The sequence below is a fragment of the Pelodiscus sinensis genome, chromosome 12 (genome assembly GCF_052426305.1).
Source record: "Pelodiscus sinensis isolate ZL-2025 chromosome 12, ASM5242630v1, whole genome shotgun sequence".
Classification (NCBI taxonomy): domain Eukaryota; kingdom Metazoa; phylum Chordata; order Testudines; family Trionychidae; genus Pelodiscus; species Pelodiscus sinensis.
Window position 1 is genome coordinate 29,580,265 of NC_143063.1, and position 121,896 is coordinate 29,702,160.

The 121,896-nt window shown below is 41.6% G+C and overlaps 1 long non-coding RNA gene across 1 annotated transcript; it reads right to left on the reverse strand.

Moving 5' to 3' along the window:
* Positions 1 to 34,508: 34,508 nt before the first annotated feature.
* Positions 34,509 to 119,900, reverse strand: LOC112544469 (uncharacterized). The gene is made up of 6 exons (XR_012906686.2): positions 119,773 to 119,900; positions 118,336 to 118,766; positions 79,668 to 79,763; positions 55,873 to 55,908; positions 53,124 to 53,227; positions 34,509 to 34,903 (listed from the first exon to the last, which is right to left on the reverse strand). It is a non-coding gene; the product is annotated as an uncharacterized LOC112544469 (long non-coding RNA).
* Positions 119,901 to 121,896: the final 1,996 nt, after the last annotated feature.

Consider the following 121,896-nt stretch of genomic DNA (forward strand, 5'->3'; position numbering starts at 1 on the left):
AATTACTTCCTTTGGATACTAGTTGCTGCAAATTTAGCAACCCCCTTATGCCTGCCAGCTGTGCTACTGACTATGGAAGCATCAAGTTCCTTCCAACTTATTCACTGGTGGCAATGCCAGTGAACTCATTGGGGTAGCTTCGGCACTCATTTTACTGCCTTAGTCCATTAACATAGTCAGTCCTTTCCACTAAGTTCACAAACTACTGGTAGTGACTGAAATCTTTATCATAACTGGGTCACTATAGTGTAGCTGGAATTCTTTGTTACTTCTTGGCTTTCAGAGCTAGCAACTTGAGAAGAGGAAGTGTGCCAGCAATTTGGTTTTTTACCTTTAGGGAGCTGGCTAGAAAAAAAGGTGATACTAGCTGAGTGTTAGTAAGGCATTTTTTACATTTTAAAATACTCACGTTCTCCTTCATGTGATGAAGTGGGTTTTACCCATGAAAGCTAACGCCCTAATAAATCTGTTAGTCTCTAAAGCAGTGTTTCCCAATTGGTGCTCCCAGAGTTCTGTGAAGCGAAAGTAAGGGTTCCGTTAGAACGCGGCACTCCTTCGCCCCCTCTTAAAGACAGTCTATTTTGCGGCTTTTTTTTTTTTGCTCGATCAATTCTGGTGGGGCTTGCTTTTTGTTTTCTGGGGTTTTTTTGCTTGACAAATTACCCTGACAATCCTAGGGATTCCTTAAAATTCTTTTAAGCTGAAAAGGGTTCCATGGCCAAATTAAATTGGGAAACACTGCTCAAAGGTGCCACCTGACTCATTGTTTACCTTGTCATGAGAAATTCTTGGATTTTCCCAGTGAGGAAACACATTCTAAAAAGTAGTGACTACATGCAAAAAAAATTAAAAAAAGAAAGTTTCTGTATCTGGATTGCTTATGCGAAACTGGTGCTACCATAGCAAATCAGGAAACTACATACCAGAGAGTACTTGTTCATGCAAGTAGCCCTTTGCTTTTGCACATACTCTGTTTGCCTAGGTCAGTACATTTTTTGCATGCATAAGACAGTTTCCTCTGTCTGAAAGTTTTGCCCACATTTTTTTACTGTAAGTTTAAATGCTTTTTTTTGAGATGGCAGAAGAATGAAAGAAATGAGTTGTTTCAGTGAAAGTAAGTTTTATGCAAAAGACAAACTTAACTTCACAGACTCTCCACCACTCAGTTCATCTGTTTCTCCTTCACCCTAGCTGCTGACTCCTTTCTTTCCTATACTGTCTCCTCCAGACTCTTCCCCACTGGATATACAACCTCATTTGACTGCCCTGTCAGCTGTACATCTCACGTGAAAAGTGATCTCTGATTCTGAAAAGGCGAAAGTTAAGGTAAAATTTGCAACAATTGCAGTAGTGAGGAAAAAGGGAGAACAAATCGGGCTTTCCATGACTTCTGTGACAATGTGACTCATGTAAAGACTTACTTAGAAATTGCTTGTGATGAGATGACAAAGAGAAGGACCATAATTTAGGGTACGTCTACACTGCAACACTATTTTGGGATACCAGAGTATCCTGAAATAGCTATCCCGCGTCTTCACAGCAAGCCTGTTATTTCCAGCTCGCTCTTCCAACGTCCCTGTAAACCTCAGTCTATGAGGTGTAAGGGACATTTCAGAATAGCACTTTATTTAGACAAAATGACAAAGTAAGCTATTTCAAAATAGCATTGAAATAAGATACGCCATTTGAGTAGCTCAAATTGCGTTTCTTATTTCGAGTTATGGTGCAGTATAGATGCACCTTAAGAAATCAAATGACTGACATTTTTATAAACATTAATCAATTAGTATCTGATCTGGAAAATTCTTACTCATATATGATAAATCTTTACACATGCCAGTAGTGCCATTGGTACATCTTACGTGAGTAGGCAATAAGGAAAAAATTAATTCCAGTGCAGACGTAAACCTTATCTGGAGAGCTGAAATGGGACTTCAGAGTGCACAGGAATTTTCTGGACCTTCTGCACAGAAGGTGTTAAGAGTTTGAGGGACAAGGCCTAAAATGCTTTGTGAATTTCTAGCAGAGGAAGACTGGAGCTGCAAGCTGCACAGTTCACATCCAAAATTTCTCTACGTACAGGTCGTCAGATCAGGGTTTTGATTTGGGTCTGTTTCAAATGTCCCATCATTGACAGCCATACTCAGTATTCTGCTTGCAGGACACTCTGCAAACTGTCAGAAGAATTTGTATTATGGTCCTTTCATGAGCAGGCTAAAGAGATGTTGTATTCAACTGAAAAAAGAACAGAATCATTCTTTATAGGTAAGACATGTTATTTATGCAATGGAGATTCATGTCAGTACATTTTGAAGTAGGTTGTTTGGCTGAACTTGCTATTTAGCCGCCAAGAACGGAAGTGAGAGAGAAGAGCCCAGTGATAATTATTGGACTTAGTGCTTCAAACTTACATCATATAAACATTTATAACATGACTTTTATTTTCAGTTGACCATTCAGGCAACGTTTTCTTTGTTGCTTTTTAGCTGGCAGATGCAACTTGAGGCCACTTCTTGGCCTCCTTATAAAGGCACAGTGGACCAAAAGATCCAGAAAACAGAACTCTTAACTGCATCATTTCTTGAAAACATGAACCGAGTGTGCTTGCTGCAGTCTTGTCCTTGGTCTTTTCCCGAGGCTCTCAATAACAGCCAGTGACATGATTTTAAAGATGTCCTTATGCCCCTGCTGTCACTGATTACTTGCAGTTACCTGTGGTCCCTCACTGCTTTCTCAGCATATAATGATAAATCAATAATCATGCACAAGAGAGCAAGACATTGGTTGATCGTTCCACTTCTACTGTTCATTTCACAAGAAAGGTAAAGCCTAGGGACAGAGAGATGTGCTTTGAAATTCCACTGAAGAATGTTCACTGCATATTTTCTTAGTCACAGTCCCATCTGTTAACTTGGGACAGGAAGCAAAGTCTCTGTGTAAAAACCCAGCTTCCAGGCTGGCATAAAGTCATACAAATTGCTTTGTTTCCACGCTCTGAGGGAGCTTTGGAGAAAAAGTCTTTTAAACTGAAATTAAGACTCAAACTCTTCCTAAATCTGACAAGTTATTTATTGGTTTTTAATGCACATTTTAACAAGAAAAGCAATTTGAATTGGGGAGCAAGAGAAGAAGAATGTGCATTCTTTGTTGTGTTTGCAGATTGCTGATAATGCTAATAATCTGACCTACCACACTGAATTGAGTTCCATGTGCTTTTTTCAACATATTCTGTGGTTTATAGGTATGTAATTCTTAGGCTGTAGCAATAGCTTACTCTATCTATCTATCTATCTATCTATCTATCTATCTATCTATCTATCTATCTATCTATCTATCTATCTATCTATCTATCTATCTATCTATCTATCTATCTATCTATCTATCTATCTATCTATCGCTACAGCCTAAGCATTTTATATATGTTTTCAGAAACCCCTAGTTAATGCTTCTCACTAACCCCTTCATAATCTACAACTTTTGTTCACGCCCCATAACTAAGGGAGTAAAGAAAGAGAGAGAGAGAGGGAGAGAGAGAGAGAAAATACAAGAAAATACAAGAAAATAAAATCTGGGAGAATTTCCAAGTTAAGGCATGTATAACACAACATTCTGGCTGTTTTTCATCTGGCACATTTTTTTTTTTTGTAGTTAAAGCTGGCTTGGTTTTTGGACTAAAATAAAGTGTGATTTGCATCTAACAAATCACTTTTCATACTCTTGACCCTGACAATGTGCATCTAGTTGGGGCTTTATGGAAAAATCCCTAACCAAAAAGACAGTGGGTCACACACTGTTTCCCCCTTTTAGGTTTAGTTTTTTTTCTACTGAAACATGAAAGATAAGACCTATGTTTTAAAACAGACATTTAATACATTCAGTTGCTTCATGTTTTACGTTTTGTATAAGACACATTCAGATCCACATTGTTTAATTTATATGGGCAGAAAGGCCTGTGTTTCCCTGAACCTTTAAAATTTAAGCAAGTATAGAACCACAATACTCAGATTGCAGTTAAATAGAGGTTATGTGCCACTCTCAAAGACTCACTTTAATGATAAAGAAAAAAGGGTCTGTTTTTGGGAGCAGTAGGAGGGGCTTTAAAATAAAAAATAAAATCCCCTATTCTTACCAGCTGTCTTTCTGAGAAAGGAAAAAGGAAGGTTGGGGAGGTGACCACGGTGATCAGGGCCTTGTAAAGTGACAATGAAATTCTGAGACCTGCATAGAAGTTGATGAAAGAGCTCCAGCAGACTTACCTGCTTCATCAGCGCAAATAAAAGTGGGTTTTTCTCTCACTTCCAAAGGTTTGCTCAAATAACATTTCAGTCTCATTAGGCTGTGATAATGGTCACTTGATTTTGATTTTTAATCTTTTTCTAGAACATCATTTATACTTTAAGTGCAAAGCCAGCGAAATCAAGCATGTGAATTCTTCTGAGAGCATTAAAATTCCGTTTCACAGTTTAGCACTAGTCTCTTGTGGCTTTTAAGTTTTTTTTATATGTTTATTTCTTTTTATGCTTGCCTTTTAATAAAGTTATTCCAGGCTTTGAGTTACATAGTCGATATTGATCAGACACAGCTGTAAACTCTAGTTCATTATATAATCAATGGGTTTGTAAACAAATCTACCTATTGCTGTGATTATCTGTATTACAAAAAGAACTAGATCCACCTATAAAGACAAAATAAATGGATTCTGATTTGTGAAATGTTTTCTTTATCAGACTTACACATAAGTTAAACCCACAATTTTGCCTAATATATAGTACTTATACAGTACTGACTTTTGGCACTCATTTAAGTTTCTTACCTTCTATTATTGCTCTCACCATTCAGACATTTGTTGCTCAGTGACAATTTTTTGAGTCTAACATTTTTGGCTTCACTAGCTTTTTTAAAATGAGACATTGATCCCACTGAGGATTTTCCTTTTCATTTCAGAAGTTCGGGAGGCTTAGCTCTGTTTCTGTGTAAAGTTTAAAGTGCATTATGCTATTAGGTGATAGGTGGGTTACGGGTTAACTCCTACTTGCCTTACTCGTGCAAGCACTTCTATTGGAACTAAAAACTTTGGTATTGGCCCAAAATGTATCAATTTTATGTTACTTTATAATGGTGTAGATGTGTGTACATATATATGTATGTCTGATATATTTATGATGTTTAATAATCCTAATATACACAGGCATCCAGTTATTTTGGGTACTTTCAAATTAGCCATGCACAGATAATAAATTAGATTTATTTCTCAGCTGTTGAGATGAAGTCAGTGAAACATTTTGCAATGCAAAAATTAGCTCCTTTTGAACACTTAGAAAAAAATGTGCCAGATGTTCAGACTAAAATACCAGTTATCCAATTTTCTTGTGTAAAGTTAATCTCTTCTTACATTTCAACCATGCTGTGTTATGTGAGGTTATGCTGGAGTGCAACGTGAAGGGATGTGGCATGCCATATTGCGAGCAATGCAATGGAACAGTTTATATTTGAATGTGGAAACACTCTGTTGCCAGGACGATATATACATTTTATGTTTCAATGGTAAAATCAACCAGATTACACAAGCAGTGATGTTGAAGAACAAATTGACACTAGTTGAGGCCAATATCATGTCTTTCCTAAAAATGCTGCCTATTTATTAATTCATATTTTGTGAAGTGCTCTGAGGGCCTGTGATAAAAAGCAGTAGAGTACAAAGTTTTATGCTTTTGAATTTGTAAAGTGCTATAGCAGACGGACGCTGAATATTATTTATTACTTACTGCTTTTGCCCCTCCCTTTCTCACTCCATCTCCTCCCTATTATTTGCTGCACTTAGTCACAGAAATTTGAGATTTTAAGGCCAGTAGGGACAATTGTGCTTTTAAAAAAGTCATCCAATCTTGATTTAAAGACTTCAAGTGACAGCAAGTCTACCATATCCCTAGGTAATTTGTTCCAGAAGCTAATTACATATACTTAACATTTTGCTCTGTATTTTTTGTCTGAATTTGTCTAACTTAGGCTTCTTGCCACTGGATCTTATTATTCCTTTGTCTGCTAAATTAAAGAGACCTTTACTATCAGAAATCTCCCTACTTAGATCTTTATTGACTGTGTTCAAGTCATTTTTTCTCTTGGATAAATTAAATATAGGGAGCCTCTTTAGTCTGTGGTTGCAAGGCAGGTTTTTCTACCCTCAAATCATTTTTGTGGAGCTCTTTCCTGTACCTCCTCCAATTTTTAAAGCATGGGCACCAGTATTGGACAGAGTATTCAGTAATGGTTTCTCTAATGATGTCCGTAGCGGTAGTAACCTCTCCCTACTCCAATTTACTGTTCTGGTATTGGGAAGAACAGTAGTTGGCTTGCAGTAGAAGGGATGACATACTTGCTGGGCCCCTGAGCAAGGGGAGGGCAGCTCTGCACTCCCAGAAGGGGCAGAGCCTGGGGTGGAAGAAGCCCTCTGCACCACCTGGAGCTGCCATCAGAGCTACCCAGAGACCAGAGTGCATGGCACAGCACACCAGCAATGATTTAAAAGGCAGGGGACTCCAGCTGCTGCAGCTCCTGCAGCACCAGTAGTGGCAGCTGGGAGCCTGGGCCCTTTTGAATCACCGGTTTCTGGGGCAATTGCCCCATTTACACCTTCACTTTCCCTGGTGGTGGGTCTGGCTTGGGGACAGGGCATGAGTGAGTGCTGGGACAAAGCCAGAGCCAATGTATTGGGCAGTGCTACTCCTTCGGATGAACTGTTGGTGTTATGGGGGGAGGGGTTGAGAGAGGCCATATTATTAATAATAAACTCAGTGTGAAATGGTATCGCTAGAAATATTTTACTTAGATTCATTTATCACTTCATGCAGTTATCAGATTTAAACAGATGAGGGAAATTCTGCCACTGGTCTAAATGGCCCACAAAATGAGAATTGGCTAAGGCAAAAGTGTCAGTTCATTCCTACCAGGAGCAGGAATAATATATCTTGTGTGTGAGAGATTAGGAGCTGTTGCTGAGAACTGGGAGTGTATGCCCTGACATATAGATCATCTTCCAACCCTGTCCATGCTCCCCATTGGTCCATGGATTTTTTGGCATGCACATAAGCCAAGCCATCAAACAGAATTTGGCTTGGAATTTTCAAGCTGTAAAATGAATGATATTATAAAATGATTCTTCCATTGTCTTTTGAAACTGTGCTGTTATTTGTGAATAAGCAGCTGCTTCTCTCTCTCTCTCTCTGTCTCTCTCTCTCTCTCTCGTTTCTGCATTTTTAACTATGAAAGAGGATACTTGTACCGCTCTTCAAAACAATAATTGATATTGTGCAAGAGCAAATCTTTCTTTGAATTGACAGTTATGTGTTCTAATTCTTTGTCTAAAACAAACATCTGTGCAGTAGCTTTTCCTGTACTGTTGTGAACATTCACTTTAAACATGTTTTTGCATGTCATGTCTTTTGTCTAAATTGGTTTGTCAATGATAACTTGGATCATTTGACTTCACCTGCTATTTATAATTTAAAAAGAGCAATTTTAACACTGGCATTTACTTCAAATTAGATATACTAATTAGATATACATATAGAAATTAGATATACTATAAAAATAGCCATTTTACTGCATTTGACTGTATAACACTTGACAATAATTTGACAATAAGGCTACATCTAGACTACAAGCTTCTTTTGAAAGAAGCTTTTCCAGAAGAGATCTTCCAGAAAAGCTTATTTCAAAAGAAAGCATCCACACAGCAAAAGTGCAACGAAAAAGCAATGTGCTTTTTTGAAAGATAGAGTCCACATTAATTGGATGCTATCTCGCATTTAAGTTGTGATTACTTTGGATGGAGTGGCCTCCAGGGCATCTGTGCTTTTTCCTGGAGGCCTCTTCTTTCGAAAAAACATTCTCTTCCACGTCCACACACACCTTTTTCCAAAAAAGCTTTTTCCGAAAAAGGCTTCTTCCTCATAGAATGAGGTTTACTGCCATCGGAAAAACCTCTGCGTTCTTTCGCACTAGCAGTGAGGACATAAGTATTGTTTTTCTGGAAAAACTCTGCAGTGTAGTCATACCCTAAATGTTCAGATTTTCTTTCATTGACTGAGATTAGTATTACCAATTTGTTGAGGGTTTACTTACAAATAAATGTTCTCAGTAAATAGAGATGCATGAAAAGGTATTCAGTCACAAATATTTTTAAAATTGCTTTAATGCTAAATAATTGATATATTGGGCTGTGGGTGCTTCAAACTCTGTCTTAGTGAAAAGCAAGACTTAGGCCAGTTTTGTTTCAATTTAGAGAATTGAAATGGGTAATAATAATCATAAATAACTAAACTATAGAGCGGGCTGAAAAATAGTTGAATGAAAAATTTAGAAATGTTGATTTTTTTTCTTTTGAAGTACTTCAAATTAACCTACTTTACATTTTTTAAAAATTCATGATTTTTTTAGAATTTTTGTTAAAATTATTTTATATAAATGTTGAAAAGTATTAAAATTTACTATTTTTTGTGAAAAATCTAAATAATTTGTTATGAAAACATTAGTTCATTGACAAATGCTATTTTTCAATCAAAAAAATATTCTTTAAAAATTCTAATAATAAGTAAGAGAACTTACTTTGCTAATGGACTGTAGTAAAAGCACACCTTTTACACCAGGGGTGGGGAACCTGAGGCACATAGGCTGGATGCGGCCTCCTGTTTGCCTGGATGCGGCCCCCAAGGCTCAGGCCCCCCCATGTTGGTGCTCCAGTCTCCCTGCTGCCCCACTGCGGGGCTGGAAGCACACAAAATCTATTAGGCTGGGCTCCCTTAGGCTCTGGTGTGCAAGGGGAATGTGTGGAATGTCTTTCTCCTCCGCTGGGGCTTACGTCAGTGAAGGTTTTTTGTTTGTGTTTTGCTTCTCACTTGTGTGTGGTTCCCAACTGATGTTTCTGTACCTCATCAATGCCAAAAAGGTTCCTCACTCCGGTTTTACACCTAGAACACCTTTTTTTTGTGCTCAGGTGGGATGATAATTTTGTTTTTAGCTAGCAAGAGATTTGAATTATACCAACGATTCTCAATAGGTTAAAACCTAAGTTTGGCAGTCTGCTTGAACTCTACTCTGACACCCAAACACAAAAACAATGAATTCTATTCTGCTAAACAAATACTCTATTCTACAAAATCCAGTACACACACACACATGGATTTTAACTGCAATGTTAACTTGCCTACAATGTACACCTTGTCTATATGATTATATATATATGTTAAGCTAAAAATAATATATTTGGTCACATATTTCACCATGAAACCAGTAGATAATGCTACTTATGTGTGGTGTGATGAAGATAACAAGGTGCATTAGAGTTCTCTATTAAAAAAAGACTTCTAATAGTATAACTGAAAGTGATGATTACCTCAGAAGTGGGTATCTCACACTATAGCTATAGCAACCACTTTGTCAAGGGAGAAGAGAGCAGCTGCAATTCTGCCTGGCCTTTATGCTGATCACATAAGGGCAGGGAGCCACACAGCCTCTTCTTCTCTATATGGCTTCTCCCCTGTCAGGGGCAAGCAATTATTCTGTACTAGACCTCTCACAGGTTTGTGTGCAGAAAGATGCCAGCTCAGCCTTTTTGGCTAACTTCTTTCAGCATCAAACACTCTTAACTTTGCATGTAGCATCTACAGTGGTTAAATTGGGAAGGGTCATAGCCCAGTCATAGGTATTGCCCCTGTGGGTGCTCCAGGGTTAAAGCACCAGGTACAGCTGTAAGGTGGCACTGGCTGCAGGTCATCAGTTTGATGGGGCCACTGATTAGCTGTTTGGTGGCTGAGGGAAGGTATCAGGGTAGGGTGGAGACCAACGGGTGTTTGGAGCAGGGGAGGAAAGAGGTAGAGTATGGACAAGGCCTTGGGAGTGAGAGAGGAGCAGGGGTGGGAAGAGATGGAGTAGGGGTGGGCCCTTGAAGAAAGGGGCAGAGCAAGGGCATGGCACCATCAGGGAAAACTAAAAATCAGCATCTATGTTCCTAGATGGTAGTGCCTAGCTCAGGGGTTCTAAGTCCAGCTGACTAACTGAACTCATCTATTATAGCTAGTTGTTCCCCAGAAGGAATCAATTTCGAGTGAAAATTGAAAACCAAGAGCAAGAAATGTGTTTTTATCATAAATATTTTCTCAGATGTAAAGTTCTATTAGGGTATGTCTACACTACAAAGTTAATTCGAACTAACGGATGTTAGTTCGAATTAACTTTGATAGGCACTACACTAGCACTCCGCTACTTCGAACTTAATTCGAACTAGCGGAGCGCTTAGTTTGAACTAGGTAAACCTCATTCTACGAGGACTAAGCCTAGTTCGAACTTACTAGTTCGAACTTACTAGTTCGAATTAAGGGGTGTGTAGCCCCTTAATTCGAACTAGTGGGAGGCTAGCCCTCCCCAGCTTTCCCTGGTGGCCACTCTGGCCAACACCAGGGAAACTCTATTGCCCCCCTCCCGGCCCCGGACCTCTTAAAGGGGCACAGGCTGGCTACGGTGCCTGTGCCAGGTGCAAGCCTGCCAGCACCCAGCCAGCAGACCCTGCACCTGGCACGGCTCGAGTCAGCCACCCGATGCCCCCCAGCCCTCCCCTCTTCCCGGGACCAGGCTGGCAGCTCCCGGGAGTTTGCCCTGGCAGGCAGCTCCCGGGTGCCAGAGGCGGGCACCTGCCTGGTCTAGTGCAGACATCGTGGACCTTGTCCACGACCTCCGCACTAGGCACAGGAAAGTGGCCAGCTAGGACAGGAGAGCTGCCAGCCTGGCCACCCAGGAGCAGGTGTGCATGAAAATCAAGGTGGTCCACTGAGACCCCCGACCCTGAGCCCTGAGCTTACAATGGCCATACTGGGTCAGACCAAAGGTCCATCTAGTTCAGTAGCCTGTTTGCCGACAGCGGCCAACCCTAGGTACCCTGGAGGGGATGGACCGAAGACAGTGACCAAGCCATTTGTCTCATTCCATCACTCTCCAGCCTGCCACAAAGTTTGGGCAGGGACATCACTCCTACCCCCTGGCTAATACCACTCCATGGACCCAACCTCCATCACTTTATCTCACTTCTCTTTAAACTCTGTTCTAGTTCTAGCCTTCACAGCCTCCTGCAGCAAGGAGTTCCACAGGTTGACTCTTTGTGAAGAACAACTTTCTGTTACTAGTTTGAAGCCTGCTACCCATTCCTTTCCTTTGGTGTCCTCTAGTCCTTCTATTATGGGAACTAATGAAGAACTTTTCTTGATGCACCCTCTCCACCCCACTCATGCTTTTATAGACTTCTATCCTATCCCCCCCCAGTCTCCTCTTTTCTAAACTGAAAAGTCCCAGTCTCTTTAGCCTCTCTTCATATGGGACCTCTTCCAAACCTCTGATCATTTTAGTTGCCCCCCCTCTCCCACCTCTTTTTCCCAGTCTCCCCCAGTTTTGTTCAATAAAGAGAGATTCTGTTTTTGACCACACGTTTTCTTTATTTTGTACATCAGGAAGGGGGGCTTGGGAAGGGTAAGTGGAAGGAGGTGAGGGAGGAATGGGGTACGAGCCCCCAATGGGGAGGACTGGGCTGGCTCTGCGGGCTTCTGGGGGTGGAAGCTCTCCTGCAGCCCCCCGATTGCCCTCTCTCCCCAGATGGCAGCCTGCGGCAAGTGCAGCCGGTCTGATGGCCGAGTGCTGTGATGTGCCCAGTGTGGGCACTCAGGGTACTCCAAGCCAGGACTGCTTTGCAAGCGGGGCACCCCTGAGGACTGTCTGTCCGGGGTGGGGGTCGGGTTCCTTTAAGCACAGCCCTCGGCTAGCCTGAGGCAGCAGCTCCACGCTCTAACTCCTCATCTGATGCCCTGCTGGCACTGCTTCCGGCCATCCTTAACCCCGGTTCAGGGTCCACTTAATGTGGACATGCTAATTCGAATTAGCAAAACGCTAATTCGAACTAGTTTTTTAGTCTGGATGCGTTAGTTCGAATTAGCTTAGTTCAAATTAACTAATTCGAACTAAGTTAGTTCGAATTAGCGCTGTAGTGTAGACGTACCCTTACTGAGGAAAAGGGGAGAATCTGGATACTTTCATCTCATGGACAACTGGTTGATGGATGAGAGCAACTTAGCTGGAACAACCTGGAGCAAAGTGACCTTTGATTTTTTTAAAAAATAGTTAATAGTAAGAAAAAGGAAGTGCTCTCTGTTTTCAAATTTTCTGATTCATCTGGAGAAGTGGGTTTTTCTCACAAAAGCTTGTGATTGTATATATTTTGGTCAGTCTCACAGGGCATGTCTACACTGGGGAGGTATTTCAAAATAACTCCCCTTATATCGAAATAACAAGGCAAGTGTCCACACTATCAAGTCTGTTATTTCAAAATAATAACTCCTGCTTCTGAAGAGGAGTAAGCTTATTTTGAAATAGTTATTTCAGGACTTATTATTTCAAAATAACCTGGTAGTGTAGACATAGCCTAAGGTGCCACAGGACTATCTTTATTTTTAAAGATACAAACTAATACAGCTATCCCACTTAGTTCTGTTTTCAAGATCTGTTAAAAGTAATAGAAATTTAAAACAAAGCAAAATTACATCTTTTTCCCTCTTGCAATCTACGTAATGAATCAGTTTAACATATTTTAAAATGGACACTGTATCTGAAAAATTACATGCAATATTTGTGAGAACCCAATTTCAAGGAGATTATAAGTGTATGGCTTCAACACAACATGCATGAATTTTGGGAAGCTCTGTCCGTTCACCTAAAATCCAGCTATATTGGAAGAAGGGGAAACCCTGTAAATTTTTTCTCTCTCAAATCTATAAATGCAATAGTAGCAGTGGGTAGTGTTGCTAGCTCACAAAGTATCAATGCCAGATCTCAAGTTGCAATTAAAAGAAACAGTGTACTTAAAGGGGCTTTTCTTACTGTCATTATTGCAATGCCAACCCTTAAACATGGGTGCTTTGAAGTGACAAATTACACTGGTCTACAATTTTTTAGAAGTCGTCTGCTTCAGAGATAAAATGTGCTATTTATTATGTATTTTGATGTGCTGAATTCAAATATGACAATTAAAACAACTGATTGGCTATTGTTTCCAAGATATTTAAGTTTTTACATTTTACATCTATGTATATTGTGTAGCTAGTAGAGTTTTAATCATAAATTGTAAACCTAGGTCTTTTCATGTGTTTATGGTTGCTTTACATGATAATATTTCACCTGTCCTGTTTATGTAACACTTTAAAAATCAGCAAAAGGGTTATATAAATAAAATTTATTATGAAACAAAAGGCAAAACCAATTATGTACATAGTTTAGTCCTATTCAGTGTCTATTCGGCGCTTCTTGGCTTGTCTCTTGTATTCATTAAATGGAGCATCTCTTGTCACTGTCCACCAATGGTCTGCAAGCATTGATGGGCTCCATTTGCCCTGATAGCATTTCTCTATTGTTGCAATGTCCTGGTGAAATCGCTTGCTGTGCTCGTCACTCACTGCTCCGCAGTTTGGTGGAAAAAAATTTAGATGAGAGTGCAAAAAATGTATCTTTAGTGACATGTTGCAACCAAGGCTTTTGTATGCCTCGAGGAGGTTTTCCACCAACAATCTGTAGTTGTCTGCCTTCTTGTTTCCGAGAAAATTTATTGCCACTAACTGGAAGGCTTTCCATGCCGTCTTTTCCTTGCCACGCAGTGCATGGTCAAATGCATCATCTCGAAGAAGTTCACGAATCTGAGGACCAACAAAGACACCTTCCTTTATCTTAGCTTCACTTAACCTTGGAAATTTTCCATGGAGGTACTTGAAAGCTGCTTGTGTTTTGTCCATGGCCTTGACAAAGTTCTTCATCAGACCCAGCTTGATGTGTAAGGGTGGTAACAAAATCTTCCTTGATTCAACAAGTGGTGGATGCTGAACACTTTTCCTCCCGGGCTCCAATGACTGTCGGAGTGGCCAATCTACCTTGATGTAGTGGGAATCTCTTGCATGACTTTCCCATTCGCAGACAAAACAGCAGTACTTTGTGTACCCAGTCTGCAGACCAAGCAAGAGAGCAACAACCTTCAAATCGCCACAAAGCTGCCACTGATGATGGTCATAGTTTATGCACCTCAAAAGTTGTTTCATGTTGTCATAGGTTTCCTTCATATGGACTGCATGACCAACTGGAATTGATGGCAAAACATTGCCATTATGCAGCAAAACAGCTTTAAGACTTGTCTTCGATGAATCAATGAACAGCCTCCACTCATATGGATCGTGAATTATGTTGAGGGCTGCCATCACACCATCGATGTTGTTGCAGGCTACAAGATCACCTTCCATGAAGAAGAATGGGACAAGATCCTTTTGACGGTCACGGAACATGGAAACCCTAACATCACCTGCCAGGAGATTCCATTGCTGTAGTCTGGAGCCCAACAGTTCTGCCTTACTCTTGGGTAGTTCCAAATACCTGACAAGGTCATTCAGTTCACCTTGTGTTATGAGGTGTGGTTCAGAGGAGGAGGATGGGAGAAAATGTGGGCCCTGTGACATTGATGGTTCAGGACCAGAAGTTTCATCCTCTTCCTCTTCCTTGTCTGACTCAAGTAAGAATTATTCTTGTGCATCAGGAACCAGCAGTCCTTCTTTGTGGGGTACTGGGTGTATCGCTGATCGAATGTTTGGATAATGCACAGTCCACTTTTTCTTCTTTGACACACCTTGCCCAACTGGAGGCACCATGCAGAAGTAACAATTGCTGGTATGATCTGTTGGCTCTCTCCAAATCATTGGCATTACAAAAGGCATAGATTTACTTTTCCTGTTCAACCACTGATGAAGATTTGTTGCACAAGTGTTGCAGCATATGTGTGGGGCCCACCTCTTGTCCTGATCTCCAATTTTGCAGCCAAAATTAAGGTGATAGGCTTTCTTAACCATAGTAGTTATACTGCGCTTTTGTGATGCAAAGGCCACTTCACCACAAACATAGCAGAAGTTATCTGCACTGTTCACACAAGTACGAGGCATCTCTGCTCACTTTGGCTAAACAGAAATGTGTCCCTTTGCAAAATCAAACACTGACAAATAAGAGAGCATGACACTGTATGATTTCTAGAGCTGATATAGGGCAATTTGTTCAGAAGAGTGATGTAAGCTTCGTTATGATTGCATCATCCATGACTTCTAGGAATCACATGATGCAATTCATATCATGTATGATGCAATACCAGCTTCAGACTGCATCATTCATTGTTTTGCTTAAAAAGCAAGTACTGTCCAAACCCAGTCATAGATTTATTCATAGATCCAGTCAAAGATGTATTTTAGTCATTTCTGGTTTATATTGAGATCCCTTTCCTTTATAACTCACGTATCCTCCGCCATTTGCAAGTCAAGGGTTGTATATACTGACCCAATAGCATATCTTGAAAACTAGAGCCAATCAACAATTTTAAGCATGATTTTCGTTCTCAGTGACCCAGAATTAGTAAAGTTTGACTACATTTATTTCAGAAGCATTTTGGCTGTAGAGCAGTGTTACATGAGAATATAATTCCCTATTCTTATTCCCAGCACACTCCAATCTTCAGTGCACTGAGGCTGATATTAATGTGATCTGGTTACCACTTTATTCATCCCCCATTAGCCAGACAAGCAAACCTAAATTGAATTTGATTTCATTGAGCAACCAGAAAGGCATCTCTAGGTGCTTATATCCTTCAGGAATAATACCTTTTGTGTGCCAGCCAGCATACAATTTTCTTCTTCCCATAGCCCTTAAAATAATGGCACTTTCAAGACTTCTGAACAAATAAAATTGCAGGGTGGCAACTGTATATGTATGATAGTCAAAGAAGATAGTTAAAGTAGGATATGTCAGTTTATCTCAGTGAAAGCAAGAATGTTACAGTATTAACATAAGATGCTATATTTCTAGAAACTAATATTTACCAGATCATTTTAGAAGAGTTTTGATGAAACACAGGAACTGGGTAGTTTGTTAATAAAATGGGCATGCCATTTTTTAAAAAAGGATATGTGATTAAAAATGAGAGCTGCTTAAATGATTCATTTTGAAGAAAAATTGCTACAAATCATTTCTGGAGTAGTAAACAGTTCACAAGACAATACTGACGTCTGTGTATCATTTGTAAGTATAAGCCAGATAGTTTTGATGAATAGATTTCAGCCTGTGGTTTATGAGGGAATTATGTGTGCCATGTATATTATTGTGTGCCCTAGAATATGATATGAGAGAGACAGTCTATGTGCAATATGTGCATACTATATATATTGTATGTATATAGTTAGAATACCAGATGGAGAGGAACAATACAAAAGTTCACTTGGGTCTACCTGCATAACTCAGGCTTCGCTTCACAAGTCATGGGACTATGTGGCTTTCTCAAATTCACACTGATAAAATCATTATCTCCCTGAGCTATTCAATAATCATTCTATCTATATTGTTTGTAATACACACACGCACATGCACAGGGAGAGAAGTCTTTAATAACAGCTTTTTTTCATTAGTAGTATGCTAACAAATAAGCAATATGCTTATTTGTTAGCTACTTTAACATTTAACAACAAGTATACACAGATTGACAAGCTTGGATTTTCTCTGTTTATAAAAATCTAGTTCCTCAACAGATAACAGTACAATTCAATATTTACGCAGTGCTGGTTTTTGGTTAATATAGAAAACTGGAGGTTATTTCTAGAATGGTTCATTGAAATGTACACATGAATAAGGAAACATCACTGAAAATATGAAATCTGTTCAACTAGCATCTTGTGCATGTAGGGAGAAAAAGGAACTTCAGTGGTGAACAGATCATATGTTGGCCCTCTGAATGGAAAGGGACCTGTAAGTTGAACTTTTTGAGTTCAGTAGTGTAAATCAAGACCCTGTTTTGCATGAACTTACTCACATAAATTAATCTTTAGAGGATGAGGATCTTAATCCATAGCTGGGAGACCTCTCATTTTTGTAGTGAATGGCAAATATGACATTTAGGAATGTAAAATCATGTTTAATTATTTAACTGGTTAAACCTTAGGTTTAACTGGTTAGCCAATTAAGCGGGATGGGGGGGGGGGAACTGCACAGCCTCTCCCCCTACTTTGGGGGTGCAGCTAGCCTGCTTGGCCTTGGTTGCAGCATCCTCTGGCTCCAGCGGCCCTGTCCGGGGCTGCCGCCATCTATGGAGGTCCCGTCCAGGGCTACCACTGGCTCTCCCATCCCCACCCAGAGCTCCTGGCTCTGAGCGGGGCTGCCTGTTCCTGCCTTAGCCTATGGTGCAGTGGGCCTGGTGGCGCTGGAGCGGGCTCCATCTGCTGCAGGTCACGGGTGGAGGGCTGCTCCCTGGAGCCAGTTAACTGTTACACGGTAAGTATCACCCAGGTAACCTAAAACCATTATATTTTTTTATTATTTGTTATATTATACAGTCATGGAGGGCTGGAAAAGAGTTTTTGCAGGTGGATGAACTGATCATGCTAATGCTGCTGAGATTTAATTGTGTTGTTGAAGATGTACCAGGGCACCTTCAGCTCTACTTAGGTATCTTTTTAATCATCTAAATCTATATAAAAAACTATATATAATGACAGAGCACTTGGCCTTCTGTAATACAAAGAAAATGACACAATACTTGTTGTACAATGTGGACAAGTGATACAGATACATAATTAACCAGTGGGCCATACATGTTTTGGATTTTGTTTTTAAATATAATGTCCTCCTTTGTTGATTTTTGAAAAGCTTTGTGGGTGAAGTAAGTTCTGAGGAAGTATTTGAATGAATAGCAGATTAACACGAGGGCTGGGGAGACTATTCCACAAATATAGCGGCAGCACAGAAGAGGCAAATGGTTGGGTTGGCTGAGAGGTTTTTATATTATTTCATAAGAATCAAGTGTGAATATTTTCTGGAGTCCTAGGCTGAAATGTTTGCAGGGTCATTTCAGGGTTTCATTCCTCCATGTTAGGATTATTAATGCTTCTTTTAGATCTGGGATGATTCCCGCTGCCTTGAAAGAGGCGATGATAAAAATGTTCCTTAAGAAGCCTTCACTGGACCCACATGATTTGACTAACTATCACCAAGCCACTAATATTCCCTTCCTGGGCAAGGTACTCAAGCGGGTGGTGGCATTGCAACTCCAAGCATTCTTGGAAGAAACAGATTATCTGGATCCATTTCAGTCTGGCTTCAGGCCTGGTTTTGGAATAGAAACCATGTCTGCTTATCACCATAGTAGACAACCTACACTGGGAGAAGACAGGGAGAGGGCGTCCTTGTTGATTCTTTTGGACCTCTTGGTAGCTTTTGATATCATCAACCATGGTATCCTTCTGGAGCGCCTGGTAGAGTTGGGTACTGGAGGCACTGTTTTATGGTGGTTTAGGTTTTACCTATCAGAACGCTTTCAGAAGGTGGAGCTAGGGGGTTGATGCTTGACCCTATGGAAATTGTGCTACGGGATCCTACATGGTTCCATCTTGTCCCCTGTGCTGTTTAATATCTACATGAAACCATCAGGAGAGGTTGTAAGGAGATTTGGAGGACGGTGCCATCAATATGCAGATGACACCCAACTCTATTTTCCTGTGACATCAGATCCAGGTGTGGCGGTGATTGATCTGAACCGGTGTCTGGAGGCAGTGATGGCCTGGATGAGGTTGAATACGCTGAAGCTGAATCCAGATAAGGCTGAGGTCCTATGGATCAGGAAGCCATTTGATCGGGAACGTGGTGTGTTACCTGTTCTGGACAGGATTGCACTCTCCTTGAAGGAACAGGTACACAGCTTGGGAGTACTCTGGAAAATTTCTAACATTTGAGAACCAGATTTCCTCAGTGGCCAGGAGTGCTTTTGGGCAGCTTTGGCTGATCCGCCAGCTGCAACTCTTCCTGAGTAAGAATGACCTGGCCACAGTGATTCATGCTCTTGTCATGTCTTGATTGGACTGCTGCAGTGCACTCTACGTGGGGCTGCCTTTTAAGAGTCTTCAGAAACTTCAACTGGTCCAGAATGTAGCTGCTCGAGTTCTAACACTCGCTATACAGAGCACATCATGCCGATGCCCTGGCAGCTGCATGGGCTTCCAGAAAGTTTCTGGGCACAATTCAAGGTCCTGTTTATGACCTATAAAGCCCTAAATGGTTTGAGACCGGGGTACTTGAAGGATCACTCCTCCCGTATGAACCTGCCCGGGGATTAAGGTCAGCTGGGGAGTCTCTGCTCCGTGTTCCTCCACTTATGGAGACAGGGCTGATATCTACGTGGAGAAGGGCCTTCTCAGCTTTCATTCCCAGGCTATGGAATTCTCTCCCCCCAGACATTAACCTGGGGCCAATGCTGGTGTTGTTTCGGCGCCAGGCTAAAACCACTCTTTTTACCCATGCTTTCATTGGTGCTTGAATTTGTGCGTGCGTGCGTGCGTGTGTGTGCCCCTCCTCTCGTGTGTGTTAGTAGGTTTTATCCTCTCCCTCCCCTTGGGGTCTTCTATTTTATTTTAATTCTTTATATATTGTGTTTTGAAATTTTGTAAGCCGCCTTGAATATTTACAATTGAGAAGTGGGGTAAAAATATTTTAAACACAAACAAACAAATGTTAGAGATCCACTAAGTTAACTCTGTGTGGGTCAAGCTCCTTGAAATGTGGATTTCAAAGTTTCTGTGGCAGTTTCCATGATGATAGGGGGTTGCTGAAGATTCCATTGCCAAAGTTCCGTTCTGCATCTACCGAGGAGAGTTCAACTTCTGAGTCACAACTGATTGCTGCCTTTGCATGCTAGAATGGCAATATTTAACACATTGCTATGCATATACAGGCAGTCCCCGGGTTACATGGATCTGACTTACATCGGATCCCTACTTACAAACGGGGTGAGGCAACCCCGCACTAGCTGCTTCCCCCCAACAGACCAGGGAGACGCGAAGCTAGTGCCCCCCCCAGCAGACCAGGGAGATGCAGAGCGGCTTTTCTCAGCAGACACCTCAGCTTGAGAATAAAGGACTGAGGGAAGTGAGGTGTGGGAGAATAAAACTGAGCTCTGGAGAAATGTTTGGCTAGAGTTTCCCCTACAATATGTACCAGTTCCGACTTACATACCAATTCAATTTAAGAACAAACCTACAGTCCCTATCTTGTACGTAACCCGGGGACTCCCTGTACAGGTTTTAAACTACTTTTAGATAAAAGGCACCGCACAAATATAGAAGATTAATTATTAAGATGACTAGTGTTAATTTACAGTAATTGTACATATTACTGAACTTGACGGGAGGGCAAAAATTGAGGCATCTTTCTGACTACACTATCCATTTTTAAAGATAAAGGTTAATTATGAGATTAACAAACATAACACATGGCAATTATCATAAGATAATGCAATGCTATTAATATGTTTAAAGCAAGTTCTTAAGCTTATGGCTCATTTAATCCATCATGAACACTCAATACAAATCTCATACTTCGTGACAAGTTTGTAGTCTTCAGTCTCTCTCTCAAATTACATAGGGTGTGTGCATATGCGGATCCTGTTGCCTGGTAGCTTTAGAGTCAGTATTATAAAAGTTAAGTGTTTTTGGGAAATTAGCAGTTGAGGGTGACCCAAAAGAAACTCAGTAATATAACTTAGTAGCCATATTTTTTTAGGGTCTGGAGTGTTCTTAGTCTTGGAGGCCACAATTAAAAAAAAGAGCCCCCCAAGTGCATGCTTCATTCTAAAAGTATTTTCAAGTACCATTGACTTCATTGGTACTTAACCCTCTTTCCTAAACTGGGGCTCCAAAGAAGTTAATTATCAATCCATTCAGTTCTCAATATGCATTGGCAGACCCAGCTGATTCAGACTGAAATGCAGGAGGGAGGAAAGAACAGAAGTGATGCCAAAGGGGGAAAAACCCCTGACTTTTCTGGCAGTTCTGAATCCCACATGTAGCTGAGAGATGGCAGATAAAGAGATGCAATGGTGGAAATCAAGCGGATCGTCTTATTCCAGTAATTTATTTGGAAAGTGTGTCATGCTGGGCCAAAAGAAATAGGGCAAAGAATCGCTTCTCTTCTTCCTCTGTGACTCACCTATTTTTTCTTGATTGGCTTTTTTATCTTTGAATTAGGCTTCCCTGTGAAGCTGTCCCTTGCTGATGTCTGAATTTTCCTGTCTGACTGCTAAGGTGCCACTGTTTCTCTGCTGTCTCTAGTACGTCTGCTATGAGGATGTTCCCACTTTTCTTACTTAAAAAACAACAAATGGTCTGGTAGCACTTTATAGACTAATAAAACACATAGATGGTATCATGAGCTTTCATGGGCAAAACCCACTTCCAAACTCTAGTCACCTGGAGAAGTGGGTTTTGCCCACGAAAGCTCATGATACCATCTACACGTTTTGTTACTCTATAAAGTGCTACCAGACCATTTGTTATTTTTTAAGTTTATCCTGTACAGCCTAACTTGGCTACTGCCTCCACTTCTCTTACTTTTCTCTCCATTCTTCCTATCCATGTTCCCTCTCCCCCAGCTCCTGCACAGCCTTGCCTCTGTACTCTTTTGCTGGACTTCATTTAAGAATCTGGTTAGGAGTCTCTCATCTGTCAAATTCAGACACAAACCTGGAAAGCAAATTCCACTGAATAATACTGAGTTCATTTAAAAAAAAAAAAGATACTCTCTCACAGACAAAGAGACATTTCTGAGCATCTTTTGCACAAGTATATAAAGTTTTGTCCATATCTCAAATGAAAAAATGCTAATGATTTGAGAATAAATATTTTTATTACAGAGCGCAATGCCATTAGAATTAATACATTATACAAAACTTCACTTCTCTGAAAAATTCATTGGGTTAAAAGGCATAAAACAAATGTGTAAATAAACACTATGCTTGATGGGTATCAGATTTTGGGTTTATCTGCTTCATAGCAAAAATATATTGTGCCCTTACATCTTTTAGATGCCCACAACATAAATGATACATCTCTCTTAAATAGGATAGTTAAAGGAACAAATAAATATTTAAAACACCAAAACAAAAACACAGATAGCAGAAACTGCTCTAGACGCCATCTGCTGTCTCTCTTATTTGTTGCAAAAACTAAGCTGACGGCAAAAGAAATTATTTAGCACTATGCCATTATTACATAGAATGAAAGGGATGGATTGTCTACTTTCCTCTTTAATGTATTATCAATATTATGCAGATGACTTCTCTGAAGTCAGCATTTGTAAACCTAAAAACCATTCTGTTAGGTGTGAAAAACACTTCCACACTAATTTATGGAATTCTATCACAGGGCTAACAAATTAAATGGTTTTATATCAGATTTAAAAAAATCTTCAGTAAGATTCATGATCAGCTAAACAATTTTTAATTTAATAGAACCATAAAAATGTGGAAGTAGGTTATATTATGTTATGGAAGCTCCTTACATCAGGCTCAAATCCTCGCTTTCCACAGGAAAAAGAGCCCTAACAAAAGAAAAAAATCAACACATTCTCCTCTCAGGGGCGAGGAGTTTATATTGTAGACAGGGAAAAAGAGCTAAAAGATCTCAGCGTCTTGGGGTATCAGTGAGGGAAAAAGCCTTGCCTGTACTGATTCATAGGCCCATCTTCCCAGAAGCATAGTTCAGGGGCAGATCAGCAACCATGCTGACATCAGTTCCCTTCTGCCCCATGACTGTGTACCACCTTCCTCGCCAGGCGTGGAATAGAAATTATGATGAGGAAATTAGAGCTGCAAGCTGGACCATCTCAGTTTCTCTGCTTCCAAGTTCATGGATTTACCCTTTAATTCTTAAAATAAATAAATAAATAAATAAACAACAACAACAAAAACTTGAAAGTAATCAGTGTAATTTTCTCATTAGTAAGTTTACTATAACAGGGAAGTGTAATTTTAATAAGCCTGATCTTGCTAGACTCCTTGGGCCTGATTCTGAAAACCGAGAGCACCTCTCACTTCCACTGACTACAATGGGAGCTGCAGTGCTCAGGATCAAGTCCCATATGGAGGACTCCCCCAAGATAGGAAGACTGCATTGCTCAACTGCAAAATCAGGCACAGTATGTATAGCAGAAGAGGCAGAGCAGTAGACACTGGCTAAGGATTTGCTCATTTTGTTTCCTACTGCTTGAAATTTGTCAGGATCTGTGAACTCCTGCATGATATGTGGCATGATGAGGAGAGACAGGTTCTTGGAAGAGTGTTCTCGTAAACAAAGTGCTGCTGGCCAGGTGATAATCCTCCTATAGATTTGTTCCATTTCTTAGTAAAAGAACAAAGGTTTTTATAGAACTACAGGTTGTACCTCTATAAACCAGGTCCAGCAGGACCACAGACGTTTCAGGATCAGAGAGTCCAGGGAGCTGCATGTGGGGGGGAGGACAGGAGGAGTGCCTGGGAGTCCAGCATGCTGCAGGCAGGGAGGAGGAAGGGGGAGGGGGGCCTGGTATCATGTAGTGGGGTGTCAGGAGCCTGGTGCACAGCTCAGATGTGCTGCCAAAGAGGGGGTGGGGGGACTCAGCTGGGCTGGGGGGAGCAAATTTTAAGTTATTGAATCCTGTGGGGTGCTGACCACTTGCAACCTCCACTGCAGTCAATGGCAGAGTCAGAGTTTTAGCAGATGCTCTTGCAGCCTTTATGCAATAGGAATGCAGGCCCCTGCAGCAGGGAATATGTTTTAGAGTTGGAGGTGTGGTCCAGGGAAAGGAGGGGGGGGGGAGAGGCTTTTCCATCCACCTTTGCAGCACCCAAATTCTGATGTGTCCATCAGTATAAATAAACAAATGGCGGCCTCCTAAAGCAATTGAGGATATAATGCGGCCAATAGAATCTCCATAGAGGCGTGTGCAATGCAGATGTCCTCATCTACCCCTAAACCGGGTTTGCAAGGACAGCAGCATACGGCTGCTAATGACAGACTACCCTCCCTGTGCCAGGGGAATTCCCTTGGCCGTTTGTGGTGTCTTTCTCTGTATATGCTGCTGGGTTACGAACAGGGGACAACACCTTTCTCTGTGTCTATTCTAGTTCAACGTTTTAAATACAATGATTTAGTGTTTAATTTTGATTATTTTAAAAGAAGAATAAAAAAAGCACACAAATTCTTAAAAATATTGTCACAAATATCTTAAAAAAAGGGAAATATTTTCTTGATGTTTAGCTATCTCAAGAGTACCGCTATCTAAAAGGCCATTGTGGTGATATCTGTGATTTTATATTGTTTAACTCTTTTGTTGCAATGTGGAATGTTACCAAACTTTGGCTCTGACGTCAATTCCTGCAAAAGGTATCTAAATCTGTTTGCTTGGGTGCTTCCATTTTTGTGTCTTATTGCTGGTGGAATCAAAGGGTGCATCTTGGATCTATTCAGGGAGTGGTTTAGCTTCTGAAGAATAATCACAAGACAAATGTCTAAAAACAAAAAAAATTGAAAGAGGAAGTTTAAACCACTTCCCAGTTGAGCCTACACAATTCTGCTGATTCACATCTGTTCAGAATGAGAGTTTTTCACCCTGTAGTTTTGGATCTCCAAGATTATATTAGAGGAATGCAACAGGATCCTAATGAGAATACAGCACAGAAATCAAACACAAATTCTTTATTTTTTCAAATTTCATCTTAAATTTTAGCCATTAGCTTCCTTTCTTGCATATTTTTTTATAGAAATATCCTTGTGATATTCATGGATGTTTGGGCAGAAAAATCACAGTTGCCAATGCCCCACAGTTTCTGAAAAGACATATCCATACTTACACAGTTACCGAGAAACCCCATAGAGTGTGGGAATGCTTATTGAAATAATCAATTAGCCAGATAGAATAAATGCCAGCATGAAGATATAGAAGGATGTTTGATTTAGAGTTTGGCATATGATTGGTACAAAAGTCCTTCTATATCTTCATGCTGGCATTTATTCTATCTGACTAATTGATCTGTCAATTGACTGGGCAAATATTGTCAAATGATGTAAAAAATGATCCAATATTCTAAATTACTAATTTATTAAAATAGAAAAAACATTAACAAAAAAGAGTATGTCTCCAATAGGCTTAGCCTTACATACTTGTGCCTCATTGCAAAACACATGTTACATAAGTGAGTTATTTTAATGAAAACAACTAAATGAAGTTCTAAAAAAATGCAATAAAAAAATTAGACCACCGCTTATAAGAGGGCGTTCTTGCTGGAATATCTGAGGCTGCATCTAGACTGGATGATTTTGCGCAAATACTTTTAACGGAAAAGTTTTTCTGTTAAAAGTATTTGCGCAAGAGAGAGTCTATATTGGCATGTGCCTTTGCACAAAAGATTTCCTTTTGCGCAAAAGCATCCGTGCCAGTGTAGACGCTCTCTTGTGCAAGAAAGCTCCGATGGCCATTTTAGCCATCGGGATTTCTTGCGCAAGAAATTAACGTTGCTGTCTACACTGGCCCTCTTGCGCAAGAATACTTACGCAAGAGGGCTTATCCCTGAGCAGAGCGTCAGAGTATTTGTGCAAGAACCACTGATTTTGTACATTACAAAGTCAGTGTTCTTGCGCAAATACTCGTGGCCAGTGTAGACAGGAGGCAAGATTGTGTGCAAAAGTGGCTGCTTTTGCACAAAATCATGCCAGTCTAGACGCAGCCTGACAGTATTTGACTGTGGTCAAACAGCAGGTGGTTAATTGACAGTATTTCATTGGTCAATTGATCAGGTTGCTAGCTCCAATTTTATATACAGTAATTCCTCATTTAACACGGTAGTTACGTTTCAGAAAATGATAGTGCTAAGTGAAAACGTGTTATGCAGGGTCAATTTTCCCATTGAAAATAATGGAAAAGGTAGAGGTTGTGTTTCAAGCGCACATGTGCTCTTAGCTCCAGCCTGCACTTGTTAGCATCTGTGACAAGGACATAAGGTTGGGGGAGAAAGAAGACTGGGTTATAGCAGGGAGGGGAGGTGTTTGGCTCTGGAGAAGGGATGGGAAGGACAGGGGAGGGGGCTTGTAGCCGGCGGCTGGGTTTGCCGCTCACCTCGCCATTCTCCGATGACCCCCTCTGGCTGGATTCCTTGCTCCTTCTCCTCTGCCCCACGCTTACAGCCGGCTGCTGGGTTTCCCCAGCTGGTAGCTGTGCGGGGCTTCCCCCTGCCTACAGAGGTTCGCAGCTCACTGCGCCATTCCCCGGCAACCCCCTCTGAGGATGCTTTGCTCCCTCTCCTCCGCCCCCCATTTACAGCTGGCTGCTGGGTTTCCCCAGCTGGCCGGTCACCGGCAGCTACGCGGGGCTTTCCCTGCCTCCCTGCAAAGTGGCAGAGGTTTGCCGCTTGCTGCGCTGTTCCCTGGAGACCCCTCCTCGTGAGATGTAAGGCATCCTGCCATGGCGTGGTGCGTGGCGAACCTCCGCTGCTTTTCAGGGAGGCAGGAGAAGCCCCACTCAACTGCCAGCGACCGGCCGGCTGGTAAGGGAAATTGTGTTATTGCGGGGACGGGACGTGTTGTTCAAAAAATGTTCCCTAAAAAAAAATTGTGCTATCGCAAAAACGTGTTAAGCGGGCACGTGTTAAGCGAGGAATTACTGTACAAGTTCTCCAAACCAAGGCTCGCAATAAAGGCAGCTGTGGGACGACCTTTGCTCTTTTAATGTAAGAAAAAAGGTCACAAGGGGAGAGTTCAAAATGTAGAGTTATCTAATGAAAATAGCCTTTGGGTGTTACAAAATATAACTTACATAAAAAGGAACTTCCAACATTTTCACTGTCCATTTCCATCATACTGAAGAAAAGCAGAAAAAATCCATCATCATCATAGAGAATCTGATATTATGTAAGTTTTTTATAACATTTATCGGTTGACTGAAGTGTGGTCATTTGGAAGGAGAGACAAGCTATACAGTCTGATCTTGCTCCCATTGAAATCTATGGCAAAAATCTCCTATGTGGCCAAATCCTTCCCTGGTTGTTGCAGTGAATGTTAAGAAAACACTATCCAATGTACCCTCTGCCTGCTGGGTATGGGAGGAGACCATGGTGCCCTCTTAAAGCAGAGGCTGATTTAGGACGAACTATTTGATGCCAGGGGTGATGGTACAAATTTTATAACGTGTGCTGAGAGACATTTAAAAAAACCTGTAAACTCCATATATAATGGAAACCACTTCAAGCTGATGTTACAGTAGTACCCCCAGAGCCAATGTTCCCTCTAATTTTTTTTACATTCATGTGTGGGATAAATTTTATTATATACACCAAGGCATGTGCAGATGTGCACCACCAATAGAAACACACGCTGCTGGCTGTGGGTGCCTGTGGGTGCTCTGTCAATCAGTTGAGCAGCATTTGAATCTCTCCTGGGTGGTTGCCCAAGTGCTCAGCTTACAGGAAACACTGACCAGAAGCCCTCGTTCCAATGCTTTGGTCTTCTCTGAGCATGATGAAGTGCACCCCCAGTCAGTCCTTCTGCTGAGAGAGGCTTAGGTGTTAATTACCTAGCATCCTGTTGCATGAACACTCATGTCAGAGAAAGCAGGCTGTAGGACGCTGTCCTCCATTCCTTACACAGAGAGGGTATGTCTACACTACAGCGCTAGTTCGAACTAACTTAGTTCGAATTAGTTAATTCAAACTAAGCTAATTCGAACTAACGCGTCTAGAACTAAAAACTAGTTCGAATTAGCATTTTGCTAATTCGAACTAGCAAGTCCACATTGAGTGGACTCTTAACAGGGCTTAAGGATGGCCAGAAGCAGTGCCGGCAGGGCATCAGAGGAGGACTTAGAGTGTGGAGATACTGTCTCAGGCTAGCCGAGGGCTGTGCTTAAAGAGTCCCGACCCCCACCCCGGACAGACAGTTCTAAGGGGTGCCCCGCTTGCAAAGAAGTTCTGGCTTGGAGTGCCCGGACTACCCACACTGGGCACATCACAGCACTCGGCCATCAGCCCGGCTGCACTTGCCGCAGGCTGCCATCTGGGGAGAGGGGACAATCGGGGGGCTGCAGGAGAGCTTTCACCCCCAGAAGCCCGCAGAGCCAGCCCAGTCCTCCCCATTGGGGGCTCGTACCCCATTCCTCCCTCACCTCCTTCCACTTACCCTTCCCTAGCCCCCTTCTTATTGATGTACAAAATAAAGATAACGTTTCTTCCAACATTGACTCTGTCTTTATTGAACAAAACTGGGGGAGACTGGGAAAAGGAGGTGGGAGAGGGGAAGAGAAAGGCTGGGAGAGGGGAGGGCAACTAACATGATCAGGGGTTGGGAACAGGTCCCAGATGAAGAGAGGCTACAGAGACTGGGACTGTTCAGCTTAGAAAAGAGGAGATGGAGGGGGGACAGGTCTCTAAAAGCAGGGGTTGGGTGGAGAGGGTGCATTCAGAAAAGTTCTTCATGAGTTCCCATAAAGAAGGACTAGAGGACACCAAAGGAAAGGAATGGGTAGCAGGCTTCAAACTAGTAAGAGAAAGTTGTTGTTCACAAAGCAAATAGTTAACCTGCGGAACTCCTTGCTGCAGGAGGCTGTGAAGGCTACAACTAGAACAGAGTTTAAAGGGAAGTGAGATCAAGTCATGGAGGTTGGGTCCATGGAGTAGTCTTAGCCAGGGGGTAGGAGTGGTATCCCTGCCCAAAGTTTGTGGAAGGCTGGAGAGGGACGGCACGAGACAAATGGCTTGGTCACTGTCTTCGGTCCATCCCCTCCAGGGTCCCTAGGGTTGGCCACTGTCGGCAGACAGGCTACTGGGCTAGATGGACCTTTGGTGTGACCCAGGACGGCCATTGTAAGCTCAGGGCTCAGGGTCGGGGGTCTCAGTGGACCACCTTGATTTTCATGCACACCTGCTCCTGGGTGGCCAGGCTGGCAGCTCTCCTGTCCTAGCTGGCCACTTTCCTGTGCCTAGTGCGGAGATCGTGGACGAGGTCCACGATGTCCGCACTAGCCCAGGAAGGTGCCCGCCTCTTGCGGTCCAGGGCAAGCTCCCGGGAGCCGCCAGCCTGGTCCTGGGAAGAGGGGGTGGGCTGGGGGACATCGGGTGGGTGGCTCTGTGCCGTGCCAGGTGCAGGGTCTGCTGGCTGGGTGCTGGCAGGCGTGCACCTGGCACGGGCACCGTAGCCAGCCCGTGCCCCTTTAAGGGGTCCGGGGCCGGGAGGGGAGCATAGAGTTTCCCTGGTGTTGGCCAGAGTGGCCACCAGGGAAACCTGGGGAGGGCTAGCCTCCCACTAGTTCGAATTAAGGGGCTACACACCCCTTAATTCGAACTAGTAAGTTCGAACTAGGCTTAATCCTCGTAAAATGAGGTTTTCCTAGTTCGAACTAAGCGCTCCGCTAGTTCGATTCAAATTCGAACTAGCGGAGCGCTAGTGTAGCGGCTATGAATGTTAGTTCGAACTAACATCCGTTAGTTCGAACTAACATTGTAGTGTAGACATACCCAGAGAGAGTCTTAACCCCATATAAGGTACCAGTATTCAGAGGTGTTGTAATAGCCACTACTTGGCATGTACCCCTTAAGCAGGCTTCGTGGCCAATGTCCCATTTGTAGTTTGTGAGGTATCCATGAGATCCCCACAACCTTCTTGTGAATTCAAGCAACGTAGACTGCCTCAGAGCTCAATTGCCTGGCAGGTGGAACTATGATGTCTCTGTGCATGACCATGCTTTCTGGCCCCCTTATACAGCAGGACCAGATTTAGGATTTTACCCTATGTGAATACAGTGGGATGAGATTTAACCCAACAATATGAATAGCATAAGGCTTCAAGGCAGAGTGCACTGCCAAACATGAAAATTATAGCTTTGGTTTAATAATTCATTAGCTTTTGGCTGAAATTCAGAAAGAATTTTACCAAGGGATGTGTAAAGTAATCATCAATTGAATTCTGATATTTAAGTCTTTCCTGATGTACATGGTTTGCCATAATCTGAGAATTATAATTACTGTTCAGAGAACTTTTCTGATTTATTCAAAATGTTATGAGGACTGAAACAAGGCCTTCGCTATTTTTTTTTATTTGCATTCTTCATGTCCAAGTTTAATTCTTCTAAATGCTACTTTACTTCTTCAGTAACATAAATGAGTCAGATTTCCCACAGTCATTTATACAATGGTGTCCACACTTTTCCGTATGCACATATATATCTGAGTATGGGTATAGGTTTGGATTTGGGGCATGTTCCTAGCTATAATCATGTTCGAATTCTGACTTCCACAATGAGATATTGGTTTGCATTTCTGCACATGCTTGCTTTTAAAAAATGATCTTGTATTTTGTCACAAAATTAGTTTGCTCATAGAATTGGTTAAAAGGTTATAAAATGTTTAATTCAAAATGTGTTTTTGATTAAAATGGCCTTTTTCAAAATTATGTGTTTTCATTTTTTTCTTTGTCTCCCTCTTCCCATTTTACACTGAAAAATATGAAGAAAAATGAGACAGGGTGAAAATTATCATTCCCATTTTTATCCCAAAATTTAAAATATATTTGGTTTTCAACATTTTTCAGTTTTTCATTAAAATATTTTTGACCAGCTTCAATCTAATCTATGAGGCTCAAGTGCTTTAAAAATTGTTTAAATATAGGCAAATCTGACCACTACTTGCACAGCACTAGTACTTCAATTATTTAAAACCTATAATGGCAGAAATGGGACTTTGCACAGTCCTGTCTTAATTAAAAAAACAAAACATTGAACTAGTTTCCATGGGGACTAGCAACAAAAATATTGGCAATGAAACTACTGAGGGCGTTTACGGGAAGAACTCAATATCATGGGTGTGATTGTTTTTTCTTTTCTAGGTATTCAAAAAGCCAAGTATAAAAATACAGATTTTATGATGGAAAAAAGCAACTTTTTTATTTTAAGTTTTCTCAAGCTATTTGACTGGAAACAGTTCAACAACTACTATAGGAATGTACTGCTGCTACTTTTCTGTAGATGTTTCTGTAATATCATCATCATGACTAATATTCTGCAGTGGATAAACATGAATCAGATTATTGAGGATTATGTAGTGGAGATCAACAGTCTTCACAAAATTGTATCATTTCATTCAGAAAGAACTTTTTGTTCTGTATCAATAAGGAATTATTGTAAATCTCCAGATGTGTAATATTACAATCCTGGAACATTATGCAAGCTTGCAAACTCTAGTACCTAGTATCAGGAGTGAAAAACTGGTAATGTTAGTTTTTTTCTGCACATACAGTAGTAACTACAGGTGATTAAAACCTGTCAGGTTATATTATAATATGGCATATGCAGAACTGTAAAGTACAACTTTTTTCAAAACTGAGATGTGAGAATATAAATTGTATAAAAGTTTAGCAGAAGAGAAGGAAGCCTACAACATTTCTGGCAGCTTAATTTCGTCCTGACACAGAAATGAAGGAATTAATATGTGTCCTGGCAGAATATCTGCACTCATAATTCTACTCCTGTTATTTTAGTGATTCCTTTACATTTACTAGCTTTGAAGAAGCACTAGTAAAATTGAAGGCAAGTTTTATATTATTTTGAGTCTTTCCACTTGTTTCAAAATACGTGCATACACAGAGAGCTGCAAAGATTTGACAGAGAAGTTAGTCATGTTGCTTAATGCACTACTGAAAGGCCCTCAGATAGTCCGGGGATTAGTATGGTACAAGAACATATAGATAATAGAACGGATTGTGGGTATTGAACTATTAATAATTTTGTAAGAATTAAATAGTGTTTTTCATCTGAGAATCTGAAGGCTCTATCTCTGTTCTCAGTGATGCCTTAATTTAAACAGCAGCAGGACACCCCACTGAAGACCTTTGAGGGGTATGGCCTGGAGATACTCATCAATAGCATCCCTCCAGTAGAAAATGAGGAAAGTAGACATAAGAGCCCAGGAGACAAGGACAAGGTTAAACTCTGAGAACCTCCTTGAAGGTTGACAGCCACATTAATAGGAGCCACATCTATTGGTTAGCTAATGCAAGGAAGATGAAAGTGGAGGTTGGCAGCCTGATTTCAAGGCTATAGTCAAAATTATCGTCTGGCCCTACCCCTGACTCTCCAGCTGTAAGTACCAGCTACCTAATTACTAAGGCTGTCCTGCCTTTATAAAGTGCTTTTGTGGTCCTCAAATTAGTTGTCCTATGCGCACACTGGTTAAATAATTCTGCATTTCACATATTTGTTGTCAAATATTGCTGCTCTATGGTGCATGATGTCTTGTCATTTTATAGAGAATGCATTTCTTGTAACATGTCCTGCCTAATGCTAGCATTAGCTGACTAACCCTAGCTAGTAATTTGCGCTGCCTTAGAACACAATACCCTGTTTTATGAGATTCTTTATAAATGGTAGCCTGGAAATAATATCTGGAATGCACTGTAGATTTTATTGTTAGTGAAGTTTTATGTTGGGATCTTTATTACTAAATAATTTTTAAAATTAAATAGCAAGATATAATTTTGTCCATAAAATAGCTCAGGTAGGTGCAGGGATATAAAATAGATTTTTTTTTAATTGTTTGCATTTCTTACAAGTGTTTGGGTGTGTCTTTATGCATATAAAAGCTTTCAGAGTGACAGCACTGGAGACTGATGTGCCTTTTTGTCTATAGGGCAGAGCAGACCAGATAGAGCACAAACTCAGAACCACATCTATCCCTTCAGAGCCTCATCCTCAATTCACAGGGACCATATCTAAAAGTAAAACAGTTTATATACCCAGTCAGTTCTTGTTGTGTCTTTTGAAAGCATGTGAAGTGATGGTGGTTTTGTGATATAGACACCTGTTCAATAGGAACTGGACTGAGACCACCGACACACAGGTTAACAACTTTTATTAATTAACTTACTGGATTTGAGCTGATGGCCTAAAGGTCCCTTGTCTTCCCAAGTGTTTATACAGCACTGGGTATACATGAATTCCATGCTCTGGAGTTTGGAGGAACAGAGAGTGTTTCTCTCACTTATAATGTAGCTAGTACAATACAGTAGCAGTTAATTCCCCTAAAACACTGATTCCAAATTTCAAATAGGCCCCTTAAAATGCTTCTGCAGTACTGTTAATTAAGTGCATCCTTTTGGTGAAGGATTTTTTTGCAGTTAAAGCCCAGAACTGGGAATCGGGAATACAATGTTCTATTCCTAGTGCTTCCTGTGTGACCTTGGACAAGTCACTTAACCACTCTGTGCCCCAGCTGTAAACAGGGATAACTGGGCCCATATGTATGCTGTGAAACTCAGCTCACAGATGCTTATGAAGATGTTTTAGCTCCTCAAATAGAAGGTACAGTGAAATCTTTGTTATCCGGCACTCTGTCAACTAGAAAGCTTTGTGTCCCCAGCCACAATACTGTCACATTTTCAGGCACACAGGCCTGGGTTGGTTTACCATGATTGTCTTAACAATTTTTATTTAAGAAGTACTAATCATCTTTAACTGAAAATAGAAATGTGAGACCAACTGCCTCACACTACAAAACTACGAATATTAAAAACTTGAGTTTAACTATTATTGTCCATTGGTTTTTCCTAGGTTGATGGGACCCTTAGATAACCGGAATGCCCTAATCCCCAAGCTTGCTGGATAACACAGGTTTTACTGTACTAAAGAACTGGGTTTTTAAAGAGCAAATTCTGAAGTTAATAAAGGCTGCAGGTAAGCAAGCGAAGGATTGGATTTTCATGCATTTTCATACTACCAAGGTAAAAACCTAGGGATCGTGGAGTACTTTTGCTGTTTAATTCAGATCGAGCAGGACCAGGCCTGCAGTGATGGGTAAACCACAAATGTCTGGTTCAGATGAACACACAGACATTTCTATGGTCTTATCTCAGATGTCTTTGAATATTCTGAACTTCTGTGGTCTGCAAAGGCCTTCTGAAGAGTAGTGTGTCTGGTGAGATTTTTGGTGCTTCCTGTTTCCATGTGGTTTGGAAATTCTGTGAGAACAAACTTGCAATATTGCAGCTTTTATGTAAAGAGGGTTAAGTAAACATGTGGAACCCCTAGAAAACTACTACTGACTACCCTGTACACTAAAAAACCTCTGGATTTACAGCTTAGACAATGAGGACTCAATCCTGCTGTCCTCACCATTTTCTATTCGTGCCAAATTCTATAGATGACAGCAGGGTTTTTGCTTGCATAAGAACAGGGGCAAACTTGTGGCTGTTAGAGGACACTACATGCAGTTGCACTGGTATGGACTTGGAGACTTTGTCCAGGAGATCTACATGCCCTGGGCCTCACAGATTTGCTCAGTAGGGACTGTCTGCATCCAGGCTGACAAATGGTTTAGCTGCTGTTTCATTACTTTCTGAAATGAGGATTGTTTTCACTCTTGGGGATCTGTCTCTGTGGACCATTCCAGCATATTCAGCCCAGGAACCTAGGCTATGTGCAGGAATCATGATTTGCCTTTGGCTACAGTACCGTCCATCTGACGTCTCCAAGCTGAAGGTAGAAAAAAGGAAAGCAGAAGCATTGAAACGTTATTACAAACTATCCAAGGGACACATCCATAAACACATGATTTTATTTGTCTTTCCTGACCTAGTCCAGAAGAGGGAGCTAACTTTCTAGCCATCATTCAGTTCCACAGCTAGCATGCTTCCTCTGGAGAAGCTCTTCCCTGCTATATCCATATCCCCATGCCTGACCGGCCAGGCTGATTATTTACATATGTTGTCCCTGAAGGAGAGTCATCCTGGAGCACTAAACCACGCTTTCTAAACATTGGTTACCTCTGTGCAGTGCAGTGAATATAATTACATGGCATGCTTATCTGAGTGAGACAGCGACATGGACTTTAGTTTTGACGACAATGCAAAGAAATGTTGAGATTTCCATGACCTTGTGCAAGCTTCCATAGGCCTTCTCACAAGAGTTTCACTCTTCTCAGCCATCACCACAAAATTGTAACTGAGTTTGGACACAGAAGTCCCTGTGTTTAAAAAAAAAAAAGTAAGAAGGTGGATACAGCATATATGAAAGAAGCCCAACAAGAAAGGAAATTAACGGGCTGTTTAAGTATGGGAGAGAGAGTGCAAGTATCCTTTCCACCACCCTGTTGTGCTGGAACACACCCGGTGGTATGAGGGCACAGATTTTGCCTTCTCCTTTTTTAAAATCTAGCATTGCCAATTTTGGTTGGAGGTATTCCTGGAGGTATCATCACTTGACATAATCCCTAATTAAAGATTAATCTGTAATTCCTGGAGCCCCCGGGAAATCCTGGAGAGTGCACAATCCCTAGGTGTAGCTACTGCACTGCTATACATTGTCAGAGAAGACCCTAGAAGCAAATACAGCTGAGTCAGCAGTATTGCCAGCCTTTGCAAGTTTATCCTGAGTGTCATGTTCTTTGGTGTATTTCCCAGTTTCTGGGGAAAAAAACAGAGCAAGGGACTCTTAGCTACTATTTAAAAAGAAGTGAGTTTCTAGCCTTCCTCATTAACAACCTTAAAAATAAGATGCAAATTCAACTTCAAGGCTCAAAAACCAACTACTGTAAATGAACCCAGAATTTATTACTTTTAAAAAAAATCATGATTTTAAGATACGCTCATGATTTTTGGTGGGCCTGACTCAGAATGTTTGCATGCTTGAGATTGGCAATACAGGCAGGCCCCGGGTTATGTACAAGATAGGGACTGCAGGTTTGTTCTTAAGTTGAATCTGTATGTAAGTCGGAACTGGCGTCCAGATTCAGCCGCTGCTGAAACTGATCACTTTCAACAGCGGCTGAATCTGGACGCCAGTTCTGACTTACATACAGATTCAACTTAAGAACCCCAGGCATCCCCAAGTCAGCTGCTGCTGAAACTGATCAGCGGCTGATTCCAGGAAGCCCGGGGCAGGGGCTTCCTGTAGTCAGCCACTGGTCAGTTTCAGCAGCGGCTGACTTGGGGATGCCTGGGGCAGAGCAGCTGGGGTGCTGCTGGGTTGGTCCTGATTCACGTAACTCGGGGACTGCCTGTACTGAGTCACACAGCATTCTCCCTGCGACCTCTGCCTGCAATGTGTCCCCTTTATTCCCTCCAGAAATCTAGGCACAATCTAGACCTAATCATTAATGGAGTGCAGGATGGAAATGCATTTTCACTGTAGAATTAATGCAAAGGAACAGACATACTAAATAAAAAAAATTGAGCCTTTCAATCTACCGCACATTAAAAATGAGCAAAGAAGCAAGTTCCAAGTGAAGGGGAAAGAATCTTTCAGCCCACAAATTTTTTAATACAGCATTCCTGAAGTTTGTAAATGAGAGGAATCAAAGATGAGAGAGATTCTCCTTGTCAGTTAAAGAAAAATTTGGATCCTTCTGTAATAGATACCTCAAACAATGCTAAGTTGGTAATACCTGTCAGGGTGCTACTTTAATTCAGTGTTGTGTGTGTGTGTTAAAACACACAACTCTGAGTTCTTTTAGATGAGACCATGATATTTTAATAATGGGGGAGGGTCATAATGTTTTAGACTGCTTGAGATAATCTGTGATGGGTCAGTGTTTTGGGCATGAAATACCATCCAAATTATCAGCAAATGCCTGGATTATTTTTAACATTCCCCTTGACAAATATACATTTTCAAAATGCCCCTTAAAGCTTAGAAAAAATAAGTTTAGCACACAATATATTGGACAAATTTCTCAGTTAAATATCCATGAGGAGACTTAGCTTTTTCCCCGATTTATTTATTTGGCATGCATTATTTAATGGTTTGTGCAAAAGTATTTCACCCTCAAGAGCTATTTTTCTTGAATATTTGAATATTTGCTATTTATAATTCACTATTCACATTGTGTGATTGGTCAACTAAATCATGTCGCATTGCTTTGTTCCTTGATTGTATGTTTCCTAAACCTACAGCTTTCAAGATGGCTAGGCAAACAAATATGGATGTGGATGCATATTTACACAAATGTTCATTTGACTTCAATAGAGTTAAATCAGCTTAACCTGTGATGGAGTGAAGAATCAGGCAGATGATAAATATAAATGTTGTGAACAATTACAGGTATCAGATTTGCAATAGGAGCCGTTGCATGTGCATATTATGCATACTTATTATTTCACATGGCATAAAATTTAGGTCCTGAATGTGAATACCTTACATTACAGTTGTTTTATCAAACAAATCTGTTTAAATATTTCTTAAAGTCTTCTAGAGCTTGGAAGAGGTGCCCTTTGGTGTGGCATTCTTTTTCAAATAATAAATACAAATATTTTCAATGTTTTTACTATAAACAACTAGAAGTCCTCAGCACCAGAGTTACTGGCAATTAATACTATGCAAGGATAGCAAACTCTACAGCAGAGCTATTTGCTTGTGCCTTTGCCCTCTACACCTTACACTTAGGACTGGCCAGAAAATAATTCTGTTTTTGTGAAACATTATGAGGCTCTCTCTCTCTCTGATCAGAAATTCCATCCTGAACCTGAAAAATCTTTCTGATTTCAATTTAGTCTAAATTGATTCATTTAGTTGAAAAGCTTCCATTCTATCAAAATGGCATTTTCAAGTGAAAAATGTTTTTTCAAAAAGTTCGACATGTGCTACTCACCACACACTTAAGCACTCGGTGCTCACTGTGCTACATAACATGAGGCTGTCCTGACATTTTCTCAGTGACTCAAAGATTGATACAGCTGGCCCTTTAAATTATGCAATAAGATTCCAGACACGAGTTATGATAAAAATGTATGATTTTCATCCTTATTATCTTTGTTATTTTAGGCTTTTAGAAAACCACTAACTTTAACTCCTACACTCAAACAAGCACACACTAGCACATAGAGTTAAGCCAACTTTTTAACTCCTAGTCATTAAGAATGTCAAAACATTCTGATATATGATATAAACTCATAATGACTGGATTTTCTTTTTATTAATATATGGGTTAGGTTGTGGAAAATAGGAGATTATTTTTAAGGCTGTTAGTCCTTGGACACAGTCTGATTTGGTGGCTTAATACTATAACATTTTAAAGAGCTTGTTAAATCTCAAAGATAGCATATTAAACACCAGCATTTTTCAGATAATAATGAGTTAAACATTGTAATGGTATGTTCACATGTAACTTAAAACAGACTCACATCTTTGACTTATTTTCCTGTGATTTTTATAAACAAGTTCCAAAGAGTAATTGATTATTTGTAGCACTGTGAAAAAAGTTTATTTGGGTCTTTTCACCTTGAAAAACACTTCAGCAGAATGTTTTTTTGAAATTTTTCATTTTTTTCAGTAAAAATATTGAAATATTTTGTTTTGAAATTTCCCTTTGAAAAAATATTTCCATGAAAAAAAATTAGTTGAAGCATCATTTTTCAGTGGGAAAAACTTTTAGTGAAAAAATGTCATCCGTCTGTAATTATTTCCTAGACAACTGGAAGTTGAATAGGATAGGACTTGTGTCACATATAAAAAAGATTCATGAAAAGTATGTAGGTTGTTGGCAATGGGAACTATACTGTGAGTTACTGGGATCCTGGTCTCTCATGCCCATTCCAATAGACAATACTGCCTCTACAGACCAAGAGCCTTCCTGGAATTAATATCAGAGTTCTGATTGTACAGTGCCTAGTACAATAAGGCCCTGATCTTGAGGTAAAATTTTAGTGAAGCAGGACTTTACTTGGTTTCCACCTCAAGAGGCCTAAGTTATCTTAGTTCAAATTAAGAGCACATTTTTCTGTGAAGACAAGGCCTTAATGTTCAATAAGATGCTGCATGTATGTACTGTACTTGATTAATAGTATCCATATTTATGTATGTTTATTCCTATTGACTTCAGTGGCATTACTCACATGAGTAAGGGCCTCTTTAGCATGCAACTGCTCACCTGGCACTGCAGGAGACCAAGCTGTGTGAGGTCTCTTAGAAGATAAGCAGGTGGTATTGGCTGGAGTACAATTTAGAAGAACATTATTTTGATCACTGTGTGGAGTATGACTTAAAGCCAGGAAATGTATTGATCTTATGGAGGACTCTTACTCTAGTTACTAAGGAGCATTTGTTAGCTCCTAGGATGCGGGAGGGGGGAGGGGAAAACAATAGGAAGAGATTATAAAGAGTTAAACAGAACCTGACTAGCCCATGCTAGCATGCTTGATTAGTAACATTTCTAAGTCATAAAGCACCCACTAAAACGAGTGCATACAAAGAACAACTAGAGCTAAAAGTCCACAAAAGACATGTAAAATGCCAGAGAAGGTGCTATACATTAACTCAATGAGGATAATAGGCTTGGAAAGATTAGATTTTTATCAGTAAATGTTGGTAAATACTGATTTCACTGAGCACATACAACCAATAAAAAAAAAATTTTCATCAATGTTTGTTGAAATGTATGGCTATACAAAGTAAGAAAAGCAATGCTTGAGAACTCATTAAAGTTTTATTTAAGGATATTTGCGTTATAAATGTTGACATATGATACGGACAGCTTGATTTAACAGTTACAAGACTTTTTTTTTAAATTAAACATTCATTGTCTGCCCCCCTTAATTTCCCACACCTGTGGAAAAAGTAAATCAATAAAAACTGAAATATGCTTAATTGTGTGCAACTGTGAATTTTTAAATCAATAAAAATAAAGAAGCTTTCAAATGAAAGCAAAATGACAATAAAAATTAATTCTACTCATAGGTAAAAATGGGAGTGAAAGGAAACACGTACTTAGATTAGAAGCATTCTTGAAGATGAGCCAGTCTCTTATGTTCTGTCATGGCCCTGTTTGTTTCAGAAGGAATGTTTTTGGGCGCAGAGTACTAGGTGCTTAAATGTACAGTCTGTGTTTTGACAGGTACCATTTTTAATCAAGTTACACAGTTGCCTGCCGGTAATATTTGCTTTTTTTTTCTATGAGTACTATGAGATCTTTGGTTGAAAAACACTACATGGTGAGGTAGATGATAATTAGACAGGTTTAGCATTTAAGTAAATGGGAGCTATTTTGTGCATTAAAACCATGGAGATAAATATTAGGGCATCTGTTGAACTAGACTACAAACAAACTGATCAGATGTAAATATAAAAAGCAAGGGAAAAGAGGAAGGTGCCTGTAAAGAGAAATGTGTGTATATTTATAGGTTTCACAGTGAGAAGAGTCCATTTATGATTATATTGTCTGATCTTCTCTGATCCTAGATTTTAACCCCACAATTACTGCACTGAACCCAATAATTTTGCCGAGCTTGGCATAGGCTTGAAGATTTTCAGACTACGTATACACTATATTGTTTTTGCACAAAAACGGCTGTTTTTGTGCAAAATCTACAGAGTGTCCACGCCTCTAGTGTGATTTTGCACAAAAAAATGTACAGTAGAATGGCAGAACAGAGGGCTTTTTGCAGTGTAGGTATACCTCTTTCTACGAGGAATAACTCCTTTTTGCACTAGAGTTCTTGTGCAAAAAGGTGTGTGTGGACGCTCAACGGGGGTTTCTTGTGCAAAAAAGCCTATCAGAAAAAGCACAGGTGCTCTGGTGGCCATGCTGTTAATGGCAATCAGAGAGCTTTCTTGTGCAAGAGTGTCCACACAGTGTGGTCGCTCTCCTGCGCAAGATGTGGATGTGGATGTGCTTTTGCGCAAGAAGTTAAAATAGCTTCTTGCGCAAAAAGCCTGCAGTGTAGATGTAGCCTCAGTGAGGAAATAAAGTTTGATATGATGGTTTTGTTTTTGAAAAGGCAGCGTCCCTATTTAACTGAAGGGGTCGATTAACCTTGGTATAACTACGGTTGTCAGGGAATGAGGCTGGCCCAAATGTGTCTCACTAAGTAAAATAGGGTGATAATCAGTGTGTGGCTCAAAATAACAAGAAGGGGAGAGTTTAGCATGATATTAAACATGGGATGCTAGGGTCCAACTTAAAAATACACTTGAGGATAGGTTAAAATATTGTATGTAAAACCTTTCCAGGACATCTACATATAGTAAAATCTTGTTAGAGAGAGAAGAAGCATAAAAGGGGGAAGAGCCTTGTGGTCTTTAATTTTTGTCAGTTGGTTGTTTCTTGTATAAAATTAGAGGAATCTAGATACAATAACCTCCTCTTAAGACAGTGTATATAATGCAACAGCTTTTAAATAAAGTGCAAGTTCTCTTTTTTTTTAGCAAAAAAGTTGATGTGAAATCGAAAACTCCTTTCAGATGCCTGTTGGCTGGCAAAGCGTAAAAAGGTTTGGCTTGCTTGTCTCCTTCCTTCACCCTCCTCATATTGTTTACAGAAAATAGACTCAACTGGAACTGACTGTCAGCAAATTAGTTGTGAGGGGAGTTTGAAAAGGGCACCATGCTAAAGTGCTTCTCCGCCTTATTGGTTAGTAGACTTCCCCGCAGGGCAAATGGCACAATACAGTCCTAAGCAAAGTGTGTGGGTTGGAAAGAGAGCAAAAAGAGGTAGGAATAGATAAAAATGCTTTCAGAATTGGGATAAGAACAGATCCTTTGCTGGCTTCTGATTATAGCTGAGAAAGTGGGTGACTCCCACCTCTTGCCTGAGTTTGTGCGTGCTGATGGGGAAAGTCTACTCAAGTCACTAGTTTTGTCAGATTTTGGAGGCCATTTTCTGTAAACTGAATTCAGTCTAAGTTGATGGTGCTCAGGACCTTCTAAAAGGTGTTGAGCTACATACAGGACTGAGAATCCTAACCCAAGAGGATGCACCAATTTTGCTTTCACACACTCAAGCCTTAATACACTTATACTGTATCTTAAACTGTTATTTTATATAAGAGTACAATAATTTTATTTGACTTTCCTAGTAAAATATAGTATTCTTATGAACACAAATGAAATGATAAAAGGAAAGTTGCTCCAGGTAGTCGTCATCAGAGCATTATACAACACTAATCCCTTGTGCACAAAGATCAATAATTTAGCAATGTGAACTATATTTTAATACATTATCCAACAAACCATTATGCCATGGATCATTTTCTGTCCCCTTAATAATTTAAAAACTATTAGAAAATCTATGCCTAACAGTTCATCTGTTTCAAATAGTTATGTGATAAAATGCAAATAATGTGATAAATGCAAGTACAGGCAGTCCCCGAGTTACACGGATCCGACTTATGTCGGATCCGCACTTACGAACGGGGCTTTCTCGCCCCGAAGCTCGCAGGCAGTGGGACCGCCCAGAGTGCAGCGGTCCTGCCACCTCGACATCCGGGGCGAGAAAAGCTGCTCCAGGTGTCCCTGGTCTGCTGGAGACGGTCCCCAGCAGACCAGAGGCACCGGGAGCAAAGCAGGCAGCGGCAGCGGGGTCCCGCGCCTCCCCGGCTTTGCCACAGCAAAGCCTCAGAGGTGCAGGATCCCTCCGCCTCCCCGGCTTTGCTCTGGGTGTCCCTGGTCTGCTGTGGACCGTCTCCAGCAGACCAGGGACACCTGGAGCAAAGCCGCAGCGGCGGCGGGGTCCCGTGCCTCTGATGCTTTGCCAGAGCAAAGCCTCAGAGGCGCGGCACCCCGCCGCTGCTGCGGCTTTGCTCCCCGTGTTCCTGGTCTGCTGTGGGGGGGGCGCAGCTAGTGCGCCCCCCCCCAGCAGACCAGGCTTTTGTTGTGGACCCTGGGGTAGAGCAGCTGGGGTGCTGCCGGGTTGGTCCTGCAGGGACCTACCTGGCAGCCCAGCTGTTCTGTCCCAGGCTCGAAATTCAGCCGCTGTTGAAACTGATCAGTGGCTGATTCCAGGAAGCTTGGGGCAGAGCAATTCTGCCTCCAGCTTCCTGTAGTCAGCCCCGGTCAGTTTCAGCAGCAGCGGCTGAATCTGGAGCCAGTTCCGACTTACATACAAATTCAACTTAAGAACAAACCTATAGTCCCTATCTTGTACGTAACCCGGGGACTGCCTGGAATGCATACTGGAAAACATAATCCCAATGAGGGATGTAAGCAAGTAGTTGAGTACTTGGCTACTTATTCCCCTTCTTCTTGCTTTCTTTGTATCAGAGGCAGCAAAGCAATGGGGGGGGGACAGGGAAGAACAGGAGCTGGTACTGGAGGTTGCTGGCTTAAAACCCCTTTCCCCCCAGCACAATCTCTGTGGTGCCTCCTGCCCCCTGTTGCCTCTATCAGAGGCAGCAGAGGGGCAGATAGGGGAGGCTGCTCCAGCAGCGGCCCCTATCTGTGAATAGTCCCAGCTCATGCCCCTCCAGGATCACTGCAGTGCTGCATTTAAATGTAGTAAAAGCTGAGCCGCAGTGGTCCCATACCCTCGCTGACGCTCTACATTTTCAAGGTATGTCTACACTTCGGGATAAGGTCAAATTAAGATACACAATTTCAGCTACATTAATTGCACAGCTGAAGTCGAAGTACCTTAACTTGACTTTTGGTGCTGTCCACACAGCAGGAAGTCAAACATTCTCCCTTCAACTTCCCTTTAGTACTTGTGGAAGCAGGACTACTGGCATCAACCAGAGTGCCCCTCTCAGTTCGAATTAGTGTGTCTTCTCTAGACTGCTAATTTGAACCATGGAAGATTGACAGCAGCAGCTTCGATTTTCTCTGTAGCATAGACATACCCTCAATGAATTAGGCTCTTACTACATTTAAAATGTAGACCCACATTTGTCCTGGACCGGCTACCCCTGCTGCAGCTCTGCATTTTAAGAGCTGCCTGGCTCTTACTACTTTTAAACTGCAGCGGGGATAGCTTCTGGCCCAGTGCAAGCCAAGACAGAACACCTTCCCTTATTGACTGATCATGTAGTCCAGTGTTTCTTAAACTTTTTAAGACCGAAGAACACCAAACAATTTTTTTAAAATGGGGAACACCAAGGATTATTTTTGTTGAGAGAAAAAAAGCTCCCAGGGAAAAGCTGTTGACCAAAAAATAAACTAAACTAAAATAAAATAAAAAAGGTGGCTTGTCCCTTTAAAGGCAGCCATTTTGAATTCTGTTCTGTCCGCGGCACACCTCCAACTGCCTTGTGGCACACCAGTGTGCCGCGGAACACACTTTAAGAAACATTGGTGTCATCAATACAAATTGTAGTCAATTACCCACTTCTTAACATCCCTAATCCCAACTATACGTACAAAATGATGGGGACTAAATTAGCTATTTCCACTCAATAGAGAGATGTTGGAGTCATTGTGGATAGCTCTCTGAAAAGAGAACTCAATGAGCAGCTGTAGACAAAAAGCAATTAGAATATTAGGAATCATTTTAAAAAGGATGGAGAATAAGACAGAGAATATCCTGTTGCCTCTATATAAATCCATGGTACACGCACATCTTGAATATTGTGCACAGATGTGGTTGCCTCAACTTGGCATTGAAAAAAGTTTAGAAAATGGTACCAAAATGATTGGGGGTTTAGAAAAGCCATATGAGGAAAGGCTGGGACCTTTCAGCTTAGAAATGAGAAGACAAAAGGGGGATATGATAGAGGTCTATAAAATAATTACAGGTGTGGAGAAAGTAAATAAGGAAAAGTTATATACTTGTTCCCATAACATAAGAACTAGGGGGTAAGCAAATGAAATTCATAGGTAGCAGGTTTAAAACAAACAAAAGGAAGTATTTCCTCATACAACACAAGTCAACCCGTGGAACTCCTTGCCAGAGGATGTTGTGAAGACCTGGACTTGAACAGGATTCAAAAAAGAACTAGATAAATTAATGGAGGATAGGACCATCAATGGCTATTAGCCATGATGTGTAGTAATGATGTTCCTAGCTTCTGTTTGTCAGAAGCTGGGAGTAGTTGATAAGAGATGGGTCACCTGATGATTACCTGTTCATTCTCTCTGGAGCAACTGGCACTCACTACTGTTGGAAGGCAGGACAATGGGCTAGATGGACCTTTGGTCTGCCCCTGGATGGCCATTCTTATGCTCTTATGTTAAGAGAAGAATTCAAAAGTTGGATGCTGGCATGACTAAAAGAGAGAGTATATTGACAAATCTCTATTCTTTCAGAAGAAAGAATTTTTTTTTGTGAGCCTCAACTAAAAAATGTGCATATCTGTTCTGAAGAATTATAATGTGTTTTGTTTGCAGCCTTTTATGCAAAGCTGCATGCAATGTGTTTATGATATTGGTAATTCAGGAACAATGTTTGTTCTCCAGTAATTAGTAGGGCTGAATATAATTTTGGATCACTTTCAATGCTGTTACAACATTTTTTATTTCTGCTCATTATAGCATGTATGCACAAGCCAAAATACCTTGTGAACTTTGGAAAGAAACACAGAGCCCCCACCATTTCATTATGTCTGCCATATTAAGCAAGAAAAACTCATGGTTTGATAAAGAATGTATTGTGGAAGAAGAACTTATGCAGCTTAGTGAACAGAACTTATTGGAATCTGATTCCATGATGTGTTTATATGTGGGGGAGAAGACTATACTATCTCTTGGAAGTATGGCTAAGGAGGTATTCAGTCATAAATATGGTTATGTCTGACAACCTAGCTTTTGGTCTGAGGTCGATAAAATTGGAGATGACGTATCACCACCATCATCGCTACAATTATTCCTGCTAAATATTTTTCAGTATTGCAGGATACAATTACTTTTTGAAAATAAGGGACCGCTTTCTGATGCTGAGTAGATGGAGGAGTGTTAGTATCCCAGTAAAAAGAGACTGCTACTTGGAAATGGCTGAGGTTGTCTCATCTGTGTGTTGCTTATATAACATAGTGTTTAATGTGCTAGGTGATGAGTTTTGTAAAGAATACTGTGTGCATGTGTGGCTTTCATGTAGAGATGTGAAGCTTAGATGAGTGATTACGTAATGAGTGTTTGGAGGCTTTTTTAAGTTAGAGATGGATACAAATTGGTAAAACAAGGCAGAGGAAAGAATTGAACTCAGAAGTTCTGATACCTGCTCCACCACTTTACATTTACTGAACATTTAAGCCATGATGCTTCTGTAAACTTTGGCTCGATTGTGCCCATGAGGCCAGGCCCATATAAAGGCTGAAGCCAAGGGAGATCACTGTGGAAGGAGTTTCTTTGTGAGGTACTGTGACTAAAGAAAGCAAGACCTACCCATAGCTCCAATATTCACAGGAACAGAATTCCCAATGCACACCTTTCCTCGCGATGGCATATCCTTCTGTACCTGGATACCTCTTCTGTCTGGTAGAGGCATGACCCTTCCTGCCCACATTGGGATGGCTGAGACACTTCAGGTGTGCTAGTGGGAATGGTGTAGCACCCAACAAATTCACAGGAGGATCAGTGATGGATGCAGAGTTCTTGGACCATCTTCTTGCACACATACATGTGCTAAGTTCACTCTGGTCTCTTATATTCCCTTGTAAAACCGATACCACTGTTTCCCCAGTTCCTATGTCAGGAAGCCAGGTTAAGTAACTGATGTGTAACCTGAAACCTCCACCCGGTGGAGAAAGTTCAATGTGTTCTCCTGAGTCCCTTTAGCAGGTGTCTTATACCTCACCCAGTTATAAAGGAGGTGTGAGTAGCTCTCTAGAGCATGTAATATTTAGGCTGAACAGTCCTCAAAAAGGCATCTGACCTGCTGAGGGGAAGTTTGGTTAAATTTTGTTAATAGACCAAACTCGATCACACTGTGACTTTGAAAACTTCTTTAAAAAAGTCTGAGGCCCAAATCCTCAAGTGGTGTAAATTGGAATAACTCTGTTGATTTAAGTGAAGCTACACCAGATTGCACTGGATTTGGCCCCAGCTCTTTATTCTTCAGCCAATGAAAAGTGCACTGCTGGGTAGGGAGTTTGATTCAATTGTACAGATATCAAAACTATTTAAATGCAAATAAAAACTCTTCAGGTAAAATCTGATTTTAAGAAGCACCTTTGTTCCCACCATCTCAAAACAATATTTACTTCTATGTTAGAACTTTTTCAAAATATGATCTGAAGAAGAGGGTCTGCCCCACGAAAGCTCATCACCTAATAAACTATCTTGTTAAAGTGCTACATGACTACTTTTTTTGTTTTACCAAGATCAGACTAACACAGCTACCTCTCGGTTACTTTTTATATTAGAAATATGCTATATTTATTTGCTGGTAGTAGAGATGATTCAACTCAATATACATGTTTTCTAATTTTCAAGGACAGACAACAGGCAGCAGTTTAATTGATTATTTTATTTCATAACATGGTTGTAAGAAGAGTGTCCCACCATCACAAGCCCAATCTGTTCTTTGGGAGTGGTATCTTTTTCAGATATTGAGCAATAAGGTTTTTTGGTACTTCGCAACATTTATGATGTTCCAAATAGTAGGAATACACCAGAGAGAGAAATAATGTCCTTTTCTGAGTTTCCTTAAAATAGCCTTGTATTAAAAATTCTCTAGATCATGATCTTTCTTTTTATTGCCAACTCTCAGGATTTTATCATAACTCCAACAATTTGGGGGTAACCTTTTGCCTATTTACCATGAAAACAATGATGTAAAGAACCAACTCAATTTTTTTTTCCTTTTTCAAAATGGCCAACCTCAACTTTTACTGTTACTGGGGCTGAAGGCCGCAGTATGGTTGCCAGTTCTCTATGGTCTGTCTGCATGTTAAAGTGAGGCTGTTCTTAAATAATGTTGGCTGCTACCTTCCACTATTTTAAATGAGATTGGCAACCATTTTGCTTGTGGGCGTGAGTGCATTTTGTGGTTCAGGAGGTTATTCAGGACATAAGGACTGAGGAGCAGCAGAGAGACTCTGAAAGATGAATGTGGGAAGAGAGGGGAAGCAAGCAATGGGAGGGGGATAAGTAGGAGGCAGTTGCGGGGTTGCAGGGAAAGGGGGTGCAAATGGATGTAGAGTCAGAAAGGTGGCTGGAGGGGGCAGACGATAATGAAGGGACTGGAGATGGAGGGGACTTGATGTCAGGTTCCCTGGGTGGTGATGGAGGTGGGAGGACAAGTCCCCTCCAAGCAGCCAGAGAAACTGATTGCAAGTCACAGGAGTTTTGTCTCTTCAGAGGGTTCTGCCATGATGATGCAAGAAGCTCATCCAAACCTGTGGGCATATGGGAGAGCTCTGTACAGCAGCCTGGGGGTTAAGGACACAGACTGACATACGATGCCACTGAGATGTGCCTTCATGTATAGTCCAAGAGAGAGGGAGAGAGTCCAGGGGTACAAGGAAGGAGAGAGAAAGCTGGGAAAAGCTGCTGTTGAGGTCAGGGATTCCCTCTGCTTTCCAACTTCTCAGAATCTGAATAGAGAAGCCCAGAGGTGAGGGGAAAATCCATCAGGAGAGATGGGGAATGAGTGAAGTGATACTGGTGGGTCCAAAGATGGGGACAACCCTAAGCGGCAGCAGCCAAAGGAGGGGTGTGCCTGTATGTATGTGTGTAAGTGTGAGGGGGATCAAGATAATCACAGATAATGATTACTCGCTTAATCAGAGGAAATGGATGGTAGGTCCACTATCATAGGGATAAGGAGTAAGGATGTTAAGAGGTGAGTAATCTACTAATCGTATAGTCGAAACAAATTTTATTGACTACACAATTAGTCAATAAGGGAAGGCTCCTCAGATCTACCTGAGCTCCTCAGGAGCTACCCCCACTGCAGCTCTGCTGTTTAAATGAAGCAGGGCAGTAAGCTATGTGGTAGCAGCCCCTGTCCATGGGGAGGTCCCAGCTCCGACCTAAGCCACCATGGACAGGGGCTGCTTTGTGGCAGCCTCCACTGCACCCCACCCCTGCATTGCTGCCTCTGATAAAGGCAGCAGTGCAGCGGCGGGAGGGAGGGGAGCGGTGGGGGGGAGGGGACAGGCAGCACCACAGAAATGATGCTGGGGAGAACCAGCTTTTAAGCTAGCTCTCCCCAACACTGGATCCTGCTTCCCCTTCCCTTGCTGCCTCCGATAAGCCTGGGCTTATCAGGTAGTCGACTACTTGACTACTCACTTACATCCCTAATAAGGAGAGGTTACAGCCAAGGAAATATTTGTGTGCACTACACGTTGGCTTTTCAATCTGAAATAATTACACATAGCAAGAAGAGTAGAGGGGCATTACAAGTAAGTAGACAAAAGTAGTTAATACCAACAAACTAACAAACCTGGTTTGATGATGTTTAAAAAAAATCTCATGATTTTTGGTCTATCTCATGTTTTTTTGGATCCATCTAATGATTTTTGATCTCTTGTGGTTGGCAATACTATTTTTTCTACAGAAATTTCTCTGTTGAATGAATGCATCAATAAGGCAAGAATATTTTCTCATTCGTATCATGTTAAAACACAGCAGGTATCAAGATTTATCTAAGACAAGGTCTTTTGTCTGGCTTATTCCCATGGTTCTTTTATCTTCTGTTACATCTATTATTTCAAGATATGCCTCATTTTCTAATTTGCTTGTAATGATATTAACATCTGGGGCTATGTCTACACTGCACAGTTATTTTGGAATAAGCTATTCTAGAATAGCTATTCTGAAATAGCTTATTTTGAAATAGAATGTCTACACTGCAGAGAAGCCTCAAAATTAGTCTAAGGCAGGCTTCCCTAATGTAGACATGCTATCTCGATTTAGAGCCCCAGGAAGAATAACTTAGAATGGCCCCGGTGAGGAGCTATTTCGAAACAGCAGAAGTGGAATGTCTACACACGCCCTATTTCAAAATAGCTATTTCTGAATAGCTCTTTGTAGAATGAGGTCTACAGAAGTAGGAATAAGCCGTTGGTTATTTTGAAATAACAGAATTGCTGTGTAGATGCTCGCATAGTTATTTTGGAATAACAACCGTTATTCTGAAATAAAGTAGCTGTGTAGTCACACCCTGGGATGGGACCCTCAGAAGTTCATTAGTATTGTCACACTCGCTTATGGAAGTCAAAAGATTTACTGGAATGCTGCAAATAACTCCAGCACACATAGGCAGGTCTGAAACTTCTATTAATCCCTTCCTGATCATGATATACAACATAAGATGAAAGCAAGACAATAACTTAGTATTAAGCTAAAGATTCAATACCTCCCCACTTGGTGGAGGTGTTTATACTGTTAAACAGCTATACTTTGGTAGTCTCCTTTATTGATATCTGTGGAATGGCTTCTCCATATAGAAACAAATAGGAGTTTTGCCATTGAATTCAGTACTAGGAGGACTAATTATAATTATATATTGCTAAACAGTTTGATATAGCAATAGGAGCAGTTGGATACCTCCTCATGCACTGGTCCTTTGCACAGCATCCGTATCATTTTGTTTCTTGATATACAGTAAAGGGAGAGAGTGAAGGACTGGAAATTAGGACAGAGGGATAATGATACTTGTTTGCCACCCAGGGGCATTTTGAGGCTGAACTAATTAACATTATAAGCACTTTGAATCCTTTGAATTAAAGTTCTAGAAATGGGCCCAATAAGCAGAGTGCTGTTTCAGGAGTTGGCAGAAAAAGGGGGAGAGGGTGTGTGCATTGTTGAAGCTTCTAGCTCCTTCTCTTTCTTTGCCCCACCTTCAGCTCTCTTCCCTTATTTTGCTGCTCAGCTCTCCCTGCAGGGAGCTTTGCTAGGTGCAAAGGATGCATCACTCCAATGGATTGCTTTCCAAATCCTGTTGCCTTCTGGTGTAATAGACCCACCTTGTATTTGCTGCTGGGCATCAAATACAGTAGGGAAGGGGTTGGACAGCATTTGACCCTGTGGCTAAGATGTTCAGAAAGGGGCATCTACATCCATATTTAGGCATGTCAATAAGGTGCCTTGCTTTCGACAGTTTTGAGCACGTTAATGGAAGCTATCACATTTTCCTATCAAATTTGTTCCAAGGCCAAAAGTCATTTTTCAAGATGCCAGCACAGATGGTGGAAAACGTTTCAATTTAACTTTTTTCCATCAAAAAATACCACTTTGATAAAAACAAATGGTTCCCAGAAACAGTTTGATTTTGACAATATACTTCATAGGGAAGTTTCTTAGCTCTTGAAAGGGGATGGGAGAGGAAGCCATCCCCTAAACTGGAGCAGTCATGTGAACCTGGGTCTTCCTCATCCCATCAGCTCTTGCCTATTCTGGGGTGGGTCTCTGTCTTTCCTTCTCTGTCTCACTCTCGTATTCTCCTGCCCCCTGCCAAATGTTCAAGAGGTCTCATTTTCATTCTGCATTGGAACAAAATCAAAGTTCAAAGCCTAGCCTTTTTTTGTGAAATGAAACTATTGTTTTCTGCCCAGTCCTAATCGCCAGCACTGCAAACTCAGCCCAAGGAGCTGAAAAGCAAGCATTTCCCTGGCTTCAAAGCAGTGAACATCTGATCCATGACTGAGCATTTTTTATATTTGAAGAATGAATTGGGTGTGTGTGGGCGCACACGCATGCACGGGCAAAACTGTCAACTGCTTATCTACTCTGTCTAGTCATTGCACTGAACCAAACCTCAGACATGATGAGCCAGATATTATCACAGGGCATTTAACATAAGAATAAGCATAAGACTTTGGGGGATTTTTTAAAACCTTAAATAATGTCAATAATTAATTTTTTGCTTTTTCACTTTTTTAATGCATTGAATTCACATATGTCAATGGAAGCTATTTGCACTATTTTGAAACTCAGGCCTGGTCTACACTAGTGATACCAACTTAATTTCCTATGCTATGAAGGGGTGTGAAAAAACCACACCCCTGAGCACTGCAGTTAAACAAACCTATCCCCCAGTATAGACAGTGCTAGCCTGATGGGAGAATTCTTTCATGTAGCTACCACCTCCCAGGGAGAAAGATCAGTCTATAGTACATTGGTATAACTACACTGCCTGGAGTGAATAAACCCTGGTGTAGACCGCACTATGTTAATAGGAGGCCAAGGGGGTCGACAGACTTGCTGGGCTCCTGGACAAGGTGGGGAGGGAGGGGAGAGCTGGCTTGGCACTTCCAGAAGTGGCGGGGCTGAGTAGCCAGCCTTCAGAGCCACCCAAAGTGCGCCATTCCACCCCCGCCATCCATCTGAGCCATCTTGAGCATGGTGTGTGGCACTTCAGTGCCTATCTAAAGAGCCTGGGACTCTGGCTGCCTCTGCTCCTGATGTAGAGGCAGTGGTGGCCAGGAGCCCCTGGCCCTCTTGAATCGTTGAGCTCCATGGTAGCTGCCCTCTTCCTTTCCTTCCCACTCCCATCCTCAGGACTGCAGGAGGAATTTTCCCATCAAGATAGCTATTGCCTCTTGTGGAGGTGGATTAATTATGCTGATGGGAGAAGCTCTCCTTTCACCATAGTAGTATCTTCCTGAAGTGTTACAGCAGTGGAGCTGCAGCATTTTAAGTGTAGGCAAACCCACAGACATGCTTTCTTATAAGTCACTTGCTTTGAAGCCACTTCCTTAAGTAGCTTTGTTGGAAGTTTTCAGGCCATCAAGCAAATTATGTAAGGACTTTACTGAGAATTTGATCATGAACTGAAGTTAAAAGCCACTGCTTGAAAAAAAATGCATACTGAAAAGCAGGTTTCTAAATAAATTAGTTTAATAACATACAGAGGAGTGGTTGTTTCTTAAAAATGTGATTTTTTTTTCTTTTTGTGTCTGTTCCTTTTGGGGCAAAATATGACAGTCTCTTTAAAATAAATCAATGCTTAATTAGTCATGCCACAACGTGATTTCAGCATTATCTGTTGCTGGAAAACAAAATTCTGGGACTTTGTAATTGTGTCTGGAGAGTTTAATATTTTTTTAAAAAATCCTACTTTTACTATTACTTAAAGATTACATAGAGCAAATACTCCAACATGTAAAGTATGTATTTATAGTGCGTTGTTGGTATATAACAAGACAGACTATTTTGATATTTTTAGAAATGGTAAGAGATTCCAAGTGAAAAGAAAAGAAATTATAACATGATGGGAAGGAGACATTAAGAAAGCACGTATATCTTGGGGTTTCCTGAACTGTAGTACAGGCAGTCCCCGGGTTACGTACAAGATAGGGACTGTAGGTTTGTTCTTAAGTTGAATTTGTATGTAAGTCGGAACTGGTACATATTGTAGGGGAAACTCTAGCCAAACATTTCTCCAGAGGTCAGTTTTATTCTCCCACACCTCACTTCCCTCAGTCCTTTATTCTCAAGCTGAGGTGTCTGCTGAGAAAAGCCGCTCCGCATCTCCCTGGTCTGCTGGGGGGAAGCAGCTAGTGCAGGGTTGCTTCACCCCGTTTGTAAGTAGGAATCCGATGTAAGTCGGATCCATGTAACCCGGGGACTGCCTGTAACTCAAAGTAACTACTCACATAATAGATCAATCTCAGCTGAGGAATGGAAATCTATGCTTGTTCGTCGTGAAGATCTAGCAGTTTAGTGAAGGATACCAGCATTCACAATAGCCATACAAATGCTAGGAAAAAAAGACACATGCGTAGGTGAAAAAAATTGCCATGCCACAGGCAAAGGCACTTGAAACATTGAACAGGATGATTCTGAGTTGGTTTTGGCAGAACATGGGGGAAGGGGGAATTAAAGAAGCAAACCGTATAAAGTATCTTGTCAATTACAATGCCGTATTTCTCCTTAACCCTTTGTTTATGCCTTACCAAGTATAAAAAGGAACGGAATACAAGAATTTTCATAGGATGTGTCAGAATTAGGCCCTACTTAGTAATGAACAAATAAACCCCTATCCAAATATCAATTTATCTTTACCCTGAGGAGATTTAACTTATACTTGTATACTTTTTTATTATTTCCATTACTGTAGCATCTAGAGCAGGGGGTCCCAACCTTTTTCTTTCTGAACCTCTCTCCCATGCAAGAAAAACTCCACAGCCCACCTAAGCCACAACAACTAGGATTTTTTTTTCATGCAAAAGCCTGGGCCAGCATTAGGGAGTAACAAGCAGGACAATTGCCTGGGGGCCCAGCGAAGCTAAGTTTCTCAGGCTTCGGCTTCATTTGTGGGTGAGAAAGCTTGGAGCCCTGAGCTTGTCCCATGCAGGAGAGGCTTCAGCCTTCTGCCCTGGGTCCTAGGAAGTCTAATGCTGACTTTGCTTGGAGGACCTCCTGAAACCTGCTCATGGACCCTCTGGGGGTTCCAGATCCTAGTTGAGAACCACTGGTCTAGAGGCCCCAACCAAAACTGAGGTGGTATCATGCTAGGTGCTGTACATTCACATAGCAAGAGAGTTCTGGCTCTAACCTGCTGACAATTGAAAAAGGGTGGGAGAAAGAAAGTATTGTTATCCTCAATTTACAAATAAGGAACCAAGACACAGAAATCTAACCCCTAGATTACTCAGGAAATATATGGCAGAGCAGGGAATTTCATCTAGATCTCCCATTTTAATAACCAGAAAACTATTTGTCTCTTTTCCTCGTGTGTAACGCCACCATTTAATGTTGTGACAAAACAAACACAAGGAAAGAAAAAGAGTGACATTTTATTTGTCAGCAGCAATTGTGCTGAGGAGACTCTTGGAGTCACTGTGTATATTTCTCTGAAAATATACACTCAGTGTGCAGTAGCAGTCAAAAAATCAAATAGAATGTTAGGAATCATTAAAAAAGGGATAGAGAATAAGACAGAAAATATCTTAATGCCACTATATAAAACCATGGTATACCCACATCTTGAATACTGCGTACAGATGTGGTCGCTTCATCTCAAAAAAGATATATTGGCATTGGAAAAGGTTCAGAAAAGGGAAACAAAAATGATTAGGTGTTTGGAATGGGTCCCATATTAAGAGCGATTAAAAAGTCTTGGACTTTACAGCTTAAAAAAGAGGAGACTAAGGGGGGATATGATAGAGGCCTAAAAAATAATGACTGGCATGGAAAAAGTAAATAAGGAAAAGTTATTTACTTATTTCCACAATTTAAGAACTAAGGGTCACCAGATGACATTAAACAGCAGCAGATTTAAAACAAACTAAAGGAAGTTTTTCTTCACTCAGCGCACAGTCAACCTCTGGAACTCCTCGTCAGAGGAGGTGGTGAAGACTAGGACTTTAACAGGGTTCAAAAAAGAGCTAGATAGATTCATGGAGGTTAGGTTCATCAATAGCTATTAGCCAGGATAGGTAGAAATGGTATCCCTAGCCTCTGTTTCTCTGGATGTGGGTGACGGGAGGGATCACGTGAGGATTACCTGTTGTGTTCTCTCCTTCTGGAGCATCTGGCATTGGCCACTGTCGGCAGACAGGATACTGGGCTGGATGGACCATTGGTCTGACCCAGTATGGCCGTTCTTATGTTCTTATGTTGACTGAAATAAGTGAATAGTGTGCCAGTCAATGTGAGATGTTGGAGGATAAGTGCAGGGGCCTGACAGTGAGGGCATGTCTACATTACATGGAAGATTGATGCTGCTGTGGTCGATCATCTGGGGTTCAATTTAGCAGGTGTAGTATAAAACCACTAAATTAAATTCAAAGGGCACCCCTTTGGTGCCAGTACTCCTACTCCTTGCAATGAGTAAGGAAGCCAATGGGAGCGTTAGCGCCTGTCGACCTGCTGAGTGTGGATGGAGATTTAAGATACATCAGCTCCAGCTACGTAATTTATGTACCTGGAGTTGTGTCTCATTGATCTTCCCATAGTGTAGACCCAGGCCTGAGAAAGTAGCTGTGTCTGCAGTGTACCATTTCCCATGAAGTGTCCAGCAGAAACAGCATTTTTCTGAGACCCATAGAGTTAGGCTTCCTAAGTTTACAGCTGGACAATTTTCCTTAATTCAATTGGCTCCACTAGTGTCAATAAAAGAAAGGAAAGAGATGTAATCATATGTAATTTAAATAACTCTTGCAGTGAACGTGAAGGTCTGCTCACATGGTTCTCTTTTGCAGGATTGAGGCCCCAGTTTCTAATGACATGCACAGCTGTCAAAAGTGTTCCTAATTATTGACTCCAAGATTTCAAAGTGATTATTTTTCATACAACAACATAAGATATAGCTACTTCCATTCTTCTCTATGGGCCAGGCTCTCCAGCTGGGCTACATTTCCTATGATCCTCAATAAGTAAGGGTTCCCACAAAGCACTTACCTTCTCTCTTTAGGGCAGACGATGGTGCGTCTTGGCCTGTAGACAAAAATAGGACAATGAGGTAACCAAGCTACCTCTACCCTGAACCAATATAGAAATGTTTCTTAATCAAAATATTTCAGTTTGTGGCTGTTTGGTTTTTGCAAATAAACAACAAAAAATAAAAACAAATATTTCATAGAAAATTTATATACATTGTTTTGCTGATTTTTTTTAAAGCAAAAATCATGATTTTGCTTTCCAGATCTAATAGTTTTCTTTGTCCTCTGGAGATCAGGCAAATTGCGTGAAGACAAGACACCTACACCCACATCTTCCATTTTAATATCAAGATCTTAGATGACAACCAGCTTAAATTACTTATTATGACAACGCTGATGCAGGAATTCTGAAGGAAGGTTTTATTCTTTGTTTACTCATTTGCATATCTGTTCCTAGGAGGTTCTATCAGCTCATCATTGTTTCAGAGACATGTTAGTATTGGGGTTGTGGGAACAAAGTAAAACAGCCGTAAGTATGTGGTTTAAAGGCAAGAATTCCTTTTGTGTGTACTTGCTCTATAAGCCAGATCTGTAAAAAGCTTTTTCACATTGTAGTTAAGAATCTTTTGTTTTTGAAAATGTGACTAATTATTTTTTATGAAGAAAACAATTTAATTGGCTTATTTAAAACCCAATAGTTTTAACTATAATGAAAGTTCAGTTGTTTGCTATGTAAAATGTGTTTGTCAATTTTTTTTCTGCTTACTATCTCTTCCAGTTAGACTTTATTATATTATTACTATGTTTTTTTCTGGCAAAAGCTGAGACACGTAAATTAGATTTTAAATGGTTTTAAAATTAGACTTTCAAATTATAATTTGAAAAATATGCTACGTTAATTTAGGCTAAAAAGTCAGATCTATTTGGACAAATTGAAAAAATATTTGTTATTGAGATATAAAATGGTATAACTCAGAGAAAATGGGGAGCAAAGCAAAACAAAAAAATCCCCTCCTGTAAGGTAAAAATATCACAGCAGTATGAGCAATGTGTAGAATGATAGCTAATGTTCACTAAGTATGGAAACAGGGTTGGCTCTTGCATTACGTATGCACCCAATACTGCCATTGAGTTCACAAAGGAATTAAAGGAACGGATGCCGAAGCAGTGGAAAATAAGGCCCTCTATGCAAAGATTTATTAATTAAAATGTCAGTTTAAAACACAGATAGGTTCTATAATGTACAGAGTCAGGGTCTGTGCAAAAATTCAGGCATTCAGGACTGTTTACAACAATGGGCTAATAAGAAAAACAGCATTATCATTGTGGCTTTTATTGTGGTCAGCATCTGCATGGGGAAAGGAAGTGTATTGAAAGTAGTCACATCTCAAAAGTACATGTCAACAGGCCAAATCCTGGCCTGTTGTAAATCCATAGTTAGCTCTATTGGCTTCAGTAGAATTGTTGCAGATTCATTTTGTTGTACAGGTTGCACCTCCGAAGTCCAGGATTTTCTGGTCTGGCAACATCCATGGTCTGACAAGATGTTGCTGGCCAGAGAGCCCCAGCAGCTGGGAATGGGGCCTGCGGGGAGTCCAGTGGTAGAGGGGCTGATGAGTTGGCTGCAGCAGGGTCAGTGCTAGGGGCAGACGGTGGACTGGAAGCTCCTGGTAGAGCCAGCAACAGGAGGCCAGCTGTGTCTGGGAAGCCCCAGGCCAGACTGGCAACAGGAAAGGCTGGTAGTACACTGGGAATCCCAGGTTGGACTGGCTGTAGAAGCCCCAGTCAGGCTAGCGGCTGGGGGTAGGGGAGAAAAGACAGGACTGGGAAGCCATAGCCTGGAGCCCCAGCCAGGTGGGAAGGTGCAACCCCAGTGGCAGGGGGGCCTGCAGCTGTGAGCCCTGCTGGACAGGGGCAGAGTCTGCAATGGGGCTGCCTGCAGCTTTGACCTCCCTTGAGTGGGCAAAGTCCCTGGTTCAGGATCACTTAGGTCCCCAGGGTGCTGGACCAGGGAGATCCAGCCTATAGTTTGAGCTCAGACTTTGGCCCAGTGCCTTTAAAATCATTCCAAGGAGGTGTCAATGGAAGTTGTGTTGCATTTGTGCTTGCAGATTTTCTTTGACAACATGAATGTTCTGAAAAATGCAGAATTGAGAATAAAGCTTAGGCTATAACATTCTAAATCCTACTTGAGCCAGTTTTAAGCCTCAGTTGTGAGTTTTAGCTGATGTTAGCCCAGCTACCAAACACTGCACAGGCTTCTTGGTTGTATTCCATTTTGAATGTATGAATAATTTGCCTTAACTTGGAATGACATTATCAGAAGAGTGTTTATGTTTGTGTTAGAAGACCAGCATGTCAACAGGTACACTGAATTATCCCACACAGTACATATCTCACAGAGACCCAGGATAATAGAATCACTGTGCTGAACTCTCCAAGTTGGGCTCCGACTGTCAGCAATTAGGCTTTATCTGCATTACATTATCATTTTTGTGAAAGAACACATCCCTGCGTTGCTCCAATGAAAGCACAGGTGTGGATGATACTATGCTCTCCCACCCACATAGCTACCGATACATGCTGGGAATGGTTTAATTATACTGGAAGGAAGAGCTCTCTCTTTCCAGCATAGAGTGGCTACTCAGGAGACCCTGCTGCAGTACAGCTGTAAAGTCCATAGTTCAGACATAACCTTAGGTACTAATACATAACAGACCTGTGGTTATGCATTCAGCATCTGATTCTGCCATCCTCACTCACAGCAGTAGCACTTAATGAAACTGTTCACTGAGTGCAGAGCTACTCACTGCGAGTACTGGTGGCTGAATTGGTGACAGAGGGTGAAAGGTGCAATAGGTGAACTGAGACAGATGTTATGCATATGGTAGAAGTGCCTTGGATTCATGGATCAGGATTCCATTGTGCTAGGTGTTGTGCAAATGCAGGGGGAAAAAAAAGTATGTCCCAACTTACATTTTAGGTATCTCTTTCTGTCAACCTAATGAGATGGCCAAGGCATATTGGTTATTTCACTCCAGTGTTTGAACTGGCCTTTCTTTCAGCCAGTGTTAGACTACGGGACCTCCACAGTAGAGATGTGTTGAGCTAAAATTTATCCTTTTTTTCACACGCCACAAGGCAGCCTCGTGATCCTAAGGTAACGGTGAACGTGAACCACGGAGGGCGGGGGGAGGGGAGCAGGAAGTGATGTAGGGGCAAACGGGAGGGACCCAAAGGGATGGTGCAGAGTGATGTCAGGGGAAACAGGGGTATGGGCTGTTCAAAAGAAGCGGGAGCAGCTGCACGGAGGGGAGGAGGGTGGAAGAAGGTAGCAAGGCGGTCATTGGGAAGAAGGGAAGGAAAAAGGAGAGCCTCAACTTGGTGGGAGCACTGCCACCAGAGTCTCTTGGAGGGCAGAGTGATGCTGAGAGAGTGGGGAGAGGAAGCAGCCCAGGGCAGGGCAACTGACTGAAGCCCGCAGGCTGGCGTGTTTCGGCAAGGAGCCTCATCAGTGGGACAGGACTGGAAACAGTCTCTGTCCTTAGGGCCCTGGGCTGGGGCCTGTGAGTGAGGGTGGGCCCGGGCCCCCCTCTTCCTACCACCAGAAGTGGGAGTATACTGGCGACTGGGAATCACGAGCTAACATTCTCGAACTGTGGTAAGCGCCAATAGACTGAGTTAACTTGGGGCGACACAGATGCAAGAACTTCAAAAATAAGACTAAAAAGGGAGAAGTGACGAGGCCGAGGGACTGATGAACATTCTTATTGATACAAGCAATAAACGTGCCCGTAAGGGCCCGGTCACAGACACCTAGAAGTGGTGTCAAGCCTGCATAACTCCACAAATGGAGCATGAAAACAGTCAGCTGTGGAGGGAGGTGGTTCTTCCTAATCTTCTCCCCAGGCCCAGGGCAGATCTATCCTGTCGTGTAAGTCCTTCTCTGACTTGTGTTCCTCAGTGTTATGAAAAAATACACTTCCCCGTGCAACGCAAATTATAGCGGGCTAAGTGCTGTCCATACCAGCACTACTTTGGCAGGAAATGCTCTGCTGCCAACATCACTTCCACCTCTCACTATGCTCTCCTGTCAGCACAGACAGTCTTCACCAGAAACACTACAGCTGCGCCGATGTAGTGCTTCTCATGTAGAACTGCCCACAGTGTGCATTACTTATTCAGCTCTTCATGCCTTACTCTTCTAAAATGAGAGAAAGAAACTAGGATTATGTATGACAAGGCTCCTGTATGGCAAATGTATTTGTGACATGGCTGTCTGCAATGTTAACTTAAGTTCTTGTTGGACTAAGCCATATTGTAAAGAAAACATTTCTTAGTGTGATTAGTTTTTTTTATAAATGCTAATCTAATTGCAAAACTATGATAATGCACTTCACTGAATATTGCAAAGTTTCCGGGATCATCTGCAGCTGCAAACTTTCACTTCATGCCAATGTACCACGTGCTGGTGGTTGAATTTTTAAGTAAATTTTCTAAAAATACAGAGGTCTTTTGAAATAAAAGCTCGATGAGCAGAAAATAGAGAAAATTAGGAATTCCTCCATCAGTCTTCACATTCACTACCCTTCTCTCCTGGGCTCTCATGAGTAAAGGGCCAGGTCTGGATAGCAGTCTTATTTGGATAGCAGTTCATTTTTTTTCAGAGGGATTAACTCATGGAGTAAGGTGCATTTTGGCTTTAGGAAAGGTATCAGAATCTGGCCGTGCATAGGGAACCCCTCAATTCCAGTCTCTGTCCAAAGGATAGAGAGTAAATCAAACAGACATGAAAAATTATACGGTAATGACAGGATGAATATAAAAGAGGTATATCAATTGCATTGATGGTAAGCCATTTAGAGATACAGTCTCAAGAAAGTGCTTTTATATCATTGTAATTTCTCATTTAAGACTGAAGAATAATTGTTTTGCCCTCAGTGATTCCAACCTGTGAGTTCCTAGCTGTACTAATTCTCTCCAGCTACATTTCTGAGGAATTCCTAAGAAAAGTTGCATAATAGATATTACAAGTGCATTGCTCACTTATTGAACACAAGGCAACAGTACCCACTCCCTGTTACCCCAGAACTATGAACCTTTGTTGTTTCTATCAGTAAAATTACAGCTTAATTATAATTAAACTCCTCAAACACCCTCCCACACAACCGCAAAAAGTCCTTGCCAGATCTTACCTAATCCTGCAAACCTTAGTAACACTGAGTTCAGAGGGACTACTCACATGGAGAAGGGTTTCAGGATCAAGCTGGCAATGTGATGCCAGAAAACTGGCCAGAGAGGCACAATAAATAAACTTAAAAAAAAATATCAAGCCCAAATCCTCAATCCCTACTTAGTTTTCATTGGGGCAAAAATGTACATTGATTGAACGTGCAAAATGAACCCCAAATCTTATGATAGTACTAGTTTTATGGACATACAATCAACAGTGGGCACAAATGATACTTGGCTACCTACCACGTTTGCCTAGCAAATCTAAAAATGGGTGAAAGTAACTTAAATTTCTTACAGATACTATTGTATTGCAACCTCCCCCCCCCCCCCCCCCCGGAGTCCCTCAGGGCAGGGGGTTGTGATACAACAATACCTATAAGAAATTTAAGTTGTGGAACAGAGAGTTGGGGGAGGCTCAGGGCAGGGGATGGGGATACAGGAATGTGAGCAGAGGCTTGGGGATGTGGAAGGGCTCAGGGCTAGGGGACTAGGTGCGTGTGTTGGGGCATAGGAGTCAGTGGTGAGGGGCTGTTGCAGGGTGGATGAACCACCATGCCGCCTCCTGTTGGTCATTCTGGGAATTAGCTCTTTGGTGCTGGAGCACCCCCATCTGGCTTGTCTCACACTTCTATTACCTGTTCTTTTCCACCTCTGTGTTAGGACCCATGTCCCTCCCAGATTGCAGCATCATCCCTCTGATCATGCCCTGCCACCGTGCCCCCTCACTCTGGTGTCCTCCCCGTCTGGGAACTTCTAACCCCCTATGCCCTCCTTGCCTCAGTGACCCAACATCAGTCTTCGTCTAGCCCAGGGTTTCCCAACCTATGAGTCGGGACCCAAATATGGGTCGCCATTACATTTCAAAAGGGTCACCAGATGTCTCCCCAGGTGGCTCTTAAGGAGCCATTCACACATTTTTTGAATTGTCCTGGGTCACCAAGTCTTCCTGAACTGTCAAAATGGGTCCCCATCTGGAAAAGGTTGGGAACCGCTGGTCTAGCCCTTACCTCAGGGGAAAACTGCAGTCTGAAATGGCCACTCATCATTGACAAGGGGGTATGAACCTGCTAACTATAGCCCTAATATTCTCAGGCCTTGTCTCTGGAAGCCAGGTCCCTCCTGCTACCCAACCAGAGCAAGAGTATGTCTGTCTCCACCCCTCCAGAAGCCTTTATTTATACCATCCTCAGCTGAGCCCCAGTTACCTCATGCTGGCCACAGCTGCTGGCTCCACAACTCCACTGCTCCAGCCCTCTCCCAGGGCCTGGGTTTTAACCCTTACAGGGCCAGTGTGGGGCAGACGTCCTGTCACGGGGTGAAGAAGGGTTCAGGTGTGGGGAGGTGCAGGGGTCAGGTTTGGGAGATGTGTGGGGCTCAGGCCAGATGGCTGATGTGTGTGTAGGGAAGAGTAGGGTCCCTAAATGGTGCCCTGTAGGTGAACCCCAGGAACTTGGTTGGGTGTGTGCACTGCTTTTTTTGTGTTTAAAAAAAGAAAGTGTGCCGGTGGCCAGATGTTTTCAAAAATTTGTCGAGCAAAAAAAAAAAAACACCTGGGAGACCTGGAAGGTCGAGACCAAAATGTCGCAAAATGTCGCTCCAAGGGCTGGCGGGGGACTGTGCCAAGGGAAAGCAGCGAGTGCTTCCAAAAAACGGTGACGGTACCCCATACCATCACAAAAAAAGCACTGGGTATGGGCCCCATCTACTCCTGCAACTGAGCACCTCAGCCAGCAAACTCCTTGCCAGTGCGATGCACCAGAGCACACCAGCTTACTTTCATCTCTGTAAAACTGAGGTTTCAGCTTTTTGCTGATGCAAACTCAAAGGCTGTTTTGGAAATGTTTCTTGGTGCTGTAATACAGGGTTTTCATATGTTTGTGTTTAAAAGTATTATGTAGGATGTTAAGGATTATATTCTAGGGTTCACTGCAACAAATCATTGACTTACTAGGACTGTATGCATGAATAACGGTTTGAAAGATCAGACCCTTAATTGTATGTATTTGCTAATTGATCATTTTATCCAAAAGTTTAGCTGCTCATCTGAATCCTATAAGCTAGAAACTGGACCAGGGATCTCATGGCAATGGGTTTCCTAATGAGGTATCCAATTACTGCTTTATCCCAACTGAGCATAGAATATCACAAACATAGCCTCCATTCCAAGGGTTAGACCTCCCTTGTCCAGCACCCTCAGGACCTAACTGGTCCCGAACGAGGATATTTGCCAGACCAGAGAAGGTCCCTCTCCTCATGGCCCATGCTGCCTTGCTGCCACCAGTCTAGGGCAAGCTGGCCCCATTGCTGTCCCAGTCCTGGGGCTTTCTAGCTGCTGCTAATCCTGCTGCTACCAGGACTGGAGTGGCACAGCCGGAGCTCCGGAGCTGGGGCCAAAGTTCCAAAAAACGCTTGGCTCCATGGCCAGGGCCAGAGCTCTCCAGCTGCTTGGCTCTGTGTCCAGGGCTCTGCAGCCTCAGCAGGGGCTGGGGCTGGAGCTCCATAGCAGCCGCTGGGTCACAGCTCCCTGGCCGTGACTGGAGCTCCCTGGCCACTGGGACAAGAACTCCCTGCCATGTCGTGTCCCCCCACACTGGGCTCCCGGCTGAGTCATTGGTCCCCCCCCTACCTTACTCCTGCCCTGCCACCAGATCTCCCTGTTCCTGGGCTCTGTGGTCCAGGAATATCCATGGTCTTTCCAGACCATGGATGTTGCCAGACCACAGAGTCCCCAGTTAAGGGAGGAACAACCTGTACTTTAATTTCCTATGTGTTTCCTAAACTATTTTGTCTCTTTAGCTTCTTATGCCATATGAAACCTGAAGAGAACTTTTTTTTTTTTTTAAAAAGGTAGATGATCTTAATGAAGCACTAGTTTGAGTTTCTGCAGAACTTTCAGATTGACCTTGTTTTCTGTGCTGGTTTGCCAATCCCTAGTATTTACATCACTGTCTCCTTCCAGATAGGCCTTCAGTTTGGGAAGGAAATTAAAATCACACAACTGTGATGCCGGATAAGTTTGCATATTCTTTTAGTCAGGCCTGTGGTGAAAGCCAATAGCTGATGTTTCAAAGTGACACATTAAAAGTCAGCATTTGCAGGACACGACACCACAATCACATTGATTTTCTATTTTAAGCCTAGGAAAAAAGATGGCATCACAGAATCTAATTGGTAACTGACGGCAAACTCTGAGTTTTTAAGGTTACCCAGTGTCAGAAGCTTTTGGTGCTCTGTTTGATTTAGTGATATCGCTGAGGATCATTTATTCATTGCATGGAGTTGCAATTGGATTTTTGTTACCGGTGAAGCAAATCTAAATATCTCCCACTGCTATGGAGAACCCTTCTCACAACTGCAGGTCTATAGCAGAAATAGATTATATTTTCAGTGTCAACATGTAAACTGAAGCATGAATCTGCCTTCTGGCTGGGTGTAGAGGAAGGGAAGCCTATAGCACATTTCCATCCCCAGCTGTGGCAATGTGAACATGCTGCAGGTTCCAAGGATTGTGGGAATATATTTGGACAGCTGTGGAATACAAGCAAGAGGAAGAAAAATTGCTATCTTGAGGCAAACATGTCCTGATTTCTAAAGGAACTATATTTATGTTAGTCATAACCACATTATCCAATTTAATTGGGCTCAAAAAATGAATGAGCTTCAAAGAATGTAAAAAGAAAAGTTTCAAAATTCCTATAATAAATAAAGATCTGGTTTGGAGGCCTTGAGAAAACTTCAGAAGTGGAAAAGGGTAGCAAACCCCAATGTTTTCCAATAGACAATACCAGAAAAACCACAGAGAATGCTTTTTTTTCTAGATGGTATAAATCTCATCTGTCATAGCTTCTCCTGTCTTATTTTATTTCATGTTTCCTAATTCTGTGCTGGTATATTGTATGGATGGATCATATTCTTGCTTCTCTTACACCCTGTGTAAGCACAGCTGAGGCCAGGGTTTGGACAAATTGTTATGAACACGTGCCCTGTTTTTTTCCATTTCCCTGCTTTTCTGAACATTCTCTTCTTTTCTCCAAGCCTGATTCTGAGATGCACTGAGCACAGACCATTCCCACTGAAGTCAGTACTCTCTTAGGACCTTGTTTAGAAATGTATTTAGCTCTTTCCTGACTACATTCTTCAGTCACTTTTATATGAAACATATTCTCTGAATTGTTGCCTCTGTGAGGTCTGTATTCATTTCCAGACTGTAGCTCTTCTCTGTACTGTTTTTACATTAGTTGGAAGTTTCTTCTCTCTCTTCCCTTTCTATCTACTCCCATCTGTCCAGTTTAAGGAATGCCTGGCAGATCATTTCAAACAACAGACTTTTTTGTGGCTGTTATTATTGTTAAGTGCTTTTGTCTTCATTTTAATAAAAAGGTACAGAATATGGGGTTTCAGCTACCATCAAGTGAACATTGACTGTTACAGTTAACCTTTGCTCTTGAGTTGTATTTAAAAGACCTGAACTAAAGGTCATAGATAAAATATCCCCTAGGGTTTTTTTTTAAACTGAGTTGCATCAGTGAATCATTAACCTGGTAGATTATTTACTATTAGACTTACTAGTAGAAATACATAATGTAGTTTTACTGCTTTGTTCAGGTTTGACTTGTGTATAGTCTTGCTTCCATGGGTTCTGCACCAAGGAAGGGCCTGTTGTAACTATGTAAACTGGGAGCTAAAATTTGCCTACAGAGTAGTCATAAATCACAATGATTCACGCACTCATGTCCCCAGATCTTTTCCATTTAATCTGGAACACTGTGAGTCTTGTTTTGCATGAGGAAAACTTTATCATACCTATGTTAGAGCCCAAGAAAGGTTAGCTTCAAGTTAAACAAGATAGCCAGGTTCTTAGTTATCCTCAGATTCTGCTGGGAGCCAAAGCAAATTAATTACAGCTCCTTGCTCCTGGTTCAGGTTGCACACTGGCCCCAGATGGGAGTAATATAAGAGTACAGATTACAGGTCATAGGGGTGTGTGTGTGTGTTCAAATTGACACCCTCTCCCTACAGCTACCAAGGGCCTGCCAGAGCACAGTGTGTTCTGTCCCACGGCTGGCCTTACCATGAGACGAACTGAGGCAGCCGCCTTAGGTGCCAGACTGTGGGGGAAGGGGGTTCCATTAGGACCCAGAGTGTAGAAAATTGTGTCTGCTGCTGGTGCATGTGTATTCTCTCTGTAGTACCACGAGAGGAGTAGAACAGGAAGAAGGCAGAATTGAGACCTTTCAAAGTTTTGGCCCAAGCAAGGGAGAATGGGGGCATCATTTGAGGTGCCAAAATGTTGTGGGCCAACCCTGTTCTGTCCCCACTCTTCTGTGCCTGGGAGATAGCTCTGTACCCGGGCTGCATGAACTGATTCCAACAGCTCTGTAGCAAAGTAATGTCTCCAAGATGAAAACAAATCAGTCCATTTGGGGACTGCAGCATAGGGAAGGAAGGGAGGCAGTGGGCTTATTTAATGTTCCTCTTAGTCTTGGGCAGCTCAACAGGAAGAGAGAAAGAAATAAATAAAAGCCATGCTTTGTGAGTGAGGAGCACATGCCCCGTCTGTTCTCTGACTATCCTAGGCCGCCTCACAGACAGCATGATCCCCTGTTCCCTTCCCTCCCTTTTGTGAAGCAGGATTTACAGTAATGTTAAAAAACAAGATTTCCCCATTTCTCTGGTAATACACGCCTCTCTTAAATTTATCTCCTTCCCCAGCAGACCGGTGCACCCCAAAGCTAAGGGAGTGGAGTGTGAGTAAATCAAAGGATTTGTCTGAGTCAGCTTCCTTTTTTTTTCCCTTTCTGATACCCTCTGCCGCACCCCTGCATTCCCCTCCGCCCTTGTCACAGGGCCAGCAACTGTAGGTCAATCATTTGGTGTTTTTAGTGCTTGGGGATCCATGTGCTAGCATGTCCTTTGAGAAGATATTTTGGGGATTTGGTCCCTTGGGTGCAGAAGAAGATAAAGAGCCAGACTCCTCCTCTCACTTATATTGGGGTATACTAGCAGGAATGGCACTCACTTAGCAGTACCAGTAAGCATTATATTGTCAGTTGGCTGCTCAAAGTGCTGCCTACGCGCCTGGAGAAGGGCAGCACAAGGCAATGACGAATGCCTTCACATTGCTTACATGAACTTCTGCCGATTGCTTAATAACATAGGGTTTAACGTTGCTTTCATTGTGGATTATGCAGTTTGATGAGCTTAATCGGTGTTGACAAGCAGGTCACATCTTTGCTTTGCTAATGGAAATGTTTGGCTATATTATGATGTTTAAGTCTACAGGACAAAATCTGACTCTGCTACTTCATAGCCCTGAGGCCTTGCCATGCTTTCTTTCCATGGCACAAGAAGGTCTCCTGAGAAGTGGCTGTGGAACCACTTTTTCTGTCCAACCCCAAATACTTGAAGAAGCAGAGTCTGCTTGGTGAGAAGTGCTATCATGGGGACAGTAATGCCAGGTGTCCACAACACCAGCATCAAAGCAGGCTGGCAGCCCCCAAACCAGTCAGCTGGGGACCTACCACCCTGAAGAAAGAGACACTTTCTCAGGAGAGTAGTGGAGGGTGAGTGGGAGGGGGGGAAAATAGCAGCAGAGATCAGAATGGTCTCCTCCCATCAAGCCACTTTCCTATGAGCATGATTGCCAAGTGTCATGTATTTGGTGGCTACCACGGCTGCTTATGGCTCATCCTCAATCTCACGCTTCCAGATCAGCTGAGGGCAAATGCTGTAGTTTAAATCTGCAGCTGTAAAAAGCTTTTGGCAGCCAGGTGGACTTGCTGCTTCTCCTTAGGCCAGTGAGTGGCAACCTAGGCTAGTGAGGGGGCCACATGAGTGGCCCTCCTTCATCTCAGTGGGCCGCTGGGTTGTTGTCACCAAGATGGTCTCCCAGGAGAGGGTAGTTTTGCTAACTGTGCTTGTGTACCTAAAATCTGTGGTTGTGCCAATTGAACCGTGGCAGCACTTTGGCTGCAGAGAGAGCACACAGCCCCTCACAATGTTGTGTCCAATCAGCATGCACCTCATGTCACATACTCTCATTTTAGTTGCATGCTACTTTAGTAATACTGGTAGGAAAAAATTTACATCGATGAAAAACCAGCAGAATCTGGCAACCCCGTGTGTGTGGACAACAGTAAACAAAATATAATGGCACAGACACTACTGCTACTCTTTGGCAAACTCCCAGTTATTGTTTATTCAGAATGACCTATATCGGTTTAGTGTAATTCATTGTATGTTAAATCTTTTATGAGTTTAAGACCATCCATACAAGGTTTTTGCCATTTACCCAACTGGGTTTAAAACTGATTTTAATTAAACTATTACAAACTTTGTCTATAGATGAAGTGAAATGTCTGGGCAGTCATTCTGTGCCCATTTGCCTGGTAGATTATAGATACAAATAAGCTGCAATAATAGCCAGTGTTCCCTCTAATGTTTTCCTTCCATGTGCGGAATAAACTTTGTTACATGCACCAAAACGTGCCAATATGTGCCACCAGTAGAAACACATGGTGCTGGCTGTGGGCACTCTGCTAATCAGTTGGGCGACATTTGAATTTCTCCTGGATGGCTGCCCAAGTGCTCAGCCTACAGAGAACATTGATAATTACCATTAGACTTTTTTCAAGTTTCCCCTCAGTATGAGTAGAGTATTTTGTAATACTGTATAATTTATAGTGATGCAGAGAAAATACAAATTTACCATATCAATGCTTGTAGAGTGGTACACAGTCACTGTCAAGATAATCTTCTAGTGTTCTTTTCAAAGAAATGGAACTTCCTTCTCCATTACTTTGGTTATGAAGAAGAGGTTCACACAGGCTTTGATACATCAGGCTATTGCAGATTGAACTAGAAGATGAAAGCTTTGGGTTTAAGTAAGGAGAAGATAACAGAGCTAGTCCTAAGCATAGTTCATGGAGAATTTTTGGTAGCTTTTCCCTTCTTTGGAGTCAACATTGAAGCCCCCTCATCTCTTTCCATTCCCTGGATCATGCATTCGCCCTCACTATCCATTTCCTCCCTCTTCCAACAAACCTCACCACCCACCTTCTCTTTTGTATTCTCTCCCAATATGTGTATTATGTTTGTCTGCTGGGTGGTGGCCTCCCTCGGTATGTTCTGTGGCTTCTAATGGCACATAAGAGGCCTCAGTTATAAAATGGATTTCAGTAGGCCTCAAACCCACTAGAAACCTGATTTAACCAGATAATATTTACACTGTTAATGTAACCATTTATGGTAATATAGTGTAGAAATATAAACTTCTGAGGGGGTCAAATCATGTTTATTTTACTATACATATGTGTTTCCATCAGGAGTAAGGCAAAATGAATGTGGCCCAATAGTATACTCTGAGATCCAAGCAGTAGTCCAGAATTTTCTTCCGAGACTCTGCTACTGGGAATATTTTCTCATGTGACTTCTGAAGTGAGAGCTTTTGTTTTGATGAATTAAATAGAAAATGACCTCTAATGAACACAGTGGTTTCTTGAGGAATAGTGGAATGAGATATTTCTTCCTGATTCTGCAATAAATTCAGTTTGGCTGGATGCCACACGCAGGTCAGCAATGCCTGTTTAATAAGCAGCTTCATCTATTTATTCCAGTCTCTCTGGCATTTCAAAGTTTCAGCATTTAAATCAAGGCTATAGTGGTGTAAATGCTGAAATTCTAATTGCTGACACTTTTTGCTTTTTCTCTCCGGGCTGTAAATTTTAACCTCATTTACAACCATGATGCCAGTGGGAGTTCATGGTCATATGTGAGGATAGAATTTAGCCCAAGGAAAAAAAGCAATTGAAAATAGAATTTGGTACCTTATCTAGAAATTGGAGAAGCCTCACAATGATGGTATGTGGGAGACTCATTATCATTAGACTTTGCTGAAGGGGGCATGGTAATCTTGCTCAAATTCAAAGACAGCAGCTTTCACTTTACATTTAAAAATACCATTTAAATTAACTGCTGAATAAAAAGAGATGACAGTTAAATTTCTTCCTTTGGAATATTACTGATTCTGATGTCTGATCTGCTGTGATATATGGGATCTTCAGTTTTATCCTCCAAGAAAGTTACACTGTTTCTAAGTTCAGAATTCTTTCACAGTCACTGTTTATCTTTAAAAATAGTTTCACTTCCATAGTGCTCAATCATCTCCATAGTTGCATTCTTATTCTTATTCTTTTTTATAATCTTTACATTTTAGACCTATATTGATGGCTACATACTGCGGCCACCAGTGAGAACTGGCCAGGTCAAGCTTCTCCAAAGTGACTAATGATTTTAGGTGGTGCAATTTTTGGGTGCTCAATGTAAGACACTTGAAAGGTGTTTGATTTCCAGTGGGTGGGTACTTAGCGTTTTCTTTGTCAGATTCCTTTTGGGTATCTCAAATTGGGAAGCTGAAAATATAGCCACGTGAAATCTCTAGTCACTTTTAAAAATAATGGCCTGAGGTTTTACTATACCAAAGCATTTACCTTTACCCCCTATAATTTTTCTATACTTAATACTAGAAAGAGTCTGAAGAGTATGGGAAATGTAAATGATGTGGAATTAAATCTGTAGATCCATTTTTAAGCATACGTAACATTTTATTTGTACAATATGAGATATAGGCATGTAATTTGAGGTTTTCTACGTACACATCGCTTTGTGTTTTTGCAATCGCCATGTAGGGTGTTTTGTGTGTGTAGAAGAGACAGATGCCCTATTTAAAAATACGAGGCCTGGTTTTCACTGGTCCTTGTAGTGTTTGTAGGGACCATGATTTAAAGTGTAAAATGGTTAATGATGTTTTCTATTTTATTTTAGTATAAATAAGGAAGTACAATGAGTAGCCATCTTTACAGTCAGCCATTTTCAGTTCTTCTTTTTTTCTGCTCCGCCCTTGGACACAAGCACTCCAGGGAGTGCATGTAACTAAAAAGCAATCCACAGTCACTTCAGATGTCAGATGAGTCATTTGGTTGACCAGATTTTACTGGAAGACACTTTCTGAATGTCAGTAACAGAAGTATACAAATAATGGAAGTAATATAGATTTGTAATGTTCCTTTTTTTTACTCCAATTAACTGCAGAATATACTTTTTCACTATTACTTTCACACAATACTTTCAAGTAATTATTTGCAGTTCCTTAAATGTCACACTGCCCTGCAAATAGGTTGATTGTGAGGGCTGTAACTGTAGGAAGGCATGCGTGTAAGACAATGGCAATATTTCATCAGTTGTATTGGAGATAGTCATATTATATGCAATAGGATTTGTAAAGGTTAGTAAGACAAGAGTTTTATCACAAAATCACAGAAAACAATGATTTCAGTCCCCGTCTGTACCGATGCAAGTGCTGATACTGCAGGTCCTTATTTGCATATGGAACATAATTGCAGGGTGTACGTGTGTCCTTTCTAGAATCTGAGCCACAATGCTAGGCTGCAGTTGTTTACTGCCAACAATTAATGTCAGTCTTCCTTTAGTTCCTGTGGTAGCAGACTATTTCAGGGTATGTCTACACTTTCGGACAAGGTCGAATTAAGATACGCAGCTTCAGCTACATTAATTGCATACCTTAACTCGACTTTTGGCACTGTCCACACTGCAGGAAGCACACTCTCCCTTCGACTTCCCTTACTCCTCTTGGAACAGGACTACTGGCATCAACTGTAGCACCCATCTCAGTTCGAATTAGTGTCCCTTCTCTAGACCTGCTCATTCAAACTGTGGAAGGTGGACAGCAGCAGCTTCAATCTTCTCTGTAGTGAAGACTACTCTTAGTGTTGAAAGTTGAAGGTTCAAAGCATGCCTAGGCAGGTCATTTCAAAACTGGCCTCTAAATGGTGACTTTAATGCCTGTGAAGTTCAGATGTTTAGGAGGGAGGGAGGGAGAAATATGTAACACGTTTACAGTGCTGTGGCCTCCTTTGACATCTGGTCCACTAGAAGATAAAAGCCAAATACTGGACAAGCTAATAGAGTTAATCTTTTAACTCAGTTGATAGAGGACCATGTTTTAGTGCTGAAATTCTGAATTCAAACCCAACTGATGACTCATTCTGGGAGGGTATTAAATATTATACTTATTAATTCATGTGAATAGTAAAGTCAGTAGATCACCTCATGTGAGCAGTGCTTTGAAGGATTAGCCTATTGTTTTGTACAGCAATATTAGGTAAGATATTTATGGATACAACAATATCCATATTTTTGTATTATTTTCATATATATTTGCAGTTTACTCAGGTATTTCTCTAGCCCACTGTGGAAGTACTTGTTCACAAGGGATTATCTCAGTACTGTATCTTTCTATTCAAATGATGGAATGGGATCATTTAAAATTCCATCTGTCGAGCCCTGCACATTACATTCATATCTGCAAAAAAGAGCCACGGATATCCACATCCACGGATATAAAATGGATAGCCACAAATTTGCAGGGTTCTAGATACAAAATTTGTCTCTGCGTCAGAATCAGCAAAAACGAGCTGCAGATATCCACGGATATAAAGCAGGATAGCCACGGATTTGCAGGGCTCTATCTATCTGGCCTTTTGCGGGTTGAAGCTTCCAGAAGCCATTCTTGCTGTTTTTGCCCCTTCGCTGATGTGCAGAACCCAACATAACATGACTGCATCTTTATTGTGAGTTATATTGCAAGGGCCCTACAAGAAACTAGGAAAAAGGAATCCTTTTTTAAGCCACAGAAGCCTTTCTTATTCTTATTCTCTTATATTCAGCTATATGAGGCTATGACTACCCTGCAGTTATTTTTCAGAAAAAGGTATGCAAATTGCAGTTCACAATTTGTGTACCTTTTTCCGATTCTTTTTTTGGAAGAGGCTTTTCATCTACACGGGGCCAAATGTAGGAAAAATCTCTTTCGGAAGAGCCCTTATTCCTCATAAAATGAGGAATACAGGGCTTCCAAAAGCATGCCCGCTTTTTGGGAAACTGATCCGAAAAAGAGGATGCATTCCCTGGACACGGCAGAGTTTTTCCAGGTTACCTCCGGTATTCCAGAAAAAACTCTGTAGTGTAGTCATAGCCAGAGCAATGTGCCAGATTCTGATCTTAATCACATCTTTGTAGAGCTGGACTGATTTCACTTCAAGTTGATTTAGGTCAGAATCTGACTCTGTTTCTCTAACTGCTATTTGTAATAACCTCTACATAGATTGCTGTTGCTGCCTATGTGTCTCTCTGTCCTTCTTACTTCTGATATCACAGCTCTGTTATCCATTTATTTGCCTGTAACACCACAGTTCCATTGCTCACCTACAAGATGTTTATAGTGTTGGAGCAACAGACTGAGAAAATGAGAGAATGAAAGAGAAAAGGAAAATAGAGGCCAATAATTATTTATTGAGTTTTGAGATCAAATAGTTTTGAAGAACAAAGATGACTAAGAAAATCACAAGCAGCTCATGCACAATTCACGAAGAAAAAATTTTGTGTCAAAAATCATTTTCCCAGCTATAATTACTGCTGGTCAGCTGGCCACTTCGAATAGTTCTTGACTGAACAGGTAGTAACATTCAAATGGGTATACATGATAAAAGCTTCCAAATTCTCAGCCTTATGCTTTCTATCCAAAGAATTAAAATATTGTTTTTGTTGTTTAGAAAATCTCATTATCAAGCAGGTACTAGGGCATTCTGCTTTTGTTTCTAAATAACAGTGTACATTTTTGTCTCTTCCCTGAATCTTGGTCAAGATTTTTCTGTTCATGGTTGAATGAATGGCACAGCTGAAAAATATCTGTGTTATTTTTCCCATGGTTTTAATGATGTCATTCAGGTAACCATTGATAAGTGAGACCTGCACTTGTATTCAGCGACAATAGTCTGAAGTCAAACCACAATAGTCAGAACTTCAGATGCCAGAAGCTAAACTATAGACAGAATCTTGAGAACAGAAAGTACAATCCATAGCGATGGATTTTGAAATACCGTTTTAAGTGAACTTTTTATAGCAGTCAAAATGATGTAACCATTTAATAAGTTGGGCATGCAGGATATTAGTTGCTCAAATGCTCAAGAATAAACCACAGAAACATTCATTTTTTACAGACACATAGAAGAGTTATGACTTGCCCAAGGTGATTCAGCTATGAGGGTAAGGACTAGATTTCAGACCTTCCACATCCCAGTCCTGTATGCTGACCATTAGGTCATGCTACTAATATCATAATGATAGTCTACTTTTCTTTTCTGTTAAACAAGTAAGTCATAACCTTGTTCCTGAAAGTAAAGAAGAGCTATTAAAAAGCACCGTCTCAAGTTCCAGGTGACAATTTTCCTTATTTCTTACTAGATGAGAGGAGTTACCAGAAGCAGCCTACAGTAGGAACAGCGCTTGCTGCTGTGAAGTTACACATTTAAGCCCAAAACCACAATGTACTATAAACTTTAGAAAGTCATGCGTTTCTTTCTGTTGCAAGCTGTTAAAAATATAACTGCAATGCAGAAAAATGACTATAAATGTTTGACCAAAGAGAAGCTTCCTTTTTAGTTAAACCTTCAGCATGGCAACTTTCTGAGAAGAATGAGAGCACATTTCACCCCCTTTGACCCCCTGTACTCAGATTTACAAAGGACAGTACACATTGTGCCTAAGTTTTTGGGAAATTAGTGTCATATCAGAGTGTACTAAAGGTCATGGCAGGGTTATGATATTTGACCAATAAGAAGCAATTATGCAAACCCCTCTGTGTCTCGCTTGCCTATTTCTCCCACAGTCATCAATGCACTTTTTCCCTACCTCTCCAAACCATGGAATGTCCTTCCTGAGCTATTCCCCTGTGCATCAGTGGCTATCACATTTGTTTGTTTAATTAATTGAACCAAAAAAGAAACCAAACCCTCAAATTTCCATTACTCTGTCATGCTTTGCACTAGACTTCAAGGAGTAAATTCCTAGCTCCCATCCTCTTCACCTCATTCCTGTTCTATCTGAGGTGAGATGCTGGTGTGACCCATGCACACAAACCCAGAAGTCTTAGTTTACAGGATTGAGGCCTTAATTTATAAGCATCTTGGGGCAAGATTGAGAGTGCATTATAACTGGTAGGACTAAGCTGATTAACCTGGAAGGATGCCCCTCATCTTTGTCTGTTTTGTGAAGTGTCTGATGTGATGGCTGCCATCTTGACTGAAACAGACTAAACCAGAACTAAAAGCATGGGCAGCTATAATTTGAGCTAAAGAGCTCTGTAAGCAGTTGGTTCAATAGACTCACATCTGGAGAGGGCAGTGGAGGCATGTATTTTGCAGGGACTAGTGGGTTACAATAGAACACCTTTGGGTGCTATAAAATAATATTTAGAACTGAGTAAAATATTTCATAATAAATATCAGATGAAACTAAATACATTGAATACAGTTTACATTAACCAAGATCCTTTGTCAATTAAAAAGGTAAACAATTAACTCTGATTCTTAGTAATAAAATGAATAGTGGCAATAATTATCAATAAATGACTCCTGTGGGGTGCATTGTATTTTGCTTGTAGAAAATATATTTTGAGAAACTATTAATATTCATGAGCTTTGTAAGATTTTTTGGTCACACAATCGATGTTTAAACAAGCATAACTCAAAATAAGCTTTTAAAAAGCTTTTCTTGTTGGTTGATCAGATCGAAACCGCCACTGCTACCACTTCTGCTCTGTGGGACAGAGTGTGTTGATTTGTACAGGGACAAAAATGACTATCTCTTATCTCCATAAGATGCATGTGACCACCAGGACGGATACTGCAGCCAAGCAGGTGCAGCAGATTCCCCGATGCGTTATCAGTAGCCACGTACTGTCCTGTTTCCAGGAACACTCTTGTGATTAAGGAGATAAGAGCCCGCCAGTAACTTCTCCTATATGAAGGAGTCAGCAAAAGTGTCTTCATCACAATGGCTTTGTAATTGCATTAGTTTCAAAGAAGCCCACAGGAAATATAGATCTAATGCTATATTATGTTCTCTTTTCATCTTTGTGTCTGGTAAATTACATGGATAACAAAATGAATGTTACTAAATTAAGGCCACAGTCCAGAAAAGACTCATGTGAGCAGTACCACTGACCTCAATGAGCCTTCTTATGTGCAAAAAGCTACACCTGTTCATAAGTGTTAGAAGTATCAGTGTTCAAGTTTACATTGTGGTTAAAAGTATGCGGAGATGAGCATTAAATTTCAGGAAATACTATGCCAATGTCACACTGAGGCACATAATTATAATTTGAACCCTTTTAGCCTATGGCACGTCCAAAGTGGTGCTACAAGACTTTGCATTTTAAATGGTTTAACATACATATCATCAACCCTGTTCTTTTGAACATACTCCCAGTGCTTTATCTGGTCCAATTTGAAACAACCAAATGATTTTTTTTAAGAATAATAATCTCTCTATCAAAAACAAGCAAACAAAAACTACTCAGGGGGTAGCTGTGTTAGTCTGTAATTTTAAAAACAACAAGTATTCCTGTGTCACCTTAGAGACTAACAATATATAGTATTACTAGGAGCTGTGCTCACCAACCCGCTCCCTATCTATCTGCTGCAGCCAGATTGTGGCCTCCTCTCCTACCTGTGCCACTGCAGGAGGGAGGCTGCCCCTAGCCCTTCCTATGGCCAGATGGGGGCTGGACCTTGGGGCCTGCCCCAGGATCAGGGCCAGGAGCAGATTGCTGTGGTCAGATGGGGGCTGGGCCCCAATTGGCCAGGGTGTCTGGACAGGGAGAAGGGTCAGAAGCAGGCTGGGGACAGGGTGTCTGGCCAGGAGGGAGGTTGCAGGAGTGGGGTGGGGGCAGGCACAGAGCCTTGGGGCTTTCTCCTCCTACTCCCCAGGAAGCCAGCACTGGTGCTCTAATCTTGCGGGAAGGGAGGGCATGAGGCTGGAGCGCCAGGCAGGTGAGGCAGGTGGCGGCGGTTAGCGTTAAGGCCCTGGACCTGGAAGCAGAAGTGGCAGCTGGAAGTGGCTGTCGTCTAGCTCTCCTGCAGAGGAGCTGGGGGTCACTGGGGAGCCCAGGGCGTCCCTGAGAAGGGACTGGGGGGAACCCTGAGCCAGGGCTGCCGCTTCCCCTTCTGAGTCTGAGGATCCAGGGGGTTGGGGCGATGCAGAGTGATGTGATGACGTCACTCAGTTATCCTACAGGAAAATTTGTTTTATAAATAGAGAGAGATGAGCTTTTGTGGGCAAAACCCACTTCATCAGATGATGAGCTGGAGAGGAATAATAGAAACCCAGTATTTATAACAGAAAAAGAAGGGAAAAAAGGTGTGAATTGTAGGACAGGTGATAATGAGCCTAATTAAGTGGACTGAAAGTGTCCCATATTTAGCTTTTGATGTAAAAACAAGGAAGCCAGTCTTCCCTGCATTTAACACCATATTTTTACATCAAAAGCTAAGAAGTCCCCTTCAGAATCACCACCTACCTCCTCACCCTCCTCTAAATAAACCTTCCTTTTTTCAGACACCAGCATTCAAGGCTAAAAAAACCTATTTCTACTATTTTTCATTGCAAATATACAGTAGTTCAGCTACATAATGGGATAACAGGGCTTTGCTGGGCTAGCTGGAAACCTAACTACCACTTAGAATATTATATTACAGTGAGTTGTAGCTCATGAAAGCTTATGGCCTAATACCCTAATTAAATTTGGCTATGTCTACACTACAATGATCTATTGGAAAAAGGCACACAACTGGTGCTCTGCAACTTGCGTACCTTTTTCCGATAGTTTTTTCAGAAAAGGCTTTTCCTAAATTCTACACTGGGCCAAATTTTGGAAAAGCCTATTCTTTTGGAAGAGCCCCTCTGTCGACAAAGAGCATCTAGACTACATCCAGTTCTGTCAACAAAGCAAGCCGCTTTGTCGACATGACAGTGTAGATGCAATAACGCCTTCTGTCAACAGAACTCTGTTGACAAAAGGCGTTATTCCTCATAGAATGAGGTTTACAGCCATCGCCAAAACTGTCGACGTTATGCAGTGTAGACGCAGGTATAGTTTTGTCAACAAAAGTCCAATTTTGTCGACAAAACCCTGTAGTCTAGACACACCCCTAGGCTACATCTACATTGGCCCCTTTTCCGGAAGGGGCATGGTAATTTTTGAAATCGCAATAGGGAAATGCGCGGGGGATTTAAATATCCCCCGCGGCATTTAAATAAAAATGTCCGCCGCTCTTTTCCGGCTTTTAGAAAAGCCGGAAAAGAGCGTCTACACTGGCCCCGATCCTCCGGAAAAAAAGCCCTTTTCCGGAGGATCTTATTCCTACTTTGAAGTAGGAATAAGATCCTCCGGAAAAGGGCGCTTTTTCCGGAGGATCGGAGCCAGTGTAGACGCTCTTTTCCGGCTTTTCTAAAAGCCGGAAAAGAGCGGCGGACATTTTTATTTAAATGCCGCGGGGGATATTTAAATCCCTCGCGGATTTCCCTATTGCGATCTCTGAAATTAACATGCCCCTTCCGGAAAAGGGGCCAATGTAGACGAGCCCCTAGTGTTTACAGACAGCAAATATAATGGATTTGAACCTAGGCAAACTGAGAAATGTTCAGAATTTGCAAAAACATTCAGATATTGGCTTTTTGCAGGATTCAAATAGCTCAATTTCAGATATTGGGTGATTCATATTTTACAACTTTGAATTTGTTTTACCTGCAGAAAAAAAGTGTCATTTAAGGTTTGGAAATATTCAGGTCAGGAGATAGCAGTGTAATTGCAAATTCAAACAGTACTAGGGACAAATTCTAACCTCATTTAACCCCAAGTAACTTTAGTGAAATCCTGGTAACTGAGGGCAGAATTTAATCTTTAGATTTAGAGTTGCCCTTCACCCATGAACATGAAATACTGCATCTGACAAGTCTATAATTAGTTTAAACAAAAACAATGTACATTTCTATTATTAACAATATTGCAAAAAAGTCTTAAGACTCTGGCTAGAAAATCAGAGTGAAGTTACAGTTTAGAGACAGTCATTGCTATAAAGCTTATGACCTAGTTACCAAATGTACATACAAACAAAAAACTAGCCAGACAGAGATATTCTCCTAGGAACAATCATGATTTGCAAAATTTTTGGGGCTTGCAGCCAACCAATAAGGATTATGGAATAAAAAATGTGTCTTGCCATGCCAGCTCGTTATTCAGTGCCCTTTCTTTGCAGGCATAGAGCTTGGCTTGCATACTTGTCTCTACCAGGAGGGAGTCATCCATGTTGCATCCTTTCCAATAAATAGAGCTGACTCTAAGGCTCTAGCTGTTAGGGAAGGATTTTGCTGAAAAATCATTGCCAGCACTGAATGTTTTGACACAATTTATTTGACAACTTTTCAAAATGCCAAAGTTCTACTCATTCTTTTGTAACATTTGGGTGCAGTTTTTCATCTCTGTCTGATCCCTATCATTTGTGATAATCTAGAGATGATGTTTAAACTATAGTAATAAGTCGGTAAGTGTTGCTAGAAGGACTTTGAACATACAAAATTAATTATGACCATTTATATTTCCTTTGTCCTGTTTGCTTTTTCCATTGAGACATGACAGATCCCTATCAGAGACTTGGTGATTACCTCAGTGTGTCCTTGTATTTCTCGCATTCTTCTGCAGTTGTCCAGTCTCCTGATTTGTCTGCAATCAGCCACCATAAAGGTCCAAGAATGAAATTCCTAAATCAATCAAAGAAATAACTGTTGAACAATACAAGGTTGTATGTCCTGCTACTAAGGCTGCGAATAGTTAACTGGTTGATCTGACGCCTGCTGTGCTCAGGGGCGGTTCTCGCCTGGCCGTGGTGGATAGGTAGGGGGGCACTCTCATTTAAGCGGTTAACCAGTTAAATATAATATTTAACTGGTGAACTGATTAAATAGGGATTTTTCATCCCTACCTAGTACATGAGTGAGCATGTGATTTCAAAAGCTTCTACTCTTAAATAGGGTCTGCTGCAAAGCCCAATGAATTTAACTGGAGTATATCTAAATACACATTATAATCATCCTTATTTTATAGACAGGTGAATTGAACCAGAGAAGTTAAGGTCAAGTTTTTTCAGTAGCAAGCACTGATTTTGCATGCCTCCATTTTTGATGCTCAACTTGAGAAATCTTGGGCTTGATTTTCAGAGGTGCCAGTCAGCTGCAGTCCCATCAGTTTTGGCTGATACTATAAATTCTCAGCAACTCTGAGACACACAGGGCCTGCTTTTCAATCTGTGCACACAAAATAAGCAGACACTTTTGAAAAAGTAAGCCTCAATGACTCGACACAGAGCAATGAAATGGCATGACGAAGGTTAGAACTCAGGAGTTCCAGGCTTCCAGATCAATCCGCTAGACCATGCTTCCTCTGTAACAAATGTATTGGAACATCTAAGTAAAGCACTGTAAGGAGGACTTTTTTTTTGTTTCATCCCTTATTTCAACCTACACTTACTCAAAGTGTCTTGTAATTGATTTACATGAAAACTTATGCGCAAGCCAACAATCACCAATTTACTGTTGCTCTCTATTCAAGCAGTGGCAGAGACTTTTATTCACCATTTTGTTCAGACACTATGTCATGATAAGGCAGACAGAGGCAACGAGACAGGCATGATACCAAGTAGCAAGCGATAACCATGTGAAAGTTCTCAGACAGTTTTGACTAACTCATGTGATGTCCTCTCCCCCCACCCAGAGCAGAGGGTGGAATGACCGAACCTAAATATAGAGCAGTAGCTGATTCAAATCTGAATTCTGCTCAGCCAGAAATGTGGGGAAGGAGCTAATTACAAACTGGTGAATATTCTCACTTGTTACGAACTTCTATGTCACTAGGATATACCAGTGATGAGCATATTGTAGGAATATAGATATTGTTGGTAGATTATGTGTATAGTATGCAGTGACATGCTATAAATACAGCAGGGTATTTTTTAAATGTAATAATGGTGACGTTTCTGTGTACTTAGGACCAGATCCTCCCTCACTGTTGAAAGTCATGTGTAAGAAGCAAAGCAGTGCTTGAAATAGATATGAGCTACAACCACAAGACAGTACAGAGTAGGCAGGGGAAAGGAATATAGGACACATTTTGAAAAGAGAAACTCATGCCCTTGCATGTGCACTGTAGCCTAGACACTAGATGGCTGAGGCTCTGACCAGGGTCTCTCGTGGACGGACAATGGGGTTGTGGTAGACCATGGGCATACTTGGAAGCTGGCCTGCTTTCCTGAGTGCACTCTTGGGTACTACATAGGAGTCCTTTCTTAATGCTGTGCCACTGGGTTGGGAATGCGCAGAGAGAGAGGTTCGCTGTTTTCTTCTCCTGAGGCTATTACCTGCTAGTCAGCCTGTTACATTCTGCTCAAGCCACTGAGACTATGACTCTTCTACAGTTCCTAGTTAGGGTCAGGTGGTAGAGATTCATGGAGCGATGACATAGGGGCGCACATGGCTTCATAATACTATATGGTATTTTTTCTATACATTTAACTAAAGCTGTTAATAGCAATTAAAACTTTCCACTAATTTGCTGTCTGGAACTTTTTTTGGCTAGGGGAGTCCTATGAACCCACGGAGTCTATCCATTTATAAGGACGGGTTAAGTCCTTGTGAGAGAGGCTGTGTCAGATATTACATTGACACGTTAGCTTGGGGGAAAAGTCAGAGGATGCCCTTGTAGTTTTCACATAGTCTAAAACAGAAACATCCACTTTTTGCCCAGCTAGTAAGATATACATACAACTTACAATATTAAGCCTCCAAGTGCATGTCTTCTTTTTTCACTGGGTTGTGTCTTACTTGCATTATGTAAAAACTTCAGGTTCCAGTCTTCTTATACTTGTGTAAAATATCTCGCATGCCTACAGTGCAATATAAATCCTCCTCCTCATCAATAATCGAGAGCACAGCAGTTGCAAGTTCTACTTTAGCTGTCCCAAGTCTCAGAAAAATAAAATAAGGGAAGTCAAATACTGATTCATTGCATTGCACAGCAGCGGTATCTCAACTCCTGTCTGAAATAGCTTGCATACCTGCCTACGCCAGAAAGCTATCAATAAATGTGTTTTCTGGCTCTGCATTTATCTGTGGCTTGCACGCCATGCAGTGGAGTACGGCAAGCTATGTACCCAGTGAAGGATCAGAAAGAAAAGTGAGACTAAAAGAAAGGAGATGAAATTTGGGATGGGTGGGTGGAGATGGGGGATGGGATTGAAGGCACTCAACATCTCTTAAAAGAGAGTTTCAGCAGTCATTTTGGCCATACAGTATGAACACATCCCCTTTCTCATATGCCCAGGCAGTGCAATAGGCAGTAACTTGTATAGACTCAGAGCAGGCCAAAGAATCTTTCAAACATGTTACACCATGTGATGCTGAAGTTCTCAGTATGACGTGTTATGTGCTCTAGTTTGTCTTTGCTTGCTTCCAATATCCAGTTCTCCTTCCTGTTGTTATGGGGATTGTTGGATATGCACATTTTCACGTTTCTCCTCAGCAGAATTTTCCATACAAATCCCAATTTTACAGCTCTCTTGTGTTTTCCAACATGAGAAATGATGTTCTTGCCAGTTTGATCCATGTGAACATAAGCTTAAGCAGAGGCTGGGAGAGAATTAATAATCCCTGTGCACATTTCTTGAGAAGGAATTCTGTTTTTTCAAAACTACGATGGGGTGAGAATAATTTTTCTCTCCATCTACATCTTGGATTATACATTAGCTACACAGAGGACATGAAGTATTACTAAGCATATCTAGAGATTTCTTTCTTCCATTTCCCATCATTTCTAAATCCTTTGTGTTTTTTCCCTTTCAGCTTTAAACAACATTTACAGGCTGTTTTATTTTAAGCCTAAATCAATCCATTGTAGCTCCTTTGCTGGCGACAAGATGATCTTCCTTCCTCCTGCTGCACTAAAAATATTTCTAGATGCAGCCTTCCCTGTGATCATGCCAACAGAAGTTGACTGAACATAAACTGAATCAACATAGTGGGATGAGTGCAGAATAACACCATATCATTGTTGTTACATGATACAAAATCAGTAGCTCCATTAGAAGCACTATTAATTAATTACTCACTGAACTCTGCATTATAGCTTGACAATTGTGCAATGAACAACTACACCGCTACAGGTCCTGCTTAGCAATGAGTAAGTACTCTAGCAAATGCTTTCAAAGTTTATCAGGTTTTCTCTTTCTTCCCCATCCACCATAGGTGCTAGAACTAGAAGAGCTGCTATGTCCCTATCTTGAAGTGGTTTCCATGATACATAAGATTTACATTTTGGTTCAGTGGCTCTCAGCACCCCAGTATAACAAATGTCCAAGCCTGTTAGTCCTCCACTGTTTTACTTCTTCAATACACCTTTGATTTCCAAGTCTTTACTGATGGATTCTGGACATTCATTTTGCTGTTCAATTTCCATTTTTGTTTTTATGATTCTGGTGCTAAATGGAACATTTAATTTAGTACAGGTTGAACCTCTCTAGTCCAGCACCCTTGGGACTTGACTGATGCTGAACCAGAGTTTGCCTGACCATAGGAGGTCAATATTGTCTAGAAGCATTACCAACACTTCCACTGCTTCCTGCAATATTAGAAGATAGTTAGGGATAAAATAGAGCTAAATATCAGCATAGATCACCGAGAACCAGGACTGATAGGTGCAAACAAACTTTATGAGACTGCAGGAAACTTGGCCACACCCATGATAAGTGGATAAATTATGAGGGACCATGGATGTTGCCAGACCAGAATGTGCCGGAGAAGAGAGGTTTAGCCTGTGTTCTATGTTTTATGTATTTTTTCATGTATTTTCACAACAGATAACTCAGACTGCTGCCAGAGGGTTCTTAAGGTCACTTCCCAAATGCTATGAAGCTTTCAAGAGCCAACATTCCATCTGCTTCTTAAAAGGGCAGTATTCAGAATGTTTTTTTCTTTCTCAACATTTATTTTTTTACAATTTTGACTACTTCATAAAGATTCCCATACAGAGGGCAGGGGCTACATATGTTTGTTGTGGTTCGCCACAATGTACAAGGAAAGAGCAAAACAGCCAATCATGCTGAAAAAGCAAGGAGTATAACGGTAGTATTTTGGAATCTTTTGGAGATCCAAGACAATGAATATGTGTATTAAACTTTGTATTGGTTACATTAGTATTAAAATACAGTATGCAAACTGGAAAAATATGTCATTGCTTAAAAACTGTGACATGCATATTGCTGTTCCTTTTTTGTGTGGTTTTTATCCTCTTTACTGTTCTTTCACTCTGGTCTGTGGAAGTAAACCTCAAATAGAGGTGAGTCTGAGGACTTGTCTCCACTACGTAGTGGATAGTGGATCAACACTGCAGCAATTGACAGATGTCGATTTATCGTGTCTGCTTAAGCATGATAAATCAATCTCTGAGCACTCTCCCATTGACTCCGGTACTCCACCAGAATGAGAAAAGTAGCTGGAGTCAACAGAAGAGCAGCCCCCTGCCAATCTTACCACACAGAAGACACTGTGTAAATATATAGACTTCAACCTTTTCTAGTGTAGGCAAGGCTTCATGAAGGTTTGACCGTACAGAGGGTTATAGGAACAGCTAGTCCTGAATAGCCATCTGTGACTGCTGTTATTTAGGAACTCACTGGATGAAGATAAAAAGCAACAAGACATCTTTATTCAATAAGGGTGTCCCCATATGGAGTTATTCAGGAATAGCTGTTCCTGAATAACTCCCTGCATAGATAAGCCATTAGTTGCACAGTTAGGGTTTGGAATCGGATCTTGAATCTGGACTTACCAACTTTGGAGGTATTTGGATTATTTATAAATGTTTATTTGTTTTGCACCTCTCCCTGGCTCAGGACTTTTTACCCATTGCATATCAATCTTTACACAGTTCATAGCCTTCAATACAATGATTAAATTCACACAATATCATCAACACTAACTAACCCTATACAAACCAGAATCATACTGAGATTCACTACCTATTCACTTGGGGTATGTCTACACTACAGCGTTATTTCAAATTAACTTATTTCAAATTAGTTAATTCAAAATAAGCTAATTCGAAATAACACATCTAGACCCAAAAACTAATTCGAATTAGCGTTTTGCTAATTTGAATTAGCGCATCCACACTGATTGGACGCTGGGTCACATTTAAGGCCAGCTGAAACCGGTTCCAGAATGGGCATAAAGTCAGTAGTTGCTTGGTGTGGCTGCTGTATGAGGCTATCTGAGGCTTCTGCTTAAAGAGACCCCCCTGGACAGCCGGTTCTCAGCTTTTCTGCTTGCTTGCCTACCTCGCCGAGGGACAGCAAAGCATTTTCCTCTCTGCCTGTCTGTTTCGGTCATTCTCATTGGGGATACCACAGCAGTTGGCACAATGGAGCCAGAGCTGCCTCTGGGCATTCTGGTGCAGTTTTTGGATTTGTTGCTACAAGCCTGGCAGCAATGGCTGGAGGCTGCCTGGCACCATCTGGTGCACGTCAGCTCCCTGCCCCTCCCCCGGCCTCCCTGGGGGCCATGGAGGTGCCACAGCAGTGCCCGGATGCCAGCGTGCCCCGCCGCATCTGGCGTCTGGACACCAGCAGCGACTGGTGGGACCGCATCGTCCTGGAGCGCTGGGGGGACGAACAGTGGACCCAGAACTTCAGGATGAAGAAGGACACCTTCCTGGAGCTCTGTGAGTGGCTCGCCCCTGCTCTGTGGTGATGGGACACTTGCATGAGGCCTGCCATTCCCCTCCACAAGCGGGTGGCCATCGCCCTATGGACACTCTTCACGCTGGACAGCTACTGATCTGTCGGGAACCAGTTTGGCATGGGGAAATCCACCATCGGAGCAGTGCTCATGGAGGTACGGCACTCACCGGCCACTGGGCTGGCGGGGGGGAGGGAGAGCTGCAAGGAGGGAATGGGCTGCCCCAGGGAAAACAGGGGGGAGGAGGTGAAAGTGCCCTGCATGGGAGGGTTTGGTCTGTCCCAGCCGTACTACACTGTCCGCGGTGGCCAGGATTGCAGCGGGGGTTGCTTCTGGGAGTGGGGCATGGGGCAGTGCCAGGAAACGAACACTCCCAGCCCCCCGGGCACCCCAGTGATTCTCGGTTTTGTGTGTCTCTCTGCGGGTGGTCAAGGCCATCATCAGGGTGCTGCTCCTCAGGGTTGCCCGCCTCACCAACCTGGATACAGTCATCCAGGAGTTCGGCGCCCTCAGCTTCCCCAACTGTGTGGGGGAGGGGTGGATCAATGGGACACACATTCCCATCCGTGCCCCGGACCACCAGGCCTCCCTGTATATCAACAGGAAGGGCTACTTCTCCATGTTCCTGCAGGCCGTGCCTGACCACTGGGGCCAGTTCACAGACATCAGTGTGGGCTGGTCCAGCAAGGCACATGATGCATGGGTGTTCCGCAACTCCTCTGTGTGCCAGAGGCTGCACGCTGGGACCTTCTTCCCCGACCGCCACATCAGGGTTAGGGACGTGGACATGCCAGTATGCCTGGTGGGGGATGCGGCCTACCCCCTACAGCCCTGGCTGATGAAACCGTACACGAGGCACCTCAACCCCTCCAGGCAGGCCTTTAATGCCAGGCTCACCAGGCCCCACATTGTGGAGGGGGCCTTCAGATGCCTGAAAGCCTGCTTCAGATGCCTCCTCACCCACCTCGACCTCGCCAAGCACAATGTTCCTCCTGTGGTGGCAGCATGTTGTGTGCTGCACAATTTATGTGAGAGGAAGGGGTAGGCTTTCCTGCCAGCCTGGATGGCTGAGGCGGAACACTTGGCTGGCCTGTATGTGCAGCCCCACACTGATGCTGTCTGGGAGGCCCAGCGGATCCAGGAAGCCCTGCAGGAGTACTTCCAGGTGAAGGAGGACCAAACTCTCCCTGGCATGCCCCCCTGGGGCCTTCTTCCACCCTCACCTCCTTCCTCTTTCCCCTCCCTAACCCCCCTTCCTAATGTAAAATAAAAACACCCGTTTTGCCAACAAATATGTCTGTTTATTTCACAGAACTGAGGTGGGAGAAGGAGGAATGAGGGTGGGAGAGGAGAGGGGGAAATGATGGCTGAATGCTGGCAGGCTGGCAACTGGCACAGGCACTGTGGCCAGAGTCTGCCTCTTTAAGGGCTCTGGGGCTGGGAGAGGGGCAGAAGAGTTTCCCTGGTTTGGCCCAGAGTGGCCACCAGGGGAACCTGGGAAGGGCTAGCCTCCAGCTAGTTTGAATTAAGTGGCTACACAGCACATAATTTGAACTACTTAATTTGAATTGGGCATTATTCCTCATAGAAGGAGGTTTACCAAGTTCGAATTAAGCGCTCCGCTAGTTAGATTTAAATTCAAACTAGCAGTTTGTATGTATAACCGCTATTAAAGTTAATTCGAACTAATGGCTGTTAGTTCGAATTAACTTTGTAATGTAGACATACCCTTGTTGACTCCTTTTCTGCATATAATATTTTGGGGAGAGTGGTGAGCTGATTACCGGGTTGGCTGGAGCTAGGAAACCTGAGTGCTAATTAGAAGCCTTCTGTGGCACTGGACAATTTGCTTAAACCTGTGTTACTTATTTGTTGTTATCATTTCTTGTTTATTGTGAGGCAATGCCCAAATGACTCAATCATGAGCAGGCCCCCATTGTACTTTTACACACACACTTGTGTGTGCACCAGTCCATGCTCTTAGCTGTAAAATGCAGATGATAAGTTACAAATAAGCAATTTTTACATTTGAATAGTGCTCTGAAAGAGACATGAGCTGTAAAAAAGGATTTTTACTTGCACAGTTCCTCCTGTTAAATGTGTGTTATTAAACTGATTTAGTTTAACTGTACAAAAGGTTGGGGGAATTCTCTTGTTTAGCTTTAAAGCAGGCTTATTTGGATTTAGCTTAAAGCAGTCAGGAACAGGTTAAAGGTAAACCATTTGAATAAGTCATTCAAACTGAGCTAGTTTGTCCACTAAGGGTTTGCACTGATTTAATTAAACTAGTGAAAATTTGTGACTAGACGAGGGTTAAGCATTATTTAAATGTTATTAGAAAGGGCCCAATTCTACAATGCTTATACATGTGCTATCAGAGGGAGATTTATTTGCATAAGGAAAGACAGAAAAGAATACTTCTAATGAGAACAAACTTTCATTATTTACACCGGTTTTTTTTATCCACAAGGCTGTAGTTAAGATGGAAATTAAAAATCATAAAATGAAAAGAAAAAGACCTGTCCCTGATGCAACAAATCTAGGCAGCTTGCATACCTCAGAGAAGTTACCTGGCTGTGCCTCTGAGGTCATCTGAGTTAAAATATGCAGAAGAGGATTGAAATGTAGATTACACTCCTGAAAATTTGAGAAACAAAGAAGCCTTTCTGCTGGATTCCCTCTACAGCTTTAAATGCTCGGTAAACACTGCATATAAAAATGTTCACAAAATTTGTTTTTATTTTAAAATAAATTCCCGTTGACAATGTTCATGCCCTTTTTGTATTTATATTCCATGAATATTCTAGTGATTAGGTTTTTTTTGGCCTGGCTACTCATGAAAAATAAGGTTGAATGTTTGATATTCCCAGAAAGTAAATTGGAAGTTATTTAAGTAACCAATGACAGTGTGAAATTTGAAGTTGAATTTGTGAATTTTTTTAGTTACATAAGTCATCCCTGAGGCAGCAGAAACAAAACCTCATGACTGAGGTTAGCAGCCATCACAGCATGACTGATGAATATTTTCAGTATATTCACCAGAAGAAATCTACAGAGCAAGAATGATTTGCTGAAGAAATTCACAAATAATATGAGTAATGAGTAAATTGAGAAATATTCCCAAATAACGTCTAAATTAGAGAAACTGGCAATTGGTTTAGGAACAGAGAAGAGCTTGTGACAAATGATTTAAGCCTATTTAACAGTTCCAACAGATTCAGACCAAATTCAGACTTCATTTAAATAGCAGCAAAAGTAGTCATGTTTTACCCACTTAAATACAGTTTGAATTTAGCATAAATGTTTTAAGAATCTGATCCAAAGACTACCAAAATCATTGGGACTTGTCCACTGATTTCAATGGGAATTGGATCATGCCCTAACTGCATTTTGAATGTAGAAATGAAGAATTGGTAAGGTAAAGATGAGCACAAAATCATCAAGTTAATTTGCCTAGCCCTCTAAAAGCTGAAATACACAAATCTAATTATTTGTCAAGGCTTTTATTATTGTTTACAGAATAAAGAGGTGCCATAAAGCACAAACGAAGAGTTAGCTGGCCTCAAAACACTGTTGATTGTTTGGCTCAGGAGCATAGTGAAACTGTCGGCCAAAATACCACTGGACAAAAAATTATCTGTACTCCGAGACAGGAGCTTGTCCATGATTTGCAGTGTGAACTCCCAGGGGCCTAATAATCATAAAATATCTGAATTTTTTCACAGATATTAGGAGACAAAAACTGGATATATTTCAGTGCTTCTAATCACAATAGTATGCTACATGTTTAAAACATCGCCGGACTCCACTGCTATCTGGAAGCACAGCCCTGCCTCTGAGCTCATAGAACCCCACAGAGACTGGTTCTCCTCTCCCAACCCTGACAGATCTGTGTACCTCCTTCTCCAGCTCAGAAGCAGAGTCTACCATGATCACTACTATGCACCCTTCCCTACCCAAGCAGGTGGTGGGGATGTGGGGGTACAGGCGTTAAAACTGGAGAGGGGGGCTCAGGGCAAGGGTGTGGGGTGTGAAAGATTCATGACAGTAGTGTGAGGGGTGCAGGAGTTGGGTCAGGAGGCGAGGGCTTGGGGGCTTGGGTCGGGGAACGGGGTGTGGAGGATTTGGGATAGGGCTATGGAGGTGCAGGAGTTGGGGCAGAAGGTAAGGGAGTGGAGGGCAGAGCTATGGGGTACAGGACTCAGAGCAGAGGGTTGTGGGAAGGTGTGGGAGCTCAGGGTAGAGGATTGGGGGGCACAGCGCAGGCAGGTGTATGGGGAGCTTGGGACTAGGAGGAGCTGGCCTGGCTGTTGGATCCCTGGGGCTGGCCAGAATGCGGGGACCACACTACCCAAGCTCAGGACTGTAGCCATTTTTGTCACTACAGCCCAGTTGTGCCTCCACCACTGCTACCCTGCTGCTCTGCTACACTAGCTCCAGGAGAGCTAGCATGGCTGCGTACTCCAGGAGGGGAATCACAGCCCTAACTCATGTTGTAGAAGACACATCGAACAACAACCAGAAGTGGGGGGAAGGAGGTCAAGAGGAGATAGAGTCCCCAGATTCCATATGTAGGGGGTGAGCTCTCCCTAGTAGACTGATGGAGCCATGTGACTAACTGATCTTTCAGTTCACCCACAGTTCTTGAAAATAAAAATACCCCCCATCTCATGGTTTGGGGTCAAACGGTGTTTTGTGTGAGCCCAAAACAAAATGTTTTGTTTCAGTTTCATACTTTTTGGGCCATTTAAAATAAAACTGCAGGAAATTCTGAATGGAAAAAACAGTTGTGAACTGAAAAATAGAACAATATCAATTTAAAAGTGTCAAATTGAACCATTTTGATTTTTTTTCACATTTTTTTGTTTTGTTTTAAACTGAAGTAGTTTGGTGAAATCAACGTGGATTTGTGAACTATTTCAGTCAACCAAAATCTGAATTTCTCTTCTACATCATCATGCAAAAAAATTGAGCCCAAAATTTTCATTCAGTCCTACTCACAAGAAAACCATGATATCCAGATGAGTATTTATTTTCTGCCTCTTTGTGTTTCAGAGCACTGTGGCATTGGAGTACTGCTCAAAGACAAAACACCCCCACCCCAAAACCCAGTGATTACGACATCAACAATAATAATAAGATTTCATCATTACAATTATCTTCAAAGCACTTGACACACCGTTACTAATTATGCCTTGCAACAGCTGTGTATGCTAGAGCCCTTTAAATCCTCATTCTTATCTTTGACCAGGCAGCTCAGGGGATGAGACAAACACCTTCAAAGCAGCTGAGCCCCAGAGATGTCAGTTGTGATTCAATTGTATAGAGGCATAATCAAGCTGAGGAGAGCGGGGTGCAACAACTTGTTTTTGAAAGGACAACAGCACTACAGCACTAAAATGAGACTCCTTGCTAAAACATGCAAGATCCCTGTGCAGAGTTGCTGCTGTATTTGGAAATATCAGCAGTGCTTGGGGCAGACAGGCAACCCACAAAGCCCCATCCACCACTTCCTTCACTTCAATTCATCCACAGCTCTGGAAGTTTAATTGCACATTCTTTTCAGATAACAGGTTTACTTTTCCTTGGCCAATCCTGGGAGTACATTGCTCCCTGCAAGGAGGGGTTTTAATTAAGAAGACATGGCAATGAGGAAAAACATATTCCCTTTTAAAGAACTAATTTGAACAGCTTTCAGGTAGTTAGAAATAAGCCAGAGACTTTTGTGAGGGGAAATTTAGTCTCAGTAATAAGTGAATTTAAAGGTAATTGCTTCTTTCAAACAAACAAACCCAACAACAACAAAACCCAAAATCAAGAACGGATGGATTTCTGAACCCAGCAGAAAAGACACAGCCTGCATGACTCACTAGCTGCAGGAATCAGGCACAAAGTTTATTAGCAGACTGATAATGTGCCTATTTCTTTATCTGCAAATGTTAAACCTATTTGATATGCGTTGATGGATCTGTTGAGAGTCGAGTCACAGATTCCCATCTAGTGCTAATTTCAGACACTATTCTTATGTTGTTTCTGGTGAAGGAAGGCTGGAAGGGGAAATCCATCCTGGATTGGGTACAAAGTCCAGAATAGAGGAGAATTCTAGCAGTAGAAATCTGTTTATAGGATAGTGTACAGAACATGTCAATGCCATTGCTTGGTTTACACCCAGCTCTAGGGCTGTAATTAGCCCAATCTTTTGCTTACAAGCTTCATCAAGAATTCTGTGAACTCAAAAGTTCCCAGCTAATGTCAGAGTGAACCCAGAAGCACCAAATTGGGCCTGGATTCAAAGGTCTCTGAAGTCAATGGAAAGACTCCATTGACTTCAATGGCCTTGCGATCAGGCCCTTGTTCTGTAAATGAAACCAGTGACATTCACCTCACTTGTGCTTTCTGAATAGATTCCCCATTATATTGAAGGAGGTGTCAAGGTTCTTCTTTCACAGTAACTTCATGGGTCCCAAAGACCCTGGTCATCTGCGGGCGGAATCAAATCTGGGACCTCTACAGCTTAGTATATGAGCCTCTACTGTGTGAGCTAAAAGCCAGCTGACCAGTTGCTAAGGGCAGCATTATAACATAGTGATGTCTACACCACAAGCCTGGATTTTAAAATAATGTCAAGCTGGAGGACGACATACTCTGACCCATGGTGACCCTCATTTTATGAGGAGTAAGGGAAGTTCCTGCTGCGTAGCCGAATTAAGCTATTTTGACTTCAGCTACGCAATTGACATAGCTGAAGTTGTGTAGCTTAATTTGACTTTAGCCCTGCTGTGTAGACATGTCCTAAGGCTATCTTCCATTCTGGGTGCTACCATGTGGCAAACAACCAAACTGAAACACAGCATGGGAAGGACCTAAGCAGAGTGTCTTGCTGCAAAATGGCAGCCCAGCTAGTCAGTAAATCTGACCCCAAGTCTCCAAGGGTGAAATACTGTCTCTAAACAGATGATCTGGAGTATGTGTAATAAGCACATACACTCATGGACGGTGGCCATTATTATGAAATAAAAAGAGGAGTGATGGGAAGAAGAGACTACAGTAATGGTACAGTCTTTCTTGGATATGCCTACACAGCACATGGGAGGTGTGATTCCCAGCTTACGTAGAAATCCATGTGCTAAGTCTGATTGGCAGGGTGGGTGCAGCAGCCACGGCAGTGAGCTCAGGCTGGCCACTCGAATAAAATCATGCCTGATCCCCTGGGTATGTATTCGGGTGTTGAGGCCAAACTGCTGCCTATGCCACCATGGCCACCTGGCTAAAATGAGTGCACCTAGTATGTGTACGTTTACCCAAGCTTGGAATCACACCTCCCTGCTGCAGTGCAGAAGTATCCTACTACACTAATCCCATGAGGTAGGCTGTCACTGGCCTTGTCAGAAAATCGGCGCTCCTCCTCTGTGCCCAGTGAGTCCAATTCACCCCACATTAGGTAGGGAGGAGGGGACATGACCCCAAGCCTCCCTCTGCACTAATCCATGTAGCTAGCTGGCTCCAACCCCAGCCTGAACATCTAGAATCACAGAATCATAGAACACTAGAACTGGAGGGGATCTCAAGAGGTCATGAAGTCCAGTCCCCTGCGCTCACGGCAGGACCATGCACCATCTAGATCATCCCTGATAATGTCTATCTAATCTGCTCTTAAATATCTCCAATGATGGAGATTCTGCACCCTCCCTAGGCAATTTATTTATCTATACCACCATTAAACAGGCTCTTTGCCCAAGTCCAGCAAACTCAAGTCTGCTGGCATTGGCCAGCCCTGGGTTTTTGATTGGAGTGTAGATGAACCCAGTGAGGGCCATTGGATGAACCTCCTGAAATGAATTGAGCCCTTGCTCTGCCAGGCAGCAGGGGAAAGGACCATTTTGCATACACATAAACTGAGGCACAATCCCTCCCATATTAAACATCTGACTTACATGAGTGCTTGTAAGAGATTGCACTTAATTTACTGGCCTGCCACCTTAGGGTCACAGAGGTTAGTCACCCTGTTGCCAGACACTGACTCCAATGGCTATTGTCACGCCTCCACTGGGATGTGCTTCTCTGCACTAGCACAGTGTGGGCCTGTGGTTAAATGCTGCAATCTGACTCTGTGCATGTAATATGCTGCACTGCAGGTATGTGGTACAGTAACTTGAGCAATCCACATAATGTGCATCTCGTCATAGAGCCTTACAAATTAAGGTCACACTTGAATATGTTCTCCTGCATTTGGAAAATATCCTAAATCTGTCACCGGAGTTTTCAGATTTGAGGGGAAATTTGCATTGGATAAAAAAAGTTACTTTGTCCCTAGAGACTTTTCAAAAGGATATTTTGCATGTAGAATTTGTATTTAATTTAAAGTCAGATTGTAAAATATACATTCTCCATTCTCTTAGTGAAAAAAATCTTACATTCGCAAACTGCTAATTTAGTTCTTTGTCTCTTATAAGAAACTTTCCCCCTCCTGCATGCATTCTTATCTTTGAGTGAATACACTGATCGTATTTCATTGCTTTGGACTGATAGGAAACTGAAGGAAACCGTTCTTACAGATTTGCTGCTAGATGTTTTTAAAAATTTCATTTGTATTCAACCAAATATTCATAAAGCAGAGTAAATATTTCTGAGGAATCGTTGTCAGTTGAAGATGAGGCGTTAATGTTTGTTGGCTTACTCTTCTCTGATCTGCAAAGAAGGTTAGGAAATATCTTAGGTCTCATCTTTCCTGTTATGGTAAATAACTGATCTGTGGTCAGAGCCGTAAAGTTCATAACCTACCCAGAAAAACTTAGGAACAAACCACTTTTTACCACTGCTGCTGCAACATTATGTAAAGTGGAAACCTATTTTCCTGGGGAGGGGTGCTGCTGAAAGATGATTTCACAAAAAGAGGAAGCCCCTGCTGTTTATCCTGCTTGATCCAAAAGTGCAACATTTCCTGTGGCCAGATCTGCTGTAAAATCAAAGGGGGTAGCCATTTTCTGTGGTCTATTGCTTCCTACAACATATGCATGTGAGAGAGGAAGAAAATTACCATTTATTATAAAACCACCCATAGTCCTCCTTATCTGATTAATCAATTAAAAAACAATGATACACTGGTAATAACACCACAATGTCCAACTCATTATCTGCTTTTCACATCTGTCCAGATGAAATGTATCAGTAAGACTCCTGCAAACACAGAGAATAGTTCGTTGATAAAATCTATAATTGCAGGAGGTCATTCAAATGTTCGATTGTGCAAAGCAGATAAATCTTGGGTTTTAGAGAATCAGCATGATTGTTTCAGAGCAATCTAAAAATTAAGACCCTATTAATAAGCACTTACAGACCAATCCTGCCATCCCCCTGGCACAAGCAAAACTTCTACTGAACTTCTCAGGAATGACTGTGTTAACTTCTTTTTGTGTGTGTTTGATTTTCATGGAAAGCAATGGACAGCCTTGTAAAAAATCAGATAAATTACTTCAGGATCAGGACTTGTGGTAAATGTAAAGAGATGCAAATGAAAACAGATTGACTTTTCACTGTGTGATAGCCAGCCTATTACTTTTCTTACGGGTTCACAAGCAATTTCAGCAGGCAAAGTGTGCGCCTGTTAGTAGTTACATTGTTTGAGATCAAGAGTTAGTGCACTTATTAATGCAGAAAATACTTCAACAGCCTGAAAATGCACAAATTCCTCCTCCAAAATAATTACGGGAGATAATTTACCTGTAAAAAATGTCCACCGGTTACTTAAGCACACCCTGGCTTTGGCACATGAGTGAGGAAGGGCATTCTGGCTTTCAGCAATATGTATAATATTACATAAAACAACATTGAACTAGTGTTATTAACATTGCAAAATCAAGCTCTCGAGCTAGAAAATGCCAGAATTAAGGTTGCCTGTGCTACCTTAATTCTGCATTCCTTGTGTGTATGCCTTATGATACAAGCCTATAGATACAAGATGGAATACTGTCTTCCCGCAGGGCCCTCTTTTAGGGCACAGGATGAATGGTGCTTACTTAAGGTACGTCTACACTGCGAGCTAAAGTCAAGTTAAGATACACAACTTCAGCTACATTAACTGTGTAGCTGAAGTCAAAGTACCTTAACTTGGCTTTTGGAGCAGTCTACACAGCAGGAAGTTGAAGGAAGAACACTCTTCCTTCAACTTCCCTTACTCCTTGTGATGTGAGCGTTACAGAAGTTGGAGTAAAAAACCCATTATTTCAAAATTATTTTGAAATAACAGGCTTGCTGTGAAGACATGCACTCTGTTATTTTGAAATAGCATGAGTTATTTTGTAATAAGCATGCAGTGTAGACATAACCTCAATGAGCTGCTAGTCAGTATTTTGTCTTATTCAGAGTATGGCTGTAGGCTTTATTTACTGCACTCTACTCAAACTGTGCTCTGAAGACAGAATTATTAATTTCCCCATGGGTGTTTTTATGGTGCACCTCTCTGTAGCAGCCAAGGGATTTAGAAATGTGAATGCATTTATTTTTGCTATATCCCAGTGAAGTGAGGGTTTGATATTATTCTCATTTCATTGTACTTCTGGAGCACTGAGGCATAGAGAAACTAAGATACAAATAATCCACTAATTTTGGGGGCCCATCTGAGACACTGAAGACCTGTTTTTTCAGAGTGCTTAGCATCACATAGTACTTTATGTATCCAAGCACAGCTCTGAATGATGTCAGTTACACCTGAGTTGGGTCAGGTATCCAAAAATGAAGAATAAACTACAAGTGACCACCTGTGCCTAACTGGGTTTCAGTGACTCGCCTGGCATCACATAGGAACATGTGGAAGAGGCAAGGATAGAAACAAAATTTTCAGGGAAGCTTTCAGCTGCTTTAATTCTGATTTGATCCTTTATTTTTTTGCTTCCAATCTTTTCCTGTCCAGGTCATCTCTGTTCTGTTCAAGTCCACTCATGAGTCTTCTCATCTCAGTCCCCATCTCCTAACCCAGCAATTCCTAATTCCTTCTTCATAGCTCTTTATACCCATCCTTTTTACTTAGCCATTGTTTCCCCAGCCTGGCTCCTTATCCAATCTGTCTCCCATCCTTGTTTTCATTCACCCCCATCCTCCATTCCCAGTTCTCACTGGGTCCCAGTGCCACTCTTTCTCCCAGATTCCTCATCCAGTCTCAGAATCCCGTTCCCAGCCCCATGACTCCTGATTTCAGTTTGTATATTTAGCCCTTCCCAGGTCTTCCTCTGTCTTGTCAGATATATCTCCCCATTTCCTCCCCTCCTTCCTCTACCTCATGGGTTCTCAGCCCCAATGTTTTCCCTGCAGTTTCTCCTTTGATCTAAGTTGCCCCCACCTTCTGGCACCCATTCTTTCCTCCTCAAGCTGCCCTGCCCAATCTCCTTACCCAACCAGTCACAGTTTTTCCCCATGGGTTGTATTTGTGATAATTCCCACCGGTGCTAACCATTTTTTCAAGGTACAAAAAGATCAAGTGCTGTTCAGTCTACGTCACAGCTGTATCAGTAGATCACTACAATGCTGTGTGCTGCTCACCAGCTGAACAAGTCATACACTGTGAAATATATATGAGCAGAGTAGTGTTTCTTCTTTGTTTAGCATTGGGTAATGGAATCAAGTCTGGCATAAATTGATGATTATCGTAACAAGTCTATATTTGGCCACAAGTTACATACTTGGGATACTACAGTTTACTGCCTTATTCTGAAAGCAGAGAAACAGCTGATCTTTTGGCTATTGTATGACTGGCAAGCACAGGACAGCCAAAATCAGGGGCCAACCAGCATCCTTGATTTAAAAAAAATGACCCTATTTGACTATGAAAATTTTTCAAGAAAAGAGGAGGTCTAATAATTAGGACAGGAGGCTTGGGAGCTAGAACTCCTGGGTTCTGTTTTTGCTGCAGATTCAATATGTGGTATTGAGCAAATGCCTCCATAAAATAAGGGTGGCGATCCTACTGCTTATTCAGGGACAGGTGAAGCTTAATGAATTAGAGCTAGTCTACACTAGAGGGGCTACATCAGCAGAGCCGCGCTGCTGTAGTGTGTCTGGTGAAAATGCTCTATGCCAGTGGGAGAGAACTCTCCTGTCAACATAATAAAGCCACCTCCACAGCAGCAGTAGCTATGTTGGTGGGAGAAGCTTTCCCTCTGTCATAGTGCTGTCCCCCCGGTGCTTAGGTTGAAGTTACTTATGTTACTCATGGCAGTGGCTTTGTCACGTCCCTTAGCAATGTAAGTTATACAGAAGTAAATGGTAGTGTAGACCTGGCCTTAGCTCAAAGCTGGTTCAGTCAGTGCTACAAAACATGTAGCCACAGGGGCTCTTACAGACTGGGCTGAAGACAGGTTGAAAGGGTAGGGAGATGTAATAGCTATACTCCAGTGTCATTTGGTGTACTACAGAATGTATACAGTGATTATAATAATGTCAGCCAACTGAGACAGATCTTTTTGTTAAATTCAGGGACAGAGGCACATCACAAATTTCTCATTCTCTTCTCTCTGTTTAACAGGAAACGTCTCCCTGTTATTGATGGAACTCCTTTCATAGACACAATGCCGGTTCAGCTTAGTCCAAAGCCCCTACCCATGCGTCCAGGCAGGGCCCCGTGCCAACTGCTGCCTTAACGTCCCCCACATTCCCATATGCTAGTTGTTATCTGACTGTCCAAAATTCAATAGTCCCGTATGTTGGGCTGGTCATCCCCCACCCACGTAAGGATTACAGTCGCCCTCCGGTTATGAAGGGGGAGGGTAAGGGGGACCCGGGCCCTCCCTCTCCACCAGGTCCCAACCCAGGGCCCTAAGGTGTAGGGACGCATAGGTCCCTACCCGGCTGATGGGGTGCTTGCCCAAAACTCGTTAGCCTATGGGTACCAGTATCGTTGCTTCCTTCCCCCCTCGCTGTCCTTGTCCCGCTGCTCACCGACCGGGGTTCCTTCCAGAGTCCCTGGAGCTTCTTGTCATTGCTGCAGTACACTCGCAATGGCCACCGTTCTGCTCTGGCCCCGGTTCGGGTCACCTCCCAGTCCCTTTCCGGGCTCTGCCATCCTCCGACACCACCTGTTCCTCTGACCACCACCCTTTTGAATGGGCCCGCTGATGGACATGCCAGCCTGCCACTCTGCCATGCCGGTGTCCTGGTGCTCCACCACGTCGCCTTTCCCCCAGCTTGGCCCGCCCCTTCCCATAACTAGCCTACGCGGGCCGTCGGGCTGTTGGCGGTACAGCTTTTCTTCCCCCAGGCTGCCTCACCCACCCTCCTGCAAAGCGGTGGAGGCTTTGCCGGACCCAGTGCGGGTCCCTGTGGACCCGTCACAGACACACATTCAAGAATTCTGGACACATCCCCTCGAACTATTTCATGGCCTATTTACCCACTCACTGCCACGTGGGAAACCAAAGGAATTTGTCTCAGATAGGAGGGGGAAAAGGTTTCATAACCAGAGTCTGACTGCAAGTATCCAGATAGGTATGCACATGCATACATCTTTTGCACACACACAGCTAGTCGCCTTCATGCACATGAAAAGTGCAACCCAGTCAAGGCACAAATCCAGGACCACTCTGATTACATGACTACTTTTCATGCCTATCAGATCGTTCCTTTGCCAGAGCAGCAGTTTCTCTATCTGATATTTTATCTAGCTAGCATCATTCCCTGGCTGTTATGGGTGGATAATTTCTTGATAACTGAATTTGAAGATGAAATTAGTGTGGAAAACATTCCTGGGGAGCAAACAATGCATACAATTTTATCTGTAGATTACATAGTATGAATAATAATTTAATGTATTTTTATATCTACACAAGCCAATTGATCCAAGCCAAATCCAAATAATCTATAAAGGAAGCTAAGGACTAGTTGTTTCTGCTCTCTTTTGCTCTCAATGTTCTTGCAGAAAAATGCTTGTAATGGCAATTTTGTGTTACCTCTTTTATACTAGTTAAATTATCAGTTGGAAATTACTCAGAGATTAGGAAATATTATGAGGTTATCAAACAACTGGCATGTTAAAACAAAATCAGTTAATCTTTAGCCGAGAGAGAGAGAGAGAGAGAGAGGAAATGTAATTGCACCATTGAACTGTGTTTTACAGTCTTTATCACTTAAAAAGTCCTTCAGATAATTCTATAATTAGCAAGGGACATGTATCAAGCAAAAAAATCCTACACTGAAGGAACTCTCTCAAGGGTTTCCTCCAAGAATGGGATTTAGTACATATCCTAATGCAGTCTAGTGAAACAAAACTCCATAGAGAGATAAACCAGAGTTTATTGATATCTTTGAGCAGCAGACACCTGGACCTTAACTGATTGGCAAGACTCAGGCAGCTACTTGCTCTCATCCTTAAATAACTGAAACATGAGTAAACTATACTCACAAAATGGTAAATTAGTGTACATCTAATTAGATAACAGGCCACAGTTGCTAAGAATAACTTTCATCCTAATTATTCTTTCAATGAGGTGCATTTAATTAAAACTTGCATGCTTTTTTTGCCTATGTTTATATTTACACAGTACCTGTCACCCCTCGCTTATATTTACACAGTACCTGTCACCCCTTGCTTAAAATGATAAGAATATTAATAGAAATTAATGGCTGCCCTATTTGTTTTGTAATATAAACAACTATGAATTTTTCTGTGCATGGCACTCTATAGAAGCTTCACTTACATCTTGGGAATATTCACTGGCACTTTGTATTGCTATGGCTTCAGATTTCCTCCAGGATTTGTAGAATGAATGGGATGTTTTAGTGATCTTCTCCATGTCTAGGAAACTCAGATAGGTTTCCATGTAACCAGGACCAAACCTTAGCCTTAGGTTTGATAAAACTTATCTAAAGAAAGGAACATGGTTATACTCAATATGGTAAGAGGATTGCATGAGATCTCCTTTATCACATGAAACTAGAGATGGGTTGACAATTTTCAAACATGTTTTTCTCTGGAAAATGGTGGTTTGGAATAATAGTAGTTTTTGGAGAAAAACTGGCTTTGACAATAAATTAGAGTTTTCTTTGAAAACTGAAAAAATGGAAAAAATGCTCTTGTCTAAATTTTTCATGCAAAAAAAAAAAAAAAAAGGTCATTTCCTTATATCACCTCTAGCTATAATATTTAAACCTGGCCTAGGGAAAGCACTAGGGAACGTACACTGCACTGGAAGGAACAATACTGCACTGGAAGGAAAATGATTTAGCAGTACTTATGAAACCAGTGGGATGACAAAGTTGATGTGACTGCTACATTTTATGGGATAGGCTTATGACTTTCCCTTTCCCCCTTATACACACACGGGATCCCATACTTCCAAAGATAACAACCTAAATAAGACACTCACATTTTTAGCCAATGATTAAATTGACACACACTGCATAAATACCCATTCCAGGTGCCTGTTTGCCAATTTAAAGATCCAGATTTGGGATGAGAAGTGGATCTCCTAATTAGGCAACCATGTTGGAAAAATGGAGCCATCCCTCCAACACACACACACACACACACACACACACACACACAATAAATCCCTGGTGTCCTGTGGGACCTTATTTTAAACAGACCCTTTTCTTCACACATACTCATCAACACCAAGCATCAGCAATTCTTTAAAGCTCTCATTTTGCAAAACGTGCCATCTCAGAATGCTGGGGAATCCAGGTTGGCTGGAAAGAAGTTATTTTGTGCTTGTGAAACATTCCATTGCAGGGAGGATGAAATCTCTCCTTTAGTAAATTATGTCCATAAACCCATGCAAAGAATCCCAACCGCATAATAACACTAGCAAAGTCACTTAGTATTGAATGCTGCATGTGCAGAGGTATCTTTGAGGGAATGTGAAGTCTTTCCTTTGCAGCTTGGCTTCCAGAACTGCTCAGCTGCATAGCCCTCTCACTCAAACACTTCTGAGATATATTTATACCCTTACAGAAACCAGATGTTGTGAATTAATTTTATAATTCCACTGCTGTAAAGAGAATACAAAGTGGCCAAATATCACCGGGCAGCAACCACAGGGAAGTGTCCCATTAAAAATATATAACCCAAATTGAGCATAACAGTTTGACTATCCTAAGCATTTAGGATAAATGTTGAAAATTAAACTGACCTTTAAATTCATCTGTGACATCTCTGGAGAGCTGTTTGGAACCCTTATTGGACTTACTTGGGGCCTGATTTTCAAATACAGAGATATGTAAATACCACATATCTTATGTGCACAATTGATTGTATCCATGGCAAAGAGCCAGTTAGATATTCAATTCTTCACCTGCATGCATAAATACTTGAAGTGACGACACAATCACACAGTAGTTATAGGCACGAGCTAAGGGCATGGCTAGCTTTGAAAATCAGTCCCTCAAAAAGTTCTGAGATGGTTATGGTTCAACATCTAACTTCTGTATTTGTGTTTTATTTAATTAATTCTAGTATGAATTAAATGGGCTGCATTTCAACACTTGCAAGCCATTGCAGTTGATTAGCTTATATCTGGATTTAGACCGGTATGAATAATAGTTTGTCATAATCAGAAATGGGTAAAAGTATCATTCTAGTCTATCATTATTTGGCAAACAGGGTTTTAGATTGCAAGATTGTTTCAAAGATCAGAACTTCAAGAATAGAAATCGTTACTCGGCACATGCTATACAGCCAAGCTAGTTGAGTTTTCTAATGAAATAAATTAAATAAATAAAACAAGGATATGATGCAACCTTAGCCAAATAACTCAAAATCTTGATCATTCTCTAACTGCAGTTAATTTTGGCTTGGACACACTATGCTAGCCCCACAGGACCTAAGCAACTTCAAGGGTTACAATGCTTCTTTAGTCAATTAGAAACAATATACAATTTCTCTCTTCCCCTTTCCCTGATGACATTCTGATGTTTGTTACCCATCCAGATAATTCCACTGGAGCTTTGTTTAAACTTGTTGACAGAGTTACCTCCGTGTTGTTATAATATTAATTGGACAAAGTCAGAGCTTATGGTACTGAATGGTCTTTGTTCACTGCTAGTAATTAATTATCTACCTTTTAAATGGATGCTTCAGGTTTTAACACCCCACCCTGTAAGGTAAAATACTTATATATTCTTTATACAACAGCTACATTAAACCAGGATATAGTGGCCTGTGTTATTTGGGGGGAAAGGATTGGCAGCTACTAAGATGATCGTTGTTCCAAAAAAAAAAAAAAATTAGAGACTGAGTGTGCTGCCAGTTGGTTTAAATCTTAGAATGCTTTAAGAGTTATCTTCATTATTAGTAACATTTCTCTGGAAGAATAATAGCCACAGAATTGGCATTAAGAAAGCCCTGGACAATGAATAAATGCCAGGTTTTATTTGGGGGCAGAGTATCATTGTGGTTCTCACCTCCTGAAACTGAAGGACTCTTCAAGCAGAGGAGGCTCAAGAAAAGCCCTGTATATTTGACACTCGAGCTATGGTGTATCTCCCACCAAACACTCAAGGTTCATATTGATGTGGTTCATCTCTGTGATAAAGGGACTCACTGCTGGCCTAAGCAGGTATAGCTTCCTTGACATTAATGACGTTGGGAAGTAGTAAATTTGGTCCCATGTTCCAAGGCTTTGCATACTTAGAGAGGGTGCATGTATATAGGGTGTACGTGTTTGTATTTTGGCTGCTCAAAGCAGGTAAAAAAAAGAGATGGTAATCCGATGGGAATTCTCTGGCTATGAAGAACCAATGTCATTCTATCCCCAGGCCTCACTGTTGGGATGCTGCTGTGCTCCAACAATCCCTAGGTGCAGAACAGTCCTACGAGTTTCATTGCAACTGGGTCTAATTCGGAGCAGCACCTTGAATAGTCTAGATCACCAGTTTTCAAATGGGAATTGTGAGCCTGCCTGGGTAAGATGCTGGCAGGCTGGTCGTGCTTTGTTTATTCACATGTCTGTAACATGACTTACAACCCAAGTTTGAAAACCAGTGATCTATATTATGTCAAGAGCCAAAATGATCCCCAGTGATGCCCAGGATAAGGAAGCACTAACGGAGCATGGAACGATCCTTGCCACTTCTCTCAGCTGCACTAAGCAGAATACTGGGGCAGCAGAAGATCTCACTCAGTGTCATTTCCAAAGTGCAGCTTTTCTGATACACCTCAGGAAACGTTAATGTGGGTCATTCACAAACCTCTGAGGGAAAGAGGAATAGTGATGTGGAGAAGATAAACCACATTTAACAATACCACTATCATTCCACATTTATCTTCCATTGCACGACTCCTTTACAACGAAGCATGTTTTTCAGATGACTCTTACTGGAGAAATGAAGTAAACAGAGATTGCTACCAAAAGCCAAAGCTCAATGAATCAGGTTCTTTGCTTCCCAGTTTCTTAGGATGTAGAAGCAGCACAGATAAAGAGATTAAGATCTTTACAGAGCAGCAGGGAAGTACTGTCCATTACTGAAAGGAAGTCACTTTAGTTGCTGGTAATTTGGATGGTGCAACTGTAAGGTGGATAATTTCTCCTGTTGCATCACAGACGTCCATATCCCACCATTGTATAGACAGAATACCAGGTTCCTGTCTGAAAACATTTTCTGATGCTTTGACTTCTATAATTATATTCCTTCAAAGGTGTTTGGTGGGACATAAGATACATGTAAATGTAATGAGACATTTTGTATCATTAAAGCTGTATCCATTTTAACAGCTCTTTCTGAGGAGTTCCCGTGTTCCCTGTGTGCTTGTGCAGCTGCTCAAGAGAAATTTAAATGCTGCCCAGCTAATTAGCAGCACACCCACAGCTATGTTTTGTGTTTCTATTAGTGGTGCATATTCACACATGCCTCTGTGCATATAAAATCCTCACATGGATGGATAAAATTAGAGAGAGCATTGCTGAGGACACACATATTTTATGAAACCCTGAAGGTGCACTAGTATGACTTAAGATCTTAGGAATTAACCATCTAAATATAATATTTTCACTATAGTGCTGTTTCCTTAGGTACTATACATGCTTTGTATAAGCATAGTGACTGGTTCTGAGGCCTTAACACGGACAAAACTGTCATTGGCTTTAGTGGGATTGAGTAGGAGTCCATATATATATATATATATATATATATATATATATGAGAATGTACCCCAAATGGCTGGGTGACATCTAAAACTTTCAAATAGCCAGGCATTCAGATAAACAGAAGTGCCATTTTGAGATGGTGTTTCACTGATATAAAAATCCTAGTTACCTGAATTCACTATGCATTCCCCCATATAACTCTACGGGTATGTCTACACTACCCTCCTATTTCGAAACTCCTATTCCATGAGGAGTAACGGTAGTTCGAACTAGGAAGCCTAGTTCGAACTACCTAGTTCGTGCCGCGTGTAGCCGCGCGGCACGGGGTTCGAACCAGCGGGGATTTAAAAATGGTGGCGCCCCGCTTATGCAAATGAAGCCCGGGATTTGAATTTCCCGGGCTTCATTTGCAATTGCGGTATGCCTACATTACCCTCCTATTTCGAAATAGGAGGGTAGTGTAGACATACCCTATGTTATCACCAATAACTTCTCAGGGTGCACCCTTACCTTGAAATGAGCTATGCAATTTGCACTACCCAAATTGGGTAGCATATTTTGAGGTGAATTTGAAATTTGGTGCCATCTACACAGTGCCACATTTTGAAATAAAGTGCTATTCCAACAAGTCCCTTAACCCTCGTGGAATAAGGGTTAAAGGGATGCCAGAATAGTGCGTCCATTATTTCAAAATACATTTTGAAATAATGGGCACATTTAAAAACCCAGAATAGCTATTTCAGGATGTTTCCAGTATCCCAAAATAGCAGCACTGTCTAGACGTATCCTCAGGGTACATCTATACAGCAAGGCTAAACTCAAAATAAGCTACGTTAAACATCTACACAGCACTTATTTTGAAATACAGCACTCTTCCTCCGATTTCCCTTATTCCTCATAAAATGAGGGTTAAAGGAGTCAGCATAAGAAGTCCTCCAGCTCAACATTATTTCAACATAATGTCAAAATAATTGCTTGTGTGTAGATGCAGACTATGTTATTTTGGAATAATGTCCGTCATTTTGAAATAATGCTGCTGTGCAGGCATACTTTCCGTGAGTCTCTTAGTGTCCAGTGACACTAGTCAACAGCTCTGTACTGATTAGCAATAAGAGTCTTGCTGAGAAATTATTTAAAATGATTAGCATAGAGCTACCGATCAGATATGTGGAGTCTGATAAGTAGGATTTTAAAGAGAATTAAATTTAATGGGAATATATTGTATATGAAAATAATAAGTACCAATAAATATTTAGAACCATCTCTAGCCCTTCTAAAATATGCAGTGTAATGGTTTTATTAGTACTTTCTTGGGATGGCTTGCATCAGTAATTGGTGGCTTTGTCACTCTAGAGTAAATGTGATCTTTCCAAATTAATTTCCATAAAGACCCAGGGGAAAATCCTGGCCCCATTGCAGTCAATGGGCATTTTTGCTGTTCATTTCTGAGATTTCATCTCAAGATTTTCAAAATTCTGGCATCTAAAATTAGACTCCTAAATCCATATTTAAATTTCTAAATAAGTGGGACTCAATTTTTCAAAAATGCTGAGCCTTTACTGACTTCAGTGGGAGCCTGCTGGGTTCTCTGCACTTTAGAAAAACAGACTGCGTATTTGTGAATCAAAATATGGATGTTACTGTCTAAAAGTTAGGCTCCTACTTTTGAAAATCTTGGCTAAAACCTTTAGTGAACAGTACATCACCATGTGTCCTAACTAAAGGCTTATAGTTTCCATAATTATTCACCCATACATGCATCTGCTGTTTTCTCCAAATGCATGGAACAAATGCATCCTAATCATATTTAAATTAAGAGATCTTTCAGAACTAATGTTGTCTGGCTACAAATGATAAAACACATCTCAGAATTTACCATTAATTAACCCCCCCACGCTCCTTTCAACAATATGGATAGGAGTGAGAGTGATATGTGTTGCTCCCAACAAAAGCAATTCATGATTGGAGTAATTTCAGCAATTTTCCAATATTAAAGAAAATAATTGCTCCAAAGTTGCTACCAAAAGTAATTCTTCCCTGACAGTCTTATAGACTTGAAGGTTTGAAGGATTTTGCCACAAAACAACAGAGCAATTAGACATGTATTTGTAATTTCCGTGGGGTAAAACTATATTGTATTGTATAATTTAAGACCACATCTACCTTCCTTCAGTTTCCCTCCATAAAGGGATGATACGAAATCTCTTGATAATCTTTCAAAGATTTGACTTGTAGTCCTAGCTTCTAATTGTATGGTTTTACCAGATTTCTTAGCATGAGCAGGTCTGGATCAACACTTGAGCAGGAAAACTCTCACTATGACCCAGATACTGAAGGAAGTGATGTTGATAATTTAGTAAGTAGCTTTCTCCCCTTTGCATGTATGTATACATGCCTGCTAAACTGAAGTTTCCACTTCATGCATCTGATGAAGTGGGCTCCAGCACAAATAAGTTTGTTAGGTTATGTCTCTGTTTCTGCACAAAAAAAATTGTTAGGTTATGTCTACACAGGAAAGTCTTGGCAACAAAAGTGCTATCAACGTGCAAAAAGTTGCCAAAAGTGAAAGCCAGTCAAACCAGTTTTTCTGCCTCCCATTTTTGACATGTCATGGTCACATTATTAGCTCCCCAGATACAGTAAAGCAATGTGGTTAAGCATCCCGCAACGCAGTGTTGTGGGAAGGCAGAGCTGATCCCTGCACTTCTTGGGATTCAATCATACCTCTGTGAGCATTTTGTGCTAGGGAACGTCAAGGCAGCACAGCAGTCTCTCCAGCCCTCCACCTGCAGCAGCAAAACAGAAGTGTTCCAATTATTTGTTTATTTGTTTGTTCCCCAAACATAGCAGCTTACTCAGCTGTCAGAGACTTCCTGGAGCTTTGAAAGGAGAGGGGTGCATGCATGCAAGGCAGCAAAGATCACAAAACACTAAGCACAGCCACCAGGGCAGGCATTGTGGGATACTGGTGGAAGTTAGTTCCCTCAATAAACCAAACAGCAGAGTCCACGTTGTCTCTTTGTCAACAGTAAAGGGAGGGGAAAAGACAAAAGTCTCTCACAGCTATGGAAGCTTTTTGTCACAAAAACTGAGCGTTTTCCCCAACAAAAGTCACATTTTAGTGTAAACGCTCTCACTGTTTTGTTGCAAAGGTTCTGGCAGTGTAGACAAAGCCAACTCTTACGTTCAATAACACAACTTCAGAAGCAGTGCCACTGACACGACAGACCTTTTGTGGCATACACTACTGTCAGAATCTGGCTGCACATGAACAAATGAGACATGCAGTTGAACCTGCTCTTGTCTCCTGTTCTTCTGAAAATAAGGTCCCTGGATGCTAATATTTTAAAGTAGGGCTGAATCTGCTCTCTCTCTGTCTCCCTGTTTAGAAGTGAAATGTGGGGGTTGGGAGGAGAAAACGATCCCCCTCTACCTCAGTAATCAATGTAACAGCTTTTTGCATTCAATTATTGGAGTCTCTTTAGTGTTTTTTAAGTGCCCAGCCTGATGACATCCCAGTCCCAACAGGGTCTTTGGCTGCTAACATAATATAGACATGGTTAATAAAAAGAGTAGCTACACTGGGACTGTAACCATGAGGTGAAATCCTATCTTTAGTGAAGTCAATGGTAAAGTTTTCATGGTCTTTGTGGGGGCCAAAATTTCACCGCCAGTGTAAACAAGGGCTCAGGGATACTCCTATCTTGGGAAAGACAAAATGCAAAATATTCTTGAAGGACTGAGTGGATTGTTTTGTAGCAGAAGTCAAGATCAAATTGATTAGTCAAACAGGCTATGTTTTTATCTTCTGCCAATAAGCTTGCGGGGGTGGGGGTGGGGTCCCCACATCTTTCAGGAATGCTAATCCCATTAACCCTTGAGTCTTACTTGGTTATATGTTGCTCTGTTAAATTCCTCTCTTTTTCTTCTAATCTAGGGCTCTATTCTGCCATCAGAACAGAAGTCCTTCAGGAAACTTGTATAATGCTAATAGCATATCTGGTTGTAAATAATTCGCATGCATGAATGAGAACAGACCAATAAATTGCTCTGCTGTTTGTTCAGGGATTTTTGGTATAATGGGCAAAGCAGGCATTTTAAGGCTCAGCCTAGCTGCTATATCTGTGCCATCGATTCAGCTGATGCTTTCTGAATACAATTAATCTGAGAGAGCAGTTTGAAGCATTTTGATAATTAATGTGAATGTTTCCCTCCCAATAGTAAGGCTTTCAGATTCAGGAGGAGGGGAATTCCTCAGGATCATATCTGAGGGCTTAGTTTGTTCTGCCAAGCTCTGCTTCTGGAGAGACGCCTTTACAGAAATTACATTGAAAACATGGTACTGACCAATATCGCTGTCAGAATGTTCCCTCTCTTTCTCTCAGTGGCTTGGTATTAGTTCCCTGCCAGCATGGCTTTCCACTGATCTGAAGGGTCTTACTTGATTTTGAGCCCCCACAGAGCCATTAGGGCACACAGCAAAGGCCATCATCTCCACCAGCCCAATAGCAAGAAGCTCTTAAACTTGGTTGGGCTTCTCATGTGACACTTTGTTTTTTTGGCAAAGTGTGCTCACCACAGCCTTAGTAGAGACAAGGGCTAGTGCTTGAAAGGCACTGGACAGATTTTCCATTGTACCAGAAGAATGGCCAGCAACAAGTCTCCTTAGAAATTGTGAAGTTCTTGGGCAGGATTTTAAATGTGCAAAACTGAAAGCCCGAGACCACACCTTTAATGCCAGCGCAAAACAACATTTAAAGCATCTGGTTACGCCAGTCTGGGAAGCTAATCCCTGGAGATTTGAAGGTGTCTGGCAAAGAAACTCATTTTGCTTCAGGTTTCATTAGAGGGGGGTAAAAAAGCAATATTTCCAGTTTTGTAATTGGGCTTTGGCAGCCACAGTGCACTGATTTACAAGATTTACTCGGATTATAGGCTACAGTATGCACTGCGAATGAAGATTTCTGTGAACCTTTTCAACAGGATTTTGAAGAGACATGGTACTTAATTCAGATCAGGTATAATTGGGTGAAACTCCCTTAAATTGATGGAGTTACCCCAGTTACCTCAGATTTTAATTTGGCCCTTAAGGATAATATAAGGCCAAAGGCAGCCCTCGTTTACACTTGTGTGAAAGGGTGTAGCCAATAGGGTATGGCACAGAGCTATGTATGGACAAGACCAAATTGAGGGGAATGCTTAGCTCCTAGTTTATTCAGCTGTTAAGACATATATAAGGTTACATCGTAGCCTTGATCTATACACAGACTTTCCCACTGACAGCAGGAGCTGTATGAGCAAATTGAGGGTTAATAATAACTTACTTTAAGGGTAGATAAACATGGCACTATATGGACTGAATTGAATCACTCTTTGATTTTGTTCCTGCATTGTTCATACCGATCATGGCCTTTACTAGTTGTGATTGACTCTGTGTTACTGTTGGGCATAAAATACCATCAGCATATTATGTCACTCTTAAAACAATTCCATTGCAATTTAATTGCTAATGGTCAGTCTCTTGTTTTTATTTTTTTTAATAAAAACAAATGATTTTATCTTGAAACATAGATCATTTTTTGGGTTGTCAGTGAACCAAACACAGCTCCCCTTTGTTCAGCTACAGGCTTTTTGTTACATCTCTGCCTCTCTTATCTTTCTGTAAGCTGGCCGCTTTGTAAGCAACTTGGGCAGGGCATTGTGAAATGCCCATGCAGAGATTTTCAAAGGCACAAAGGGCACATAGGTACCAAACTCCCACTGATTTTCAATTCAAAATCCCGTGACTTTGAAAATCTCCTCCTCAGCGCACAATGGTTATATATCCATTATATCATAAGAAACAAATAATTAAAATTAAGGCTCTATTTCTTTGTGCTGCCCAGACTGGGAACTCCCATAGGGGGAGCCAGGCATTTTGCAGGATCAGGTCACAAATGAGCAAAGTCAGCTTCACCTGTCAAAAGCCAAATAATTGTATGAATTATGGTTGGGCGCTTCTGAAATTTGTAGCCACAAAAGCGGACAAAGGGACCCCAGCTCTGTAATGTAACTGTAACAGTTGCACTGGCTATAAACCATAAGATACTTGCTGTTGCAATACATGTTTTTCTGCTGTTGAAACATGCCATGATAGGTTTTAAACGAGGAAGCACTGGCACACCTACTGTGTAGCAGCCAACCTCTGCCAACGGCCTTCCTATACTGAAATGCGAGGAGAGAATTGCTTCTTCCCCCCTTGCCTTCCCTTTTCTTTCCTATTAGCTGATTCTTGCCTAAGTAACCCCCCACTACAAAATAGTACAACCAGCATGAAATTTGCTGCCATCACATAGTTCACTCAGCTTGTGTTTTCTACCCCTTCCTATACCTTTGGTCTAGTTTGTCTGTTTAGACTGTGAGCATTCTGGGCAGGAACCATCTATTGCTCTGTGTTGGAACAGCACCCAGCACAATGGGGCCCAACCTTTGCCTGGCCCTAAGGCATGACTGTAATAAACATGATGAATAACAGAAGGGGAAAGGATTGCAAAAGTGTGATGATGCCACAACATTTAGAAGAACTGAGTATGATAATGTGTGAGCATAGAAAGTCTCTTTTATGCCGAGAATTACATTTGATCTTGAGCGAGAATGCCCTCTTAGGTGTCCAGAATCTGCAAAGCAGATCTCTGCTTTTCTTAGGTGTCCAGAATGTGTGGCTGCACATTGGACACAAATAGGTTAAAGTGTCATGGGTGTAATTAGTCACTGTTTCAAAGCTGTTCCCTGGTTGTTTCTATTGAAGTCATGTGTAATAAACCTAGCTGAGAATTGCAAATGGCACATTTTCTCTTAAAATGTAACATGAATGATCACCAAAAGGAGAACATCAAAAAATTCCACTAGCACCATAAGGGACAATACCAAAACCCTCTCAGACGGAGAGAAATGTGGACTCTTCTGGCCACGGCAAAGACTAGCATTGTGTGGAGCCATATCCATCTTCTGTGGTTACTTGGATGGTTGCTGTAGTGATGGGAGCTATGATGAGGAAATAAAAATGAGGGCCAGAGTGAAAGTGCCAGTGGGTTAACGGGGCTGATAGCATTTCACCTCTAGCTCATCAAATTCTGCCCATGTTTTCAGGGCCTACATGAAGTTATTGTCTGAAGGACAGTGTTTTGGAGGCTACATCCAATTCTTAGCTGAGAGAAAGCTACTTAGAAACGTCAAAAACCACTACAGTTTGTATGAATTGACTCATTAGTGATGACTAGGTTCATAGAATGATAGAATACTAGAACTGGAAGGGACCTCGAGAGGTCATCAAGTCCAGTCCCCTGCCCTCACGGCAGCACCAACCATCATCTAGATTATCCCTGACAGATGTCTATCTAACCTGCTCTTAAATATCTCCAATGATATTTAATACAACCTCCCTAGGCAATTTATTCCACTGTTTAACCACCCTGACAATTAGGAAGTTTTTCCTAATGTCCAATCTAAACCTCCCTTGCTGCAAACCTCCACTGCTTCTTGACCTATCATTAGAGGTCTAGGAGAACAATTTTTCTCTCTTCTCCTTGTAACATCTTTTTAGGTACTTTTAGGTATCATGTCCCCACTCAGTTTTCTCTTTTCTAAACCAAACAAACCCAATTCTTTCAGCCTTCCCTCATAGGTCATGTTTTCTAGACCTTTAATCATTTTTGTTGCTCTTCTCTGGACCTTCTCCAATTTCTCCACATCTTTCTTGAAATGTGTTGCCCAGAACTGAACACAATTATTCCAACTGAGGCCTAAATAGATTTACAGCCCAGTTTTATCCTGACTTCCATTTTGTGGGGGAAGCTAAAGAGTGGATGCAAATAACTATTGCTAAAATGGAGGCCAGTGTCTTAAAATGTGGCTGTAAATGTGTCTGGTAACTGAATAATCCTCTAACTTCTAGAAGTGAAAGTTGAGGCATATTTAACAACTAAGTCTTTCTTGGCATTGAACCTATTTGATGAAAAGTAGACTACTGGAATGTAAATCTAACACCTCTGTACAGCAATACATTTACTTAAAACATCATGCCACTTATGCATTGAGAATCTGTTGTAAGGCATGCTCTATTTACCAGGGATGCTCTCTACAGTTGTTCAATTAAATCAGGAAGCGCTACAGAAACTTAGCAGCTTTGAAATTATTTCTTATTGTTTTATGTTTTTTTCTCAGTCTTGTGTATTGTGTTGTCTCTGAACTGGGTATATTTAATGCGGTGAATTAATCACCCGAGAATTTACTTTTTCATTAGCCTATTTATTTTATAGTCTGACATTCCAGCAGACAAAGTAATATTGTTTTTTTTTTCTGAAATACTGCACGTTAGTTTTTATCTTTGTACTATAATAGAAACTCATTCTGAACAAAACTCATCCTTCTCAATAGACAAGTGTCCCTCAGCTCAGAAGAAACAAGAAAAAAATGAACTCACTGAGAGACTTTTCATGTAGTCCCGACGTCATTTGTCTTTTCAGTGGAAATTGGCATTGGTTCTTCTAGCCATTGCAGCCTCATTTTAGGCCCTGATCCTGCCTGGTTGGATGGAATCCTGCACCCATGCAAAGCCCTCCTTAACTTCACTAAGGCTCCATTTGTACACTGGCTCTGTAGCCTGGGACAGCTTGGAGGCCCAAGGACTTCACTTTAATTTTTACAGCAGCTACTACTTGTCCTACCAAATCTCAAAAATGGAGAATGTTCTCTTGAAGAGGCACAGTGTGTTCTAGACTCAAAATGTAACTTTTGTTATAAAGATCTTTATATATAGTCTTCAAAACCTGACTAGAAACATTTGTGGTCACTGATTTTTCCCCTATTATTTTTAAATGTAAACATTCCCCTGTAGTATTCTGAATCCAAACAACCCTGGACCCCATTTCAGGAAAGCACTTAATGCCTAGTTTAATCCATCCCTATTTAGGACAACACATAAGCACATGCTTAACTTTAAAGGATTAAAACCCCATTAATGACAATGAGACTGATGCCCATATTAGGGTCACTTAGCTAAGTAGAGGCCTTACTGTACGAGAAGCTGAAAGTAAAATGCCTCCTGAAACTGATTAGTCAATTTCATTGCCCAGGATCAAAGAAATGCAAAAAGTTAGTGACAAGAAATAATGCTCAAAGCTGAATTTGACTTTTTAAAATGTCCTTTCTTTTAATATAAAATATTAATAAATATTAATAAAATATCATTAATAAAACCGAGAAAGACAATAGTGTATGATTTTCAGTCTGACAGAGAGTTACCTTAACTCCTACTCATAAATCAAGGCCTTGGGGTGACCAAGGTTCTCACACTTCATATGGATGGAAAGGGGAAGGTATCTCTCTAAGTTCAACTTCAGATTATAAAGTGAGCTATTAATTCCAGCTATTACGCGATCAGGAAATTTGCCCATACAAATTAGATACAGGATGATTTTCCATGCCCATGCCTGTAATTCTGAATTAATTTGTGTCCTTGAGGAAATGATATTAGCATAATGAGATAGAAAGAGTTAATCATGGATGGCATCACTGTGTTATAGTTGAGCGTCTTACTTCACTACATTGAGCAGTATATCTGTCCAGTACGAGACCTTGACTCCTGTGTATTTACATTTTTCTGTGTGTTGTAAGCTTGCTTCCCAAACTCCCTGCTAGCTTTGAGTAGTCCTTTGTAATTGTTCTTTGTCAAATTTATGAAATTAGCCAGTACCACAACCTGAAAGTGAAAACAACTAAATGCCATTTTTTGCCTGCTTTTCAAAAGAGGGCTATGAACATAAGAACAGCCATACTGAGTCAGACAAAAGGTCCATCTAGCCAAGTATCCTATCTGCTGACAGTGGTCAATACCAGATGCTCCAGAGGGAGGGATCACAACAAGCAATCCTGACTTGATCCCTCCCTTGTCATCCATTTCCAGACAAACAGAGGTCAGGGACACCATTCCTACCCATCCTGGCTAATAGCCATTGATGGACCTAACCTCCATGAATTGATCTAGCTCTATTTTGAACCCTGTTAAAGTCCTAGCCTTCATCAAATCCTCTGGCAAGGAGTTCCAGAGGTTGACTGTGCACTGAGTGAAGAAAAACTTCCTTTTATTTGTTTTAAACCTTCTGCCTATTAATTTTATTTGGTGACCCCTAGTTCTTACATTATGAGAATAAACAAATAACTTTTCCTTATTCACTTTTTCCACACCAGTCATGATTTTATAGACCTCTATCATATCCCCCCTAAATTAAACATGGAAGTTAAACATGGTTTTGCAGGTGTACCTCTGCTCCTGCATATACTTGTATACTTATTGCAAGAGTGCACATGCAAAGTGAGCTTGCTCTTGGGCAAGCCATTGTTCCATGGCCCTGCATGAATACCTGTGTGCATGCACATGTCTGGCAATGTGCATACAAACGCAGATTTTCAGAAGTATGCACATACTTCATACCGGCCATGACCTCTTGTTTTTAAAATCAGGCCCTTATCTGCTAAAGACTCATCAGGTATAATATTTAGAGCAAGGGCCTGGTAGTTCAGGTTCCTGGGTTCTGTCACTGACTCATCCTATGACTCTGAGCAAGTATGCCTCAGTTTTCCCGGAGTGTTCCTGTAAAACTGGAACAGTGACATTTACCTCACAGCATGGTGGGACTCTGATGATGTTTATTGTGCACTTTGGGATCCTCCAGATAAAAGTTATTTGAAAATGCAAAGTATTATTAAAATGGGTACAGATTGAACCTCTCTAGTCCGGGACCCTTGGGACCTGACTGATGCTATACCAGAGAATTTGCTAGACCATTTGGAGGTCAGTATTGTCTAGCAGCATTACCAACTCTTTCACTGTTTACTGGGCTCTTAGAAGACATTTATTAGGGGTAATTTAGAACTAAATAACAGCATAGAACACTGAGAGCCAGGACTGCTGACTGTGGGAAAATTGGCCACACCCATAGTAAGTGGACATCCAGCTAACTGAAATCATGCTTGAACGCTGATGTCTTTGGACCAGAGAATGCTGGACTAGAGAGGTTCAACCTGTATTCCATGCATAATGGCTACCAGGACATTAGTGGCTATTTTAAAGAGTTTTTAGCTAACAGCACAGCTGTAAAATGGATTTTATACCAATGCCTTTCTGGGCATTTGGGAAAACATCAGCATTAACAGATTTCCAGCATCCGCTCATGCAGTGGGCAAACTGTGGCTCATGGGCTGCATGCATCCCACCGGGTTTCTCCCTGCAGCCTGCACACCCCCTGGCTGTTCTCCTCCTCCCTTCCCCTTCTCCCCCCACCACTCTGCGCACTGGGGCACTGGAGCTCAGCACTTGCAATTCCTCTCTCTCCCTCCCAGCACTTTTGGAGCTTGAATGCCGTGAATCAACTGTTCACAGCTGTTCAAGTCCTGGGTGGGAAGGTGAGGGGTGGATCAGCGGATTCATGGCGCCCAGAAAGTGCTGAAGTGAGAGGGAAGAGTAGGAAATGCAGGGTTCGTGTGCCCCAGTACGTGGGAGGCATGGGGGAAAGGAGCAAGGAGGAGGTGCATGGGCCACAAGTGGAACCCCAGTGTGCTGCAGGTTGCCCACCAGTGCAGCCCACTGAGACAGAGAGCCACGTATGAGGTCCACTCACTAGCCTTGGTTGCCCATTGCTGTACTAGCGATTAATAAATAGTGTTAATTCTTATTTCCCCTCTCAGAGAAAAGAAGCCCAGCAATGAGTTAAGTGCCATTTTTGCTGCATCAGTAATCCAAGCAGTTTAAATGTATATTTATTCTATGTCTGAAATAATGCAACCCATTCAGAATGCTATGAGAGCTATGAAAAACACAGGGCTTGGAAAACTGGCAGTTTTTGTGGTTTTGGGGTTTAGAATAAAGTTTCACAACCAATCAGCCCAGAATAATGTCCGGTAAAGGCATTTCTGCTAGTTAGTCTATTTATTTATTTACTCTGGCATAGCTAGCCAGAGCTGGAGATTTGGGGGAAGGTCAGTGAAAATACTCCAGTTCTGCCAAAGGGCCTGACCCTTTTAGCTTCCAATGGAAGGTGAGAGGCTCTCAGCAGCTTGCTGGAGATACCAGTCACTTGCTCAGGACTAAGGCTGAGGTCTGGGAACTATAATTTGCTTTTGAAGATCACACTAAGAGTCCAGGAGCTGCATACAGAGTTCCAGAGGAATTGCACAGAAATAAAGAGGTCAATACTGTATCCTTTGGACACTTTACTTTGGCATCCTCTGGTTCGTGTGTGTCTCCTTCTCTGCTGGTGGCCCCAATCTCATCTGCCTTGATATTATGTGGTTTTCCTAGTCTTCTCATTCTCAGCTCCCTATGGGAATTTTTGAACCATTAACCTTTTCCTATTGCTTCCAGCCAAATACTTTAAAGTGGGTATTGTCCATTCTGTGCCCATATTCCACCTAAACATGCTAATAGAGAGCATTATGGATAAGTGTCTTTTTGGACCTACGTGTCCATATGAGAGGTACGTGTGTAGGAGGGGGTGAGGAGAGGGGGTGAGTTCAGCACAGGGGATCTGAGAAGATAATTTTGCTTTTAATGAGTCATGACAGGTTACAGACTCCCCTTGTTCCCTCTGAATAACTTCAGCAGATTTTCAGGGAACACCTGCTCAGGGAGTGAGTGGAAAATAGACCCCAAAGACATTGATGCAAACAGGAATTTAAAATATATCAGAATCTTGGTCTGTAAGAACTGCCTACATGCAGCTCTAGGCTGGGCCAGTCCAGTGCATCACTGCATGCCTGCTGTGGAGGCTGCTAATGTGCTGACTGTATTCTGCCCCACTGCACAGAGCAGGAACCAGATCTGTTCTGCTGCTTGCAGGGCCACATTAAGAGGAGAACTGGGCCCCCTAAGGCTGATGACAGACTTCACCGCAATATGCAAACACTGGTGCTACAACAGAGCATTCTGCTGCCTGATGATGCTTTGCTGAAGAAGGTTGTGCTCTCTAATACATGTGGAGTATGCTGCAGTTCCCCTTATTTGAATAACTGGCTATAGTACCCAACATGTCAAGCCAAACTACTCCGAGTTGCTTCACAGGATTCCCGTCTGCTCTCCAAATTGCTGGTGAGGCCCCTGTTCAATCAGCAATAGCCACAGGGAGATGTGCAACTCTCTATCCTACACAGTGCAACCTAATCATACTAGCTCAAAGGTTACTTTCGGGAGCTGCCTTTGGTTAAGAAGACCTTTGTACAGGTTTTAATCGGGTCCATGAAGCTCTCGGGTTTTGCTTCATTCAGTTTTTGGAACATTTCACAGACATTCCCAACAAGCAGGGATGTTTGCAAAGAAGGCAACAACTCTGAAAAAGACAGTAGGTGACCCTCCCCCCATCCTAGAGTTACTGTGTCCCTGGGCATGGGTCTGTTTAACCACCCAACATAAAACAAATGTTTATGGGGCAGTGTGGCACTCCCACCTGCTTGTTCCGCTGCTGATCCTTTACGGGTTAGTGATGTAATCTGTGTGGTTGCTGCCAGCTACTAGCCAAAATCCCATCCCAGTACCGACGCGTGCATTCCGGCAGCTCAGGCTCTGTGGGATTTACGTTGAGTCCCGTTCAGATTTTGTTTGTAGGCTCCAGCAGGAAACAAAGTCTCAAGCCTTTCAATTCTAGAGAAAGGCTGGGCCTTGCATTGAGCAAAGGAATCATCAGGGGACAGGAAAGCTGACCAGCCAGGGACCACCAAATAATCTATGCTGTATAGACGCTGAGGAAGGAAGAACTGGAAAGGAGTGGCAATATTCTGAAAATGCTGCCACCTTGTGTCTGCTTTGGAGATCTGAAAACCTACATTTACCTCTCCAATGAGGAAATAGGAACTGGAGTTTGCACCATGATCCAGAGCCCTGCAATGAAACAAACATTATAAAGTGAGAGTTAACTATATGGCTTGAGGTGGCTTATGTATCAATTTTCAATCCAGTTAGCCAGCTACAGTAGTTAATTGTGTATCCCCCATTATTGGAGTGTCTGAGTCTACCTATATAGAAGTATGGCAACGTGCATAATACTCAAATAAACTAGCTGCAGTTGGGTAAATTGAAACAAATCTATCTTTGGATCTGTAGTATCTGTACCAGGGCTAAATACAAATCTGAGAAGAAACTGGAACTGGATGGATTCCATTCATAGCCAAGCCAGAAAGCTCATTGCTATATGCTCTTTAGAGGAGAGTCCAAGGGGGGTTGGTTTGTTGATTTTTTTTTAACCTAAAAGGTCAGTGTTAACTTTAAAGATCACACTCATCTTTTTTTTTTACTCAGTGCCGAAACAGATTGTTCAGATCTGTATATTTCCGTTGCAAACATTCTGTACTACATTAGTTTAATGGCACAGTCACTATGAATTGCAAACTTCCTCTGCTACCCCCTGTGCTGATGAAACACGGCAACATAAGGAACATCTGTTCTGTTGCCCTTTGCTGGAAATGGGAAACATCATATTTTTGTTATTAGGCTTATTTGGATGCCATTGGTTTTTTTCTAAACACATCAAGGCAGATGAATAACCGTAATTGAGTGCCACCGAAAAAGCATGGTTTCATGCAAATACAGCTGCCAACGTAATTATTAGGACAATACTGAGCTTCTATCCTGAGATCAGTTCCATTTCTATGGTTTTTCTATTGCTCCCTTGCTGCTGAATCTCATTATAAACATCTCCACACAAACCAATCTACAGCTCTGCCAACATAGTTAGACAGTAAACAAGTTAAGTCCTTAATTGTTGACATTAAGAATCCAAATAAACCTAATGATTACAATGTGTGCTGAACCTTTTATTTCTAGAGGAAATTAATCACCTCCTCCTCTCTGGCAGCACAAGTGCACTGAAAGCAGCACCAGGACTTACCTCCGATAGATAAACTGATGTTTTATCCACAAATTTAAGCAGTCCCCGGATTTCTATTGCAGTTTAGTTAAAGGCGACTGATTTCTCTTGTTCCCTTGGATTGCTGCTTGAGCCAGGCCTGTAAGTAGAGGCAATGTGCCCAGAATTAATTACCTTGGATTCATTCCTGTTCTGTGACCAAGCACACCGCATGCAGCAATTAATCAGAACACATACACACAACCCTCTAGCTTACCAGCACACAGGATCATTTCATTATTAAAACTCACTGGGAGTTGAAGTTTATGGTACTACTCAAGAAGCAAAGTAAGGAAGTATGGATGACAGAATATGTCCCTTAGATTTTTTTTCCCACTGCCTTTTTAGAATGCTAACTACTCTGTGTATCATAAAACCAGCTGTGCAATCATGAGTAACCCCAAATCCACTAATACTGTACCTCATGCTTAATCTTAATGAATCCTAATGAAAATGTGATTCCCCTCCTTTCTCCTCTCCCCCACACACACTTGGAACTCCTTGCATGATGTGCCCTAAACATTCCAGAGAATGTTTAACATGGGATGGCATTAACATTTCTTTATTTGTTTGCTTTGGAGAAGTTTTGTGAAGATAGAAATGTGGGCTCCTAATACAATCTAGATTCAACCTTAACTGTAGAGGGACCATTATCCCTCCCTCGTTCATTAGCTTTTTATTTCTAGACACGTTGCAGGGTTCAAATATACCATATTTATGGAACATGTTTGGTCTCAGGCTAATTGCTAGGAGACATCTATTCATATAAAAAAGAAAATGGATACAAAGTCTCATGAGAAATAGTTTCTCTTTAAGAATAGCAGAGGTTTTGCAGGTCAGGATTGTGTTGTATCAGCAGACCTCTGTAGGGAAGTTTACACAGCATGTGTCTGCACTGTCTGACTCTCTCCATCTTCACAACTTTTACTCCAATTTTTAAAAGAAACAAAAGTCAGAGGGACAAATGTATCCCTTGGGGGGCTCCACGGAGGTCAGTAGAATAGAATAGTTTGGTCCTATACCTACATTTGGAAGAATGTAGATACTAGTAATCTAGAAGGTGTATAAACCTTATTTTAACATTCATTGGATGGAACGATTTGTGGGGAAGGATTACATACAACTCTACTCTGAGAATGTCAAGGACAAGGTGGATGCAGTAATATCTACAGAGCTCGTCTGCTTTTGGAAAGATCCATGGAGCTAGAAAGCTTGAAAGTTGGTCCAATTAAAAATATTACCTCGCCCATCTTGTCTGTGTCACATCCTGGAACCACCACAGCAAACAGTTGAGCATGCTATTCATAAAGGACACAGTTCTAACTTTTTGCTATTACTGAAACTTCTATCAGGCCTGTGTATCTGTCTGTTTTGCTCTCCTTTTGTAAATTTCACAAAATGTCTATTTATCAGCCTAGATTACTCATCACAGAATAAAATGTAGCCAACACATTTAAAAGTGATGTGTGTGTGAGAATGTAAAGTAGTGCAGCATATGTTCTATATAAATGTACCTAATATTTGCTTTATCTTTGTCCTGACCCTTTACCATATGTCCTCCTATTGCTGCACAGGTCTCTCAATTTGCATGACATAATCCTGTGCTAATCTATCAGATACATTTGTATGTCTGTATGGAACCCATTCCACACTCATTGCATTTAAAACAAAGACAGAACCTTCTTCAGATCAAAGCCACGACTGAAGTTTTCAAATGAGTTGATATGAGCAATGATCAAAACAAAACAAAACGCGTGATTTAACCAGAAGGTTATTTTCTTCCATTAAAATAAAAAGAAAGATACCTGTTATGTTGAAGAAAGTTTATGAACAGTGTATGCAGGGTTTCGTTTGCTGTATTATAATTTTTTTTACTAAGGTGAGTTTTAGTAATTTTTCAGAGGTTTACAGGTGGGTTGTGCTTTGCTAAGTTTGCTGAGGCTCTGCTTTATTAGTAGATATATGTAGTATTCAGAGTGTGTTATTTCAAGAGCCCTAGCCCAATGCTTATTCTACATGCAGGCAGAGGCAGCATTGTTTCATTCGATATTGTATTTTCCTCAGAACCCCATTTGGCTCTGTTGTGAAATGCACATGGACCTAACC